The sequence below is a fragment of the Canis lupus genome, chromosome 16, assembly GCF_011100685.1.
Source record: "Canis lupus familiaris isolate Mischka breed German Shepherd chromosome 16, alternate assembly UU_Cfam_GSD_1.0, whole genome shotgun sequence".
In the NCBI taxonomy this organism is placed as follows: Eukaryota; Metazoa; Chordata; class Mammalia; order Carnivora; family Canidae; genus Canis; species Canis lupus.
Genome location: NC_049237.1, coordinates 40,218,613 through 40,362,791, shown reverse-complemented (window position 1 = coordinate 40,362,791; position 144,179 = coordinate 40,218,613). Strand labels below are relative to the sequence as shown.

At 36.1% G+C, this 144,179-nt stretch overlaps 1 protein-coding gene, 1 long non-coding RNA gene and 1 pseudogene across 3 annotated transcripts; 2 read left to right on the top strand and 1 right to left on the bottom strand.

Annotated features, from left to right (window-relative positions):
• The first annotated feature begins 16,984 nt into the window (after positions 1-16,984).
• Positions 16,985-25,336, top strand: LOC119869529. The gene is made up of 3 exons (XR_005371578.1): positions 16,985-17,055; positions 24,420-24,530; positions 25,230-25,336. It is a non-coding gene; the product is annotated as an uncharacterized LOC119869529 (long non-coding RNA).
• A 5,566-nt stretch (positions 25,337-30,902) lies between these two features.
• Positions 30,903-109,445, top strand: MSR1 (macrophage scavenger receptor 1). 2 transcript variants are annotated; one of them, XM_038560236.1, is made up of 10 exons: positions 30,903-31,112; positions 41,402-41,508; positions 44,174-44,287; positions 50,084-50,496; positions 55,412-55,598; positions 64,198-64,278; positions 69,966-70,055; positions 78,205-78,258; positions 97,127-97,315; positions 107,505-109,445. In XM_038560236.1, the coding sequence occupies exons 2-10, from the start codon at positions 41,406-41,408 to the stop codon at positions 107,636-107,638; spliced, it is 1,365 nt and encodes a 454-aa protein (XP_038416164.1). In that variant the 5' UTR covers positions 30,903-31,112; positions 41,402-41,405; the 3' UTR covers positions 107,639-109,445. The 2 variants fall into 2 exon arrangements, with proteins under 2 accessions (XP_038416164.1, XP_038416165.1); XM_038560237.1 differs by lacking the exons at positions 97,127-97,315; positions 107,505-109,445 and adding an exon at positions 80,454-81,837 and having other exon boundaries at positions 30,908-31,112.
• LOC102155402 lies at positions 86,457-119,445 on the bottom strand (annotated as a pseudogene).
• Between the last annotated feature and the right edge of the window lie 24,734 nt (positions 119,446-144,179).

Genomic DNA, 144,179 nt, shown 5'->3' with positions numbered 1-144,179 from the left:
GTTGCTTCTTCCTGCATCAGGTGCCCCTATCTCTTTCAGTGTAACAACCCATTTATCCTATCTTTATGGCAGCCACAAGGGGGAGTTACTTGCCTCTTTGATCCAAGGTCCCAAATTGGCTGTTCACTGCCTAGACACAAATTGCTACTGCTTTATCCAGTGATCCTATCCAGTAACTTGCTCCAGGTACCCTCCTGTTTCCTGCATTATTGATGATGAGCATGATTGATGCCACATCTACTGTTTGTAGGAATAGTCTGTTAAATGTTTTTTGGGCTCTGAATTCTGTTTTCTTTTGTTCAAGGAGTTCTCTTAGATTTTGATCTCTTTAAAGTTCTTAATTGCTTTTTGAGAATGGTCATGTATTTGTCCTCCTGTTTGGGGTTATTTGTACAGATTTGGTGCAGGAGGAGGAGACTTCAACATATAATCAGTTTGCTGTCTTGAATTGGAGTTATTGTCTATGTTTCTTGAAAAAGACACACCTACAGGGCACCTGGGTGGCTCAGTTACTTAGGCATCTACTTTGGCTCAAGTCATGATCTCAGGGTCCTGGAATTGAGCCCCTCATGGGGCTCCCAGCTCAGCAGAAAGCCTGATCCTTTCTCTCTCCCTCTGCCCCTCCCTCTACTCATGCTCGCTCTCTTTCTCTCTCTCTTAAATAAATAAATAAAATCCTAAAAGAGAGAGATACACCTAAAACAAAATGACAAGTATGGTAGCCACAAGAATGTACCTCTCAGATCTCTGACTACAACAATCAGAACAGACTGGGATCTGAACTCCTCTTCTGAAATCCAAATGTTCACACTAAGGCCATGCTTCTTACGGGCTACTTACAATGGTGAGTAAGCATGGCAGTAGTACCCAGGTAGCTGTTCCTGGGAAAAACAGGACGCCTCTTGACATATGAGGTTGGCTTCATGTTTGCACCAGCTGCCTTGTTGAACTTTCTTTAGAACATCATAGTAGTCTGAGATTCTTCTATTCACCCTTCCTTCTCCGTCTCCTTTTCTGGGATCCCTCACACAACTTCTCCTTGCTTTCTCCCTATTTTTTCTCACAGATGTTGTCATAATACATTTCTTACAGGAGTAATCCTGTTTTGATGTCTGCTTCTTAAGAATCTGAGCTAACACACACAATTAAACAAACCACACACACACACAGATGCACATATAAATATACACATGTGTGTTTTACATATACACACACACATATATATATATAGTTTTTCATATATGTATGAAAAAAATAAGAGAAATCCAGGATGAGACTCAAGGGTTGGTTGGACTCTGAGTCCAGAAAGAAGTCATCAAATTTGGTAATGAGTAGTGGGGATCAAGGGTTCATATAACTAGTGAACTAGAGAAGCCAGGCTTCTCTACCAGTGAAACTGAAGGCTGAGGAAAAGCTCCTCTTATGTGACATAGACCTGAAAACATGTGGAACCACTGCCCTGGCCTGTAACTCCATCAAGCTGTTAGCTGCAGTGGATGGAGAAAAAAAGAATAAATACTTCAGACAGGACCTAAGTGAAATCATATGCCCCCCAAGTGACTGGATCTATTGTTTGGGGGAGAACACGCCAACCAGCCAAAGATAAAATTTCACACTTTTTTTCTGGTTTATAGGCAACAACAAGACTTCTAGAAAAAAAAAAGGGGGACAAGTAGAAAAAGAGAGAAGAATATTCCAATCAAGATAAACTTTCATGCGGAAATTACAAATCACAGGAGGAACCCTAACACTAAGAAAGACAAAAACTCAGCAATACAGAGGCCAATTTTTTTCAAAATAAAAAACTTTTAAAAGCACAATGCTAAAAACTTTGAAATAAGTGTATTTAAAATCTTCAGAGAGATAAAGGGGAGAATCACATCCATAAAAATAAACAAGAAAATACGAAAAATCCTCGCTAAGACCCATGTGTATTTATTTATCCCATACTTCCATAAGAAGATAAATAAATATGGAAAAAAAGAAAAGAGAGGGATTTAAAATTATATAGAAGATAGAAGCTCCAACATAAATAGTTCCCAGAACAGAAAAGCATAATTTGAAGAGCTAATCAAGTAAAAGATCTCCAGAAAGAAAGAAAGATGTGTGTTTTGCAAAAACACACCAAGTAATTAAACGGATAAAAAAATTATACCCAGATACATATCATCATCTACAAAATACCAAGAAGAAAGAGAGAATGGCTAAAATGCTATCAAAGACAAATGAGAAAACTGAAAGAAAGAAAAGAAAGAAGAAAGAAAGAAAGAAAGAAAGAAAGAAAGAAAGAGAAAGAAAGAAAGAAAGAAAGAAAGAAAGAAAGAAAGAAAGAAAGAAAGAAAGAAAGAAAGAAAGAAAGAAAGAAAACATATTAGTCATCTTGGGTTGCTATAATAACAAAATATTGGATGACTTAAACAGCAGACACTTCCTCACAGTCCAGAGGCTGGCAGCCTGGTGAGTTCTTGGTAAGAGCTTGTTTCTGGCTTGCAGTGGGCTCTCTTCTTGTTGTATCATCACATGACAAAGAGCTGTGGGATCTCTTCCTCTTTCAAGGGCATTCATCCCATAATGGCAATTAAGCCAAACTTTTCTTTTCTGTCTCTTTAAAAACCTCCAGATTTAGGGGAGATAGAAAGCAGTATACATTCTTTTAGTTGCATTTTAAAATATTATTTGAGCTTTTAAAACTTGCAATAAAAATCAATAAATTTTATAATGTTGATGTGCATAAACTTCCAGAGTCTACTTTGAATGTTTACATGAAAAGGAAATTAATTTTATAAAGGAGTGGTCACAGGACACCTGGGTGGCTCAGCGGTTGAGCGTCTGCCTTTGGCTCCAGGCGTGATTCTGGAGTCCCAGGATCGAGTCCTGCATTGGGCTCCCTGCATGGAGTCCTGCTTCTCCCTCTGCCTGTGTCTCTGCCTCTCTCTGTGTCTCTCATGAATAAATAAATAAAATATTTTTTTAAAAAAAAGGAGTTGTCACAATGTGTAAGAAATCTTCAGAAGGAAGGAGAAGCCTGGAAAAACGTGAATACCTGAGCAAAACTCAGAGCTTGGCAATTCTATGACATAAAAGGAGTCTGGGGCAAAGCAATCTTAGAAGCTAGGGAATTAAAACCTGACTTTTGTCTTTTAATCTATGTGCACACATCTACAAAATGTTGAGTAAATGCTATAATGGTACCATGGGAACTGTCAATATTGATATTGCTTATAGATAAAGGAAAATCACACAGTAAAAACAGACTAAGCAAACCAATTTAACCATGTCAGAGAATTGCGATTACAAACATTTTTGAGATCAACTCCATGCAGATATCTATTCATCATGCCTTTCCTTAAGTGTATCATTAAATCTGCATCATTTTATTTTCATTATAAATTGCTTGATTTTTAAAATCATGTATTTGTATTTTGTTTCTTGATCATGCTCTTTCAGATCACAATTTATAAAATGATACCATCTTGCTGGCAGAGTTCCATCAAACACAGCATTGTGTTTAATTAGAGTTTTCTTTCTGTCATTCTGTCTGATATTTTAGAAGGAAATTGTCTACAAATAACATTTTTGTTCGTGTAGATTGTCATTGTCTCTTAATTGCTATTATGTGTTATGTTTACACAATATGAACAGACTGTCAGTTGGATAAAACATCATTTCACTGTCATTGAAAACACTCGCTTTAAATATAAGAAGTCCTCACTTTAAATAGTAGTGTGGAGCAGTGAAAATGATCATACCAGTTGAAAATGTGATAACCAAGTTTAGTCAGTGAGAAAAATTATATTAGTTCCATTAATCTTAACATTAGCTTTTGTCCAAACATTAAGAAGTCTCTTGCAATAACCTATAAATGTATAGGAAATTTTTTTTAAAGAGTAAAACTGTTATTTCCTTAATACACTGTAATTTTAAAAATTGAAACATTGAAATTTTAGTGTTTCACTCCTTTGTAAAAAGAAAATATATAGGAGTAGGATCAATGACACTTGCCCTCTGCTGAATGCATAACATTATACAGAAAAAGCATTTTTGTTTTATGTTGACAATTTTTAATACTGTTTCCTAAGGTAGAATAGCTTTAACATTTCATCTTTTGCTTTCAAGTCATGAAATATCCGTGAAAGTTCCTTTAATGTGAAGTTCTAGCCAGTGTCTTTTTGTCTAGAACATTTTAATTATTTTTGTCACAACCACTTCTTGAATCTTTAATAGTTGGCCTTTGCTGTGTTTCTTTAGCTGCGTCTCTAGAGTCTCATGAATAGTAGCCAGTTCCATAATCCCCAGTCAGCTGTCTCTCTTACTCCATTTACACTTGACTTGAATTTGACTTCTAGCACAGTTTTCATTTTCTTGTTCCCTCTTTCATCTTTCTTGACCAGTTTCCTCTTATGATATCTACTTTTATAAAAATGCCATGTGGATTTATCACTAAGAAACAAAGAGGCACCACAACCACATACTCTGCTATCTGTGTATAAACCTGATACCAGATAGATAGAGATCAACAAAGATATTGCAGGAAATCTACGTTATTTCATGTAATGGTATGTGGATTAAAGAGCTAGCGTTGAGGAGGAGCTTCACAAAATCACTCATAGTGAGGGGAACATGGTAACTGAAAGCTGGACCATGTTGCTGAGGGAGTAATGATTTATTTAACTAAACTGTGGTAATAAAAAGTGAAATTCAGCTGGGTACATTTCAAAGATCCAATCAGCTTTATTCAGAGAGTCATAAATTGGGCAGCATCCAAAGGATGGGCAGGTGCTCCAAAGATCTGTGCAAGGTGAGAGCTTTTTACAAACCAAAGTGAACAAGAATAGTACTGGGCATTTGCTGATTTGTCAAAGCAGGGTTACATTCCTGTTAGAAGGCGAAATGAAAGGAAGTCTTGGAGCTAGGTTAGGTAACTTGCACTGAGCAAGCAAGCACTGATTTATTGATGAGAGATTTGAGGGGCAGCCACTCAAAAAATAAAGGAAACTTTGTTGAAAGTGTTAGTGATCAAGTAGTTCTAATAGTTAATTTTTTCCCTGATGGTCAGAAACGATAAAGGCAATGCAGAGTAGTAAAATAGAAAAAGCTAAAAGACCTAAAACCACATTGCCTACAAAGATGACCTAAGTGATGGTCGGTTTTGTATTACGTTGACAAATTATCTCATTTTCAATTCCAACTACCCAATTTTAAGATATACTTAATGATGTCTGTCAAACATTTTTAAATGAAGAGCTGTCTTCTGAAATAGAATTCTATTTTAAAACTTTTGTTATCATATCTAGAATATTTACACTTGAATTATAAGTGTTTTTTAAAGATTTTTTTTGAGAGAGAGAGAGAGAGCACATGAGTGGAGGGAGGGACAGAGGGAGAGAGCAAAGAAGCAGACTCCCTGCTGAGCGTGGAGCCCCATGCAGGGCTCCATCTCAGAAACCTGAGATCATGACCTGAGCCAAAACCAAGAGCCAGACACTTAACCGACTGAGCCATCCAGGTGCCCCAAGGTATTAGGTTTTTTTTTTGTTTGTTTGTTTGTTTGTTTGTTTTTAAATCACACTACAATTATTAACCAGTAGGAACCAAGTTAGAGTAACTGTTATGCGAATACAGTTAAATTGCACACAGGGGTCTCAAAGCTCTGAAAGGCATTAGTGAATTATAAAAGGAATGTAGAAGTTTTCTACTCTATAGCTTGAATGAGAACGTAAAACATGATATTGCAATTCGGGAACAGCTAAATTGTTTATGTTTAAGAGTAGTTGAAGGCAAAGGTAACAAACCACAAGAAGGCCCATTTCTTTATGTTGAATTATGAAAAGTATTCATTGTTGTCTTTATTCTAAGTTTGAAGTTTCCATATCTTAAACGATACTAATAGTCAAGCAATTTAATTCAGAATCATTGTAAAAATGGTTCTTTATCTCACCTAGAAAGAAAGAAAATTTGTATATGATAATATCAGTGTTATATGGCTACTTCACTTATGGATGACTTAATTGTGTTCCTCACCTTTTATTCATATGCTTAGATTGGTATGCATGCCAAATCTGGTTACTATTCACTTTCTGACTTATGAAACTTCATATTTATTTCTGATACTGAAACACATCATTATGCCAGCTGCAGGATAAACAGCTATTAACTTTAGTACCTCCAAGTTGAAAGTCAGCAATTTTTCAGTTTCAGTTTTCACATAGATTTACAATCTATCCTAGTAAGATTTGGAATAGCTATATTTAGGCAATAACATAAAAGGAATCAGTATTTTTTATTAATGGTTGCAGAAAAAAATAAAGTTATAAAAAAAGAGAAGATTGTATTATCTGTTAAAATATTTTCTCTTAACCAGATTCTATTCTTATATTTTAAAATATAACAAGAAATCAGAATATATCCTCATGCTGTGGAGCTCCACATGATTTATGACATGACATAAAATTTGATATAGTTTTATTCAATTTACATTCAAATGTATAAAAGTTTTCAGAAATATTTACTTACTTTATCAATATTAAAATGTGCTAGTTCATGTTTAACATATATTTAAAATACTGAGAATATTCTCTTATTTAGAAAAACTAATGGTTCATTACCTTCAAGCTTGAAACAGACGTTAAAGGACTAACTCTTTTTTTCTCAAACTTTGATTTATGAACATTGAAATTCTCCCCTGGCTTGAAGGTTCACAAGATCTAGCTGAGTTTTTACTCTCAGCATCAGCTGAAATTTTAGTATTAAAATATTACCCAAGAATTAGTTAAAAACTATTTTCAAATTGTGTAATTTTAAAAATAGGCAATTAATTCACTCCTTTTTCCTTACTTAAAATAGATCTCTTTCATGAATATGAGAGATCTGATGGTAGTGAAATGTTAAAGAAACTAGCAAAGGGATTTTTTTATATGTCCAGAAAATGTTTTTAGTGAATATCACAGAACTGTGATGACCCAGCTCACTACAAAATCACAATGTTTGACTTCACAGAAAGTGCACATCTCTGAAATCTTTTATTTTCCTCATATTTTGATGATTCCCTTCATGAATACCCATAGTCCTTTCAAATTTAATTATTGAATTCTTTTCGCAGCTTTATTCCTAAATCAAATGCTCTCCAATTCATTCTGTCTACATTCTTGCTTCCCTACCTCCATTCTGTTTGTCCTCAAGAAATTCTACCTCCTATGTAGGAGTCAATAATTTGCCATGCTTTGTTCTGGCCTAATTATAAAGCATCTCTTCATAGCATGCCCTGTGTCAACTAACCTGGCAATAATCCTATATGTATGAATTATATAGAAATACTACTATTAATAATAACATTATTTTGCACTATTTAAGTTTGCAAAGAGCCTCTACATGTTTTCTGATTTGATTAGAAACAAACTACTTTTAAATAAAAGCTGTCATGACTGCATGCATCAACAAATGTGCTAATGGATGGCATCAATCGATATTTAGAGACCAGTAAAAACTGGGAAAATACTAATTGTTTATATTAGTGTTATTTTAACGGAAGCTCAGGTAATGTTTAGTGTAATCTAATAAATTCCAGATATTTTACTGCTCAAACGTAAACAGGAATAAAAATTACAAGATCCAGTCTCTACCCTCCAAAACATGTCAGTAACTAAATGGGAGTGAAAATCATGGGGCTAGGCCTGCATTTAAACCCACTAATGTCACCTGAGAATTCTCATAATTAAGAACATACATTGGTTTTCTTCTCTGAAATAAAATTTCTCATTTCTAATGAAGTAATGCCCAAGTGGACTTTACAAAAAATTAATAAGAATTAAAAATCCAGGGGTGCCTGGGTGACTCAGTTGGTTAAGCTTCTGCCTTCAGCTCAGGTCATGATACTGGGGTCCTGGGATGCTGGAATTGAGCCCCAAGTCAGACTCCCTGCTCAGCAGAGAGTCTGCTTCTCCTCTTCCTCTGCCCTCCCTCTCCCTTGTGTATTCTCTCTCTCTCTCAAATAAATAAATGAAATCTTTAAAAAACAAAGAATTAAAGATCCATAGCAAAAACAATCTTTATATACTATCTTTTAGTTTTAATATTTATGAATTTAACCTTCATTAAAATACTTTTAAACTATTAAGTTTTGATTTTATGTATCCTATATCATCTTTCCATATGAGCACCAATTGAATACATTATTTTCAGAGCTGCTGTTCAGTAAAATGCAGAGTAAATTAGATGTTCCTACATACCTGATAATTAAGTCACATTGATGATGTCACATTAAGGTTGCTGTGTGGTCCCTGATGTTTTCTCATTAGCTAAGTAATGCTCCTATGTAACACTTCCCAGCATGTTGTCATCTAAATTTGTGCCTCGGCTAATTTACAAATTGCTGCATAGTCTGAACCTTCAGGTTATTTGCAAATTGTCAAACCTCAAATACCAAATTTCTACTGGATCTTTTCTTAAGCAGGACAGCCTTCTCTTGATCTTTAGAACCTCTCACTAGAGAAGGGTTAAAAAGTAAGCTACTTTTCAGACATGCAAACTTAGAGATATGGTTGAGGGGATCTCATTATGCTATCTTTGAAATAGACAACAGGAATATACCTGGGCTGCAGTGGCCCATAATGAGTAATAGGTAAAACAAATTAAGCAATAACTCTCCAGGCAAAAAAAATTCAACATGAAATAAGGTAACTATCATTAACTATACGAAATTTTACTCCATATACAGTATTAGATATTGCTATGAAAAAGGGAAGGGTTATAAAGATAATAAACATTCCTTGTGTAGCTTTTCAAATCAGTAGATAAAAAAATAAACTGTTTAAGAAGAGGTAGCTTACTAATATTTGAGAAAGGGAAGCTAGACTCTTTCTCTATACCAATAAAGATTAGAAAATAAATACAAAAAAACTAGAATAAATGTTCATTCAACAGGTTTGTTACTTAATTGACATATGATGCATATACAGGAAAGTAAATGAAATTATATTTATATAATTATGCTATAATTATAATTAAAAATTATAATTTTATTGTCTTTTTTTTTCTTTTCCATTTCGTTGAAATATTTACAGCAATGGGGGAGGAGGAAGAGAAGAGAGGAAGGGGTAAGATGGCCCCCTAGGGAAAGATCCAAGCCCAGGACCCACTCCCCAGGGATATCTAGACCCAAAATCTGGGTGCTCCCCAGATAGCCGAGCCCACAGGACTGGGAACTGCCCATATATGGCCATCCCTGTGGGCTGGGGGCCCTGTGGGGAGTTGTGCTTCATCAGGAGTCACCCCAAGGGAGGGGGTCACTGGGTGCACTGGAGGAGGCTGATGGGCAGGCTTGCTAGGGAGGCAAGGATGAAGAGCAGAGGGAAGGAGCTTCCAAGAAAGTTCCACCTTTTTTTTTTTTTAAGATTTATTTATTTATTCAGAGAGAGAGAGAGAGAGAGAGAGAGAGGCAGAGACACAGGCAGAGAGAGAAGCGGGCTCCATGCAGGGAGCCCGACGCGGGACTCCCAGGTCTCCAGGATCACACCCCAAGCTGCAGGCAGCACTAACCACCGGGGCTGCCGGAAAGTTCCACCTTTAAACCAGCTGCCACAACCGCCCATTCCGCTTGCCCTGGAGCTTTCTCTTGGGCCAGAGGCCCCAGTCTCCAGGAGCAGGGAACTGTCTTCCAGGAGGACCTGTCTGTCTGCTCCCACTGCTCCATCCTGTTGTAGCTGGCAGCACTTCCAGCTGCAGAGAGAGGAGCAGCTGACAGGTTCCACTCAGTAGGCCCCTTGGCCCAGGGAAACCAAAGCCCTCATTTCCCTCCAGGGGTCAGGAAAGTGGGGGAGAGGGGAGAAGTAAAGAGTGGGCTGCACCCATCCAATTTCTCCTTCCTTACTCCCTTGGGGACCTCTTGGCTCCTCCTTACTGCATATATATATATATATATATATATATATATATATATATAATAGGTAGCTTAATGATTTATTAGCAAATGAATACACATGGAACTCCTCCTCAGATTCAGAAATGGATCATTTATAGCCTCTCAGAATTCTTGTTCCCATTCATAACTTCATCACTTCCCCAGAGGTAACCACTATGACTTTTGCAATAAGCATGAATTTGCTTTTCTATATATACTTTTAACCACATGTATACATCCCTAAAATAAGAGTCTACTTTTCCTTGTCCAGAACTTTATGTGACTAAAATCTTATGTGTTATTTGGATCTTGCTTTTTTTTTTTTTAAGATTTTATTTATTCATGAGAAACACAGAGAGAGAGAGAGAGAGGCAGAGACACGGGCAGAGGGAGAAGCAGGCTCCATGCAGGGAGCCTGATGTGGGACTGGATCCTGGAACCCCAGGATCATGCCCTGGGCTGAAGCCGAGGCTAAACCCCTGAGCCACCCGGGCTGCCCCTTGCTTCTTTTTTTATTTTTATTTTTTATTATTATTTTTAAATATTTTATTTATTTATTCATGAAACAGAAAGAGAGAGAAAGAGGCAGAGACACAGGCAGAGGGAGAAGCAGGCTCCATGAAGGGAGCCCCACATAGAACTTGATCCTGGGTCTCTAGGATCACAACCCTGGCTGAAGGCAGCACTAAACTCTGAGCCACCTGGGCTGCCCTTGCTTCTTTTTTTAAACAAGGTTTGGGAAGTATAAGATTGGTCTGTATGGTTACCTACATCTTTAGTTTGCTCATTTTCATTGCTGAGTAATATACCATTACAATAATGCACTACAAGAGTAGTCTTCAAAATGTGGTCTGCTGATACTTAGTGTTCTCGAATCCCTTTCGGGGAGTCCATGAGATCAGAACTATTTTCATTAGAAAAATATGATGCAATTCAACATTTTCACTGACTCATTTGCATCGATGTGTCAAAGCCACAGTTGGGTAAAATTGCGGGTGCCTAACATAGTCAATGCAGGGACACCAAGCTGTCTTAATCCCCATTGCTTTCTTCACTGCCACACATTCACAGGCAAAATAACCCTGTTTCATTACAGAGTATCCTTGAGGATCCCCTAAATGTTTTTTTTTTTTTTTAATGTTCTGTTTTTTTAAATGCAAAGCCCAAGTATGCTTTTCAGAATATTTGGCATGTTAAAATGGGAATATGCGAAACACTCTTCCATATACCAAAATATGAAAGAAAAACACTGTTGCAGTTGTCCGAGTTGTTAGCTAAATTAGCCACTTTTTCATGAAATATGTTTTTACTTAAAAGAATTATTGGCAGAAAAATATGGTTATTGAGATTTGAGTATTTGACAGACATGTTCTCAAAAAAGAACAAAGTGAGCTTACACTTCAAGGGAAAGGGGAGGATATATTTATTGCCAGTGATATAACTAATACTTAGTTTATAAACTAAAAATTAGAAATTTAAAAAATATGAACTTTACAGATTCCCAGAACTTACTGACTTTTAAAATGAGATCAATAGTGGTATTTTTTAAATGTATTTTTTTAGGATACTGTATGAGGACAGGTATAAATATTTGGGAGTTTGCATAATAAACTATATTTTCCAAATAACCCTACATGATGTTACAAAATCAACAAGAGAAAAAGATTCATTCAAAGTATAGTGCAAGTCAGTAGTTTTTAGTGTAACAGAGTAAAAAAAAAGTTCATTAATATGGCTTCAGATTCCACATTGCAGTTTACCTCTAAGAAGACATCCCTTGTCAAATTGTGGTGTAGTATCAACATAGAATAACCACAATTGTCTTAACACCTTTTAGAAAATTTCTCACTTTTCCAGTTATACATCTGTATGAAACTGTATTTTTTTCATAAACTTTAATCCATGTAACAACATATTACATCAACTGAATGTAGAAGCTGATATGAGAATTTCCAGCTATCTTCTAATAATCAGTCGTTAAAGAGATTTACATTTTTAAAAAGTATAAGGCGGGAATCCCTGGGTGGCTCAGCGGTTTAGCGCCTGCCTTTGGCCCAGGGAGCCGTCCTAGAATCTCGGGATCGAGTCCCGCGTTGGGCTCCCAGCATGGAGCCCGCTTCTCACTCCTCCTGTGTCTCTGCCTCTCTCTCTATGTCTATCATAAATAAATAAATGAATCTTTAAAAATAAATTAATTAATTAAATTTAAAAAAATAAAGAAGTATAAAGCAATGCCAGTTTTTCTTTTCTGTGTGGAAATATTCTTATTTTTCATAAAATATTTATAAGAGTGTATGCAATAGATTTATTATTATCTTTAATTTTTTAGATCTTCAGTTTTAATTTCTGATATGATAAATATTGAAAGATATAACTTACATAAAGGAAGCCCTTGGGTAGTTAGTGATTTGTAAAAGTATAAGTTTCCAAACATGCAAGGGTTTGAGAATCAATGCACCATAATACCTATTCATTTTATTCCTAAAGGATGTTTGAGTTGTTTCCAGTTGGGGCTGTTACAAAGACATTTGTTTGAAGATTATTTTGGTTACATCTCTTAGCCCATATGTGCAAGAATTTCTTTGAGGTGTTGGGATGGTTATTTTTATGTGTCAACTTGGCTGGCCACAGGGTGCCCAGATTAGAAATTATTTCCAGGTGTGTCTGTGAGAGGTTTCTAGTTGAGATTAGGATTTGAATTGTGGATTTAGTAAAGTAAATTGCCCAACTTAGTGTATCAGTTGGACATCAGCTAATCCACTGGGGTCCTGAATAGTATTTGCACAATTGGCTGCTCATATTTTCAGGCCTTCAGACTTGGACTGAATTATGCCACTGGCTTTCTTGGATCTCTAGTTTGCAGACGGCAGATCATGGGACTTCTTGGCATTCATAATCACATGAGCGAGCCAATTTCTCTTAATAAATCTTCTTTATATATCTATATCTACCTCTATATATAGAGAGATATCTCCTACTGGTTCTGTTTCTCTGGAGAACCCTGACTAATACAAGTATATACTTAAAAATTAAATTACTGAAATTGAGTATCTTCTATTCTTTCATATCTTTTATTTACCAGGTAATCATTTGTAAGAATATTTCATATATGGGATGCCTGGGTGGCTCAGTAGTTGAAAATCTGCCTTTGGCTCAGGACATGATCCCGGGGTCCGGGATTGAGTCCCACATCAGGTTTCTTGTGTGAAGCCTGCTTCTCCCTCTGCCTGTGTCTCTGCCTCTCTCTATCTCTCATGAATAAATAAATAAAATCTTTAAAAAAAGAATATTTCATATGGTCTGATATCAGGTCTTTTCATGTTAGGTATATTACAAGTTTTTTCTTTCACTCTGTGGCTTTTCTTGTAATTTTCTTTACTAAACATTGTTTATATGGTAGTGAGTTGAGAAAGATTTCTTTAAACAAAAAAAGAAGCAGAAAATACAACCATAAAAGGCTGATAGATCTGATCACATAAAAAGTTTTTTAAAATTATATTATTAAAATATCACAACAAGCATAACCAAATGCAAAAAATGAAATAATTATAATAATTATCAAAGCATAAGAAATCATGGTCCTTAGTAGATAAGTTCTCCTAAAACCAATAAGAAAAAAAAGAAAAAACTTCAAAAGACTATGCAGTGGGCAAGAGATTCAATAAATAACTGTAAATGACCAATGCACTGAGAAGTTTAGGTGAATCTCACCTTCAATCAATTAAATGCATAAAGCATATTAATAAGAAACAATTATTTATTAAATGACAAAGTTAAAACGAACAAACTTCAGAGCAATAAAGGTTTAAGGAAACGGGTATTTGCTTTATTAACTGCTAATGGAAAGGCAAATAGTATAATGCTGGAACACAACTTTGGTATCTACTGAATTAAGTTTTAAGCTTAATGAAAGCTATTCTTTTTTTTTTTATTATTGGTGTTCAATTTGCCAACATATAGAATAACACCCAGTGCTCATCCCATCAAGTGCCCCCCTCAGTGCCCGTCACCCAATCTCCCCCACCCCTGCCCACCTCCCTTTCTACCACCCCTTGTTCGTTTCCCAGAGTTAGGAGTCTCTCATGGTCTGTCTCCCTTTCTGATATTTCCCACTCATTTTTTCTCCTTTCCCCTTTATTCCCTTTCACTATTTTTTATATTCCCCAAATGAATGAGACCATATAATGTTTGTCCTTCTCCAATTGACTTATTTCACTCAGCATAATACCCTCCAGTTCCATCCAAGTCGAAGCAAATGGTGGGTATTTGTCGTTTCTAATGGCTCAGGAATATTCCATTGTATACATAGACCACAGCTTCTTTATCCATTCATCTTTCAATGGACACCGAGGCTCCTTCCACAGTTTGGTTATTATGGACATTGCTGCTAGAAACATTGGGGTGCAGGTGTCCCGGCATTTAATGAAAGCTATTTTTATCTATATAGACAATGTGATTAAACATATTTTTGTGTCATAATGTTGAAAGAAATATGAAAACGAGCAATAATTTCACCACTTAGGAGCAATCAGTTTAAATATTTGGGGGTATTTACTTTTATTTAATTATATATGTATAATTTTCAGTGAAGGTAGCATTCAAAGAATATGGGTTAAGAAAAAAAGGAAGGAGGAAAGCTGAGTCAAATTGCCTGGGATTATTTTAAATTCACATAAACTCTCCCTTTGCTCTCAGATTTTAATCTGTTGTGAACTAAAACCAATATGTTAACTGAAATTCTCCCTTTGCTCTCAGATTTTAATCTGTTGTGAACTAAACCAATATGTTAACTGAAAAAAAGCAATATGTAAACCAGAAAATAGGATTGTGATCCCTGCTAGTATAATATTAGCATTTCACCATTTCTATAAGCAGATGGGTATGTGTATGTGTAAATCTATGTATTTAGATATGGTTTCTAAATAACCTGTAATAGTTATCCTCTAATTAGATAATTTTAATGAGCATTACTTTTGTTTTTATTATGTTGTCAGATGAGTTGTCTCATTCAATATCTATCCATTCCACCCTTTTTCTAGGAGAGATTGAAAGCAAAAAACAAAAAACAAAAACAAACAAACAAAAAACTACATTTAACATTTTCCAAACTCCCTTGCAGATTGGGTGTAAAATATCCAGTTAGAATAAATTTTTTTTTAAGATTTATTTATTTATTCACGATAGACACAGAGAGAGAGGCAGAGACACAGGAGGAGGGAGAAGTAGGCTCCATGCTGGGAGCCCCATGCGGGACTTGATCCCGGGACCGAGGATCGCGCCCTGGGTCAAAGGCAAGTGCTAAACCATTGAGCCACCTAGGGATCCCCCAGTTAGAATAATTCTTTTGCAAATAAGAAGGCAGAAGTGTGATAGAGGCCTCTTCCTAGTGTCTTTGCCCAGGGCTTCTGGTAAGCAGATAATGGAGCTTTAAATCTTTCCTGCAGCAAAGTTCTGGAGAATATTGTTCATTCTTCAGTTCTCTAGATGAGAGAAGAAGTTGAGGATGCAGAGGCCTAGGCCTGTTTCTTTGGGCCCAGATTCCTCCAGTGGAGACCTTAGAGGTAGTAGGTATCCAGGGAGCTCATTTCTAAATTGTTCTGGGAGACATTCCAAGAGCCCCAACCTAGATTTGGCCCCTTTCAGGTCTTCCATCGATTTTGTGGATACATTATTCCTTGTATTAAATACTTTTCTGCTTAGGGGTGGCTGGCCAGCTCAGTAGGTAGCATATGACTTTTGATCTCAGGATCATGATTATACAGGAGAGCTTGGTTCTTGTCTCATGGAGTTGAAGAATGAATCTCCTGGACAAAAGAATGAGCAAAGCTTTGATAGAGGTTTATTAAGCAAAGATACAGAAAAAGCTATCAAAAACGGGAGGGGTCCCAACAGTTGCCACTAAGGCCTTTAGGGTTTGTCTTTTATAGGAAACTGGCCAAGGAACTTGGTAAATTTCTTTCAATATCAGGGTGGATTTGTAAATATCATTCTATATGTAGAACAAACATGGTGGACTTATAACAAACAAGATGTTTCTTTGTAAATATCATGAGCACAAATAAGGTGTTCCCTTCTCTTTAATATCTTCTCCATAGCAATTCTTTACATCTGGGATTTCTGTTATTACTTAGTAGCCATTAAAGGGGCATATTCTCTAACATTTTGGAGCTAAGGAGCCAGGTTTTTCTGTTTTTACTGTTTTATCTCTGTTTTCTTTGGATGAGTAGGAACCAGACTCTGGGCCTTTCCCTTATCTTTCCCTGCCTAGCCCTGTCTGCCCCTAACTCATTCCTACATCAATGAGTTCAAGCATCACATTGGGAGTAGAGTTTACTTAAAAAAAAAAAAAAAAGTTTTCTGCTTAAAACTTCCAAATACACAAGAGTGTAGGTTTCTGTTTTAGTGCATTGAACTCTGAGTTAAATTAAAAATACTTAAAAGTTGATAAATTAATAAAAATTACTAACTCTATAAGCAGAGTTTAGCAAATTTTTCTCATTAAGGGTCACATAGCAAATGTTTTCAATTTTGTGGGACATTTACTGTCTGTCACAAATACCTCTGAAGTTGAAGTAAAAGCAGCCATAAATAATATGTACATAAATTGTCATGACTATATTCCAATAAAACTTTTTTACAAAAACAAGTAGTTGGCCATAAATTGTTGACCCATACAATAAGGATAAGATAATTAAGGTTATAATAAATGTTTGTGTCAAATATCTTGAGAAACTTAAATGTATTTTTAAATGAAATTATTTTATTAAATTCCATGACTCAAAATAGATCCACATATTTCTATAATTTTCCTTTGGTTTCAGTACAGAAACTATGATTTTGAGTTCCTGTGATTCATGAACAAGATGGCATTCTTTTTCACAGAACCTGTAAATATAATGAAATTGCTACTGTAAGAAATAGTATTTTTTAATACTAATATAAATGTATTATGTTCTTTGCATATTTATGGCATGTTATTTTTGATGTCATGTTATATCCTTTGTAACATGTAATCCATTATTGAATAATTTTTGCAATTGTAAGATTCTAAGTATGCCTTCCTACCTGAACTTGCACTTTTCATTGTCTTAGCCCAAAAGTGACTCAAATGAAAGTGTGATCTATCAAATACTCAGGAAAGCAAGGAGAACCTACTACTGGTGAGTACTAACAGTGTCTACACATACATGTTTCCCTTCCATTTTACATTAAAAATAAAACATTTTTGTTGTTACATTTATTTCACCCACAAGTCTTTCAATGTGTCTAACTCATAACAGATCCTCAGTAAACATATTTTTTAAATACAGGTGCCATCAAAGAAGTTGACAGCTGTGGGACCCAGGAAATTTAACAAAAATCCCCTACCCCTGGACAAGCAGAGCAGAACCGATTCCATTTTGTGCAGCACCCACCTTGTGCCGACCTGCTTAGGGCACTGCCCCACCCTAGTCAAGCCCAGGGCACACCCTAATGGGAAATTGGCTCAGTGATAGGCCAGTTCAAATGGATACTTTAGGGTAAAATGTAATTCAATCAGCCACCTGCGAGTGGACCAACATGACTGTGTAACTTTCTGCGTATCCCATTGGCCACTGGCCCCTATAAAGTTGCTAAGTCTCTTAGTCTCGGGGTCCAAGTCTCTGCTCCGCTGTGTTGGGTATACTAGAACCCAAGCTCGAGCTTGTAAATAAACCCTCGTGTGTTTGCATTGGTGTTGGCTCCTTGGTGCTTTCTCGGATTCGCAATCTTGGGCACAACAACAGCCACCAAAAAGTACAGCAAATATACATTTCAAAGGCCCCAAAGTAGACACCAAAAATTAAACTATCATGACATTACAAAAAGAATTATTATAATGATACCAATAATGCTAATTAATACTTATGATTTTTAAAATTAAGATTCTATTTATTTATTCATGAGAGACTTGAGACAGAGAGGCAGAGACATAGGCAGAGGGAGAAGCAGGCTCCCTGTGGTGAGCCTGATGTGGGACTTGATCCCAGGACCCCGGGATCATGACCTGAGCCAAAGTCAGATGCTCAATCCCTGAGCCACCCAGATGCCCAACGCTTATGATTATTCACTCTGTGAAATGGTATAGGCAGGCTGAGTCTGAGAACCCAGGGAGGGTCCTACAGGACAAGCCAAAAGTTCCTTGGCTTCACAGAGGATAGAATTCAAATGAGAGGCAGAAAAAGTGGAAACAGTTCATTGAAAAGTATAAGTGACAGAAAAACTGAAAACAGTTCATTGAAAAGTGTGAAGTGACAGGTAGAGAATAGTAGACACTGTCTGGGAGACTCAGAAAAGAAAGGGAGTGAGTCTCGTCATTGCCTGGGGCTAGGAGTTTATATTAGAAAAGGGTCTATGGTGATCCTCCAAGAATCCAGGGTAGGATCCAATCAAAGGTGAGTGTCAGGCGACAGTAGGTAATTACATACAGAAGGGAGAGGTATTGATGCCAGTGTCAGCCAAGATTTCTTGGAAGCTAATATCCTTGGGATCATGTTTGGGATCTGGCTCTTCTTTGGTCTTACGAGGTGTTTGGGGACTAGGACAAAATTCAGAGAATGATTCTTATTGTTTTCTTGGGTTTTTGTTTGGTTGGTTGGTTGGTTGTTTGTTTTGTTTTGTTTTTGCTTCTCCCTTGAAGTGGAAATATAACTTCTTTGGCTTATTCAGAGGCGAAATATGGAATATGAGGAAATGGGGCCTAGCAGAAAAACAGCAGAGATGGAGCCTTTCTAAAAATAGAGTTCCTTCAGCTTCCTTCAAAAGCACAGCTATAAAGTCATTTAATTTTCACAGCAATCATCTAATAGTTGCTCTTTTATCCCTGTTTTAGAGGTGAGGGAAGCTGAGATACGGGTTAAATACGTTGTGCAAAATCACAAAACTATTAAGTGGTATTGCTGGAATTTGAAGCCATATAGTTTGGCTTTAGAATCTGTGGTTTTTCCCATGATGTTATAATGCTTGACTTATATTAGCAAATAAATCATGATGATTTACATAACAAGAATCTTTTCAATCACTATAAGACTTTAAATCATTAATTTAAATTGCTGAATTATCAAGGACAAAAAGAAATCTGTCAAGGGATAAAAGTAAATAAGAGAATAGAAAATACAACAACCTATCTCATTTACAATCAAAATCAACTCTTCAGTTGAATTTACTGGCTAAAATGGCATGTCGATATTAAAAATCAGCTACTAAAGATGAAAGAATATTACTAATTAATTAGTATTTCCTAAGAAATTGCTCTTTAAGGAAAAAAAAATAGTACTAATAAAAGGATTCAATGTTGGTTTTACATTTTCAAATTTTAACATTTTAATTTGCTGTTGAGAATTTAACAGTACACTTATGGAGGAGGTACTAGATGCCAGACACTGTCATATGTTATTTACAAATATGATTGTATTCAATTCTAATAGCTTTTGTCATTGTTGTTTTAATCCTCATTTTACTGGTAAATAACTTGCCTGATGTCACAGTTAGTAAATTCCAGAGGCAGGATTCCAGGCCCAAGATTAGCATCCATAGTTAATCTTGTGTGCTATTTAAATAAGAATCCTGTGCATGATAATGAGTAAATTATCACAAGAAAATAAAAATATTTAGTTCCTGGAAAACAGTGAGGATTCCGTAATGCCTTTCTTGAATAAATAACACAATGTTTCTTTATTGAATAGTTTTTACTAGCTGATTTATATAGTTTAGTCATTAGTGGTCCCACCTTCCTCTTTTTCTCCTGTGTTGTATGAATATAGCAAGTGATTTGAATGCAAGGAATTTATTTTGAACATAAATATAATAATGTCAGAAATGAATTTCTTAACAATTCTCCTTAATCTGTCTTAGCTACTTGATATTTTAAAATGTAGGTAATGCAATGTTTTTGGTATAGGTTTTAAAAGCTGTAATATTTAAAATGTCAGTGTCCACCATAGTAAAAAAAAAAAAAAAAAAAAAAAAAGGATAAATAAACAAACAAAATCTCTTCCAGATGATGTAAAAACAGCCAGGGAAGATTGTTCCCTTTGGTGACGATCAATGCCATGCGAAGTCTGTGTAAATTTGTTGTAAGCATTATGACAGATGGGAAAGAACTCATTTAAATTTCAAAAAACTTTTGTCTCACAAAGGAATTTTCCTCAGATAATTTGTATTCATATCTAAATAATAGGAGGCTCAAGATTAAGCATTGCAATTGCCATTTATATTACAAAGAAAAATGCAATCTTGAGCAATTTACATTAGTTCTATTTCTTCATTTTTCTGAATCATCCTCTTTGAACTATTATTCAAAAGATGGTGGTGCTTTTGTCCTTTGTGGGATATCCTTCACTTTGGCTGATGATAAAAAATTGCTATTTCCTTTCATTCCTATTATCATATTCATGGTTCTCCGTAGTTGGGTGCTTTTTGGATGACATCCGTGTCCTGCAGAGAGCTGCAGGACTCCATCAGATCTGTTCAGGCACCTGAACTAATTAACAAAATTCTAACTATTCTTTTTATCATAGGTTTGGTAAATTAAGGTGTTTACCTCTAAGTTGCTAGGGATTGAGTGAATATTTTTAAATGGATAGTTATTAAAGATCACAAAGCATATCCCATAGCCATGTTATGTATCTAATGAGAAGAAATAGAATATGATCAATTTCCATGTAAGAATCCATTTATTCAAACTGCCTATGATTCAGGAGACATAGCATGCCATTTATAAAGCTACAATTGGAATAGTGTAAACCATCAGCATTTTAGCTCTTAACAACCAAATTGAAAAACAGAAGAGGGAAAAAAGAAAGAAAGGAAAACTTCTGGGCAATGGTGATTAGCCAGACATGAGTAATCAGGATTCCTAAGACCATCTGGTTTCTCTATGTCAGTTTCTATTCGGTTACATCAAGTATCATCAATACTATAGTAGTAAGAACTGTGTTTAATGTAAGCAGCAAAGAACTTTGCTGAAAGACTGGTCCCTCCCAGAATCAGTGGGAAGGCTGGAAAACAGCCTGAGGAAGGGCGTGAAGCAAAGACAAAGCAGCACAGGTCCAAAGCCTCTGAGTTAAGGATGATGCGATAGCACCATCAACACAGGATTCTTGATAACAAATCTTCCTCTACCCTCATTCCTGGCCCTCATTCCTGCCATTGCCATGAATTGTTTCTTACCCATTCAAACATCTTTGTCACATTTTCCCAAGATTCAAAACCCAGGCAGGACTTAGTCTTGGCCTGCCCTAACTCATAGCATGCACCCCAGTTATCAAGGACTAGGGAGAGAGCTTGAAGGGTTGGGAAACCCTGCCTCCTGAAAAGACACAGTGAGGAATTTGCCAAATATGGAAAAGGTCTCTAGTGCCATTTTGTAGGAAGACAGTGTTCCACATGGATCATCATTATCATATTTACAGATAAACACAATATGGCAAAGAAGGATTAGATGTTGTGATTCAGACTGAATCCTTTACCTTCCTTGTGATGGCTTCTAAGGCAGTTACTTCCTCTTAGCCTTTGTTTCCTGAGTTCTAAACTGGGATAATATTATTCTGTCCAGAATATAAAGACATTGTGAAGAAGGAAATGAGATAAACTGTGTAAAAGTTCTTTCATTTTCCTTTTTCCACTCAAAAAAAAAGTATTAAGGAGCACCTGGGTGGCTCAGTCAATTAAGTAGCCAACTCTCGAGGTCATGATCTCAGGATCCTGAGATCTGAGATCGAGCCCTGAGTTGGGCTTGTGCTAGGCATGGGGCCTACTTGAGATTCTCTCTCAATCTCTCTCTCTCTGCCCCTTTCCCTCTCTTAAAAAAAAAAAAAAATGTATTAAGGGCCTATTATGTGCAAGACAAAATGAAAAAAAAAAAAAGAAAAATAGTAACAATTTATGCCCTAAACAATGTATAAATGTGAGCTATTATTATCAATACTTTAATATAAAAATATATTGAGAATATGCATGCCCTTATTTATTATTCTGCTTAAAAAATAGGACAAATAGATGAAAAGTCAAATGACAGATGAATATGAAATTTAGAAGAGAAAGTTAATGCTGAAGTATACCCCCTACTAACTAACACTCCTCTCCTCTTCTGAGACATATTCCTTCTCCCAATCCATCCAGTTGTTGTGATGATAGTCTAAAAAAAAAAAAAACACCAAAGATTTTATTTATTTCTTCATGAGAGACACAGAGAGAGAGGCAGACACAGGCAGAGGGAGAAGCAGGCTCCCTACGAGGAGCCAGATGTGGGACTGGATCCCAGAACCAGGATCACAACCTGAGCCAGAGGCAGATGCAACTACTGAGCCAGCCAGCCAGGCCTCCCTGTGAGAGACAGTCTTACAAAACCCCACCTCTAGACAAAAGTGATTGGTCTAGTAATAGACCCCTCACCAAACTTAGCGAATCAGAGCTTGTTCCTAAAGCCTTTAAACCTAAAACCATTTATAAAGTATGTGCCTTGGTCAGAAGCAATATTGCATGATTATACATTAGTGTTGAATGAGGGATTCAGTATATCTGTTTACTGTGGTGCTGGGGGAAGTACTGAAAGCAGGAGAGGCACCTCCACATTCTAAACATGTGTTTATCCCAGTGAGATTAGACATTCCTCCTTGTAAGAGGTCCAGTGTGATCGAGGTGCCATCTGATGACTGGTTGGGCCATATTAGGACACTTTAGTGTTCGCATCTGCTGTTGACAGATCAAAAACTCAGTAGTAGCAATATCTGTATCAGCCTTGTTAAGGGAAAGCCCATGTTGTTCAGCCTATGAATCACTTCCATCTCTATTGCAGTGTTACTCTGTATACACAGTGGCTGGAGGAAAAAGCTGACTTTCACTGGAGAGTCATTTTGTCAACCAGATTATTAACCTGCCATGGTAGATGCCCTTTAATGGACATTTACATAGTAAATGAATGTTTTCATGCCGTTGCCCATTCTGAAAATTTCATTCCCCCTGAAATCACTGCTTTGCAACATTAATATTTGATTGTGTCCAGATCTCATTAGTTCTCCCAGGGGTGCAGTATGGCTTTTGGATTACTATCCTGGTAGGAAGGTATAAGTCTCTATGGCTTCTATTTGACCCTTTCCATCAAGAGAGCTCTTACTCCACAGATCAGGAAATAAATGTAGATTCTCTCAGTTAAATATATCTATTTTCAATACACATTTTATATCTGGGGAAATAACCACAGGATGGGTCTATAGCCCCAATAAGATCAATGACGAGATGGATTTGGGCCAGGATAGTCCATACGCACACAACATGGCATGAGTTCTGAGCCTCTATTTAACAAGCTCCTATAAATCACTTTAGTATATTGCCTCAGGATGCTCTGGAGATGACATCAAGGGAGGCTTATGATATAGTTGTTATTAACTGAATTGTGTTCTCACAAAATTTACATAGTGAAGCCCTTACCCCTAGTACCTGAGATTGTGACTATTTTGGAGAGAGGGCCTTGAAAGAGGTAATTAAGGTAAAATGAGGCCTTAATCCAATGTGACTAGTATCCTTAGAAGAGGAAATCTGAAACACCAAAAAGATATCAGAGGAGTGTGAGCACAGAGGGATGACCATGTGAAAAAGAACCAAAAGGAGAGAGACCTCCAGAGAAATCAAACCACCCAACACCTTGATCTTAGACTTTAGCCTCCAGGACTGTGAGAAGTAAATTTCTACTGTTTAAGCCACCCAGTGTGGTGTTTCATTATGGCAACCCTCACAAACTAATACAGTCCTGTATTCATTTTCTACTGCTGAAATAACAAACACAAACTTAGTGTCTCTAAAGAACACAAATTGATTTTATTGCAGCTCTATAGGTTGGATGTCCAAAATGGATCTTACTAGGCTAAAACCACATTATCAGCAGGGCTGCATTACTTTCTGATAGTCTGGGGGAAAATCATGCCCTTGCCTTTTTCAACTACTAGAGGGCACCCCCAGTCTTTAGCCTGAGGCCTTCTGCCTCCATTATCAAAGCCAGCAACCCTGTATGTCCCTGGCCATTCTTCCAATGACATATCACTTTCTCTGACTTTCTTCTTCTGCTTTCCTTCTCTACTTTTAAGGATCCTGGTTATCATGCTAGATCCACTCAGATAATCCAGAATCATCTCCCTGCTTGACCATCAGCTGATCAGCAATCTTAATTCCATGGGCAAACTTAATTCCCCCTTTACCCTGTAACATAACATTGTCCTGAGAATTAGAATGTGGATATCTTTCTGGGGTTGGAAGTCATTATTCTACCTACCATAAGTCCTATGACTAGGTTTCCAGGTTGTTCCTCAAAGGGCCCATCATTTAAAAAGTTGTGGACTTTTGTTAACTCTTTGAAGTTCGGGAACTGGCTAAGACATTAAAATCCCCACAGTAATGAGAGCTAGGTTTCTGCCTACCAGATTAAGAGCTTTTCTGCTTATATAGGTCATGTAGCTCCTTAAGAGGTCACTCAACATTTCTAGATAACCAATATTTATTTCATTTCTAGACGATATGAGGAGCAAATCCTTGCCTTCACTACTCTCCGGCTGGGCTGCCCATCTGCCAAACTTCATCAGAAGCCCGAGGTCAAGGAAGCCATTTGTTTTACTACAGGAAGGTCAGCCTCTTGGGGAAAATAGAAGGGTGGAGCAAGGTGGGAAGTGGGTCTGCAGTAGTAAATGAGAAAAATTCAGGCCCACCATCTCTCACATCAAGTCCAAAACCAAGTCCCATTACATTTGCCTTTTAATAGGTCTCTGTCTCCTCTGCCCATTACTACTAATAGCACCCACATCTCAGCCACCACCAACTTCCCCTGCACTTTTGCAATAACTTTCTAACTTGTCTACTTGCACTCCATTGAACTTCCCACTTCCAACTTATTTTCCACATTGCAAAGGCAACTTTCAAAATCCAAGTATGTCTCATTCATCCCACTACAAAATGAATGTTTTGCCACTGCCCATAAGATAAAGAAAAACTGCTCAGAACACCTGGGTGGCTCAGTGGTTGAGCACCTGCCTTTGGCTCAGGTGGTGATCCTGAGGTCCTGGGATCCAGTCCCACATTGGACTCCCCTGCAGGGAGCCTGCTTCTCCCTCTGCCTATGTCTCTGCCTCTCTCTATGTCTCTCATGAATAAATAAATAAAATCTTTAAAAAAAAAAGAAAGAAAGAAAAACTCCTCAACCCTCAACTCCTCAATTCTCAGCCTTATCTGGACCTTGCTTGCCACCTTTTGCTATTTTCACCCCAGCTGCACTGGCTTTGCTTCAGTTTCCAATGCTTTTCATGCTCTTAATGTTCTTTCTCTCCAGCAATGCATCTACCAGTCCTTCCTCAAATGGTGGGTGTTTTCTTCTGAGTTGCTGGACTAAGTAGGTATGCAGTATTCTTTTTCGCTTCACTACACATCATCACCACCACCCCCATTTTTATGTTTTTATGTGCCTCAGAAGAGATGACAGAAACTAGATGGCTCAGATCACCTTCCCCAAACAGCTCCTGGTTAGAGTTTGTGGTGCCCTCAAGAGATGTGAAAGACAAAAGACAAATGAAGAGCTCTTCATTCTCTGGCAGCCCTTTTGCAGGCAGATAAAACAGCAAAAGAGTGGAAGCACTTTGGAAGCACTTCTGGAGTTCAGTAGTGAATAGCATGAGTATTCAGAAAGCAATTGCTTCTGAAGGTACCATGGAAGAAAATGAAGATAAACAATTATGTATGTTCACAAGTATGTTCACAAAAGTTAAGGATCCATGTGGTGTAGTGGAAAGAATCAGAGAATATGGATTCTTGTCTGTGCTCTGTCACTGGTCAGGTGACCCTAGATAATATTTTTGAAGAGTCTTTAAGTCCTGTTATTTATTTATTTATTTATTTATTTATTTATTTATTTATTTATTTATTGGTACATCTCCACCACCCCGCAGGGTCTTGGGACACTGTGCGAGATGGGGGAGGTACTGGTTTTTTATTTTTTGTATAGGTGGTCCCTGTCTTCCAGAAGTCCTGTCATTTTAAATTGAAAAGGTTTCACTCTCAGAAAAAAAAGATATGGAACAGGTAAAATTGCTCTGCAGTGAATATCCACCTTGCTACAATTCCCTTGGCTATGGTACAAGTCCTGTTCTCTTTTTGAGCATCTAGGCTGACATCTCATCATTCCAGGAGACTTCTGGGTAAGAATTCCACTTAATGAACTTGGCTCAGGCTTAAGTGAATTGACACTTGTACCAATTTTCAGCTTATTTAAACCACATGAGCCTGCCACTTTAATTCTGAAGCCACACTTCCCTAAACTCAGGGCAATGTGCATTCGTGTTTTTAAAATATCACTTAAAAATGAGCTCACATTTACTTTTTTTCCTAACTGGTATTTTTGTGTCATTAAGATATGAATCATAAGGACAGGGTGATTTGTTAATGTTGCTTTGGGGAGACAGCTGAGCTTGCAAGGAAATTAGTCACTAGCATGTAGTGCACGCTCTACCCTCTCCACTTCCCTAACTGCCCAAGGACTGCGTGACTTTTAGGGCCTGGCATGCACTTTCTGGCTTTTTAGCCTGTCTTTTAATTTTGTGTTGAAAATTAGAGATGATATATCAGGTAATAGGAACTGAGGCTAATAGGCTTGTTAGTGCGAGCTTTCGTGATGACCTGGCTAGGAACTGGGTTGTGCTTAATATTTACTGTATCTGTAACTGAGGCTGAAAATCCCTCTACTCTCCTTGGTTTTGTCTCCTTTGCTACCTTTGGGTTTCCCTGCAAAACTTCCTTTAAAAAAAGGAAGGATTCTCTGTTATCATCCTGGAGCCCTGTGGCTGGGGTGGTAAGGTCTAAGGAAAGGAAGTGTTTTCTTATGCATGACTACATCTTAGCCCCTCCCCCAGGACTTTGCCCCTCATCACTGTTCCTTAGCTCCTCCCCTTTCTCCTTCTACCTGACAGGGAGGAAGCTGGAATTAGATAATTGCCCTCCAGCCTGCCCAGGTAAGAGAAGGCTCTGGTGAAGTCTTGGTGACTCTGTGAAGTCTGGAGAATGCTCTGGGTGTGTTCAATGCTTACTTTTTCCCTCCCCCCGCCTGAAGCAACAGGTGATTTTCCTTGGCTCTTCATGGTGAGAACCTCATGGGGTTACTGGAGGTAAAGCCCAGAAAGGTATGGAGGTTCCCTAAGACTTCAGCCCCAGGAGTCTCTGACAGTAGCCCTCACTAGTCCTCTCAACAGTTTGTCAAAATTGGCAGTTAAAGGTCCTCCCTAGTTTGTGGCTCTAGCGGCTTCTGTTCCAGGGAGCTGATGTCAGCTGTGAGTTTCTGTACTTACCTAAAATGTGGGTGGCATTTTGCCCCAAGACCTCAATTCTCTGATGGCTCCATGAAAAGTCATTGGTTTTCAGTGTGTCCAGCTTTTTTCTTGGTATTGGGGCCTGAATGACCTCCAAGCTCTACCGAGAAGCCTTTCATGCACTTTCGTTTAAAAACTAAGTGTGGTAAAGTGCATTGTTTCTCAAAGGAAAGTAAATACATTGGTCCCTCCACCTCACTGAGTGTTGATATATTTTATTATAATTCTATGTTGAAACGGAAACATAAATTTAGCTCTAAATTCCATAGATCTAATAGTTCCTAACCAACTTTTGAAATACAATGCATTTGTAAACTAAATTAAAAAGCCTACAGAAATATGAAACTTTAATCAATAATATTACCTTAAGATTGGTCAAGCCAAAACATTTTTATTAGATTTCACAGAAGGAAGTTACTGCTTGGTTCTGATACCACATTTAGTCTCTTAACTTAAAGGAAAACTACAGTAGAAAACTTCTGTTTATATAAAGTCATATAAAATGTTACTGATAGCTTCAAGACTTTTCATTTTTTCTATTTACAATCATCAGACAAAGGTCTGCTACAGTGCAATTTTTTAATGCCATTTTGATGAAGTAGATTTTGGTAATTCTTTAAATGTATTATACTCCCATGGAGAGATATGTCCATTGCAACATTATGAAAACTTGTATTTAAATCACTGCTCTGGGGGTCACTTAGTCCCTTAAGTGTCTGCCTTGGGCTCAGGTCATGATCCCAGTGTCCTGGGATGGGGTGCCATGTCAAGCTCCCTGCTTAACGGGGAGTCTACTTCTCCCTCTTCCTCTCCCTCTGTGCTCTCTCTCTCTCTAATAAATAAATAAAATCCTTTTAAAAATCACTGATTTGGGTTCAGATTATGAAAAAATACTATCTTTGCAAATTTATCACATAAATATAAGGTATAACCTTATTACTAATGACCTATTGTAACATTAGATATATAAAAGTATCTCTTAATAAGTGTAAAATATATCTTTTTTAAAAATTTCAGCATGCCTACCTCTACCACAATGAGGCCCATGAAATTGAAGTCATTTCCCCACCCACTTTTATATTTAATTGTAAAACTTTATTTGAACATTGGCATAATGTTATATAGCCTTCATGCTAGACACACATGTTCATAAGCGACCTAAGTGAAGCCATTGGAATCCCAGGGCAGTAACTGATAGTATAGCCACTATGTAGATGGCCTGATAGATACTCACGTTTGTGGTTTGTTTTCCAAGACCCCTGAGAATACAGACACTGATCTCAGACTGAGAAAAAAATTCTCTTTTGTCCAGTTTTGAAATCAGATTTAATTGAGTTTGAGTACCAGCTCTGATGACAGCTAGTTCTATGATCTTGACAAGATCTTAGAGGAATTTACTTAATACCTCTAAGGCTTAGTTTCTTAATTGGGAAGATGACCTAACAAAGTTGCTGTGAAATCAAATGGAATGATGAATGTAAAGCCCCAATTCCTTGACATTTCTTATGTTCTTTCAATTAATCATCAGCTTGACCTGAACATTTTCTACCTAGTTCTCTGATAAAGCATCTTACATATAGTAAGACCAAATAGCTAGTATCATGTTATATAGTATAATATTAATATATACATATATATGTATAGTTGACCATTGAAAAACATCGGGATTAGAGGCACCGACTTTCTAATCCCCCCCACACACATACACTTGAAGATCTACATATAAGTTTTGACTCCCTTAACACTTAACTAGTAATAGAATAGCTTACTGTTGACTGGAAGCCTTAACAATAATGTAAATAGTGGATTAACATACATTTTGTATGTAATATGTATTATACACTGTATTCTGGTAATAAAGTAAGCTAGAACAAAGAAAATATTAAAATAATAAGAAAAAATACATTTATAGTACTATACTACATTTATTGAAAAAAAATTTGTTTATGAGGAGACCCAGTTTGTTCAAGCTCATTTTGCTCAAGGGTCAACTGTAGTGTGTGTGTGTGTGTGTGTGTGTATACAAATATATGGATATAGGCTGAGGATTGTGGAAGTAATCAAAGAAGTGGTTTGCATTATGGAAGTAAAAATATATACATACAATATTACAGAGACATCCTAGTAATATAGTCCACTTTGACAGAAATAAATCTCATTAGGATAGAATTTTGGAAAGTTGATGTCTTACTTAGCTTGTTATTCCCAGAGTCTGACTTTTCTAATCTCATAGTGTTGACAGGGGCACATAAATTTAACAATGTATGAAGGAGTTTTTAAACTGAAGATTTTTTTTAAGAGGCCAAAAGGACCATATTCTATAACATGATGTATTTACAAATGGTTATAAAGGAAATAGAGTGAGTTCTGGTGTTTGTCTCCAGTACCTCTTCACTAAGAATTTGGTGATAAATTTAAACTAACATGGTTAAGGAGTGGCCTAAAAGCCTTCATGCTGATTCAGTCTGCATCCACATCTGTGATCCTAACTTCTTGTCTAAAACTGCCTGGCTAAATGGTTCTGCTGCTTGCTTAAATGCTTCTGTAACTATTACTGTTAGCCTCTAAGAATGGCTGTGTGATACTGTTAATTTCTGCCTCCCAAACTCTGTGCCTTGTTCCTGCACCTGCATTCTTTCTACCAGGTCTATTGTCTTCTAAGATAGCGTTCTATGGTGTCCATTGGCATCATGGCAAGACCATTTTGGTGGTCTCTGTAGGAAGTATGATCCCTCCCTGTTTGGGATACCAAGAAGTTTCTGTGAAACATAAACACTCTCCCCCAGAAGAATTAGATCTAAAAATTAGCTCATTAATGTAATGTTGTATGTTTCTTGTGTGTGTTCTACTGGAATTTGAATGTGATTAAATGAGATGCAAAGTGAAAATTCTGACAAGGTGATAGAAAGTGAAAGAACTTTGTTTGCTCAAACCCCATACTTGAGACCTTTTTCCTTCACTATACTCCTGGGGAAATCCACAACTTGTTAGGTGCTTAAAGGAGATCTATGAATAATGTTAACATCAGTATAGATATAGCTGGGAAATGAGCATTATTGGATTATTACTTTTTTTTTAGATTTTATTTATTTATTTTTTTTTTGAGAGGAAGAGAGAGAAGGGGCAGGAATGTGATTGGGGGAAGCATAGTGGGAGGGAGAAGCAGACTCCCCACTGAGCAGGGAGTCAGATGCAGGGGGTGGCAGAGTGGGGAGAGAGCTCTATCCTAGGCTCCATTCCAGGAACCTGAAATCATGACCTGAGCTGAAGGCAGACACTTAACTGACTGAGCCATCCAGGCACCCCTTGGATTATTACTTTTACTTGGTAGATATCCATATCCTTCCCCCATGTGTTTTGTGTTTGAAACTAGAAATGAGGGATTTAGGAGAAAGGATGAAGAAAATTACTTAAACATGGAGTCTTCTCTCAATGTAGAATATGAAAGAGAAGCCAGTTAGAATTAATAGAAGATAAAGAGATTAAACCAAAATAATAGACAATGAGAATGTTACAGAAGGCATACAGATTTTATAAAAAAGGAAAAAATTAATCTGACACATATCATGGACCCTGTTACAATAACCCTTGTTTCTTTTTCCTTTTACTTCTCTTTTCTTTTGTAATGTTCTAAGTGGGAAGAGGAATGAGTTATCTTACAAATTTAGATTTTGCAAACTTGTGCACTGATGAGAGTAATATTGAAGTGCATTGTGAAGAAGAATTTTCAACACACAAATGTGTCATTTCCTTTCTTCATGGACCAGATGCTGAAATACTATGTGATAAAGATTTTAGGTCTCAACTGTAAAGAGAGGGAAGTGGATAAATCAGTGCTGCTGTCTTTAGGACGAACGGTAAAAGACGTTTATTTTAATTTTTTTCCAAAATTGCTTCTATTGATTATATGTGTCTACTCTGTGTATGTGTGTGTTTGTGTGATAGGTGAGATGTATAAATATGTATGTTTATATGTATACATACATACATGTTTCTGTATAGATAATAATTTTTGGTAGAATTCCCATTGCTAAGAACTTGATCTGGTTATTTCAATGATTAAAAAATAGAGATTTCTGCTAGGTTTTTTGTAAGAGAAAAATATATGTGTGTGCATAAATATACATGAAATATACTAATTATCCTGTAGGTTAAACTAGTAAGAAATTTTTGCCATTTAATTGTCCATATGTTTTAAAAAATGTATTGACTTTATTCAAAATATGATTGAGACTATTTTAATTAATCTCATTACTTTTCATATAATACTTATGCCTTTAACCTAACACCTATTAGTACCTGTGTTTGCTTTATAACAAATATTGGTTGGATATTTACTATAAGCCGTTTGCTGAACTAGATGGAGGGAAGAGATCAGAAAAATAAAATATAGCCTGTCTTCAGGAAGCTCATGATCTAAGGCAAATAGCACAATAGAATTTGAGCACTTTAACTAGTTCTACAAGTGGTACAGTTAACTACTATAGAAATGTCGGAGAGGTCAACTTACATTACTTAGGGGGAAAGGATTTCAAAAGGTCTTCATGGATATGTTTAAGCTTAGGTTCATCTTGAAGAATGTGTGAGATTTACAGAGCATAAAATGGGTGTTAGCATTCTCATTGGCCATGTGAGAATAGTGATAGAAAAGTCACAGAACTGAGATTATAAATGTTTTATATAGTATTTAGGAGCTAATATTCTGCGGGTACATGCCTATATTTAAATCCAAGCCTCTCTACTTCCTAGCTGTTGAAGACTAACTAGTTACTTAAATATTCTGGGTCTTAAGTTTCCTAACCTTGTGAAATGGAGAAAATACTGGTATATGCCTCATAGAGAGGCTATGAGGGTAAAAGAAGAAAAGGCCATATTAAAAAAAAAATGGTACTTAAACGTAATTATTTATTGATGGTTACCTGTGTACTAGGCAATTTAAAAAAAGTATTTTAAGTTTTCAGAATAATTCTTAAACTGATATTATAATCCTATTTTACATATATAAAGGAAGTACAATCAAATCACATAAATTAAAAATTTGCCAAAGGTCACATAGCTAGTAAATGACACAGTCAGTATTCAAGCCTAAACTTCCAATTCAAGGATGAATTCACAACCAAAGATGAGCATCAGTGGCATTAGGCACAATTTGGATGTTTCCATTCTTTCATTAATCTCTCTTATGGATAATATTCCTTAATGTAGAGCTATTCGTTTTACAAATAATTAATTTGATTTTCATTCATATATATTTTTGACTGTTCATACAAAACCAGTTTTTATTTTTAAATAATAAGAAAGGTACTTCTTGGTGTAAATAATATAGGTGTAAATAATAACTTATTATTACACCAAATCTTAAGGATTTATTTACACCAAATCTTAAGGATGAAATTAAGGGTTTGATGATAAGTCTGAATTGGGAACAGTCTTAGAAGAAAGACTATACATTGAACATATATTACACATAAAGACTTTATGCATATCTATATATAGAAAGTTCCACTAGGATGTCTAAGCAATTGATATGAATAAACAGAAACCCAAGGAAAAAAATAAATAATAAATAATTACATGGAAATATCTCTTCCACATTAATAAATAATAAAAAACAAAAGCCACTTTTAGATACCATTTCACTCCTATCAAAATCAAAATGATTTGAAAATAAATATTACTACTAAATAATGGTAAATTTGGCCTAACTGCCATGCTCATGTATGGTTGGAATCTTTGTAAATTTTTATGATCTTTTTAAGGAACAGTCAGGCAGTAGATACCACGAAGTTTAAAGAGTTTTCCTTTCACCTGGTAGTTCAACATATGGTAAATTATCCTAATGAAACATTTAAAAGGAGAAAACTAAATCATGAAAATATTTATAACATCATTATCATCTATATTAATAAAACATTTCCCTCCAAAAGAAAACGGAAAAAGTTCTTAAAATTACGTTATAGTAAAATGACTACATAAATAAGATAGATTTGATGAATTACTATTTGGCCTATCAGTTTAAATTTTTAAAAAATCATATGAAGTATAAAAATATTGATATGATTTTAAGGGAAATATATAAGACCAGATGGTAATATACACAGTGGTATCAACTATGTAACACAGATACATATGTGCAAAGACTCAAATTTCATATGAAAATGAAGGTATTTTGTCTTATATAAAAATGAATAGATGACAGAATTTTTTTCGAAGTATAAGTATAGTTGGAATACAACATTATATTGATTTCAGGTATACAATATAATGATTCGGCATTTATGTACATTACAAAATGATCACCATGATAAGTCTGTCACCATACAAAATTATTACAGTGTTATTTACTGTATTCCCGATGCTATACTTTACATCTCTAGTGACTTACTTATTTTATAGTGGAAGTTTATATCTCTTAATCCCCTTTACCTATTTTGCTCATCCCCCTATTCCTTTCCCTCTGGCAACTACTGGCTTGTTCTCTGTATTTATGAGTTCGTTTCTGTTTTGTTTTGCTTGTTTATTTGTTTTGTGAAAATATGGTATTTGTCTTTCTCTGACTTACTTCATTTAGCATAATATCTTCTAGGTCCATCTTGTGTTGCTACAAATGCTAATATTTCATTATTTTTTTCTGGTTGAGCAATATTCCATTATATATATCTTAAAGAAGCACATCTTCCTTATTCATTTATCTATTAATGGACACTTAAGTTGCTTACATATCTCTGCTATTGTAAATAATACTACAATGAACAAAGTAGTGCATATATCTTTTCGAGTTAGTGTTTTCATTTTCTTCAGATAAATACCCAAAAGTGGAATTGCGGGATCATATGATATTTCTATTTTTAATGTTTTGAGGAACCTCCATACCGTTTTCCACAGTACTTGAGCCAATGGTGCATAAGTGTTCTCTTTTCTCCATATTCTTACCAACACTTGTTACTTCTTTTCTTGTCTTTTTAATACTAGACATCCTAATAAGTATGAGGTGATATCTCATTGTGGTTTTGATTTGCATTTTCTAATAACTAGTGATGTTGAGATTGTTTTCATGTGTCTGTTGCTCATCTGTATGTCTTCTTTGGAAAAATGTCTATTCAGTTTCCCTACCCATTTTTCTTTAAATCTAACTGGTTTTTGTTTTTCTGAGTTATATGAGTTTTTTTATATACTTTGAATAAATTAATCCTTTATTGGAGAATATGACTTGCAAACATCTTCTCCCATTTGACCCACCTTATCTTTCATATTGTGATAATATTTTCATAATAAAAACAGGAAAAACTGAAGGATATGTTTCCAAACAGGTTAACATTGAAACACTTTCATTATGGTTTTCCTGTTGCAGCTTCTGTAAACTTTTCACCCACTTTATAAAAAGCTGATATTGCAGAGATGTGTTTCACTTCTCATGAGAACATGCTTTTAATAGATTATACAAACTCAAAAGATTTCACAACCCTTTTTCAGTGCATTGACATTTGGTAGGAATGTAACTAAACGTGAGGTTACTTTTTCTCTTTGGAAATGACATTTAAAGGCATATTTGAATTGTTTGAATTGTTCACTGCCTGCTGATAAAACTTTGCATGTGTGTGTTCTCTAATATGACTAAAGAAAATTACAATGATAATATCAGTGTAAAGAACTAAAGTAATGTGGTAAATCTAATAAATGACTGAAGTAAAGTAAGAACATTGAGGGTGAAATTTTTTGTCTCAGTTTCTTATTTATGCACAATTCAGAGAAAAACCTTTTATTTCATGATGTATACCAAAAGGACTTTTAAAATTTCTACATGAGTGAAATACAAACTTTTCTTGAGGCATATCCTCAAATATGAAAACTAATCATCTTGCAAAAAATAATTGTCTTGCATTTATTTATGTAATTCCTTATAATGCATTTATGTGTGTGATGAGCACCTGCTAAGTGCTAGTAACTTTCTGTCTTTTGAACCAAAGAGAGAAAAACTACAGAATCCTGTACATTATCTACTCTTATTGGGTAGAGTTCCTCTGATTAGAAGAAACTGGAGACCAAGTCAAGCAAGCCCCTAAGTTCCACATTAAATCAAATGGATCAGTATTAATAATGAGCTCATATTTCTTTGTCTGCTAGGTCAGCACAGTTACCTGTGAAACTCTCAGATTTGGGGTCCGTTGAACTTCTGAATCCCATCCATGTTTCTTTTTTCTTTTTCTCAAAATGGAAACCTAGCTTTATTCTTTGCTTTTTCAGCAAAAGACGTTGAAACCCTAAGGTCAGCGCTTTCACTTTCCCTTTCCTGAGGTGTAAAACAGCACGTATTAGTTATTAATGCTATTTCCCCCATGTCTGTATTTTGTACATTGAGTAAATAATGAGTATGTTCATTAAAAAAAAAAAAAGAAAAAAAAAGAGAGAGAGAGAGGGTTAAAAGTAGATAGAAAATAGAGGAGATAAGTAGGGGAAAAGTATTTCATGTTGGTTGGTGATAAACTTTAGGTGGGATAAATCCAACCAGGATGGAGAAGTGAAAGAGGTACGTCATAAGTTTAAATATGATGCTCAAGAAAGGTCTAAAACAATGAGGTTTTAATCAGAACCTGAGTGAGATGGGAAGGTGTTCACAAGTTTTGAGCAGAGGAGTGACATGACCAGTAAGGGAGCTATTAAAACAGTGCAGGTGACCAAGATCATGGGGCTTGAACGAGGATGTTGTAGCACAAGTGGTGAGAAGCAGTTTCTTTCTTCCTTTCTTTCTTTCTTCCTTCCTTCCTTTCTTTCTTTCTTTCTTTCTTTCTTTCTTTCTTTCTTTCTTTCTTTCTTTCTTTCTTTTTTTTTTCTTTCTTTTCTTTTCTTTCTTTTCTTTCTTTCTTTCTTTCTTTCTTTCTTTCTTTCTTTCTTTCTTTCTTTCTTTTCTTTCTTTCTTTCTTTCTTCTTTCTTTCTTTCTTTTTCTTCTTTCGCAGTCAGTTTCTATAGAGGATTTGAAAACAAACCAGCAAGATGTAATGACAAAAGGATGAGAAAAGGTGGGGGCCAAGAAAAACGCCCTAGATTGGGAACATACTGGAAATCCAAATAGTGATGTTATTAGGCAGCTGCATATACAGTTCTGGAGAGATATGGGCAGGAGATAAAGATGGAATACTTTAGGAGGAATTAGCAGGGAAAATAAAACTCCTCTCAATGTACTATCTTAGTGTACTCTTTCTCAACAGAAAAGCATGAACATGACCAGATTTCTGGTATACACTCAGTGCCTTTCACTTTTCTACATTTACTACTTCTGGACATTTCAAATCTGCTTCTACCTCTACTGTACAATCAAAATAGCTCAAATTCCATATGACAGGTCATGCATGTCCTTGTATGTCTTGAAATTCTTCTTTCTTTTCCATAACCTTGACTTGTTTTTCTACCATGGTGTCGAACATTCTTCCTTATCTTTAGTACTAGCTCTTCATGCCTTACTTGCCCACTCAATATGCTAGTTGTTGAATTTATATCCCTCATATTTTTTCCTGAAAGATATTTTCTATTCTGATTTTTTTGTTCTATTCTTTGTTCAAGTGCTACATTTTTGTGCTTGTTAATCAATTCTTTTAATTTCCTCCTCTTTCTTAATGCCCTTGGATTCTCCCCTTAAATGCCAACCCTATGCTACTATCCAAGGTTAGTCCATTTGTAGACATTTAATAGAGGGTTTTCTTTTTTAAAATTTTAATAAAACTACCCAAAGAAACTATAGTTTGAAATACAATAACTTGTACCATGTTTATCATCTGCATAAGCCCATAAAAAATAAAGTAAAGCTTAAAGCCCAAATAAAAACAAAATTGAGCCTCATCTCTATTTCAACATGAAAGGGAAATAAGTAAAATATTTAATGGCCAATGTATGTTTTATCACTAGTAATATAAGCCAGGTCACTACTGCCAAAGCAAAGAATAATTTTTCATTTAATTTTTATAGGTACTTCCTCAATATTATGTTTTGGGTAGGTTGGTAAAAGCCAAATAAATTTATGCAATCAGAAAAATAAAAGAAGAATTCATGAATAGATTGCCCCCAACTACATGCTTCTGTGGCCATGTCTGCTGGGCCCTCTGCCCCAAACTGCTGCTTCTGTGATGCTGATTCACTCTACTCTCCATGCTGTCCCTGCTCTTATGCCCTTTAGTAGATTTTCCATCCCTGGGATATTCTTATCCTAATTCCTGCTCACTTTTCAAAACTTTCATCTTTTCTGTGTTCCCACCATAACTACCCCCTTGGTCAAGGAACTAATCACTCCCTTTTGGCCTATGTCTTCACTTTGGTGTGTGTGTATATATATACACATCAAAGTATATGTGTGTGTGTATATATATATATATATATATATATATATACATACATACATATATACATACATACATATATATAACTGTCAGATGATTATAAAGATTTTTACTCTTTCATATTAATACATAAGATCTTTGGGGGTTGTGAATATTCTATGCGCATTGATTTGACTTGCTTAGTACTTGATATAATGATACACAATAGAAATTTGTTGGATTGGCCTATATGAAGGGATAGGTATTTCTATCTTAAAGTCATTGATTGGAAGTATCCTAATATCTATTTTTTGTTTGTCTGTTTTCATGGTGTAGCATCTAGCATTCTAGAGCCACCTTAAAAAAAAAAAAGTAGAATTCTTTCTATCTCCCAAGTAAACTCCTTTAACCCATTTCTTCTAAATTACAAATTTAGTTGAAAGAACATGTGGAGCTTCTAAACAAGTATATGGATAAAAATAGCATTCATCCTGCTTTATTGAAGCCAAGATTAGATCAGTAGATTGCCATTATGGATTTGCCACTTTCTTTCTCTTTAAAATAATAAAATGTTTAAGTTTTCTGTAAGAAGCATCTGTATAGATTTAGCAGTTATCATATCATATATATATACATAAACACACAGGGAATGATTTGAGAGATATCTCCAAAAACAATTCGAGGAATCTGTATTGTTGCTGAAGTTCACAAAGATACTTTTTTCATGAAAGCAAATCTTCATTAAAAACATAACAGATTGCTCAAATATTGTAGCGAGAGAGATAGCTCCCAACCTTCCATCCATGTTGGGGATTTATGTTGAAGAGTGGTTCTCAAAGAGAAATAGATATTTGGAATTGTGTGGGTGGGGATAAAGTTTTTGCTGTTTTTTTTTGTTGTTGTTGTTTTGTTTTGTTTTTTTTTGTGTTTTGTTTGTTTTTGTTTTTTGTTTTTTTTTTTTGCTAGGGAAGCAGTAACATAAGGACTGAAAGACGTTATTGACACTTGAGGGTGGCAACCAGGAATGATAAACATTCTCCACAACAAAGATACTCCTTCAAAAAAAGAGCTTTCCCAGCCATGGTGTTAGTAATGCTTCCCTGAGAACTACAATGAGATGTTGTCAACTGGATCTGACAAAGTAAAAATGGGTGCTAATAAGGAAAAAGCTAGAGTGAATGGCAGTGTGTCAACAGCATGACATAGTCACCCAGTCCTAACATTTGGTTCAGTTCAAGGAAACTACCAGAAATGTAAGAATACAGACTACAAAAAAACAATAAAGAAGAAGGAAGGAAGGAAGGAAGGAAGGAAGGAAGGAAGGAAGGAAGGAAGGAAGGAAGGGAGGAAGGGAGGAAGGAAAAGAAAAGAAAGAGAAGGGAAGGAAGGACAGAAGGAAGGGAGGAAAGGATAAAAGAAAGGAAGGAAGAAAGGAAGGCTAGATCTGAGTCATGGGCACAACTCATTTGCCAGGAAGTTCTTTATTAGAAGCACATCTTTTTGGTCACAGTATCTACAAATATCCATCTTGTTTAAAAACCAAAACAAAACTAATATATGACAATATCTTATAAAAAAGTCTAGTCCATTCATTTAGCAAATATTTATTAAATATATTCTTTATTACAAGTTGCTTTAGATCCTGCTAATTGAATGATGAATGAAAACAGACATGGTCCATCCTCTTATGTCATTCAAGGTCTAGAGAGATTATCAGATTCAACAGGTTTCATCTTTTTTACGAAAATATTACCATCTAGAAGACTAATAATATGAGATCTTTCCTTTAATTTATGTGAAAATAGAGTTATAGTATCACAAATATTAGGACAAAAGCCATGGTCATGCCTAAGGAGGAGGGGCCAGTAAACAGCCTGACAGGAAAAGATTTCTGGTTAATAGCAGGTATATATATAAACATACACATTATGACCCCATTCTTTTAAAAAAATGTTTTTTAATTCTATTTAAAATACAGTGTAATATTGGTTTTAGGAGTAGAATTCAGTGGTTCATCACTTACATTCAACACCTAGTGCTTATCACAAGAGTCCTCTTTAATCCCCATCCACCATCTAGCCCATCCCCTACTCACATCCCTCCATCAACCCTCAGTGTGTTCTCTATCAGTAAAAGTCTCTTACGGTTTTGTTCCCCTCATATTTGTGAGCCCATTCTTTATAAACTAAATTAAAAGATAAACAGCTTTGCTACATTAGGCCCAATTACTTTGAACTATAGTTTTAAAATGAATTCAGCTAAGCTTTCTCATCATCTTAGTTTTTAAAATTATTTGTTTTGCTTGGCAAGTAAAGCTATCATCCAAATCAAATAATAGAATAAATTTAAAAGGGGGAGATAGGGGAGTTTGCAACTGAATTATCCAATATCCAATTTGGTTTCCTATAATGGTCAATTTTCCCAGATAATTATTTATTTCTTTTACTTTATCTCTGAGTATGAAAAGAAGATCTAAGTCCTTTACCTTCCCCCTCTGTCCCCTTTCTCCACAGTAGCCAAATAATTTAAAGACAGTCCTTGGTCAGATCAAAGGATTTACAGGAACTACAACCAATCCACAGAATGATGTATATACAAAGATTATCATTGCAAACTGCAAAATAAAGAATCGCCTTGGTAATATTTAAAAAGAAATATGTTGACAGTTCAGTCACATCCTAACTGCTCAATACCTCTCCCCAAAGCAGGATGAATGTTTGCATAGGAATGATTGTCCTCCATTTCCTGGACAGGATGTGAGTTTGGTGTCCTAGAGTTGCCTGTGCACTCAGTTAAAACCTCAGCTGTACTGAATCCCTAACTCAGCATTAGAGAAAATAAGAAATGATCAGAAGATGTCGACTTTATGCTAAATTTATCAATCAAATGAACTGAACTGTTTCCAAGAAAAAGTCATACAATTTTTTTTTCACTGAAAAATGTTTTTAAAATGTGGTCCTCAGACTGCTGGCAGTCTGCATCATTAAGAGAACTTGTTGGAATTGCAAATTCTTGACCCCTACCTTAAATAGCAGAAACTCTTGGGGTGAGGCCCATCAATCATGCCTCTCAAATAATCCTGATGCATCTTAAAGAGATATAGGCATAGATTGTGTCATAGAATATAAATGTGCTCAAAAACTACAAAGACCTATTTATGATGCTCTTGATATATAATGAGGGAAGCCCTGAAAGAAAACAATACAAATAAGAAGAGAAAGGAGAGTTAAGTTTTTCCTGTGCTTTAATCTAGTGACTAGACTTTATCTTTCAAAAGTGATAAACAGATGCCTTGGCAAAGGAAAAACTGGCTCATGAAGCTCTGATAAAAGATCACAGGAAATATTAGCTTCAGATTTTGCGTAACTGTTTTATCCAGAACCTCTAATAAAAGATCACAGGAAATATTTGCTCCAAATGTTGTTCAACTGTTTGTTCTAAGGGAAATTCTTTTTCTTTTCAGCTAAACAGTTGTTTTCTATCACTTCGGAAAAGATTGTTTTTGTTTGTTTGTTTGTTTGTTTGTTTGTTTTTAAGGTAAGGAAGTGTTACTTCCCCCTCTCAAAGAACACACATCTATAAACACAGATACACATTTGTCCACAGAAAGATACATGAGTGGATTCCATGTAGATCTGTCTTTCAACGTTAAAATTAAAACTTGTGGGTAGATACAATATATTGCTAGATATGGCAGATGGGGTAAGTTTAAGTAACAATCATACTTGTTCCCTTGCTAAAATTGAATTTGAGTTTTAAATTTCAATTTGAGACATTGTGCCAAAGGACCCTCGACCTTTCATGTGTAATGAATATGTTTTTCCCATGTGTCTGATAGAAGTATGGAACCCTGGGATAGGTTTCCCGATCACCAGGATGACCCTGATAACTACTCAGAATCTGTGAAGTTTGATGCTCGTTCAATGACAGCCTTGCTTCCTCTGAGTAAGTAGAAGGGTGGGGTGCCCACTTCCTTACAGGTAGTGACACTGTGTAAAATTACAGTCCTGGAACTTACCTTACCTGTGTATGAATGTTAAAATAAGACTTATTGGATAAGCAGGTCTTCTCTTTTCAGGCCAAAGAGAAAATAAACTTAGGTTGGACTAAGGAAGCTTTGTAATAGGTTAAGTTGGTCCACAGTGTTGATAGAGTCCTCTGATTTCTATCACCACTAATTAATATCTGAAAATCATGGGTGGTATGCGTTTGTATTAGGCTCCTAGGGTTGCTGTAAGAAATCACCAGAAATATTGTGGCTTCAAACATTTATTCTCTCACAGTTCTAAAGGCCAGAAATCTGAAGTCAAGATGTCAGCAAGGCAGTGCTCCCTTTCAAGGCTCTAGGGAAGAACCATTACCCTCCTCTTCCTAACTTCTAGTTGCTCCTGCCAATTCTTATTGTTCCTTGGCTTATAAATGCATCACTCCTATCTCTGCCTCCATCTTCATTTGGCCGGTCTTCTTCCTGTGGCTTAATGTGTCCTCTACTTTCTTGTAAGGACACCAACCATTGGCCAAGGGCCCACTTTATTCAGTATGACCTTATCTTAACTTGATTATACCTGCAAAGACCCCATTTCCAAATAAGATCCCATTCACAGGTTCAGAAGTCAATAGTATCTCTTGTGTGGAAATAATTCAATCTACAACAGTGTTGAGACAGAGGTTTGCATGGTTACAAGAGCTCAAAAGAATCAGTATTCAGTTATATCTGGATGGGTTCTTTTTAAAAAAAATATTTATTCATTTGAGAGAGAGAGAGAGAAAGAGCACAAGAGAGAGTAGAGAGCACAAATAGGGGGAACAGCAGAGGGAAAAGCAGACTCTCTGCCAAGCAGGGAATCTGACATAGGGCTCAATCCTAGGACCCCAAAACCACGACCCAAGGCAAAGGCAGACACCCAACCGACTGAGCCACCCAGGCGCCCCTGGATGGGGTCTTTTAAGGCAGCAGGATCTAGTTGCGTATAATTCTGCTGAGCTTTAAAGGCTGAATACATTTCACCAAAAAGGGTAGAGTGGATGAAAGAGGATCCACAGAAATTTCAGTCAGAGGAAGCAGCATATGCGAGTGACAAGATGGATGAGTTCTTACACAGACAAATCTGAAATACAGACGGTAACCCCAAGGCATAGGGGTATTGCGCTCTACACAAACGATAGATGGGAGAGTGTGTGTGGAATTGATGAGACAAAAGGAAAAAAAGATCGTAGTAAAGGCTGTTTAAGGTAGAGATGTTGAGAGATTGAGGAGGGAGGACAGAGGCATTGGAGACAAAGAAAAGGCAACAGGAACTTTGGAGAGCTACTTGAAAGGCAGAATGCAGAGGATTTGATTGTAAATTAAAAATACAGGAGATGGTTGATGAGTTTCAGGCTCATTCAGCCTGGCAAAAGGATATTCCATCTTGCTTGTTTTGTGGGTTGTTCTTTTTCTTTTTCCTTAGATCTTTCTTTTTTTTTTTTTCTTTTAGCTTTTCTGGGTCTTATTTTTGCTTAAAAATTTTCTCTCCTTTTCAATCCTTCATAGATCATTGTAAAATAATCTCTAAATTTTTAAATTGGGAATTTACCACCTTTTTTATTGTGCAATGAAACCAATGGCCATGGGATAAAATTTTTAGAAAAATCTAAGATTTTTTTAAAGTTATTTGAGATAGAGAAAGAGAATGAGAGAGATAATGAGCAGGAAGAAGGGCAGAGGGAGAAGCAGACACACCACTGAGTGGGAAGCCAAATGTGGGGCTCGATCCCGGGACACCAAAATCATGATCTGAGCTGAAGGCAGATGCTTAATTGACTGAGCCATCCAGGTGCCCAGGAAAGAAATTTTTAATGGGTGTCTTATTCACCTAATCAGAAAAAATGTCTTTGTCCCCTACTAAGATTCCCCCCTACTAAGATTCCCCTCCACATTGTGTTAACTTTGTACAATTAGTATCCCATTATGTGAATCACTATTCCCAATAAATGGATAGTATGAAAATATTAATATTTTCTGAAATGCCCATAGGATGGGCTTCATTGATCTATTCCAAAGTTTAGTCAAAATGTGAACACTTTTCTTTCATTTTTTTCATTTTTAAAGTATTCAAATCATAAGAGGTATCCAAATACAGAATTATTGAGATGAAATTGGAAAAGAATTTGCATAATTACCATTGAAAACAGATGTCTCTTTTATCTGATTTAAAGTCTGAAAAAAATCATAATTATATAGTTACTTGAGGAATCTGATTTTTGCTCAGAATATATTCCCACATGAAACAGAATAAAATTTATGTTTGAATATGTTGGCATCATTATTAAAATGTATCCAAAACATATTAAAATTTGTCAGCTAACTAATGCCTCTAAATGAGACAAGTACAAGTATAGAGGACAGTTAACTGTCATAGATGTTTAGTTAAGGAAAGTAAATCAGATGTTCATAGTGAGGTCCAGATTGGCTTTTCCTGTGACTGTTCTTTTGCTTCCTCCTGAATAAATGGGGACCGATTTTTTGTTCCGTAGGCTTGGTAGCAATGATAAAACTGGAGATTACCAAAATGTTAGATAGGAAGAGTTAAGTTTTCTAACAGTAGGTTGGGCTTTTTGTTTTTCTCAGATCCTAAAAATGGCCCTGCCGTTCAAGAGAAACTGAAGTCCCTCAAAGCTGCATTGATTATCCTTTATCTCCTTGTGTTTGTAGTTCTCATACCGATCATCGGAATCATGGCAGGTACAGTATTCTAGAGTTTTGAAACTCAGCAACTCATTCTATGAATTAGTTATTGTAGAAACAAAAGCAAGAGTTCAATCTTTTGTATAGGGGAGACTCACAAGGGAAACGTCATATCACAAAGTGTTCCTCAAATTCATAAATTAAAAAAGATTCTTCAAAGTTATCTAGTAAAAAAATAAAAAATAGAATAGAGAATGGAAGATCAAGGTAAAAATACAGGTATGTTAAGGTGAGATGGAATGGATTAGACCATTCCAAAAAATGTTATCCTCTGGAGTCCTATGTACTTCTAGTGGTGGATCATGAATTTTATAATAAGTATTCCAGTTGCCAATGTAAAGATATAAGCAGGACCGTTTACATTCACAATGCCTAAAATAAAACAAAACAACAATAATAAGACAAGCCAGTTGTTTGGGGGGCAGGGAACCTCTTCTGTTCCTAGTACTGAGAGGAGAAAGAAATATTCTAAAAAACAAAACAAAACAAAAAAAAAAAACAAAAAAAAAGAAATATTCTGTAAGTTTTCAAAGAGGAGATCTTGCACAATAATGACCTATATTTCAGGGATATCTTTCAGGAATATGGCCACATGTTTAAAACATTTCTAAAAATAACCTGATGGCATCTCCTCAAAATAAAAAAAGAAAGTTTGATAATACAACAATTGTGACAGTAGCTGTCACTTTGGGGATTTACTACAGACACTGGCTTATAAATATTCCACAGATTATCTTAATATACCTTTACAATTGCCCTTGAGCAGACATATACTTATCCTTATTATCCACAAAAGGAAACTAAGACTATTCAGTAGTAGAGCTGCAGTTGTCACCCATGAGTCTTGACTCTCAGCCTCTATGGTCTACTATCTCCCAGTGTAATTGAATTTTTAGAACAAATGTGATTGGCCAATTAAATGCATGCACACACAAACGCACACACATGTGCAAAACAGTTTCCATAATTTTAGCCAAGAAAATATTACCACAGGTAAAAATGAATTCCTATTTTGATCATTAAAAAAAATAAAAACAAAAACTAACCACAGCAAACCAAACTGATCAGCCAAACAAAACAACCACAGCCATCTATGGAAAAGGACCTGATATGTCTGTCATTACACAGCTGACTTCCTGATGAATTGAGATTATCTGTATGTTGTTTTTGTATAGCTTTTGTTCATTTGAAATGCACAATTGAAAGATGTTTCATTGCTTGGGTTCATTAAATATATGCCAGTTATAAAAGGCTATCACTTTTATATAAACCATGGCCTGCAGAGTCAATGCCAGGAAATGCAACTTCTATCTAGCAGACATATGCAAAATGGGCCAATGAAGTCTGGAAAGAATTCAGCATTTTAACAAGTTCAAGGTCTTTGGGCTATTAGAAAATACTACCAAGTTTCCATATTTGTTGTTGTGTTGAAATGACTGATCCAAAGTAGTTTTGTTTAAAAAAAATAGAATGGAAGAAAGAAAGGCATTTTGTTTCCTAAAACTATAGCAGGCATCTAGTAAGACTGACAAGAAGTTAAAAATGTTCAAATCTTGTAAGTTCACATTAGCACTTAAATTCACCAGAACTTGGAATAGATCTCATTGTTTCTGTCACACTTGAATAAACAATTGACAATCCATTTTCAACTTTAATTAAGTTACAGATCATAATATTTTTCAAAAACAAAACAAAACAAATGCAACACATATCTCTACTTGATATTAAAAAATTACAAATAAAGACAAAATATACCCCAAAAGATAGAAATTACCCTGTTTTGGCAAATATGAATTGATGGATGAAATAAAATGTTGTGCATAAAAATTCCATTTAAATTTAGAATATCTTATATGATGAAAGATACTTCTTTTTTAAAAAAAGAAATATTTTATTTATTTATTCATGAGAGGCACAGAGTGAGAGAGAGAGGCAGAGACATAGGCAGAGGGAGAAGCAGTTTCCATGCAGGGAGCCTGAGTGTAGGACTCCATCCGGGTCTCCAGGATCACAACCTGGGCCCTGGGCCGAAGGTGGCGCTAAACCACTGAGCTACCCGGGCTGCCTGATGAAAGGTACTTCTTAATGATAAAAGCTACTCCATATGCTGTCATTTCTTAATGAAACTCCTGTATGTCTATCATAGTAAAACAACATCATAATGTCTCTGTTCAATAAAATACAATCTAGGGGGATCCCTGGGTGGCGCAGCGGTTTGGCGCCTGCCTTTGGCCCAGGGCGTGATCCTGGAGACCCAGGATCGAATCCCACATCGGGCTCCTGGTGCGTGGAGCCTGCTTCTCCCTCTGCCTGTGTCTCTGCCTCTCTCTTTTTCTCTGTGTGTGACTATCATAAATAAATAAAAATTTAAAAAAAAAAAAATAAAATAAAATAAAATACAATCTAGGATTAATGCTGAAATACTGAAGATTCTTTAGCTCAAAATAATACAAATTTTTGGCAAGAAAAGATATTAGCAACATGAAGGAGTGAATGTGATCTCTGAATTCAAATATCACTCTCTCCCTGGGGGTTTGCACAAGCCATAAAAGTTTGTCTCCTTTCAAATATGAAATAGAAAAGTCACAAAATGCCATCTTTCCAATGGTAATGAAAGAGATGAACATTTGAAAATCTGAACTCTGGCATTCTTTAGCTAGATTTATGGTACAGAGTTAAACAGTTTTTTTTTTTTTTGAAAAGTTAGGATTAAATTAGCTTTCCTATAGGATTTGGGAAAACAAACAACGTTGTGCTTGTAAATCTGTAAGCAAAATGTAGTCTTTATTGTCAACTTTATGGTGAAGTCCATGTCAGATGGAAACCTTTGGTCACGTGATATTTTGTCAGTTCAAGTCTTTCCTCTCCATCCTGTGAAAAAGATTTGCTTTATCCATATGAAATAAAAACTGTTTCCTGGAAGAGAAAAATTACACAGTTGAGCAATTAGATCACTATGCTTAGTAAAATAAAGTCCGGATACTACAGTAGTCATTGCAATGCCCAATCTCCCCCAGTTTTCTATATTAAACAATATTAATTGTTTATTGAAAATATTGATGCATACAGATAAATAACTCACAGAATTCGAATCCAAACTATTAATAACACAAAAGCTGAAAGTTACCAAATGTTTATCATATACCTGGAAATAATATAAGCACTTTACATATATTAGCTCATTGAATTATTTGACACCGACTATTAGTATCTATCATACAATTAGTATAATAGAAGCACTAACAGGATAATTTGCCCAAGATCACAGATTAAAAAGGAAAGAGTGAGAATTGCTAACCCAGGCAATTCCACTCCAGAACCTGGATTCTTACTTGCTACCTAAGAAAACAATAATCATCATGAAAGGAACATTTTTAAGGGACATATTTGAAATAGTTTTGTAAAAATTGTTAGCTTGGATCTCTATAATAGTCAAAATCCTTTCTCAGTTTTACATTTCCAGAATTGCTCAAACAGTGTTCTATACTTACAGGTGCTTAATATATAAATCATAGAATTAAATGCCTGAGTGAGCCTGTCAGTCCAGAACTTGCCCCTCACAATGTAATACATGTGATGAGATTAACTAAAAAATAGACTTTTTAAATCCACTTTATTGATAAAGTAAGAAGTATAAAATAATACAGACTGTGGTTTATATAGAAACATTGTCAAGCATTTTATTAACTCAAATAAGCTAATTTTAAAGAATATAACTAGAAAGACATGATATAATGTGGCTTCATAAAAATTAGGATTTAATCGCATACATAGCTTCATACTTATTCCTCATATAATAATAGCTACAATAGTAGCCATCATCAAACAGTTTAAGTAAAGATGGTGAAGACTGTAAACTAAGATCATATCTTTCATGGATAAGGCACTTTAATTTGAATAGAATTTTCCTATGGGCCACCTGTGTGCTGTGGGATTTACATACCTTATCTTATGCATCCTGAACACCACTGTTGGAGGTAGTTACTACCTATCTTTGAGGAACCTAAGAAGAGAACTTTCCCAAAGTACCCCAGCTAGTAATTGAGGAATGGAACTAGATTCTAGAATCAGGCAGCTTGTTCCTGACTAAACACCAGCCTTTCATTTATATAGCAGGTAACCTTGAACTCAGGGTGGAACTAATTATCTTTTATGTGTTATGTCACTTAATTCTCAAAAATCCATGTGGCTGATAATATTGCCATATCATTTTTTACTAAGAAAACTTACATATCAGGTATAGCTCTTTATGTAGATATATATTTCAAACCATAGACAGAAACTCTTTTTATTGCTAAGTAATGATCAAATGTGAAAAATCTTAATGCATTCAAAATAAATGAATAAAAGACATATATATGTAGATAAAATAATAATATAGATAGATACAGAGGGAGATATGAAAAAAATCTTAACTATCACTGATCAGTACTAAAATGTTATTTAATATTTTCTTTATTGTGCATAATTATGTGCTCTTTTTATCTGCAAAGCTAATGTTTATGCCTTTCATGATTTGAAGCTCCTTACATGTTGCTCTAGATCCTTTCACAGAGTAATTGCCTTTTTTAGAGGACATGTGCCCATTTGGAAATATATATTGGCAGCTCTGTGTATTCCCCAAATACCATTTAATAAATAGGAAGGAAAGAAAGAAGGAAGGAAGGAAGGAAGGAAGGAAGGAAGAAAGGAAGAAGGAAGGAAGGAAGGAAGATCTTTCTTTCTTTCTTTCTTTCTTTCTTTCTTTCTTCTTTCCTTCTTTCCTTCTCTTCCTTTCTTCCTTTCTTCCTTTCTTCCTTTCATTCCTTTTTAGGAAATAATTACTTAAAAGATTGTTTATCAAAGCATTGGGTATATTAGTAAAAACAGAACAAATTAAGCGAAGGAGTTTTGTTAAATAAATCTGGTAGATCCATGCAGATAATACATTGGTATTAAAATTATTTTTGTAATAATAACATGCTAGTGAAAAGAGACAGATTTGGTATACATACAACCAAAATGTTGGCATTTAACTCAGGATAGTGAGATTAATGGTAAATTATTTTTTCTTTGTTACAACCAAAATGTTGGCATTTAACTCAGGATAGTGAGATTAATGGTAAATTATTTTTTCTTTGTTACCTACCTTTTTTCCTTGTTACCTAAAAGTTTTCATTATGAATATATATTTTAGAATGGGTAAAGAGAAATATTTTAAAAATAATATTTTTTAAAGTGAAAAAAATATTTGCTCAATTTCCTGTCCCACCAATAATAAATTAGGCCTGCATAAACTGAAAATGACAATTCTCTGCCAGCTTAAGTGATTGGATGAGGAAGATGAGCCAACAATTTATTCATATGGTGGATAACACTAATACTTATACTTTTACCACATATTGTTTTTGTCACATCATTTATCTTCCTAACAGCTAATGTATTCAACATGCTTGCTTCAGGTACTGTATTAAGCATTATCTCATTTTATTCTAACAAACCTGAGGAGTAGGACACAATGCACTTCATAATCATACTGTCAAAGCCAAATACGGTGGTTCCAAAGATGCATATAAGCAAATTCAGAAAGAATGACTTGATCCTAGAATAAATTCTAATGTAAAGTGGGAAAAGGAGGCTGTCTTCCTTTCTATAATGTGTGTCATGTGGTTCACACATTGTATATTTAAAATAAGTACCCAGTTTAGGACAGCATTCAAAATGTTAGAATGAAATGGAATGAAACAGAATGGAATGGTATATGTATTTAAGGACACAGGCCATGACTCTGTTTATTTTTACTTAAATATACAGCACAGCTCCTGAAGTGGGAAATGAAGAATTGCACAGTTGATCCAATTAAGGCAAATGATATATCTCAAAGTCTCACAGGAAAAGGAAATGACAGTGAAGATGAGATGAGATTTCAAGAAGTTGTTATGGAACAAATGAGCAACATGGAGAAGAGAATCCAATACATTTCAGATACAGAAGCCAATCTCATAGATTCAGAGCATTTCCAGAATTTTAGTCTGGTGACTGATCAAAGATTTAATGATGTTCTTCTCCAGCTGAGTACCTTGGTTTCCTCAGTTCGGGGACATGGAAACATGATAGATGAAATCTCCAAGTCGTTAATAAATCTGAATACCACATTGCTTGATTTGCAGCTCAATATCAAAACACTGAATGACAAAGTCCAAGACAATACATTTAAACAGCAAGAGGTAAGAGTTTTTGTATTAGAAGGGTCATATGCTGGATTGAATCCAATCTAGATCTTGTCTCCTCAGCTAGTTCAAGAAAACAAAATTTGCAAACCCCATTTCAACATCATCCAACTTGCTCTGATTCCTCTGGCAATCTTACCAGAAGGTTTTACGTGAATTTACCTACTGTCTTCTCCAGATTCCCAACAAAATGGGGAATTTTTTCCATTGGATATAGACTCTCTTGAAGTATTTTAATTATATAAATCCTTTTATAGTACCTCTTAAGACGCATCTAAGCCAATTATAATTTTTAGATTATCTTAGTAGGTACTCTGTATTTGTAAATTTTACAACAGGCCCAAATTTCTTTATCATCAAAGAAATGGAAACCTTATTTACAGTAATAACATCAAAATCAACATTTTAAAATAGTTTATTTCATCATTCCCAAGAAGTATACATAAGTTTTAATGTGTAAAGATAACTTTAAAGAATTAAACTTTGAATAATATATACATTTTATTTTTATCATAGACTCAAATACACAAGAAAGCAAGCAATGTTTAAACCAACTTGCCAGCAAGTTTCATTGTAGGGCCAGATGTAAACATTTTAGACTTTGGGGACTACAAGGTTTCCCTTGGGACTACTCACCTCTGCCATTGTAGTATAAAAGCAGCCATGGACAATATGTAGACACACAAGGAAAGCTGTGATCTAGTTATTTACAAAAACAGACTTTAGCCCATGGACCATAATTTTCTCACCTCTGCTATAGACTATTCTGTGGCCAACTGGCTGGATTACCTTGTACTGATGAGAAAGAAATTAAGAAGCAAGTCCCTTATTTTGAAATTGTATTGTTGTTGTTGTTAAATAATTATAACTATTCCATACCATAAAAAATAAGCACAACTAAAATTTAACTACTCTTGTGAAACAACAACCTTTGTATTATCAAATATCTGAGACCTAAGATCATAATTAACATGAAGTCTATAAAATGTCCACTATTAGCTAAGCAACATTGGCATCTTGGTAGTAGAATTTAATTCGAATAGACTCATTTTTGATTAATGAAATTGCTTTCTATATGGAGACAGTATTAACGGTAGTGATTTTTAAAAAAGAATGTCACTTACTAATAAACCTCTAAAATTATAACATGAGGTAAAAACCAACTAAACTATTGACTAGACAAAACAGGATAAGAAGGGTAAGAAGGAATAGTGTACATCCTTTATTTGTAAGGTACAATCACTCAGAACTTTTGAATTTCACATGATCCTGGTCTTAAGATGTCAGAAAACAATGGCATGGCTATATGAATGTGGGGATTTTGTTGTAAATGTCATCCCAACACCAGCCTTGATATTCTGTGTTTATTCCAGGTCACCTATTCCAAAATCTGACTGTTTCCCACACTGTTAACAAGTATCTAAGTATATCAATTACTATTGGAATACCAAAGACTTAAGCTATGGAAGGGTAGAGAGATTCACAAAGTAGTAAGTGTCAACAGGGCAGAAGAATATGGGAGACAGATAAATAAAATTTCAGTTATAAAAGTAATAACTGATTAAGTAGGAAGGAAAGAAGGGAGAAGAAATATCATTTTATGTAAAAACAGAAGAGCAGTGAGACAGGGTGAGGAGAGAGAGAGAGAAGATGGGCCAGATGGGAAGACAGGATGTATTTGGTATTGCTAATGCTCTAGAGTCAGTAGAAACTATAGGATATCTATGAACTCACATCAAGAGTTGAAACTAAATTGGAAACTATTTGGAAGAATAGTTCACTAGAAATCCTGAACATGTTTGAAGTGATAATTATTGGAAATAATCAAAATCTGATAATCAGTGAACTGTTTGAATTTGGATAGATTGCACTCATGTTTTGGAGGGGGTCCCAGCATTAGAAATGAAAGTACAAGGGAATGGAGGGACTTCCAAAGCTATTTTTTTTAGGCAGTAATCACTTGTAGAGATTTAGAAACCAGGTCAGTACTAGTGTATGTACATGGATGTGTGTGTGTGTGTGTGTGTGTGCATACACACGTGCTCATTGAAAACAATATTCAGACTCTCATCCCCATTGCTTAAACAATTTTATTCATCTTTGAGTCTCTAGCCCAATGCAAGAATAAGTAAATTAAGTGAATGCCTGAATCAGCAAATGTTGTCTGAGGGAAAGGCTTATAAGTGATACCAGCATGATGCCTATCAAGGACAGACCAAACATCAGTTTGAGGGAAAAAAAGTACACTAGCACAAAAGAAAAGAGAGAGGTGAGAATTCATCATGTCCATTGTTCATAGAAAGGACTGTAAGACTGCAAGATTAAATGCCAGTTTCCAGCGGGGCTCCTGATGGTAGAGTATGTACAGAGTGTATGGATGCCAAATAGACTTTAAAAAAAGTTAAGTGAACTTTCCCTCTTCCCAATAAAAATCACTTCAAGTGAAATCTGGGTAATATGAGCCCCATATGCAGTTTTCAAAAAAGGGAATAAAAAGGCAGCTTCAGCTTTGTGTATGAAAAACATGGGCAAGTCCTGGTTTTTTGGTAGCGAAATCAACTACTAGTCCCCTGCCCTCTGTTATGTGGATATCTGGAACTACCTAATATACCGGAAGCAATCTGTAGCCACTCAAATGAAGTTGAGCATAATTTTTATGTTGCTGTGCTTTACAAACATCCATGCTCACATCCATGCTTTATACATGTTTTTCCAAATTGTACTTATTTTAAATGTTATATGAGTTTCAGGTGTACAATATAGTGATTTGACAGTTCTACACATTGACTCAGTACTCACCACAATAAATGTAGTCACCATCTGTCTCCATACATTATCACAATGTTACTGACTATATTTCCTGTACTATACCTTTCATCATCATGACTTATATCATATTGTATGGAAAATGCCAAATAGCCAAGGAAGGAGGAGACAGAGTAGAGATAACAGAATAGGGTTTTGGATGGGGGAAGGCACAGTTAGAACAGTAAAAACTGATAAGGTTCTCTGCTTGAGTGGAGTGCCACTGAAGAGGAAAATCTAGATATCTGTTTATTTCTTTTCAAAGACTCTACATCCTGACTTGCCTTGCCCCCCTTCACCTCAACTTGTCCAGTCCAGCCAAGGCAAGTGTAATATTCTCTTTGTACCTGGATTAGGGAGCAAAATGCCCTGGCTTATTTCTATGGAAATGAGAAGATACCAGCAGTTAAGCAGAAATGTCCTTGTAAAAGTTGATAGCATACCGTGAAGACAGAATATGCAATAAAGGTAGAACAGAGCAGGGCACCTGGGAGGCTCATGGTTGAGCATCTGCCTTTGGCTCGGGTCATAATATTGGGCTTCTGGGATCGAGTCCTGTATCAGGCTCCCCTGCAGGGAGCCTCCTTCTCCCTCTGCCCATGTCTCTGCCTCTCTTTGTGTCACTCATGAACAAATAAATAAAATCTTTAATAATAATAAAAAAAAAGAGTAGAACAGAGGGACAGAATACGTAACCAGAATGGAAGAGGTTTCCTACATCAGAAACAGACCAACACCCAAAGGAAAACCAAGCCAAAGTCTTGAAAGGAAAAGTAATAAAAACAAACATTGTCAAAAACTTTATGACTGTATACGTAGCCTCATCATAATTTGAAAAGCAAAGTAAGTAGAATGACTTTATATATTTACTCTTAACTCTGCAAACTTAAATATGTTGAAGGTTCTCAGCATTTGAGCACAAAAATAGGCACTGATATATAGTTAGTAAGATTTAAAAAATAGTGCTATATATTTGGGGGCACTGCAGCAGTACTGAACAAAAAGTTGAATATTTAGTTCCTCTGATTGGATCTGCTTCCATGAAGCTGTCCTCTAGAAGCACTTGTACAGATATGTAAATATATATGCAATGTTGTAGCATTGCTTTAAAGATGTAAAAAAAAAAAGTATGCAGCTAAAACTGAAATCTCTAGGAATCTTAAATTATGAAAAATACATAAATATAATTCCACTAAGTTACTGAAAATAAGGCAGTCTCTAAATATTTTCATAGGTAAATATCCTTAATATATTATTGAGTGGAAAATGAAAGCATTATGATCTCTCCTGTTCACAATCTATGTATGCTTGTATGTATATAAATACACACAAAATATATATGTATTTGAAAACATAAAGTAATAATGAAATTTCACAGAGATAGTAAAAACTGAAAGTAAGAGGGGCAGCTGGATCTCCTTTCGGCTCAGGTTGTGATCCCAGGATGCTGAGATTGGCCTGCTTCAGGCTCCCTGCTCAGTGGGGGGTGTGCTTCTCCCTTTCCCTCTGCCCCCCCGCCATGCTCCTGCTCTCTCTCACTCTCGTTCTCTCTCTCTCTCTCTCAAATAAATAATTTTTTTTAAAAAATTAAAAGTAAGACATTAAATTCTAATTGAGAGTTTCCTGAATGTGAAAACTATCCTGAAATATTTATCATTACCACTGAGAATAATGACATTAAACTTTATTATTCCTATAAAACAGTTTAATATATAAATTCTATCAAATTCACATATTGGAATATGTAGCTAATCTAATTACACCACAAAAAAATTTCAATTTTGATAAATTAAAAATCCTACAAGTTTTTAATTTCCTTTTTAGCATTTTGACATCTATATATTTAGGAATTGAAGAATATCCTAGGTATATTTAACTAATTTTGAAGGAACAGGGAGTGTAACAATTCAGCCATTCAGTTAAAAGAGGAAATACTTCAAAACCAAAAACTTACTGTTTCAAGACTGTTCTTTAACTTCCATATTTTTATTCTGTAATATTCTGTAATTTTGCTTTTGAAAAACCTGGCTTCAAGGGTTTCTTAAACTTACATATTTTATAATTATGTGTGTAATAAAAATTGTGGGTGCTTGCTTATGTTTCACAGGACATGAGTAGATTAGAAGAGCGTCTGTACAATGCATCAGCAGAAATTATGTCTATGAAAGAAAAACAAGTGAATTTGGAACAGGAAATAAAAGGAGAAGTGAAACTACTGAATAACATCACTAATGATCTCAGACTGAAAGATTGGGAACACTCTCAGACATTGAAAAATATCACTTTAATTCAAGGTAAAATATTTTCTCATTCCTCCAGAAAACAATATATTAAAATATACTGTTATGTGCAGAGTTGGCGTTTGAAATCTTGTGGTGTAAAATAGTTCTTGAGCATACAAATGTCCAGAGAGAGGAATTTTGAATCTTATCAAGATATGGCAAGATAACAGTATCATGGTATTCTTTAATGGAAAGTTATTTTAAAAAATATCTTTAAGGTCTTATGAGTCATTGTTTAAAATACTCAATATTAATGAACATGAATAGAAGTTTTCTGTATGACACCAAATTCTTTACCTATCCACAAATCAGACTTGTTAATTCTTTTTTTCAAAACTTCCAGATTCTTTTTTATTTCTTACCTGACTGTATTATTAGTTAGTAAGGTCTTTGAACTCCATAGTATAACAAAATGATAATAAATTTGCCAAGTTTCTTCTTTAGTCCGTGTTGATAAACCATGGTAATTTAATATACACATCATATATATTTTTACTCTAGCTTTTATTTCCATTTTATTATTTTTTTCTTTTTAAAGATTTTATTTATTTATTCATGAGAGACACAGAGAGGGAGGCAGGCAGAGGCATAGGCAGAGGGAGAAGCAGGCTCCATGCAGGGAGCCTGATGTGGACTCCATCCTGGAACTGTGGGATCACGCCCTGAGCCGAAGGCAGATTCTCACCACTGAGCCACTCAGGCATCCCTTTTATTTCCATTTTAAATATTTTCTCATATTTTACATTGTATTAGGCTTGTCTTATATAAAGAACACATTTATTGATTGATTTAAAAAAATTTTTTTTAAGATTTTAATTCTAAGTAATCTCTATACCCAACATGGGGCTCAAACTCACAACCCTGAGATCAAGAGTTGCAGATCAAGAGCCAGCCAGGCACCCCAAGAACACTTTTTTTAAAATGTGCAATCTAGCCATTTCTTTTCACCCTACTTATTTCTACCATCTTATTTTGTGCTGTTTTTGCCCAGTTTTATGTTCCGTTTGCTTTCCTTTCTTGTCCACTTTTGGATTGATTAAGATTTTTCTCATTGAATTTTTCCTTCTGCCAAAGGCACCAAAAAGATTTTGGAGACTTTCTAATCTATTTCTATTTTGTTGATGATTGTCCTTGAACTTTGTTGATGATTGTCCTTGAACTTTATCTAACAAAGTCTAACGTTGATCAATATCTTTACCTCGATCCCAAATATACAGAGAACGTAAAAATTTGTGTAATGACTCCTTTCCCTGATCTTCTGTTTTTGAGTATACTTTATTCTGTTTTATGTAGTTTTAAAAAAAAAACAAGAGTCAGTATTATTTTTCTTACATTATATAGACCACGTTAAAATTTGCACATAGATCCAATTTTCCTTTTTTCTAAATGCACCTCAGACATCACTTCTGGGATCATTTTCCTTCTTCCTAAAGTATATCTCTTGGAGGTTCATTTAGTGAAAGTCCAAAAAGTAAGACCTTTTGATTTCATTTTCTCTACTTTTGTCCTTGCTCTTTAAAATTGTTCTACTACATATGTATTTCTTAGGTTGACAGCTATTCTGGTTATTTCTATCAGTATTTTGAAGATATTTCCCTGGCTTTTGGCTTTCCTTGCTGTTTTAAAAATGACTGCCAATCTGCTTGTCATTCTTCTTATCTTCATTACCTGCAATTTCACAAATTGTGTTTTTATATTGATAATTTATTCATTTTGCTTTGTTTTTACTTCTTATATTTGTAGATCTAAATCCTTCATAAATTCAGGAAAGTTGTCAGCTTCAGTCTCTCTGAATTCTGTTTCTTTACAACTGTCTCCATCCTTTCTTCTGTAATTCAAATTAAATTAATCTTAGATCCTCTTATTCTAGCTTCCATGTCTGTTAAACTCTGATTTATAATTTTAATATTTTTATTGGATTAATAATAAATAGAAGTCCATGAGATTTTTTAAATTATATAACACTAGGGGAACAATATTTTAAGTCTGCTATCCAAGTATTAACAAGAAAAAAAATTTAAAGCAAGTCCCAAAAATTATATATAGTGCAATTTTTGTTACTAATTATCACAGTTTAGCAAAAGCAAGTAATGTGTTTTTATAGCTGCAGACATATGTAATTAGAATGGTGGCTTTTGGGATCCCTGGGTGGCGCAGCGGTTTGGCGCCTGCCTTTGGCCTAGGGCGCGATCCTGGAGACCCGGGATCGAATCCCACATCGGGCTCCCGGTGCATGGAGCCTGCTTCTCCCTCTGCCTATGTCTCTGCCTCTCTCTCTCTCTCTCTCTGTGACTATCATAAATAAATAAAAATTAAAAAAAAAAAAGAATGGTGGCTTTTAAAGTGCAGAAAATTGGGTGAGAAATATAAAATTCAGGTTAATGTTTAACCCTAAAAAGGAAGAAGATGAATGGGATTGGGGAGCATCTAAATAGAGATCTATTTCATGGTTTGTGACATTGCAGAGGTATTCTCTTCATTATTGTTCTTTACATCTTACTTACATGGAATATGTTGCATGTATTTTTAAATTATTACATTAAGACAGATGATAAAAAAAATAAATAAAACAGATGATAAAGAAAAAATTGAATTAATCAGCATTCCCTCTAACAATTAGACAACTCCATTTTGGATTTCAAATAAATATCCACAATTTTATACATCCAAAACCAAACTCTTAATTCTTGAGCGTCCTACCCCATTCACTCCCCCAATCTGTTGCTTACTCAGCCTTGTATATCAGCCAAATCATTATCCAACTAGTTACCCACTAGATCTCGGAAACTACCTTTAATGTCTTTCCATCACTTCCTACATCCTATCCATCTATGAGTCCTGTTAATTCTTCTTGCACACAATATGTCAAATAAAACCACTTCTCACTATTTCCTCTGCTACTACTCTGATTCAAGCAACTATACTTGTCTGATGCATTACATCTACTTCTCATTTGTTCTCCTTGATTCGACTTTTAACTCATTCTACGTTATAAAGAGCAAAAGAGTGGTATTTTAAGAAGTTTGTAAATGTTTTAGCTCTCATGCTTAAGCCTATCCAGTATTTTTGCCATTGACTTGGAATAAATCTAAATTCCTACCTAGTCTGGATCCCATCTACTAGCCTGCTCTCATTTTCCTATTTCCCCTCTGGCATTCCCTCTGTCTAGCTTGGAAATCTGGAAAAATGAAAGTGAAACTTAAAAGTATAAATGACTAGGGAGGAAGTGTTAGTTTCATGTCTTACTGTCTATAATGTGCACTGCACTCTCATCCTCTCTCTTGAAATGTTCTCTTAGAAGTCCACTCCTTCTTGGATGCACTCAAAAACACCTTTTGAGAGGTCATTTTTTACTCCACCATCCCTCTATGTCATCTTTTGCTTTAACTTCCTCACAATACTTAGCACTTCATGAAATTGTTCCATATCTACATTGGCTCATTTGTTTAGCATACATCTTCTCTAATAGCATGTGAGTTCCCTGAGGTGGGGTTTCTTCTCTCTCATCTCTCTCTCTCTGCCCAGCACCTGTTAGAGTGCCTGCTATATAGTGGGTGAGCAAATATATATATGTTGAATAAATAAGTGAAACTAGCACTTTCTTTTTATTGAGTCATGCTTTGTAATGACAGGGTCATTTTTCCAGATTTCCAACATAACAATTTTAATTGTTTTTATTCTTTCTTCCAAGGCTACTGTTAGTTCTTAGGTTCTATATTCCCTATCCCCTTATTGCTTCTTTATATTCTTGTGTAAACATTTCTTACCACTGCTCTACCAGACTATTATTGAAAACGTCTCCCAATCATTTCCTTCCTTGTTTTTTTTTCTTTCAGACTGTAATCCTATCTGCACTCTTGTGAAAATCCAGTCCTCCTACAGAGAAACCCTAGATTATAAGCCTATCACTTCCTCATTCTACATTTCTCTGTGTGGCACTCGGAATCTTCTATAATGTATCTTTTAACCACTTTTAAATACCTAATTCCCTCCATTTTCTCTTTTTGATGCCAAATACTTCAAGTGATTTAACTGTGATTCTAACATATCCAGTACTTTTGACATCCTACCTCATGCCTTTGCCTTCAGTTGAAATACCTTCTCTTCTACTTCTATCTAAAAATGCCGTATCTCTCATTTAATGTCCAACTAACGTGAATACTTCTCTAGTTCCATCAGAGTGATACTCTTTCTGACATTTATGTCTTGCTTAATATTGTACACTAGGTATTCTTTAGTAAGAGAAATCTTCACATGATAGTCATATCTAGAAGTATCTCACATTGTCTTCTAGTGCAGTGTTACCTCTTCTTGAAAACAATACATCCCTTAACATTAGGGGTTATTTTTTATATTCTCTACTACATCTAGGCATAAAACAAATTTTTAATAAATACTTGTGAAACTATAACCCAAGAAAAACAAATCGTACAAATTAATGAGTGCCTTATCATTTTTTGGTTGTAGGATTAGCCATCTTTGTGTCCCCTGTTTTGATATTAACAATTGCTAAGTAGTCATGAAGATAAAGGAGACAACAATTCATTCCAGGAATAATGGAAAAACAGATGCCAGAAATGAAGTCAGTTAAGTTTGGAATAGGATAGCCTAGAATGTCAGGAAAGAAGTGGTCTAGTTCTGGTTTTAACCAACTAGCGTTAAGACCTTGGACAATTTACACCCTCTGATCCCTCTATATATATGTCTGACTAAGAAATCTTTAAGTCTTTTTCCAGATTTAAAGGTATCTAAGACAACAAGCATGAAAACTAAAAAAAAAAAAAAAAGAGAGAGAGAGAGGCAGGTTTAAGCAGCAATAGCCTAGAAGATTTGGTAGATTTTTATGATGACAAGGAAAGATTAAGAATGAAGTAGAAAATGTATGATCATCATGAATAGGACACAGAGAAGCATAGCTCTGGAAATTTAGGCAGATATTATTAGTTCTTTGGTATCATCTAGGATTTTAAATGATAGGATATGCCTAGGTTTGCTTTTCTAGTGAACTGCGTAATTTTTATCTCTGATATTTATGGTTACTGAGTATTCTAAATCAGTTCTTTTTTGTGGCTATGTAGAAATCTCAGTTTCCTACTAAGCTTTCTTTAAAAAAATCATAGAGAGGGATCTAAGTAGTGGATTTTGTATGTGTGTTTTATAGAGGGAATTGTCCATGGCAAATTATTGCTGCAGCATTTACGAATTATCCCTGTAACTTTGCACTTAGAAGGTATTAAATTTGAAGAAAAATAGTGTGAATTCTTAAGGCTTGATAGTAATTCAGAACAAAGAAGGTGACTGCAAAGACACCAAGTCTCCTGACTTTCAGTTTTTCATTTTTTCTTCTATAACATAGCAGAATAGATAGCTATATTTCTATATATAGTTGATGGAGGTACTATTTTTTTAAAAGCTGGAACTGCAGGAAATACGAGGGTGAAATTGACACAATACATTCAAGCCAGATAAAAATCTCTAGCCTGGTCCAAGTACAGGATGATTAGGATGTGACCTACAACAGGCATGGAGAGGAGACCACTTTTAGAAGGTAGCATGATAGCATCATGTTGACCATGTTCTCAAAAGTTCTACACACAAAACTAAAAGAAAACTGGTTTATGATCTGTGTACTTCTATCCCCCCAAAATATGTAAAAGACACTAAAAATATTTATTGAGATACTTGCCAGATTTTGTTTTAGGCAGTAGAAGAGATACAACAATATATATAAAAATGAAACATAATAAGTGAGATTAATATTGCATGAAGAATAAAATAACAATAAAAATGTAACAGCGAACACACCTAGTTAGAGTTCTGTAAGGCATACCTGGTTTTCTTACTCTGGGATTTAGAAACCTGGTATCAGCATTTTATATGAAAATACAGAGAGGTATCTTACTCAGAATTATATAAAATAATGCATGTATTTGTTATGATTGAAATTACTTCTCCAACATTAGAGCTATAGGCAGTTATTCTACAGAGTTACCTGCAAAATAATTGAAAGGGAAGTGTTTATGAAAGAGTTCCACTTCTCACTGGCTGAATAAATGGTGAAAACTCCTAACCACAGAGGCTAAGAACAGTGATCTAGTCTGTGAGTCTCGTTTCTTGTCTCACACATTCTGCTTTTTCCTGGAATATCTGTGTCTTGCTTTAGAGCTCTAATTACTGTATCAAAATCTTTCCTTGTGCACTTCTTTTTCTTTTTTCCCCAAGACACCACCCTTGAGAACTGTGGCTTTGCTTCCTTTCAATTTGCTCAGCAAAATACAGGCTGCAAATTGAGTCTTTCTTACTTGCCCTTAATTTTGTTAATGTGTAGAGATGAATGAACTGCAGCAGGGTTCATGGTGGTGGCAGTGCAACCCCCTGCTGTGGGGAAGATCTGCATTTTTTGTGGAATGGGAGATTCATACAGATTCTCACTGATGTAGAAGAATGGTGTTTCTTATGCAACACCTAAATATATGTCTCTGGTATTAAGCAATAGCTTACAGGAATTTGCATGATTATGTAAAAAAAAAAAAATAAAAAGCCAAACAAAACAAAACAAAACAAAAAGTGCAGGTACACACACGAGAAATGAATGTTAATGGTTAGTCTCTTAAGATGATCAAATTCTGAGTTATATTTTTTCTAGGTTTTTGTATTTCCTGTAATAAGTAGAGTTGCTTTTGTAATGAAAATACAATAAAATATTACTGCCCCATGTTGCATTTGAAGTGAAAGGGGCAATGTGCCATTGAGAAGAACAGTGATGTCTTAAAAATCAAGTAACCAGGGAAGGAAGGTTCTAAAATCTAAATTGGACCTTGAAAAATGGAACAGATCAGAAAAAATGGAGAGAAGCAGGGATGGGACTTGAAAGGAAATAACATGAACAGAATATAGTTTTTCATGAAATAATCTTTATCTACTCATGTTGCCCTCTCTTCACATTCTTCAGGTATTTTATTTCCCCACCTGATTAAAATTTGCAAGCAAGTGCTCTGCAACTAGTGGTACTAAATATACTTGTGTATCATCCTTGGGCCATGTATTCAGTCGAACCATGGCGATTGAAAATAACCGTTTTAGAGCACCTGGGTGGCTCAGTGGTTGAGTATCTGCCTTCGGCTCAGGTCATGATCCAGAGGTCCTGGGATCGAGTCCTGCATCAGGCTCCCTGCAGGGAGCCTGCTTCTCCCTCTGCCTGTATTTCTGCCTCTCTCTGTATCTCTCATGAATAAATAAAATCTTTAAAAAAGGAAAATACTTGTTTTAAAACATTGCTATTTATTATTCTGTGGTATATCCAACCTTGTGTTTTCCTCTTGGCATTGAAAAGAAAATTGCTAAGTGTTCTGCTTTAAGTGAAGGTATTAATACTTGTCCTGTGCAGTCTGTGTAGAAAGGGAATACTAGCAGGGTTACCTTTGAGTTCCAAAGTGCCGTCTTTTCTAAAGAAGTGATCACTGGATATCCATTTTGCTGGGCACAGAAAATTCAAATGACTAAATCGGTATTGATTAAATTCAGTACTCAGGGAACACTTGGGAAATTGTGAGGCCAGGTAGTCAGAATTTTCCCAACAACCTCTCCAACTGATTTTATAATATCTATATCTATTTAGGGATACTACTTAATACAACAAATTACTACAACTCTAGTTGAACAGTGCAGAGGTTGGGGCGCTGACTCCATGTGCCCTTGAAAAGGGGTATTTAACTTCTGATTCCTCCAGCACCTTACGACTAATAGCCTACTGTTGACCAGAAGCCTTAACAGAAAGTCAATTCACACATATTTTGTATGCTATATGTCTGATATGCCATATTCTTAAACAAAGCCAGCAAAAAAGAAATGTCATTAAGAAAATCATAAGCAAGAGAAAATGCATTTGCAGTACTGTATTTGTCGAAAAAAATCTGTGTATCAGAGGACCCACCATCCAAACCCATGTTGTTCAAGAGTCAACTATATTTTACTTGAAAAGCATTCTTTTACTCATTTCCACCTCCCTACCTTTCCCCAAGTCTCTCCCTCTTACTTAGAATTCTCTTTCATCTCATTCTATCCATTCTTCAAATTATCTTTCAAATCCTACTGTCTCAGAGGCTTTTTAACCATCCTGCTGATCTGGATCTCTGAGAAGTGTCTGAAGTTGTCATTTTTAACAGTATGGTTTTTGTGGTCTACTGTATGTGGATCACATATGATTTATACATACATGATTGCACATTTTCCACACAGCATCTAAGTAAATATTGTGAAATCTCCACTTAGTATGCACATAACACTAAGGTGAGCTTATGCCATCATTGACTCAGTGTCGTTTCTCTGCTCCTGGGTTCTAAGAACCTAAAAAAGTGCTAGGCACACATAAATATGTAATACATAATTAGTTTGTCGATTCTAAGGCTATCTCACCCTTATCGGTTTAGGGCACTGCACTCCTTTATAGAAGGGCATGCCTCCATTCAGGAAGGTAATTCTTAACTCATTCTATGTTATTGCACAATAAATAGAAGACTGAATTTATTTAAAGAACTGTCTTGAAACATGGCATATTTATTTTACCTATGCTTTAAAACTGTAATCGGTAATTGTCATTTATTTTTTAAAGGTCCTCCCGGACCCCCAGGTGAAAAAGGAGATAGAGGACCCACTGGAGAAAGTGGTCCACGAGGCGTGCCAGGTGCAATAGGTATGGCAATAGTAACGACTTAATCATATCCTTGAGGGCCAGATAATATTCATCCATGTATGTGTGTAGGGGGAAATTGCTATTCGATTCATCTCCTGTGGAGTGTATGTGTGTGTCTGTATTGTGTGTGTTAAAGGGGATATTAAGTGTTTTCCAGCAGCCTCATCACTATAAGGTACCAAATGTAACTGACTTTTGCTTTTCGAAGAAAGTTAAATGCTTTAGCCAAAACCACAGGGGTTTTTTCATATGTCTGAGGAGTGCTAATTCTATCTATGTTATCAATCGCACACAGTATATGGCAGACCTAGCTTTAGGTCACATGAGAATGAGAATGTGAAAATCATCTTCACAATGACTATATTTGCCTATCATACACACACGCACACACACACACACACACACGTCAAAGGAAATTGGATTAAATTCCTTATATACTCCTTAACTGGAATATATCTGCTTAAAACCAAGAAATTTAAATCTAAATATTGACTAGAATACAGATGACTTTTACCTTTACTGTCAGCTACTCTCTGTATCTTACTTAGAGCAAAATTGTTTTAAATTATTTTCCTCAGTTGATGTTGTAATCTTGAAAGCAATATTTTGAGAGAAGATAATAGAAGACAGAAAAGGAGAAAGAGCGTGAACTTTCCTTGCTCTCACAAAAATAGAGGAGACAGTAGCAACAGCATGATTGTCATGTTATTCTTGGCTACAAATCAAATACCCACATACCCTTTGAAAGTGTGGAGTATACTGCATGGCTTAATTATAACTAGAATGGTTTGTACTGCCAAAAACATGTCTAAATACCATGTACTTCATCCTATTATTCTGTCTTTTGGTTATATAAAATGTTCTTCCTTCTAATCAATATATTGACTAGCCCAGGTTCCATCAGAAAAATAGTGTTTAAAAATGAAAGGTGAATTTGACACGTCTCTGACCTTGACAACATTATGCTTAAAAAGCCAATGCATAGTTCATATTAAAATTTTTTAAAATATTTTATTTATTTATTCATGAAAGACACAGAAATTGAGAGAGAGGCAGAGACACAGGCAGAGGGAGAAGCAGGCTCCATGCAGGGAGCCTGACGTGGGACTCGATCCCGGGGCCTCCTGAATCACGCCCTGGGCTGCAGGTGGCGCCAAACCACTGCCCACTGGGGCTGCCCATATTAAAATGTTTTTAAGTTTACTTGACATATATCTATATATCTATTTATATTATATATATAAGATATATATAACTTTACATATCATATTTTATAAAATTACATATAATTTTATAACTTGTGTGTGTGTATTAGTATATCAGGTGGGTTGTTGCTATGCCTTTGAAAATACTGCTGAATAAGATTCTTTATTCAGAAAAGTCTTTCTACTTGTCTAGCACTCAGGAGATCTTCACAATGGAGCATTCATGTCATAGCAGGGGAAGTAACCAGTGTTCTATCAGCTGTCAGAGGTCTTTCAGCGCCTCCATTACAAACCACAATTGTCAAAGCTTTCTAACTCAACCGTGTAAGTTCAGTCCAGGCTACAACTTGCTGTACAAACCTTCATCTTGGGAGCATCTTTTGCAGCTGTTTCTGAATTACGGATGTGTGAAATAGAAAGAGGGATTTAAAAATTTCAGCTTTTGTTAACACCCTAAACAGATACCGTTGCAAAGCTGCTTTGATTCTTTGAGTGAGAGTTTAGTCTGTTGCTGTTGGTGATACTCATTTACAGAAATAGGCATTATGCAGTTTCTCATATAAGAGAGTGAGATTTCATTGTTGGGGAATAAATTGACTCCTTTAGATTATTAAGTTTCCATTAGGTTTGGGGCACTGCAACAGAAGTATTCAGGTTACCAGGCATCTCTCCTCATAGATTCTTCCCTATTTAATAACTGCATTCTGTTTTCTTTTCTGCCAGATTGCCTAAATAAGTACTGGAATCAGGAAATAAAGAGTATTTGATGGGCAGTCATGATATTTCTACTTCCTGATTACAGTGAGTTCATTCAAACCCCACCTGTACATCCAGTTAAGCTCATTAAACGCAGCTTGACCAACTCAAAGTCCCCTAGATTGACAACCATGATATAAACATGAGAAGCTTAAAAGATTACTCTAGTGGTCCTCCTAAATGATGAACACATTAAATATACTACAATAGTTACTCAGGTACTGAGCTAGACATTACGTTAAAACTTGCTTTATCTCAAAATAACAACAGAAATTTATTTCAGAGTGGCAGTTCCTTGGAAGCAGGCTAGGGAGAATGACCTACTGACTTTTCCTCACCAACACATTTATTAAGCACCTTTCTTGTGCCTGCTGCTCTACAAGGTCTTGTGGATCCCAAACCCAGTCAGAAGTAGAGAATTTCTGCCTTCTCAACACTCTCAGTATGATAAGTAATTCTGTAGGTGATGAATGTTATGGTCGAGGATTCCTGATCTCATCTGTGATCCTTTGGGGGCCACTTTCTGGGTTATTTCCTCAGGAGAGCATGCTTTAAAGAAAAGATGTTTTATTTGATCCTAAGGTTTCCTTTTTGTAGACCATCTGTCTGCTGGGCTGTTTCTATCTACTGGGATCAATAACAGGGTAGCCTGACCTGGAGGCATGGGAAGATGCCTCAAAAGGGAACCATTTACAGTTTTAATCATCATCCAGTGCCATTTACTTTTCTTACATGGCTTGAATTTTCCACCATAGGATTCATGCTTCTGAAGAAGAAAATAAAGTCCATCCTAACTGTGGTTACTGAAGGACAAGAACTATATTTCATTAATCTATATCTACTCTTGTCTTTATCCCACCTCTACCCCTTCTCCCAGTCTGTGGCCCAGAAAGACCTCTCCTCTAGCCTTCAACAAGGATCGTGCTCCCTAAATATACATGAGTAAGGAATATTGCTGGCTGCAGACTCTTGCTCTGAGAGTTGAAAGCAGGTTTCTTCAGGAGGTACACATTGTGCCAAGGGATCCAAAAATGTCTGCAACCTACATACATATCATTAAATAAAATTATATTTAGCAGCCTTGACAAAAAGCTGGTAAAAACAATGATTGTATCATGTAGGAGAAGGAGAATAATTAAAGGAGGAGAATAAAAGAAGAGGAGCAAATCACTTATCATGAGGCAGGCACTTTTCCAAGTGTTTTATGCTTATTAACTCTCTTAACTGTCACATCCAACTTACGATGTAGGGATGAACAATTCACTATTTTAGAGAAGCACAGGGAAGTTAAATGACTTGCCCGAGATCAATCAGCAGCTAGTCAGTGACAGAACAAGTATTTGAACCCAAGCGGCATGATTGCAGAGTCCATGCTCTTCATCAATCTCCCAGACCACAGAAAGAAGCCTGATTAGAGAGCTGGAAACCCTGGATTTGAGAATAATTATCAGACCAACTTTACATACATAGTAGAATCTCTCTACTATATTATATACATAATTCTGTTCCTGCCTCTACAAAATGACAGATGATGTGTCAGGTTCCTTGAAACACCAGCATTCCAGGACTGGGCTTCTGAATACTTAGGTTGCCTCTGGGTTGGCAGCAGGTGCCAGACTCCTTCCCCTTGCCACAGATTATTGTAGAAAATTAGCTAATTGTCACTGGAAAGTTTCTGAGAATCTGATCTCTAGGAATAAAGTTCAGTCGTGGTACTTATGTTTAGGGGTCATATTTTCAAACATCATCGAACAGGTCACACAACTCTATAGGTCATACAGAGTCTGCCTAAACATCTCCCATAATAGAGGTCTAGTGATAAAGTGATTTCTATCAAAGTATCACATGTACTTCATTTATAGATTCATTTGTTTGCCCATTGGCAATGTGACATAATTCCTAATTGAACAGCTGTATCCTGAGTATCACTGCAATGTACTTAGTAAGCCAACTTTGGAGAGGATCCTCCTGATTCCCCCCTCTCTAAAGCAAGGCATCTTCTATTGTATTTCTCCCTTTTTTCTAAAATTATAATCTCCAAAATTACCTTCTTTCTTTATTTGTTAACTTTCTTGCAGTGTGTCTCCACACACTGTTTTTTTGTGTGTTTTTGTTGATTTAGTGGAGAAATGGTAAAAATTGGAGTCACCAATGAGAAGCATTCTATACAGAGTGGGGAATGTTCTAAGATTTAAAAAATAATAATAAGAGAATTTAGAGTCAATGTTTTTATATGTAAATTTGAGTGAAGATCTTAATGAGTACAGATATCTGCCTATTTTGCTTGGATAATGAAGAAAGATGTAAGTGTTAATCAATCAGCCTGTCTTCAGAAGTGATATTAGTTCTCTCTTAGACTGTATGCTATGAAGTTTAGCTAATAGATATTACAAAGTAGAGTGTGTGAGAGTGTGTGTGTGTATTCAATATATGAATCTATTTATGGATGATATATGGAAATATTGTAATACACATATATATACATGTACATTTATATTTTTAAAACATATATATGATATATAAATATGTGCAAAGTAATATATATTGAGTAATTCAATTGAGATGGGTAACTACTAATATTTCTAAACATAATTTATCATTTTATTGCTTTGGATCTCTGCTTAATATCTGTTGGAATCAAAGTTTAGACTGGGCTGAATAATATTTCTTAACTATTTAGAATATACTTAAAGTTAACATTTTTTAGAGAACAATTAGCCCAATTTTAGGTGTCTATATGAATACACCTCAAGAAAAGTTTTTTTCTCTTTTTACTCAATTAATATGTATAAGTCCCACCTCCTGGAACTTGTAAACTAATGACAACATATTAAAGATTGATATGGGAAAAAGATGTATAATTTTTAAATTTTTCTTAATGTACTTCCCAAAGAATTAACTGAAAATTGAATTAATGGGATCTCTGTGAACTGATAATAACATCTAAAATGAGATTTTTACAATAGTTTATTCCAAACTTCTGGTTTCCAGGATGGAATATTTTATTCCACAGGAAAATAACACTTTTATATGCAGTTTTCATGATCACCATAGTAATGAAGGGAGGGGAGAATGAGCTTTCATTTAAGCACATAAAACCTGGGTTTGTATTTATATAATATGTACCTATAAATGAATCCTTATATACTATACACATGCACACATGTATATATATGGTTTTATTATTGTTTGGGATCATCATAGAATTCATAAAATCAAGTGCATGAGAAAAAGATTAATATATTCCAGAATTAGGACCTGAGTTTTTAAATATATATATATAATAAAATATATAAATAATATAAATTTTTTTTTCTCAGTGCTTGAATTGTGCTTTTTTGGGAACAAATCTGAAGAATTCAGTTTCTACTTTGTATATTTCAAAGTTAACCTTTTCAGCTATAGCAAAATTCTGCCATTTGAGGATTCCCAACTGGATTGCATAAGCCTTGTAGTTAAAACTCCAAGATTTTTTTTCTTATATGTTTTTATTTACAATAGCAGTATGTTTATTTATTTAATATTTACATTGTACTAAATGCACTAAATGTTTCTGCCAATTACTTGTATTATTTATTAATGGCACACATGAACTTTTGGGAGTATTATCCCTTCATTTGGAGGTTTGCCTATTGAGTATTCAAAACTAAATTGTTTCATTATACTCACAAATCTATATGAAAAATAAATTATTATTGCTGTGTTTTTTCTTCATTAATCACATAGGTCCTCCAGGTCTTAAAGGTGATCGGGGAGCAATTGGCTTTCCTGGAGCTCGAGGATTCCCAGGGCCAGTGGGGAAGACTGGGAGGACAGGTATTGTGATAGTGTATATTTTATTTGTAGAATTTGTAAAATAAACACCAGAGCATACTTTTCTTCCCCAAATTCTTGTATACCAAAAGCAATAGCCATCCTAGTATGAACAGTAGACTTACATGCAGTTTATTTTGTGATCTAAAGCATTTTGAAACTGATTTCTCTCTACCTGAGGAAAGTTTCTATGTCCCAAAGGAAAATAGTCTTTAAAAGAAAAAAGAACAACAGAGGATTTATAAACTCTACCCAACCATAAATCACATAAAGAATGGTGTCTATCTTAGACCGAAGAGAATGGGAAGACTGGCAAAGAAAAACAAACTAGTTTAAATACCCTGGTAACCAAAGCTGGCCAAACCCTGGAAAGTTACAGTTAATAATCAACAGATAGGTCAGAAATCCTATTTTGTGCAAGATAAACTGACTGCTGTTAGTTCTTAATAAACTAAATTGTTCAGGCTCTTTAAAATTTATATATGCGACATTTTTCTTCTCCTTATGGCAGTAGCCAGAGCTTCGATTGTGAAGTTTACACAGAAATTTTAAAAGAAGGCAGTCTTATTGTTTCCTAATTTCAAAGTAAATGATGACTAGGAGAATAGGATCTTTATCATTGAGGTGCTTTTTTAAAATAGATTTTGTTTTTTAAGGGAAGTTTTAGGTTTATAGAAAAATTGCATAGAAAATAGAGAGAGTTCCCATAAACCCACATCCAGTTTCTGTGTTGTTAACATGTTAACACTAACATGGTGTATTTGTAACAATTGATGAACCAATATGGATACATTATTAGTAATTTAAGTCCACTTCTTATATTAGAGTTTATATTGAGTGTTATACATTTTGTGGCTTCTGACAATTATACAAGGACATGTATCTACTGGTAGAGCAACATGTGGGGTAGTTTCACTTTCCTAAAGATCCCCGGTGGCCTACCTACTCATCACCACCACACTCCTTCTCTACTGATGGCTGTAGTTTTGCCTTTTCCAGATAGAATATCATACAGTTGAAATCATACCATGTGTAGTCATTTCAGATTGGCTTATTCCTTTTAGCAATATGCATTTAAGCTTCTCCATATCTTTTTTGTGGCCTGATAGCTCATTTAGTTTAAATGCTTGGTATAGTCTAATGTATGGATGTACCACAGTGTGTTTATCCACTCACCTATTTGAAAGACATCTTGGTACTTCCACGTTTTGGCAGTCATGAATAAAGCTACTGATGTGAGTTTACCTAGAAGTTTGATTTCCGGGCCTCATGGTAAACCTGTGTTTATTTTGTAAGAAACCACCAGACTGTCTTCCAAAGTGTCTGTACCGTTTTGCGTTCCCATCAGCAGTGAATGAGAGTTCCCGTCATTCCACATCCTCACTGGCCTTTGGTGTTACTAATGTTTTGGTTTTTAGCAATTTTAATAGCTGTGTTGAGGTATTTTTGATAGTATCAGTGTTCACGGACTGTGTCGTGGCGATTAGGCTTGGAGAAAAATCAGCTAGCCACAAATAAGCAAGCTACAATCAGACTCAATTACCTGAACTGAATGGTATATTTATATGCCATCTCTAAAACCATCTCTAAAACTGTCTAGCTTTAATCAGGCCTTTTTGGCAAAATGGGAAGTAGTGTTCATTTGTTAATTTGTTTGAAATTATCTACATCCTTCAGGAATTGCTGAATTTTCTAAATGGGCAATTTGTGTGTGATAGATGAATATATTTAAAAACCCTGAATTTGACAAAATTGCAAAGCTACTTATAGTTTCCAAGATAATTCGAAATAATTCCGTGAAGTGAGAAAACATATTTTATCTGTATTCTAAGTTTAAAGCTAAAATGGTGTATTAATCTACTATCTCTCTCAACTAGGTAATCATTTATTATCTCTGGCAAATCATGGTAAAATTTTGTTCGGGACTCTTTCTGTTGTAACTTTCTACTTACATTCAATCATAAGGGGTAACTTCATAAATGAATATCACCATGCACTCTGAGTAAATTAGAATCACTACTCTTTGTCTTTCTGGAAAGTCTACATAAGAAGGGGAAACACAGCAAAAATTTTAAGAATGCTAAGAAGACCTTACTCTTTCTCACAACCATCTATCTCTCTGTTATGTATAACCCTCCCACATGGACAGTGATGACATTAAGAATAAACCACAAAAGAGACATGTAACTAGCACAACTTAGCTGATTTAATAAGAAGTAACTTACCTTTTTTTTTTTTTTTTTTAATTGAGCACCATGTTTTCTCATCCACTGTACTTGGACCTGGGAATATAAGATGAGCCAGCTCCCCACTCTCGAGTTTTCTCCCAGAAATTTCTCACAATGACCTCTCTTCTAAAATTTAATCAACAAAATCATTCTGTAACATTTCTGTGCACTATTTAACCTTGGGTGGTTCATTTGAGAAAAGTAAACGTTTGTCAAGGTGATTTGAATTTGAATTTCATGTTGGCACATAGTTACTCCATGCTTGTTATTTACTTTACCCTCTTGGGAAGTACAAGGATAGCAGAATATAGTTGGTACTTTATAGAAATAGCATAGTAGATCCTACCTTCCTATCTTTTATACTCTCTATGCCTCAGTTTCCTTATCTAAAAATAGGACTATTAACAGGACCTGTATTTTAGAATTTCTGCAAAGTTCAAAAAATTAATAGATGCCTTAAAGCACTTCAAATAGTTCCTGTCACAAAACAAGCTCTATAGACATGTTAGTTAGTAGCTACTGCCTACACAAACTTTAGGATTTTTTCTACTATCAAACTCTTACAGTTCAACACCTGCCCTCCAGTCACAGTATCTGAGAGAACATTCATTGATTCATTCACCAAGCCAACACAATTTTATGAGGGTTCACTGTGTGCCCTACATAAATATAGCACAGTCCTTATGGAGCAGGGACAGGAAAATGCAAAAGCAATTAGCTGTAATGCAATGTGGTGAGTAATAAACATTCATGAGTTAGGACAAAATACTACGGAGCAGAAAGTAGAAATTGATTAATTCCGTACAGCAAGACAGTGTGTTACAGAAGAAATAGTGTCAGTGCTGACCTAAAAGATACATAATAGGTGGTATACCTGCAACTACTGTAATATTGTATGTCAACTATACTTCAATTAAAAAAAATACATACAATTTATTTAGGTCTGAGGTTCTCAAACTTGACCCATCATCAGAATCACTTGTAGGACCTGTTAAAACAGTGAACTGTGCTCTATCCCCAGAGTTTCTGATTCAGTAGTTTGGGGGCTGGGCTCCCTTGAAAATATTTAGTCCTCTCAAGTTTTTAGGTGATAGTGTTGATGCTGTTCCATGGACCACACTTTGAGAACCATATCTCTGGTAAAGAAAAGGAGTGGAGAGGGATCCCTGGGTGGCACAGCGGTTTGGTGCCTGCCTTTGGCCCAGGGCGCAATCCTGGAGACCCGGGATCGAACCCCACATCTGGCTCCCAGTGCATAGAGCCTGCTCCCGGTGCATGGAGCCTGCTTCTCCCTCTGCCTGTGTCTCTGCCTCTCTCTCTCTCTGTGACTATCATAAATAAATAAATAAAATTAAGTTTAAAAAAAAAGGAGTGGAGAAAGAGAACTCTAAAAACAAAAGCCAGGGCGAAGGTAAGAATTCCTTTGACAAAATATATCCTTAGGATATCACTGCCTTAGTTAAAAACTCAAATTTGGTAGAAATGTGAGCCATCAGTGCCTGGTACTACTTTAGTTATATGGTACATTAAAAAAATGAATAATAGAGTTTCTCCTCCAAAAGAGTCCAACAAAGGTAGTAGAATTAGAAATAAAATCCAATTATTGTCATATCCTATACCTGTCCATCTGAATAATATTCAATGCATCGACAGAATCCAAAGCAAATAGTTTAAGAAAGAGCACCCTATTTTCTCTTCTGCTCTGCTTTTCTTCCCCACCCTGCAACCTTCCTTCACATTTAATAAGTATTTATAATGTATACAAGGTGCATTGCTAGGTACTAGGAAATGAAAGATAAATAAGACTCACTCATTAACTGTCCTTAAGAGAAGGGGAAGACTTGGCATACCACAGATCTATAGGGTAGAGAAGTTATAACCTGACATATTTACTTCAAAGAGCTTTGAGGATTTAACTGAAATGTAACATTACATATCTTCAAAATCCCTAGAGGACTCTAGATATAACCTCACTGAGTGACTTAGATTTTCTAGCACGTAAGTAATGCGCTTTCCTCCAGTTAAACTTGTGGAACCCTTTCAAAGTCTGATTGTAAAGGTGAGTTATGGTCTTTCTTAGGAGTTTCCAAAACCACAGACCATAAATGATTCATTTATTTATTTGACAAATAATTACTGAACATTTTCTCTGTGTCATTCATGGACATATTCATAGATCAGTGAATATATGGGCTTGGAGTTCAGATGAGAGGCCAGAGTTAGAAAGACAAAGTTGTAGCTATGATTACATAAATGTTTATTGGAATCATTGATTTTAATACTATTTTATGAGTAGACAGTGAGAAGAGAAGGGGCCTAGGATGAAGCCTTAGGTAATAAAGGTACAGGCTGAGCAGGAAGAGAAAGCAGTAGATTAAACAGAAGCAGCCAGAGTGAGGAAGAAAATCTGGGGAATGAGTTATGAAAAAGTCAAGGTGAGAGAGAGTTTTAAAAGTTGGTCAAGTAAGATGAACTCTACAGAACATTCTTTGCATTGTTGCTATAGGGATGTTGCCTTTATTGAGTAAGTTCAGTGGGATGAGTGGAAACCAGACTGGGGGATGCTCAGAGGTGAACTAGTGTTGAGGATTAAGCAAGGAGATAGAGCTAATTCTTGAGCAATCTGTCTCAAAGAAGAAAGAAGTCAGTTTCTTGTTTGTTGTGTTTTCTCATTTGTTTTGTTTTCTGAAAGAGATTTGAATACTATTTAAGTGCTGATGACAAGATAAGGTAGAGGAGTGCAGAGGAAAGAGGGAAGGTTAGTGAGAAGGTTGAAGGTGAAGACTTCAGAAAATAGGAAGCAATAGTAGAGTTAGGATAGATGATGGTCACACCTGAAATGGAAATAGCTGAACAGGTGGGCTAATTATGACACATCTGTAAAAATAACTAACCTAACGTCTACCTCATAGAAGGGGCACTAAAAATGCTGGAAATCATAATGATGTTATTGAAAACACCTCCCCTTGTATTTAAAGCTAGAATATCTATTTATTATATATTATTTACTTCTTATTTTTCAGTGGCTTTCAGAAATTTATTTTTGATTGAAGAGTATCATATATGAAAGGAGATTAACTCCAGGTTTTGACAGAGTTAATCAAAGTTTTAACATGGGCTCCATGTTAACCAAAGGTTTCACTCTCTAAAGGAGAGATACACTTCTGTTGTCTAGCAAAGAGGTTTTTGGTGTGTTCACCTGTGAGAAAAAATTTCTGAGTGTCCTCTTGTGAGGAGATCTCTGAATCATGGTAGAGTGACATAAAACATTTATATTTATTTATAAGATGAAAAGTTTCATTTTGTTATTTTTTTTAAAAAAGAGTAGTATAGGATAAAAAGCCAAAATTTTTTTTAAAAACTGATTTTTTTATTTATCATAGGATCCTAGAGCTATCAGGATTTAAGTCGGTCATTCACTCAGTGCCCTGGCTTGAGCAAGCATTTCTATTCCTAAACTACCCAAAACCAATTGTGATATAAAAAGACTCCCAAGAACAATGTACAGCCTCTTCCTTTTTACTAAATAATGCTAAAATGATCAAATTAAGCTTGTTGTTTATTATATTATCTTCTCTGAAAAGAATTGGAACTGATCATTACACCCTTTTGAATCCACCCTCCCAATTTTTGTTTAATATTTTTAGGCTTTTCCTCTTGGGGAATCCGAAACTTAGATACTATATCTAAAAAAAATAGGAAAGGTTTTGTGTATTTTTTATAAATTAATGATTTTTTTTGCCAATTTCACATTACCTGAAATGACTATACCACAATTAAAAAGTGACTATAATGATGTACAGTGTAATCATATATGCAAAGCGATTAGAGGCATTCTCTTCATCATACTCTGATAAGGAATGGCTGGCATTTCAGGAAATCTTCACACTAAAATTTTAATTGGAAACAATTTATGCTTTTTAAAAGTGCTCAATTTCAATTCTCATGTTACTTTCAGTATAATTTTATATTTTTAAATCTGGTGAATTGGGGATCAAAAAATCTTTAAATGGTGAATAAGAACAAATGTTCAAAAACAAAGACAGATGAAGACAAAGTAAGCTAAATTAGGGAAAGAACAAAAAATAAAATGTAAATAAAGATTAAAATTTTAAAGTAAAATTTAAAATAATTGTGCCATAAAAAGTCAACAGAGATGAAAAAACCCTCTTTCATGCACTGAGAATGAAACCAGAGTGAGACAGACCATTCTAGCTAAGCTTTGGGAATCATAAAACAATAAGAGTATATTCACCCCTTTATGGGCAAGATGCTTTATAAACATTGATGCTAATTTTCAAGGTAGTGCAATGAAGGTGTTATTTCTTCATTTGTTAAAAAAAATACACTTTTAGTTCAGAAAAGTTTGAAAACTTGTTTTGAGCCACATACCTGGTAAGTAGCAGAGCAAAATAATTCAAATAATTTTTAAAATGCTCTTTTTATTCTATTACAAAGCCATGGGTTTTAAACTATGTCCTCGGATGCAAAGACTGAGGGTCTTGATTTTGTTGGGGGAAATCAAAAACTTAGCAAAGATTCTGACTTAGTACTAGGATCAGCCCTGCATTTGTGCCAAGAAGGTGATTACTTACAGATAAATACTTGAGAAACATTGGAAGAAGAATCAATAAGCAAGAATAGCCCTACTCAGAGGAGATGCAATTGTTACCATTAAAATCTCTTGTTGGAAAAAGTAAAATCTCTTTTTAGTACTAAAAGATAATCTTGTGGATATACCTTTGAAAGTGGAGTTGTGGGTGAATAGTCACCATTAGCAAAGACCCAGGATTTAACAATGTTTTTGACACCTATTTGAAGTCCTGACCCTCATATAAAAGGATAGCCTTTGTACCACACCCTTATGTAAATAGATGAGGTTTCTCAAAGCCAAAGAACATAGCCTATAGGCTTAGATGCCCTTCAGACCCTCCTAGCTTCCCCCCAGGATGAAGTCAGCAGGATTTTAGCAGTTCTCAGAAATTCATTCACAGCCCGTCTTTGGGATTCTTTCCTCTAAAGAAATGGAAAACCAAGGATGCCTGGGTGGCTCATTGGTTGAACATATGCCTTTAGCTTGTGCTGTGATCCCAGAGTCCTGGGATCCAGTTCAGCATCAGGCTCCCCATGGAGAGGATGCTTCTCCATCTGCCTGTGTCCCTGCCTCTCTCACTGTGTCTCTCATGAAAAAAATAAATAAATAAATAAAATCTTAAAAAAAAAAAAAGGAAAACGAGATAATGTGTAATGGGAAATACAGAGTCAGGGTTTAAGATGAGATGAAGGACTCAAAGCTTCCTGGAAGAGGAAGAAAATCGAACTTAAAAGAAGAGGGCAAACAAGATGGCTAAGCAGAAAAAGTGCTGTACATCGGTTTTGCCTGCTTTAGGAAAATGGGACACAATGGAAAAGTGTCCTTTTAAATAATTTGCTAATGTATGTAAGGGACCTACCCAGAATAATGACAGGCTTCTTCTTTTTTTTTTAAATTTTTATTTATTTATTCATGAGAGACACAGAGAGAGAGAGTCAGAGACACAGGCAGAGGGAGAAGAGAAGCAGGCTCCATGCAGGGAGCTCGACGTGGGACTCGATCCCGGGTCTCCAGGATCACACCCTGGGCTCAGGGCAGCGCTAAACCACTGAGCCACCCGGGCTGCCCCTAAATAAAATAAGTTTAAAAAAAATTTTAAATGTGAAAATAAAGTAAGAGCCATTATTATCAGCATCAACATCACTGCATTTGAATATCTGTCAGTTGTGCTAAACTGATTTTCCAGATTACCTTGTGATGCTCTTCTTATTTAAAGCAATTAATCTCTGTGTCCACTTACAGGAATTAATTTTTTAAATGATTAAATGGCCCTAAATAACAACAACAACAACAACAACAAAAAATGTTGCTTTTTTTGTTTATTTCCAAGGAAATCCTGGACCAAAAGGCCAGAAGGGGGACAAAGGGAGTGGAAGCATGCTAAGTAAGTTGACGGTTCATTGTTTTTCTGTGTGCCTTGTCATAAACAAGCCTTTGATCATAGTGGTCTAGGCTCGATGCAAATGTTGGGAATTTAGGCATTGATCCACAGAGTTTCTGTGGATGTCCGCCACAGTTTTCTCCAAATAAAGCATGCTAATTGGAGTAAAACAAATAGATTAAATTATACAACTCTGAGTCTCATTACCCATTTGTATTTTGTTTTCATGATGAGCACAGTTTTCTAAAAATTCCACAAAGGAAATTGTTCCGTTTTCAAGCCATTTTCAATCTGCTGAAGGAAAATCGAGTTTATGAATAGAAACAATTACAGCCTCCTTACCTACTGTCTGAGCTAACTGAACAGCTCCACCTAGGAATTTAGATAACCTGAGAACCTTGGCAGACCAGGTTTCTGATGGCTGGGGTTTTTGTGTTTTGTTTTGTTTTGCTAAAAACTTGAAAGGTTGTGTTCTCTATCCTAGACCTTCAAAATTGCAACAGAATAGATTTCACACAGGGATCTCTGTTGATGGATTGCTGACCTCCTATATATTGGCCCCTAAAAACAAAATATTAGATGAGATGTCTGCAATATACGCTCTAAACCAGCTGTGTGTCTAGGCTAAGTCCACACAGATCAAGTAAAAGGATTATGAAAAGGAACTGAGGAATCCCCACACTGTGTTCCCAGTAGGAGTTGCATGTGAAGTGGAGGTGTGACTGTGGGAATAACCGCTGCTACACACACACAGTGCTCATAATCTCTACCCACCAGGGTCTGGTTTACACCGATTATGGCTAATCCTTTAATGTACCAAAAATCTAGCATTTTTCAGTCGTAGTTATTATTTAAAAAATATAGTACCAATTTCTCTGCCTTATAGCAAAAGTAATTATTTTAGCCTGTGCTCTGTATGGATACCACCCTTAGACAATTTAGGATCACCACCTTGAGTGCCAGCCATTAAAGTATAATGTAACTACATGATGTTTTTCACAATCATTGCATTGTTGATGGTGCTTACCCCTCAATTGAACAACATTGAGTATATTGTGTGTCTCCTCACAGCACTTTAGCGTGATTCCATGATTATCAGTGTTGTTACTACTATAGTAAGAGAATGGAAACATTAGTATATCTTTTCTCCTTTATGTCCATTTCTCCTTTAAAGTGATCACTTTTATCTGCTGTAATACTTTTTATCCCACCTAGTCTCCTTTGTCCTTGTCACTCCAATTATTTTCACTTGCTCCTTGTGTAACTCTTCCCTATCTTCCTGTTAATCTCTATCTTTATCTTTGGTGTGGTTTTATCTATTTTTCTCCTTTTCTTGAGACTTCCTCTGAGCTACTTAACCTTGACTCTGGGGGAACTTGGCAAGTAAAGAACGTCTCTGTTTTGCAGTGTGTAAACTGAACACCCACCCACCTGGTCTTCTGCTACCTGAGGTTATCAAATGTGTTGGACATTTTTTCTGATATGTTCAGAAATGTTTTCAGTTATATTTTCATGGCTGTTTTGAACTTTATGCTCACACTTTCTTTGTGAAAGCGATAATAGAGATATTTCTGTGTACACGTGTTTATGGCTTCCAGATTTCCCTCCATGCACCCCCTCATAGAGAGTACATAAAACTCCATAATGTTTCAAAAAGAGAGAAAGAATCATACACACAAACATCTATATAGTATGTTCTGCTTTTTCCTCATTTAAGTTAATATGTCAGTCACCTGCCCATGTTGGTACATGTGACTCTAGCTCTTTTCTCTTAATGACTATGCATTATTGCATTATATAACTATAACATAGTTACCATAATACATCATTCTATTCCTTAGTCATGAACATTTGATGATTTTTATTTGCCATGGTTTGGCTTTAATAAGAAATGCTACATTCGGCAGTTGCATACATGACCTTGTGGAACTATTTTTATAATAGCGAATTTACTAAGAGTAGAATCAGTAGTTCAAAGGTGACATGGATTTTACAGTTTGATGGTTTCTTTTGAATGGCTCCAAAAAGGTTGGACCAATTTATTTTGCATGAAAGTGCCTGATTCCCCATATCTTCAATTAATTCTGATAAATAACAATTTATATTGAGTTATTTTAATATACATTTTTAATATTTTTCAGGCATGATTTAAATATAAAAGGAATAATCACTAATTTCCTCTTTTATATATGTGTTAGGACCGGTACAACACCCTGATCGTATTTGGGCAGGGCCCTTTTAAGATCAGGTGGGTTGGGCAAGACACCCTCTGCTACCATCTCATTAAAAGGCCCTTCACTTCTGGACAAGTCATCAGCACAACCGACTCCAAGATCCCTTGGTGGCTTCTCCAAATGACTTTGGTTCCTGTGTGGTATGCAGCTTCCACATGGCTTTTTCTTCTGGCCTACTGTGCTATTTGGGCCTCTGTTCCCACATTCATACCTCCCCCCACTCCAGTACCCCACCATCACCACCATCTCCTACCACCCTGAGCTGGGATGCCTCTCAGGTACTGATTAGGCTGCTCCTGCCATTTCTCAGAACCAGGCCGAGAGCCCTCTGCCACCCTATTCATCTAAAGTCTTACTGAACCCAATTTAACCCATTGGATTCTAGGAGACATCTCATGGATACTGATTATATATGGGTTCTTTACTTTCAAAAACAATACTCTCAACAAGTGATAGGGATGACATAAAAGAGAACATTTGTTCATTCACTCATTCATTCATTCATTCAGCATATATTCATTGCATACTTCCTGGAGCTGGACATAGGAGCTAGTAAGATAACTATTGCCTCTGACCTTACAGTGCTAATTGTCCCTGGAAGCCCTAGACATGTACATGGGCAATTATAAAATACAGCAGAACTATATTATGAGAGGAATAGGACTCTACAGTTGTTCAGAGAAGATCAAGATGATTAAATTCCTTAAAATATTAAAAATAAATTGATTTTGATTAGCTTAGTTTAACTTTCTTGCCTTCTTATTCTACAAATTATCCTTTTTTTTTTTTTTTTTTCAAGTTTATAAATGAAGTTAAGTGGAGCTTGGACAGTTCATTCAACACATTTAGACCAAAATACAGAACTTGTTTCCTTAAATACCTGGCTATTTCAAGCAAGAACATTTGTTCATGAAACAATAATGCTGAAATGTTTTATTCTGAAAAGCTTCTTGTATTTTATACTTTAAATACAATTATAGATCATAAAGATGATGAAATATTTCAGTAGAGCTGGAATGTTTTATGTAGGTGAAGAAAGGGATAAGAATGAGAAAAGGGAAAAGGTAAGAAAAGGAAGACTAAAAAAAAAAAGGAATAAGGAATATGTAGAATAACAGATCATGTTTTGACACCTCTCATTTCATTCAAGGTTTAGTCCCAGTCTTCACAGTCTTAAGTTTCTAGTAAATTCTAAGTAGTGTGCCCATGTGTCTCTCAACCCTTCCGTTCCCTCTCCTATAAAATGGACATCATGACACCTATCTCCCAGGGTTGTTGTAAGGATCACATAAGATACTGTGTGTGGGAAAATGCTCTGTAAAACCATAAAGTGCTTTAAACACGTAAAGTATGCTTCACACTGGTCTCTCTGAACTGGAACTGCTGTTCCTTGCTGGTACCACGCAGACATGTAAAATCTGTAATCAGAATAGGAGTGAAAGCACAATGAAAATGTGAGAAGCCAAATAAATGTCACGGACAAAAAGAGAGATGCTAGAGAATAAGATAAGATTTTACATTAGATAGAGAAACACGAGTGTGACCAGATCGCAAATCAATGAGTTTGAGCCAAGCAGAAGAGCATAAGTTATAAATAAAAGAAGTGACTAAACAGAGTGCATGCCAGAGGCCAGAAGCTGTCGACAGAGGTCAGAACAAAATGTCAACCTCATAAAACAAGAGTCCAGGCTCTGAAGGACGAAGCAGGAGCCCAAGACTGTGCTGATGAGAAAGCTTCAAGAAACGTTGAAACAAATTAGAGTTGTCAGTGGTTCTCTGGGTCTGCACCTTCATGACACCAAAGTCTCCGTGAAAAAGAAAAAAAAAAAAAAGAGGAGGTAGAGGAATCAGCTAGTCTTCAGATGGTCCTTAACATTAGAAAACTGACAACGTTGACTGGCCCATTATTGTAGACACATGGAGATGAGTGGGATCTCTTTGCCCGTGGTTTAATCAGATGTGACTTCCTACCCCACTCTGTGCTGGGGGACAGCTAGCACCTGGGGAACCTCTTCGTTACTAGCAGGCCTCGGTTGACATTGGCCACAGCATGACTCTGATCCTAGAGATTGTGGGAGACAATTCCAGGGGACTCTGTTCATACATTGTCTGACACCCTCAACTACAAATTAGGGAAGAAAGGCGTCGTTTCTCTCTTGAGACAAAAATAGATGCTGAATGCCCAGTTCACATGCACAAGTCTACCACTTTGAGTAATGCGCAGTGAAAAACAGGTCTATACCAAGCTCTCATGCTTGTCACAAGAGTTCCTCTGCTCTGTTCTCACCCAACTTGGAAGGGTAAGTGTTTCAAAATTCCTGTTATATGATGAAACACTTTGTGTGAGGCTCTGTCTTGAACATACCAATTAGCAATGTGTCATTGGTTAGTATTTTTTACTGTGCTTTGTTCATGCCTATAATTAGGATGTGGATTTAGAGTGTCTTATTTTGAAACTCATACGAGGATATGAAATATCAATTTGTCTTCCCATTGATTTCTACTGAGGACTCAGCACAATCTTAAGTGATTTCTGGTCTTTCTCAAAGCATTCCACTGACCAAAGTGAAACCTGTCCTCCAAACACTAAATAATTATAACAATGAACATTTAGAGAATATTGGGTGTTCACTGGGGCTTTGGATGCTTTATCTCATTTAATCCTCAGAAGTACCTTTGAGGTAGATACTATTATTATTCCCATTCTATAGATTGGAAATTGAAGCTTACTGCTGATAAATGTAAGAGCAGAAATTCAAAGCCAGACGTATCAATTTCCAAAGTCTCTGTTGGTAACTATGACTCCATTCAACACACCCACACGAGTCTTACATATTTTTATATGTAAATACCACAAATATGTGATGAAAGAAAGAAGGAAAAGAGAGAAAGGAATTTGTAATAAGCAATCTGGTTTTCTAGAATGGGCCTATAATTTAAAGATGCTAAGGAGAGGAAATCCTTACCATATGACTTCTGCTACTTCAAATTCCAAAAAATAGCGTTCTCAACTAATCTGCATCTTTTATGTTTTCACCTTCACATACTACTTCAGCTCTTGCCTCCAGTCTCTGCCCCAGATCTGTTATTCAGAAACATAGTCTCCTTGAAATATCTGCAAAACTTGGGAATCTCAACACCAAATTCCCTACAACAATGCAGCTAACTTGCTTGCACATGCAGTGTCTAAGAAATAGCTCCCATTGTGCCTTAACCTACAGACTCACCTCTTTCCTGGGTGCTCCACTTACTCCCAGCAACCTTTCAGATGCTAATGGTAGGGAACTAGTTAAAGGAATCCAAATGTGAATTCTTTAGCAAAATGAAAAACACCTTTCTTCCTAATGAAGTTTTGTGTAATTCTGATTTCTCATTTCCTAGAAATGCTGAAAGGTAGATTCCTTTACCTGAACACAAATGTTTTTCTGTGCACAAGTGTTACCAAAACTCCACAAGTTTTAGCATAATTCATTTTTTCCCTACAAAATGATATCTATTTTATTCCAAAACATCTTCCATACCAAACTGTCCTGTTATATTCTCCTGTTATAAACTGTTACCTACTATATCACCTGCATCTAGAAACGCTGTTTCTATACCAAAATAACATGTATTAATCACAGAAGGTAGCCAAGTGAATAATTATTATTACTATATTGAGACATCTAGTGGGTCCTTAATAAATACCTTTGTAGTCTTTTACATAAGAATTAGAATCTCTAAGCCTTTAAAGTAGGCATTTCAGGGACAAATTAATTATTTTTGTTAAAGGTTTTTTACTGTGTTCAGATCATGACATAACAGGGATGGGTATTTGGTTCTCATTTATGAATTAAAGAGAAAGCTGTATTTTCACATTTATACCCATTGAGGTACTCTATTTCTCATTTCATTTGGAACTAATCTAAAACACAAAATGGGGCGGGGTGGGGGGTGCAGGGGGCGAGAGAAGTGTATTCGTCTGCTCGGGTTGCCAGAATAAAGTACCACAGACTGGGTAACATAAACAACACAGAACTATTCACTTATAGTTCTGAACACTGGAAATCCAAGATCAGGGTGCCCTCAGGACACTAGTCCTGTTGGATTAGGGCCCCACCCGTATGGTCTCAATGAACCTTAACCTGTCACCATAAAGGCCCTATTTCTAAATATAGTCTCACCTGGTGTTAGGACTTCCACAGATACATTTTGGGGAGATGTATTTCAGTAACAGGAAGGTATCAAGAACTGTTGGTGTCTGTGAGCAGTCTTGTCTAAATAGATGCTGTGCAGGCCTGGAACTTTGAGAATGAGGAAGATCTGCTTCAGGAATCTCTGCCTCTCTTTTTCTGTCAACCAGTTCTTGAGGCCCAGTTGTATTATAAATAAATTTGAGACATTCTGTTGTTTTTGTAGTTATGAAAACAATCTCACCTTCATTTGTTTCTTTTCAATATTTTGTTTTCACATTTCAGGGATGTTCTTTTATATTATGGAATTCATAAAATAATAAAAACTGTCAGGTTAATACAGTTTAGGAGGACAGGAACCAATGGTGATTAAATTCATGAGAAACAGGATGACCTGGGAAGCTGCTTCTAATGTTTATTGTCAAATAATTGCCATCTATGTATTTGTAAGAATTTTTTAAGTAGGAAATAACGGTAATCTGCTTAATTGAGAAACAGTCTATTGATTCACATAATTAAGAATTCTAAGAGATGGTTCTGCTTCAGGCATGGTGGGATCCAGGAGTTCTAACTAAGTCATTTAGACTCAGTATCTCTCTCCCTTTCCCTCCCTCTCACTCTGTGTATATATGTACATGTATATATATATAACATATATATAAATTCATAGTTGATTAGGCTCTTGCTGTGTTGCATAATCTTTGCATCTACCCATGTCCGAGAAAGAATGATACCTTCTTTCCTTTAGAAGAACTCTTGTTGTCTCTGCTTAGATACTGAATTTTTCCTTGACCAATCACTGTGGTGTTTAGAGAGTGAGGCACACTCACTGCCCAACCAAGTAAGGTCAATACCAAGTGATGGGTTGGGCAGGATCACCCCCTTCAGAATCTCAGAGTATGGGTTAAAAGGCCCTGAAAAAGTGGAACAACCTAACTTTGTTATTACATTAATATTTAATAATTCTTGTTAATTGCTTACAGTTTATTGGACAGCAATGTATTAGTTCACTTCCTCCATAATGTGAGAGGTTTAGAACTCTCTTAACTAACCACAGTGTGTTCTTGTATTGTTCTCACAGTTATTCTCAGGCTATGGTGAGCATCAAAGTGGCCTCTAAGGCTTTTATCATATATGAATGGCTGGACTCAACATACAGAGATTCTTATTCAGGGCTTTGAGTTGTGGATTTGGGATGTGTGATTTACAGAAACTCTGGGTTATGGATTTGGGATATGTGATTTCCAAATGCTCTCCTTGGAATTCTGAAACATGAGTAATTGAAAATTTCTTCTTTAATACATGATAGATACTTTTGTGCTACCATCACCCATTCCCAATCACTAGGCCAGAAATCTGATTTTTAAGAAATAATGACATTAATAATGTCATACAATAATAGGCATACAATAATGCCTATAGTCTAAAGAGTGTTCTGTGCCAGTTACTCTGCAGAGAACTGTGTTTGGACCTCCTTCACTTAATCCTTACAAGGAACCTATCGCTCTGCTATTTTTCCCCTGAGGATTTAGAACATGAAATAACCTGTGCAGTATCACACAGCCTGTATATATGTGAAGGAATTTGAATCTTGGTTTATCTTATTTTTAAATTCTATCACATTATATTGCATCTTTCTCAAACTTCTTCAAAGTACATTCATGGACTAAAACAATTCTCACAAAAGTTCTAAGAGGTGATTGCAAAAGATGTCATAACAAATGAAATTAAAATGAAAACAGGCAAAATAATTTGTCCAAAGTCATAAAGGAAGTTTGGGGTTCTTTTTATCATGTAAAAATTCAGTTTATTCATCTGTTTATGACACAGTCCACAAGAAGGCAATGGGTTTCACATCATAGATTTCACTTCCAACTCCTTGGAGTGTTCATTTCTTTGGCTAAAAGGAGAGACTAGACACGAGAAGCAGACAATGCTTAGGCAACTAAAATAAGGATGGGGAGGGGGCTATGCTAACGCCATCGGCACAGGGACGGGCATAAGGGGACTGTTAGTCACAAGCTATTTTCTAGAACTGTTAGGTGCAAACAAAGGGGCACCACTCCTAGATGCTCATACCATGGCAGGCTTCAGTCATCCCCACCACACAGGTACAGCAGCACTTTCTGGTAGTCACCCTTGGTGTCTTGCTGGATGTAGTAGTACATGATTCTAGTCAGGACTTATCACGAGTCCCCTTGCCCTTCATGGAGTCGTACAGTCAGTCGGCAAAATACAGGGGCTTGTTCTGAATGCACTGGACCAGGTTCAGAAAAGCATTTTCCAGGTCTCCTTGGACTTCCTTCTTGATGCTCTCCAGCATGTCATAAGAGCTGTAGCTCTTGTCCCTTTCAAATACCTTCTGGAGGTGACATACATTCCTCTCAGTCATGATGCCAATCCACTTGGGCACATCAGTTCCTTTCCTCTTCACTCCAGCATCATAGAGATCCCAGGCATCTTGGCCAATCAGTTCATAATCAAGGACAGAGCAATCCTCTGCTCTTCTACCCTTTGCAAGGGCAACCATCAGCTTGCGGAAGTCACCAGGTGTGTCAGAAATGATGTCCTTCTCCAGATTGGTCTTATACATTTCCTTGTAGACTCTGTTAATTTCCTAAAGTTCCTGGTTGGTCCTTGAGCAGATGATCTCAATGAAGGGACTCCTTATCAGTTCCCAGCCCCTTCATGGAGCCTTTCAGTTCAGAAGTGTCATACTGAGCACGTGTTTTCAATAGGCCCCAAATCACGGTCTCCAGGTGGCCAGACAAGGCTGACTGCAATGTTGATGCAAGTTCCTTTTTGGTCCTTCTCTGGTAGGCGAAGGCAATGTCCTGTCTCTGTTCATTGCTGTGGTTGGTCAAAATGTTGACAATGGTGACCTCATCCACACCTTTGGTCTTGATGGCTGCTTCAATGTTCCGAGCATCACGCTCAGCATCAAAATTGGTGTATGCTTTGACCAACCTGTATGCACTTGGGGGCATGGAGTGATCACCCTCCAAGCTGAGCTTGCAGAGAATTTCGTGAACAGGAGACATTTTGAAGGAAGCTGGGCTGGATGCCAAAAGCTGCGAGCATCCCCAGTTGTAGAGCCCATAAAGAAAGTTTGTAGCATGACTGAGACTAGGCCCTGGTCTCCTGACTTATCTAGAGAAGCATCCTGCTTCATCATATGGATCCTGCCCCTTCTCTGGTGAATAAGCACTGGAACACTCTCTTTTAAAATAAAGCATTCAGTACCTCGACCTGAGAACCCACACTTTACAGGGTTTTTTTCCTGCTTTTATTTCTGTTATCATCCGAACAATTTGCTATTTTTTTTCTTCCTAAAAGTACCTTCTCTGATTACATTAAAACAGCCAACATTTAAGCTAAGCAAGTGGAAGCAGTGTTTCCTGGAGAAGAGAGAAACAGCTTGTTTGTTGAATTTTTGAGGCATCAAGTGATCTGTCCTGAAATACCTGTGGACACAGCTGTTGGACAGAAATCATGGCCTCTTCTGTCAAATGCAGAGGAAATGAAGACTTTATAAACTAAAATCCCTAACGGTTCTGGCAACTCAGTCCTGATAACACCCTAGAGCTCTGAACAGTCTCAAGCATAAACAAAATATTGCGCACAATGACAAGGAGAATGTATATTGTCTTTTAATATACCTCCCAAACCAATTCAAGGGACAAACACTCAATTATTTTAGAAAATAATTTTCTCTTCATGAAAAGTCAAAGAATCTGTACTGAGTTGTCAGCCCTGCCAATAACTGGACAGATTAAGCTTTCTTGGGCCAAATTTAAGACATTTTTTTTCCACAAAGTCCACAACTTAAAATCCCTATAGTCTATGATTTCAGTTTCCTAGAATAACTTTCAGAATGAAACATAATTAATAATTCTAGCACTACCTTTTAGATAGTTCTTTCGAGCTTAAAATACATTTTTTCACATATTGGCATTTGAAACCGCAGTCATAGGAGGTAAGTGTTTATTTTATAAATAGGCAAGTGAAGGCTCTAATGGGCTAATCACTATCAATGTCTCAACAGATTATAAAGAGCAACATAAGAACCTTTACAAGGTCTGGCAGAAGCCTGCATTTTCAGAAATCAGCAAGAATGATAATGTCATTTATGCTAGTTTGTGATGTGAGTTTTCTAAATTAGCTCTGTTCAGTATCTCAATGGATTGCTTATTTTTATGCTATATGGTTTTAAGTGAAGAGCAAAATTGTAAATAGCCTAAAAATAGGTAAGTAAAATTCTCCTTTATAAATGTTTTACAGTTCTCTTAAGTAACTCCAAAAACTAAAGACTCATTTAGAAATGAAACATTAAATAATAAAATTATTCTGAAATGATAATAAATATCCTAAAATATGAGTATAGTTCCTTGAAGAAAACAATATGGTCTTTGAAAAGCAGACACGTTTGTTTAATTGGCAATTTGGAAATCCAGTAGTAGGAGCAATATTATCACTCAGGATACTCTGAGGAACAACTTATACTCCCAACCATGCTGGCTTTTCCTGTCTTACCAACCTTTCCATTTTGCTTATTTTTCCCCCACATAAACTTATTATTAGCAATCACACCTTTGTGGAGATCTACACAACTTGGGAGGTATTCTTAAACGCGAAGTTCTTTCATTTTAAGAATTTACCATTCATCTAGCACGACGAAGTTTTATCTGATGATTCAGCAAAAAACAACAAAATACAGGAACTAATAGCGTTCTGCTACTTTTTAATTCAGACGTTGAAGCAATTTACTCATACTCATAATTAGGTTAGATTTACTCAGTGCCATCTGAGTTTAGTACCATGTATTTTGAAGCAACAGATTCTCAATCTTTATTTTATTCAGCAATTGAACTATGGGTGTTCAGTATAATCAGGGTTGAGTTTGCTAATTTCCAATGTAGCCAAGATATCTACTACTCAGCTATCCTGCGGTCCTCAGATCTTGGGGTTTAGTTTGTCCTTTAATAATGAAATAAAATTGAGCACCAATCTCATGTTCTAAAGCAATTTGAGTGTCTCCTATCTAAAGTAGTTTGATGAAAATACAGAAAATTTATATCCCTCCATGTATCTTCTCTGCCAATTCTGTGATACTGGGTTTAAGAATGTTATAAAAATTCATACCCATGTGAAACCTCAGAATGTGACCTTAGTTGGAAATAAGATCTTTGCAGGTGTAATTAAGCTAAGATGAGGTCATATTGGATTCAGGTGGACCTTAAATCAAATGACTGGAATCTTTGTAAGAAGAGGACACAGACATAGGAAGAAGACTGAGGCAGAGACTGGAGTGATGCAGTTATAAGCCAAGGATCCTTAGGAATTGCCAGAAGCCACAAGAAGCTAGGAAAATGCAAGGAAGGATTTCTCCCTAGAGCCTTCAAAATGAACATGGCCTTCTAGCCTGCAGAACTGTGAGGGAGGTTGGTTTTTTGTTTTGTTTTGTTGTTTTGTTGTTTTTTTAAGATATTATTTACTTATTTGAAAGAGAGAGTGAGTACGCACAAGTAGGGGGGAGCAGCAGAGGGAAAGGAAGAAGCAGACTCCCTGATAAGCAGGGAACCTGATGTGGGGCTCTATCCCAGGATCGCAGGATCATGACCTGAGCTGAAGCCACCCAGGTGCCTCTAAATTTGTTGTTTTAAGCCATACAATTGTATATGTTATAGTTGCCTTAGATGCCTAATAACCTAGATGTCTTTGGTTGCTGCTTTCTTTTCATACCACTCATTCTACATTGAGCACCACATCCCTCCCTTCATTTGAGGAAATACCCTAGCTCCACCTGGGGATCTAAGAGGATTTTACTGAAGGTTTAATTTTGATAGGAAAATGTATGCAGAATAGTCTACAATGTAAAACTGAACCTCAGACTTCATTGTATTGAAATTCCCAACCAGTTCAGATGTCACATTTTTTTCACTGAATATTCTCAATCTCTCCCCTGCCGTCAGACTACCCTGTGTACCCACTTTCCACCAAGACCCTCTCTATCTACTTTGTCCTCTGCTCTGTCACAGGATTTCCAAAACTTTTGTCTCCTTTGACTTCAGAGTAAGATTCAAAATCTGTTATAATAATTTTCCAGAGAAATTTAACTCTCTCCAAACATCTGATACCTAGGTTGTACCTTTCATAGCTATACCTCATTAAGCTAATTATCTTAAAGAAAACATCAGTTCCCTTTCTAAAGGAATTTGGCCACATCTTAAGGACTTCCCGGTCAAAATGCAATCATATTTTTTTGAATTTATTATAGTTGGAACTCAAATATAATAAATAGCATTGTAATGAATTTAACCCTAAAGCCTAATTCCAAGAAATGATAGGAAAAAAGAAAATAGGACATTGAAGTAAACGATATAATAGTTGAAATAACTAAACTCCTCAAGAGTCATTTTTCATCTCAGTTCTTGAGTTCTACTAAAGTGCAGTGACAGACATACAAAGAAGCCCTGGAGTTCATGTCCTTCCTGATTTCTCTTCTCAAATTAGAATTTTTTCTAATAAAGACTAGTTGACTTAGAATATCTTTTTTTCCAAACTTTCTAAGACTTGCATCAAAGCACTTCTGTAATTTATTTAGGGCTCACGTGCAGCTCCATCAGCGTGGCTGTAAATGTGTTGTCTTCTTTAAGTAAAGTATATTTCAAATAAAAAGGGAAAAAGGACAAACATTTATGATAAATAGCTGATAAATAGTCATGTACACACTCGCTGGATTTTAGAGATGCTGACATTTTACCATACTGACTATGAGTATTTGTTTTTTAAGAAACAGAATGTTAATACAGTCAAAGCCCTATTTATGCCTGCCTCCCTTGTTCTTCCAGGTTAGACCTTTATCTTGGAGTTTATATGCTTCTTTCCATTCCTATTTGTGTACATTTACTACATATGTATGTATGTATGCAGAAACAGCAGACAATAGTTTGTGTGTTATTTTACATGAACAGCATTATATAATATCTCATTCTGAGCTTGTTCTTTCCTCTCAATTTTATGAGTTTCAGCTTTGAGTCATAGACTGTTTACAACAGTAAGGACATTAGTGATTTTCCAGCTACCACCTCTATTACTAATCTTAGTTTTTAAAATAATGTAATTAGAGAAAATAAGAAAAATATTATAGATTCAATTTCTTGCCCCATATACAAAATTACTGTCAATATGCATGGGTACTTCCTTCCAGTCTTCCTGTATACCAAATATTTTTTGCATAATTGAAATAAGTTTTAATCTTATTTAGATACTTAATATTATCATCTTTGTTTTTCCATTTCTACATGATCTTTTGACATGTATGCTTCATGCCTTTAAAACAATTCATTTAATGTATATGATATAATTACCCTTCTATCCTGAGATATTAAATATATTTGTTTTATGTCCTCCTTTAAAAAATAAGCCTACGATAAACAAAGCAAAAATGACCTCCAAACTTGTGAACTTTTATTATGTTGGAATTATTATTTCAGATTAAGTTAGAAAACCTTTTGTAAATTATCTCCTCTATTACATATTTTTCTTTTGGCCTCTTATGGTCATAGAAATATGAACACGTTATTAATATAAATATTTTATGTATTTTTATTTTATACACAGACTTTTCAAAATACATAGGAATTATCAGTACTATACTCTTCTCTTCAGAACTGGGAAATAAGGCACTTAAGATTGCTTGTAGAAAGTGAAAATACAATGAATCAGAGCAGAGATATGTCAAATCACCTAACCCAATTGAACATATTAACATACATAAGGAAAAATGTGTTAACCAAACAGTGTTGGCCAGTCCCAGAGGCAAAATCTCACTGCTGTGTCTCATTGTAAATTAATAAATTAATTAAGCCAATAATTCACTGATTGTGATTTGACTTCCTATGCAGATTGCCCACAGGGAGAAAATGGCCTTGTCAAGCAGATACAAATATTTCAGTTTTTGAGGCAATTACATTTCTCAGTGTAAATTGAATTGACATTTAGTCCCAAGATCATATTTAACATTAGTCTGCCAATAAGAAATACATCCTTTGAACCCACAAAATCATTTTAGAATGCATAAGGCTTCTGATCATCCCTCCCACCTTGAGGGGCTCTCAGTAGTCACATCATTTTCTTTTTTTTTTCCACCATAATGGGATTCATATTTATCTCCGCTTAACCAATCTTTCCGTTATGATTTCCCTGACTGCTTCTATACATAGAAACAGTATTCCCTGTAGAGACTTGTGAAATACTGAATTCTGTGTCTCTTGCTGTTAGATATTTTAAGCATTTACTAGCTTAATCCACTCAGGCAATACAGTGTAAGTATTAGGAAGAGCTCACATTCATTCATTCATTCATTCATTCATTCCATAACTCTCCATCCAGTGACTCCTAAGTAAAAAACCTGTGTTCTGTCAGATGCTAAAATGTTAACTATAAGGATCTTAGTTTGGTGGAGAAAACAAAATAGTGTACAGTGTTTTGGGGGTTAGGAGTGCTATGGAAGATTGAAGAGGGAAACCTATCCCAATTCAAGGTAGAAAACTGGAAGGAGTGGGGCAGGTGTAGGGGATTAAAGGTGCATTCCAGACAGGGATCAAAACCCCAGAAATACAGGAGAACAAGGGCTATTTGGGAAATGTGAGCAGTTATAGAACTGAAAAAAGAGCAAGAAGTGCAGGGATGGAGTGGTTCTCAGGCTGGAGAGAGGAAAGCAGAGATGAGTCCTGACATTTGTCCCAGGATCCCTGGCTGGAGTATCTCTACTGAAACCCGTTATCATTCTAGTCTACATATTGTGTTTTCAACTGTGCCTAGGGTTGCCCAGCCTATGCAGAGGGCAAGATAGTAGATATTTTCAGTTTGCATGATGCAAGATCTCGGTCACAACTATTCTCTCCTGTTGCAGCCTAGAAGGAACCCTAGACAATATGTAAACTAATGGGCATGGCTGCATTCCAATAAAACTTTATTTACAAAACAGCATGCTATAATTGATCCATGGACCATAGTTTACTCATGACCGGGTCTGAAAAGGTCCCTTCAAAATAGTAAAAAATCATATTTGGAAATAAAGGTCATAGAAACTCACATCTGAAATCATAGGGTAGGTTTTGTCTATCTGCAGAAGCTTATTCTCATTGGTTGAGAACTCTTTTTTGAGAAGGATAAGCATCAAAGAGGGAATTAGTAAAACAAAAAAAATTTCTAATGAATTAGGTAATTAATATCACAGATAATAGATTCCTCCCAATGCTTTCATTGCAAAATGTAAACCTCAAAATGTTTCAAACTTGTAAAAATAGGAACTTATATTTGTACACCATTTGAAAGAATGCACTATTTCAGGGTACCTGGCTGGCTTAGTGGGAAAAGTATGGAGCTCTTGATCTCAGGGTGGTGAGTTCGAGTCCCATATTGGGTTGTAGAAATTACTTAGATAAATAAACTTTTAAAATAAATAAATAAATAATAAAGGATGTGCTATTTCTTCTAACTTTCATAATGACCTCAAAATCCTAAAGGCAGGATACATGTTTTATTCAAATAATTCCTGGAACCCAGGAATATGCCTGGCACAAATTTTTGTGCAATAACTAAGAACATGTAACTTACAGCAAATAATCATTTTCTCTTTTTAACAGTTGAAAAATTTGTTTTAGAGTGGTTACATGGTTTACTAAGGTCACAGAAACAGTGTGAGAGGCAGAACTAAAATCCAGATTATCTGATTCTTGGGTTTTTGTTTCAGTTATACTCTGCAGTCACAGATCTAGAAAAGAACACACATCTAAACACATAGTATAATTAGATTGCATAAATACACCAAGATTATTAAAATATCTTTTATGGGGGTATCTGGGTGGCTCAGTGGTTGAGCATCTGCCTTTGGCTCAGGTTGTTATTCTCAGTCCTGGGATTGAGTTCCACATCGGGCTCCCCATGGGGAGCCTGCTTCTCCCTCTGCCTATGTCTCTGCCTCTCTCTGTGGGTCTCTCATGAATAAATAAATAAAATCTTAATAAAATAAAATATATTTTATGGTCTAGACTTATTGTCTTTGCTCAAAACTCATTTTCAACAAGGAAATGGCTCCCCACTCTTACTCCAGAAATGTGTTAACACTGTCTACAAGCCATGAAGCTGGCCACAATGCAAAACCAAATCTGCCAACACCTTGGTCTTGGACTTCCAGGCTCTAGAACTGTGAGAAATAAATGTCTTCTGTTTAAGTCACTCAGTCTGTGGTATTTTGTTACAGAACCTGAACAGAATAAGACAAATACTAAAGTTTGAGATACTATTGCCCCAGGATGCACAAGGCTTCTTAATGACATTCTGGGAGGGGTAAGAGTTAAAGAATATGCAGTGAGAACACTTTTATATGCTTCTTTGGGCGTTAAGACCATCAAGCTCATATAATCAAATGTTTGAATATGGTGTATGCTTTGTCACAGCGTCATGATAAATATATTATGCTTGGGTATATTTGACTTCTGTAAAAACAAACATTTGGGGGTGGCACTAGTTAATACTACATGACTCTAATATTTTAAAATTCAAACAATCCACTCCTGGATTATAACTTCCCATTTTCTTAGCCAATTTTAGTGAATGATTGGGTCATGTGGGCATTTTACTTGTTAATTGAAAGTTTGAATACTGTAATAACAAATTTTCCCTTTAAGAATGTTTTAAACTCATGTTTACTAAGTGAGAAATGGCTTATGCACTTGGGCATGATTACATTAACTCAGTATTTAGGATTGAATTCTATTTTGGAAGAATCAAGGAAATAATAATAATTATTGTAATTGTAATACCACATATTAGCTTTTTATGTTCCTGAGTGGTTCAATCAGTTAGTTTTGTCATAGGAAATGATTGATATTCTTTACTTGTTACTAGATTATGGTTTCAACAAAATTTATTACAATTAGAAAAAAAATGTTACTGAACAAACTCATTTCCTACTATTCCATTTTCACATTAGAGGGGTATTTTCGTTGATAGTTACATCTTGTGTTTTTATACTACAGTGTTTCTCAAACTTACATTTGAAAAGATATATTTAAATAGGACTACACTTCTTCATTGACTTTTATGATTATTAGAGAATATTGTTATTTTTATTTAGCACTAGCTAAATTTTTTATTTTATTGTTTTTATATTTTTTATTGAAGTTTGATTTGTCAACATATAGTATAACACCCAGTGCTCATCCCAAGTTCCCCCCAGTGCCCATCACCCAGTCATCCTACCCCCCTGCCCACCTCCCCTTCCACTTCCCCTTGTATATATATTTTCTATCTCTGCCTTTCATTCTGTTCTTCAGCCAAATTATTTTTATTTTATTTTTATTTTTTTTATTTTAATTTTTATTTATTTATGATAGTCACACAGAGAGAAAGAGAGAGGCAGAGACACAGGCAGAGGGAGAAGCAGGCTCCATGCACCGGGAGCCCGACGTGGGATTCGATCCTCGGTCTCCAGGATCGCGCCCTGGGCCAAAGGCAGGCGCTAAACCGCTGCGCCACCCAGGGATCCCATATTTTTAAACACTTACTAGGATAATACATTCTTCAAGGAAATTTTGATTCTCCAAGTGACTTGTTTTTGTAATATTACACACTTTTATTTTTCTGCATCAACCTCATAATGTATATTATTTAAATAGGAGTCATTTCATATTTAAACCTACACATGATCAAAATTTTATAAAAGTTTATCATATATAGCAATTTGATTAAACAATGAAGAACAAAAATATTTTTGTAATTACAAACTTGGTATATTTCCTCACAAAGTTTATTGCTTTAGTGATTTCTCAAAATATCCAAAATAATATAATAATAATATAATATAATATAATAATATTATATAATGTTATATAATATTTATATTTCTCAAAATATCCAATATAATATAATAATAATAATATATAATATAATATAACATAATATAATATAATAATATGTCATGGTTATCTTGATTCTCTTGGTAGAAGGTAGGATGTTTGGTCATCTATTTTTGTGTTTACAATATTATAAAATATCTTCTACTCAACCTCCTATATCAAAAAGTCACTGGATTATGTGTTCCAGTTTGTGTGTTAGTGTGGCAAGCAAACAACTAATCAATTTGTTATAAATTTTTCGAAATACGACAAAAAGTCTACAGAACATTAACAAACTTGGCGCTGTTGAATTTCAAAGTCGTTAAACACAACCTTGAAGTGTCCTCATATCTGTAACTTATATAAATTGTATATATAATCATAAATGTTGAAACAAGTTTTGACTAATGCAATATTTGCAATTAAACTCTTTACCAACAGGTGGTGCTAGAAAGTTTAATATTTATTTCAATAGTCGAACTTACGGGGAAAATGTAATTTTTTAAGCATTATAAGACAATATTTATATATAATTAACTCTTGCTTGTTTTTGTTACAGCTCCATTTAAGACAGTACGACTGGTTGGTGGTAAAGCACCTCATGAGGGCAGAGTGGAGATTTTCCACAATGGCCAGTGGGGCACAGTTTGTGATGACCACTGGGAACTGCGAGGTGGACAGGTCATCTGTAGGAGTTTGGGATACCAAGGTGTTCAAACTGTGCACAAAGGAGCTTACTTTGGACAAGGTAATTAAAAAAAAAAAAAGAAATATAGTCATTCTCTAATATATTAGAATAAAGTAGTGGCAGGAATATATGAAATAGGAAGAAAAATCCTACATAGGAGTTTTTCGAATGGCTTTTTCTTGAAAGTAGAAATGAAAAGAAAGAGAGATTAAAAATAAATAGCATATGTTGTCAGGTAATCTTTAATGTTAAGTTTTATTTAGACTTGGTTAGTGGGAGAACACAAAAGTGATTGGTAAAGTAGAACAGGAAAAATAGGGATAAGTGAACTACAGACAATCCTGGGAAGTTCATTTGATGTATCTGGGTCTTGTGTGCATCTGAGCACTTCCACGTACTCGCTCACATTCTCTCTTCTGTGGAACTGGAGAGGAGGGCACCAGCTTGTGCACTTACCTCCCACTCATCTCCCACAGAAGAGAGAACGATTCTTGGTGCATAGTAGAGAACCTGTATTCTCAAAGGACAGGGAGGAGCCATGAAAGAAAAAGAAGCAATTAGGTAGGCTCTCCATAGCTACTATTATGATTTCTCCAAATCTTTTAAGAAACATGATGAGAAGTAAGGGAAGGAAGAAAATTTGCAGAGGACAGAAGATTTGAATGTATACTCTGACATTTTTTACTGTCTCATTTTTTTCTAAATGGGTACCTTACAATAGGCTTTATATATAATTAAACATGCAAGTGCTTCAATTCTAAATGACAAAGAGTAGAAAAAAGTAAGCATATGAATTAGACTTTTAAAGTCAATATTTTTTACTTATTTATTCTACCGTCCAAATCTGATAAATAAATAATTGGTTTCTCTGAAGTTAATGTTGACAAAAGAAAAAAAAATGGTCCTCTTTATTTTATAAGTGTAGTTTTAGATAGATATGGGCAAGAAGAAATTGTGTGCAAAGTTATAGATATAAGATTATCTGGTGGGTAGCCCCAGTGGATCAGCGATTTAGTGCTGCCTTCAGCCCAGGGCGGGATCCTGGAGACCCAGGATCGAGTCCCACGTTGGGCTCCCTGCATAGAGCCTGCTTCTCCCTCTGCCTGAGTCTCTGCCTCTCTGTGTCTCTCATGAATAAATAAATAAAAATCTTAAAAAAAAGATTATCTGGTAATACTGCTATTCTGTCTATAGTGATAAAATAGGTGAGTGTATCAAATCATTATATCAAATAACTAGAACAGTCTAAGGTAAACTTCTTAAATTCATAAAAGATATTAAGGAATGTTATGCTTGACTTTATTGTGTAAAACATATGAATAGTAGTAATGAGAGTTCACAGTTAAATCTTTTATTCCTTTACCTAAATGGATTCACTCTTATCAGATTTAAGAAGTAAATTTAAGCAGAGATTCAGGTTCCAAAGTCTTCAGAAGTCAGAAAGATCACTTAATCTCATATGAAGAGGTAAGATAAGACAAAAGAGAGTGGTGATGGTAAGAATTTCAGCCTCTGGCCCCAGATTTTTATATGTGCCTTATTGGTTTGAACAGAAGAAACAAAGAAAATAGAAAAGATCTGTAATTTGCCACAACCAAATAGATCTTTGGAATTTCCATATATTCCATCTCTACTACATTTTCAGAACTTTCTCCTCAGGTTGAGAAGTAGGGGACTAAAAATCATTTTTGCACCTGTAAAAAATAAAACGTTTTAAATTTCAATAAGCCAGATTTTTTTTTTTTCCAGAGAAGGAAAAAACAAAATTTAAAAATTCCCAACTCTTGGTCACTAGAGAATCAAGTGAATCAGTCAATCATTTAGCAAGACCAAGCTGTCAATCTGTGTTTCCACAGTGTTGTATGGGGAGAGAATTTATATCTACGGGAAGGCCCGTATCTACTTGAAAGGCCATTTATTTCAAATACTTAATCATCTAAAACATTTCAAATACTGTTAGCATCTATGAAGTGGAGAACCATGATGCTAATAGATGGCATACAATTTTCATCGATGGTAACTTACCTAGTAGATGACTAAAATTCTCCAGTTTTAGGAATAACAACATATGGATGATTTCAATCATTGGGATGTGCCTTTGTTGACAAAGTGAAATATAGTTTGCCATTTGTTCAGATAATTTAATCAATGTGGGCTAGCTAAATAGCTCAATCCAAAAGGAGAAAATTATCCTAAAATACCTTTCATCAAGATGACTAATTCTATAGCTTACATTATCCAAAGAGCTGACATTTAATTTTGTATCTTTATGAAAAAAGCCCCATAGTGCAGTTTATTAATTTCTTATATCTTGAAGTAAACCCTTCATCTATTACAAAGGGACCAAATTCAGAACAACAGCAGTAGCATATATATCTTAATGCAGGGGAAATTAATAAGATTTGGCAAAATATGATATGGAAGGAAAGCAAACAAGATGTTCCCCTGCTTCATTTCTTCACCAAATATGAAGCCTTGCCCTGGACTTTGAAGCTGTTTTCTTTTTGTTGTTGTTGTTATTGTTGTTTCAAATTTTTATTTTAATTCTAGTTAGTTAACATTTAATTGTAGTTAACAATGTAATACTGTTTTCAGGAATAGAATTTAGCGATTCATCACTTACATATAATACCCAGTGCTCATCCCAAAAAGTGCCCTCCTTAATCCCCATTTCCCATTTAGCCCATTCTCCCACCCATCTCTCTCCATCAACCCTCATTTTCTTCTTTATATCTTAAGAATCTCTTATGGTTTGCTTCCGTCTCTTTCTTTTTCCTCTTCCCCTATGTTCATGTTTGATTTCTTAAATTCTACATATGAGTGAAATCAGATGGTATTTGTCTTTCTCTTTTTTTATTTTTCTTAGCATAATTAGCATAATTAGCTCCATCCACATCATTGCAAATGGCAAGATTTCATTCTTTTTGAGGGCTGAGTAATACCACATCTTTTTATCCATTCATCAGTTGATGGACATTTGAGCTGTTCCCATAATTTGGCTATTGTTGATCATGCTGCTATAAATGCTGGGGTACACAAAGCTATTTTCCATTGAATTCCAAACATAGGTGGTAACCACAAAGTTGGAGATGATTATCGTAAGCTTTCATTAACATTAAGGCCTCATCTACAAATAAAATAGGAATTTTCCCCACAGCCTTTGGGGAAATCCTGTTTGTATCTTTAGGGATTTCAGATCTCAAGGACTGTTAACAAAAGATGGAAATAAGTATTCTGAACTACTGGGAAGAAAATGTTTTCCATTCAAATAAGTAATGAAACAATAGAGTTCTGTCTCATATGAAATGATTTATTTGTCTGTAAGAAGACAATTCTCTCAAGTTTTCTTGAGATAACTGACTACTTCTCTAAGATAAGGGGACATTTTTAGTGACACTGTATTCGTGGTAGTTGGTGGTTCTGTACATTATACTAGAGTTTTATTATAATGAAACAACCAGGTGTGTCTGAATTTGTTTTTTCCTTTCACATTTTTAAGTGCCTACTGGAGTGAATTGGAAAGACTAAAAATGTTATAACTAAGATATGAAATGAAACCTTAATTCTGGTATTTATGTCTCAGAGATTCCATTTCTCCTCCCAAAAATGAGAACAATAACACCAACTCATAAGATTTACTCTGAATCTTAAACAAGTTGGCATATAGAAAGCACCCAACACAAAGCCTGATTCCTAGCATTGCTCGATAACAGTGACAGAGATCACTGCTAGCAACTGCTCCAACTGTATAATTCCAAGGGTGTTTGCCATCCTCTTGAAAAGTGAAACAGATTAGTATCAGATTGTCTATAACATCAGTGATGTTCCAAGGGTCACAAATTTGAATGTGATTTTCCACTCTAGAAGTGTGACAGAAGGAAGGTCCCATATGGGGAATCCAACAGTGTCCTTGCTTTACGCAAGACAAACTTGCTCTTGTGTCAACTGTCTGTGTAGAGTTCCGCACCAAACAATTGAAGAATGATTATGAGAATTTTAAAATAATAAAGCAAGATGAGCTGGGAAACATAATAGAACTGAGGTTATTTGTTCTGAAGAAAAAGAACCTGAGAAGTAAATTTCATGATCTGCTTCATTGTATGTTGTATTTTCAGAAACAGGCTTCTATTGTAAACTGATTTGGGATTAAAACATGGCAAACAACCTTTTTATGTGACGCTATTTCAACTCCTCCTTGTTTTTTCACTCCTCCACCTTAATTTATAGTTTCACTCAGGAGGAAAAGAAAAGATAGTTCTGAGCGCAGGATGGAGACCCAGAAAGGAAACTTAGAAATATGAGTGGAGAGGTAGGGGCAAGAGCGAGATGCATCGGGTTTTAATTACTTGTCATTCTTTTGGGAAAGTAAGAAGAATCAGATCAACATTATATTATCCATTATTACTGTTACTGAAACTGAAACAAGAAGAATAAAGGTTAAATGTATACCCTTTGTGTTATTCCCCCTTAAAGAAAAAACACAATTTTCTGGACAGAATTTTCTCCCTCTCTTTTTTTCCCCTTCTGGTTTTAAAATAGCAAACCTGACTTTCCAGAGATAATCCTTGTTAGCTTTAAGAACAATTACTTTTGCAGCTGCAAGCAAAATGATTTATAGGAATAAAACTTAGAGCACACTCCTTTAAATAGGTTCTTTCATTTGGATGCACCTTTTGCATGCAGTGGAATGTTCTTTTTCCTGAGTAGACAAAAATGGTTAAAATTAAGGAAGCAGTGAGAGGTTTCTGGCGGTTATCACTGCATGGGGCAGGGCAAGGGGAGTGAGTCACTTCTCTCCCTATGCAGACTTTCCAATCTTTCCTCCCAGTGGCCTCCCGGTAGCAAACTTGGATGAGCTTTATCATACTATTGTGGTCCTCCAGGAATTTGCCCCCATGCATCTGAGCCTATGTGCTGATGCATGAAGTTGGACCTGGACCTGGAGCAGTAGGTGCATCTTCGAAGTTTATAGGAGTTTGTGCTGCAGCTCCAAACTTGAAAGCAGAAACAAAACAAAATTCTGAGCTTAAATATCATCTCTTATTTAGTACCCTTTTCACATTTCATAATCAATTTTCTAAGTAGAATTTTTAAAAATACAAGAATCAGCTGAAGATCAACAATGTAACTGTACCTCTGAACTTCCCCTCTAGTGAACAGGAGTGAAAACAATCCCAAATGTAAACTATATCCATAGGTCAGAACTCAGGTTTTTACAGACTGCTCCCTGTATCCTGGAAGTTTTAAAATGTAGATGTTTAGATGTCACTTATGGTAACAAAGACAATACTCAGTATGGAATAATATTGTTAATCAACTGTGTACTATATGATCTCATTTAGTGCTGACAGTGCCTGTGATATCCCCAATTTGCATAGAAAAAGTAAGTAAACTTGATAGAGCTGTCACAAAACCCCCCATATTTATACAACTATTATGGTGATTGTGGGAGAAGGGTCAAACTTCATGCCTTAACCTATGTCTTTCCATGAGACAGAATGTCCTTCTAGGATCTTTAAGAATCTCATTTCTAAAGAGCCCGCTTCTTTAAAATCTTAGAATTACAGAACTTTAAATGAAATCTCATAGCTCCACTTCCTCATTCTGCCTATATGCTAAAACAGGGAAAATAAATGTCTTCTGCAAAACTGCTCAACTAGACTTTAGAACTACAGTTTAAGTTGACCCATTCTCTATTCTGATTCCCACCTGATTAAAAAAAAAAATCACAAAAATCAAACCGAAACAGTTTTCTTTCTCTAAGAGGAAGCTGTTGACAAAGTACTTCCCAACTAGAAATCTTAAAAGTAACAGATTCAAATCACCCAGCCATGACTAGATTTAATTAAAATTCATTCAGACTTTTAACCAACAGTGTTTTGCTTCTTCATGCTTCTTCTATTCAGCAGCTAATCTCACATCTCATCACTGTAGTTTTCTAGCTAACATATGAAATATGATCACCTTTTTTATTTTTCAGAAAAGTGGTGAGTTACTGAAGATCAGATTTAAAAATCTCAAATCCTTGAAATAAATATGAATATATGTTATTTTTTTTTAAAGAGATTAAGGGGAAATGGTATTGGTCAAGCATATTCTCAGGTTCATAAAATCCCAGGAGCCATGGACAACACATTACTAGCTGTATGCTTTTAGAAACACAAAATCAGTCGATTTGCCCTCCCTCCAGCCCCCAAATTGTAAAGGGAATAAGAGATGTGTACATGCGTAGGTAGATAAATAAATGGATAGATGATAAAGAGATTGGGTTAGAAAATAAAAAACATATCTAAACTGTACACATAAATTTTGCATGTTTTCCCACAAGCCTGAAAGATAGTTCAGAGGCAAATAACAATGAAAGTAGCAACACCAAGAATCCTTGAATAATAGTTATTATGTAAAGAAATAAAAACAAATTTGCTTTTTAATCTTTGAAGTTTACATGAAGGTAAAATTTTATGAATTCTATGCTACCTTTGAATTAATTTTTAATACAGAAAACAATTTGGAATGAGATGGGAAATGCATATTAAATAAATTTTTCCCTCAGGTTCAATAGCCCTGAATGTATTCATGCAAAAATAAAAACAAATCTTGGAAAATCATTTTTATGCCTCTATTTGGGCTTCTGTGCAGTCAGTGAATAGCACCAAGTTTTACATGTTGTCATGTTGTGTTACTTGGCTGTATTCTCTTTTATCTTGAGAAAAGCATACATTTTTCCTTAATCTCAGTGTATTTACCTGTGACATGGAATTAACTGCCATTATTTCATAGGGTTATTAGAAGATGTAAATTTTAAAGATCAGATGTGAAGAAGCCTCTAGGATGTTTGCTGTGAATCTTTTCCACAGAGATAAAGGCCAGATTTAGTGAATTGCACAATGTGTTTATCATATCCATGTGTTCTTGGTGGAAAAAGTCCTGGAATAGGAGCTAGGGGTTCTAAATGCAAGCAGCAGTTCTGCTGCTAACTACACACGTGTCATCGGTTGCCACATCTGCCTAAAACCAAAGTCTTCACCAGGAAGTCAGTTCAAGAACAAATGGATTTTGATTGTGTCCACTCAGGTAGGCACTCAAAACAGATTTGTTGAATGACTGAATCTAAAAACGCAGGGGACTGCAGTGAATTATTGATTAAAGGCCTGGGCTCTAGGCAGACATGGGGTAGGAATGCTGGCTTCATCCTGTATCAGCTACATGACCTTGGGCCGAGTTACTTTTTCTTTCTGATTTTTCCTTTCCTCAACAGTAAAATGGCGCTACAAAAGCACTTAACTTTGTAAGTTATTTGACGATTCAATGAGATAACAGATCAAAAGTACTTCCAATGTTTTCAGCCATATCGTAAATTCTTCAAAGAGTGGGCTTAAATGCTCATATTACTACAGCTTTGGTATTCTAACACTCATGAATCCCTTTACTGCTGTTTCTAAAACTTTGTGTTCACATATCAGCACATTAATTGACTACATAATATCTATCTTCTGCTGTCCCTGTGGAGGTGCCCCTGCTGGTGCAACAGCCACCAGGAGGATTCTCACTCTTAATTCTATTTTCCTGGATTGTAAAACTTCTGCACTGCTGAGATCTAAATCCGATGACTTGATCTACAAAATGAGGAGTGAAAGCATCACAATATCCTGGTTTAGAGGCCAGAGAGCCATGCCGCTCTTGTGCTCCCATTATGACAGAGCCACTCTTTGACCAAGAGTTTTATTTATGTTTATTTATACAGTTTATACATGTCTATATACCTTATAAGCACAATTTATAAATGTACTGTTTTGGCTCTCTTCTACATTAACATGGGAGGAGCTTCACTATTTGTGCAATTGTGATTATTTGCCTATGCCTATGTTTCTGAGTCACCTTTGGGGGTTTCCAAAAAGTTTATATAGACTTTATATATTTAAAAAGGAAACACACATGCACAAATATATGCACATGTACAAACAAACACAAAAGAGACTGAACTATACCTAGTAAAAGCAACTTGGGAACAAAGAAAAAGTACTCCTGGTAAGGTTTCTGATTTTGAGATTATATTCCCCTAATCTCTTCTATTTTATCTGCCTTAAAATTTCAGGACAAAAAGCGCTCAATACTGTTACAAACATTTAAAAAAAGACTTGAAAAAAATAAAAATAAAAACATGTAAAAATAAATAAATAAATAAATAAATAAATAAATAAATAAATAAATACTTGAGCTCTCCAGGTTGCTACTTTTATAAATGATCAGCACAGGAAAGCCTTTCTTTTCTAAGAGAAACATTGGACACAAATGATTTAATTACTGTTATATGAAATGAACAATACAAAGTTCCTAATTACCTTGGTAATGTAAACCTAAATATAATTTTGTTCCATATTGGGGATCTTTCTAGTAAAGGCACAAATTATTAAAGATTAAGTGAATGTGCAATTTATTTTAAAGGTGGAAATACAAATTTCCTATCTAAGAGTAAATCAAAACATGAGTCTTCTAAGAAAATCTCTCCATAGACATTCTATTAGCTGTTCTTCTGGTATGGATTTTTTTTCTTTAATCCAACTTCCACCTTTCTGTCAGATACACATTTCTAAAATGTAGTTCTGATGATGTCATTTTTTTTTGGTGACACAATATAAAATTCTGAATATTGTAAAGTCTGGCTTTGGCTTTCTATTCAGCCTTCTCGATGACTCCTTCTACCCTCATTACTGTACTTAGTGTTTTAGATGCCAGGATACTATTGTCTATTGTCATACATCAAACCTTTTCATGCTGCCCCCACTCTATGGAATAACTTTATTTTTTTTAATTTATATTTTTATATTTTACTTTTTTTTTATACATGGAAAACCCCTATCCATCTTTTAAGGTTAGGTCAAATGTTATCCACGTAGTGGTTGCAAAATTCCCAGTATTTGTAATTTATTCATATATGCACATATTACTGTATAATTATGCACATTATCAGCCATGTACATAAACTTTTATTTGGCTATTTGAAAAATCAGCAGGAGTAATGTTTTATATTCCATTATAGATGTCTCTTTGAAAAAAAAGTCTTCATCTAACACTGTGTTTCATTGCTACACAAGGTCTGTTTCTGAGCTGAGGTTATTTCTAAATATGTTTTACATAGCTCTGTGACCGAAAGAGAACCTTTCAACATCATATCGATTCAAATTGAAGAAATGTATTATTGATTATGCTGACAGTATTAAGATATTTATTTACCAGCCACCAGTCTTGCTAAGGAGTTTCTTGAAGTTTAGCTGCTAAATCATCAGTTTCTTGATGGCATGAAATGTTCTTGAAAACTCATCGAGGAGGTTTGCATGATATATTTTTAACAAAACACAATGCAATCTTCATTTAGAAGTTTTTCTAAGGTTCCATTTCTAAATGTCTTAAGTATAAAAGAAAGGGGAACTTTTATATGTGATACATGCAGAAAATCTTTAGAGAATACCAGAAGAACATTTCCAAGCATTATTTTTAAAATAATCTTTTCTTGGCATGCGTGGATGCCTTTCAAAAAGCACTTGTTTTCGTACTCATTGATAAAATAATATCTTTATCTTGAAAGCGGCAGTTAAGTTTGTGTATTCAGTTGGTTAAATATCTCCCAGATAACCTACTGCTAACAGCAGTTTTCCCTTCTAACGTGTCTCAGGAAGAGCTCAAGAAAAAGAGAGTATTAGCTCTGCCTTTTTGTTGTTGTTGTTTGCCTGGGCCTGCAATTAGTAATCCATGGTCTTCTTTTGGGATAGTTTGTAAGTCATATGCTGATTGTGTTAGTCTTAGTTTAATTAAAAATACAGAATATATTTGGTAAATGCCAAAGCACTGGAAACTAAGAAAAGAACTCCAGTATATCATAACATTTCAGAGAATGCCTCATACAGATGCCCTTAGGCCATCAGTATGATCAGTAAAGCTTATTTCCTTTCCTGTTTCTAAAAATAAAACCAATCTGTTAAAACCAATTCATCTCTTATCTAAGATTTCACTGAGCTATGTATGTACCTTTGTTACAGCTCTTATTATTTTGTATTTTAGTAGTTTACACATTGACAGTTGTCTGGGGCAGAAGATTAATTTTTGAATACTAACAGAAAGTATATAAATTGTATATAGATAATAACCAACATTTTTTTGTTAAATTAGCATATAAATTGATGGGTTTGTCCCACTGAAATATAAACCCCAAAACCATACTTACTAATGCACTTACATCTGATTTTTGTAGGTACCGGTCCAATTTGGCTGAATGAAGTATTTTGTTTTGGGAGAGAATCATCTATCGAAGAGTGTAAAATCAGACAGTGGGGTGTGAGAGTCTGTTCACATGCGGAAGATGCTGGAGTCACTTGCACTTTATAATGTATCATATCTTCTTTCATCTTACAAAATCACTGTTGCAAAATGATTTTGTTATTTTGCTCCATTAAAATCAGTTCAGTGAATATTTAAGATATTTAGGAATCCTATTTAAAGAAAGGAATATTTTAAAATCCCTGGATGAACATATTGGACAACTTCATGTTTACTACATGTCTATATTTGAACCATTTCAACTTCTTTAGGTATTTAAATGGGATTTCTAATATAATGACATACATCGAATAGAATAAACTGAAGTTTAAGGCTTCTAGATTACAAATGCCAGTTAATTGAAACACCTTCCAATCACTGACTTCAATTGATCTCTTCACAGAATGACAATTTTTGTCATTTTTGTCTTCTCTGTAATCTATTTAGTTGATTTTAATTTAATTACTTTCTTAATATGAGAAGATTGGGAAGAGCTTTTTTGTGCCAAGTTTGCAAAATCTCTAACCATACACATTTTATGTGGAAACATTTTATCCAGCCATCAAGATCTCTGAATGTGGAATAACTTGGCTGTTAGGTAGCAATGTTCATGATATATTTTGGGCATGATGAAAAACTTAGCAGGAGATTTCACATGGTCAGTAATAACAATGACTGAGAAAAACATGTTTTTATACATGGTCATGTATTAACAGTTTTTGTTTTTACTGAACCACAAGTTAGTTAAAAACAGGGCATATGAGAAAAGGCACAGACCTCCCACCCCCCATCACTCTATGTGTCTTGATAATTGGTAGATCAAAAATGTCATTCTCAACATGGAGCTTAGTTTGATGTGCATTTTAAATTAGGTTGAATAGTTATCATTCTAGGACACTGTGTTTAAAATGTAAATACACTTTAAAATGTAAATTACTCCACTTTAAATAACAGCAGGCAAATGACTTGAGCACAGAAGCTGGTTTCACCTACCTGTCTTCCGAGTCTTTCATGAAATCCATCCACAATTACAACCAGAAAGAGACAGAGAGAGAGATCGATCTGCAGCCCTAAAGGGTCAATGACCCTAAGCTTACCAATAGTCAGCCCATCACCAGGGTAGGTATGTGTATCTTAGAATGTGGAAGGCCACCTGGAACCCAGCGCCTGTACTCTGCTGTCTAGGTACATAAGCAGAAAGACCAGTGATTGCTATTGAAGCCCAACCAAATCTAATCTTGCCCTGAGAAGAATATACATTTCAAGTTTCCTAAGCCCAATCTAGAAGGACATGTGATTAGAAAATAGTACTAGAAAAAAAAAAAGAAAGAAAGAACTAGAATGGAATGGCTCTACTCTTCCTTCTGTAATGGTGATAAGCAAAACCAAGGGCTTATGCATTTTCTTCAGCTCCTGAAGTCTAACTTCACAAATACTAACCAGATAGAAGATTGCCTGCCTCTCACTTACCAAGGCAAAAATGTTCTTTTGAAACTGGAACTATTGGAAATGGCCTGCTGAAAATGCCCTTTATCATGTTACATTCTTCTACTTGTTAACCATGAGTGATTTTTCTCCAGTGTAATTTTGTGCCTAAGAGAATGTGCCCACAATCTAAGCAGACTGTCTCTAAATCCTGGCTCTACACTCAGCTGGTTATTAATTCCTTGTGCTCAATGACACTAAGCATTTCCTTCAGATGGTAAACAAGATAGTGTAAAAAAGAATCCTTTGCATATCAGCCTATATGAGATGTCTGAGGTCAGTGTCTTTGGATTGTGCATGCTGTATTGATGTAGACAATATGGATACTGGGTTTCCACCTATGTATAGACATTTGTGTCTTTAAAACCAATAAAGCCCTTTTTGTAATTGAGATGCTCTACTAAACTCAGTCTGGTCTAGAAAAGAGCTTAACTGTGCCACTATATTTGGGAGCTTTACTTTGGAATGGTGAATTGCATTAACTCCTTCAAGGAGCAGAAATTTGTGATTTGGGACAGGAAGCGAGGGAAGGAAGAAAAAAAGAAAGATCGCCTGGCCAGAATCATTGCATTCTACTTGTCTAATCATCTAGTATCAAAATAAATCCAGTGTATACACACACACACACACACACACACACACACACACAAATTAAAGGAAGAAAAAAAGAAAGCAAAGGGAGGTAGAAAATAAGAACATCAGTTGGTATTTGAGAACCACACACATTTCTTCATATTTATCTGAATAATTTCAAATAAAAACTTCAATTTTTTTCCAAAATCATGAGAATGTGGTAGTCTGTACTCAAAATGCTCATTTGAGGCATATACCTACTACAGATCATATGGTAATGCTTGATTAAGAGGAAAATGGAACATTTGCAGCCTCAGTAATATATGTGTGATCAGGATTCCGTGATGCTCATGCCTAAACCAATCACTGGCAAGAGATACAAACTTAGAGTCATCAGATCAGAATAATACGAATTAATCATGTTCCAGAGTTGGAAAAGCTCAAGGGTTCATGAAAGCTCAAGGGCCCATGTTCACTGAATGAAATCAAGGTTCTGGCAGAGAGCAGGAACAAGTGAATGGCTATCAGGTAGACAGTTAACAGTGTTTCCACAGAAAGTACAATTAGGAGATGCTTATGTTGAGATATTGTTTAATACATTGAAATGGAATGTAGGAATTTTAGGAATATGTGTTGACACATATATTACTGAGGCTGCAAATGTTCCATTTCCCTCTTAATCAAGCATCACCATATGATACAGCTTATAAAGGCTGACATTTTTAACTACTTTTTCTGTAGTGAATGTTAGGTAACAGATTTTTAAGTGGTTTTCTTTAATCGAATCAATCTTTTTGTCACATCACACAATGGAACACTATTCCTCTCTGATATCTATTGCCTCTTTCATTTTATAGAGTACTGTATGTTTCAATTTTACTTCTATCATCTAAACAGGTTGTTTTTACACTTGTAAAATCTCTTAACCAAAGGACTTGATTTAGGTGTAGGCTATTATTTAGAATATTAGTAACAAGAAAAATTAGGGAGCATGACATCAGCAAAATGGTAGAATAGGAGCCTCATGTGCTCATTCCCCATGGAAACATTGAAAACCAAGTATGAACTGTCAGAAGCAACCTTGTCAGGACTCTGGAAAACAGTCAGCATTTTACAGCAAACTAAGCAAATGCTGAGTCAAGAGAAAGGCAACTTCCAAACAGCAGGGAAGTTTTGTCGCATTTTCACTCACCCTGGTCTTAGCCACTCTTGGATTTGGTCTTGAGACAGTGACATCCCAGGTTCCTAGTTTGGGGCCCCGGTCCCCAATTCCAGAGGAAACAGCAAACCTTCTTTGCAAATGCTGCTGTGTGGCCATTGTAACTCCTCTGAAGATTCCCTGAAGGACTGAAGCATTTATCCTGTTGTGTCTAACTCTGAACCCACACTGGAAAAGCCACACGTCTTGCTCAAAAACTCTCCAAACTGAATTAATAACCCTTACATGCTGGGGGCCAAAGGTTACAGATGAAACAGACAACTGGCTGCGCAAGGTCTGACAGCGCAAGCTGGGCAGAGTTTCTTTGGATGTTTTTAAAAAGCCATGTATACTGGGGGCTGTAGAAAACTGTGTGCATGCCCAGGGCCAGATATGTGAACATCTGCAAAGACCCAGACAAGTGGCTTCTGTTGTTACTGTTTTTTGTTTGGCTATGGGTGGGGTTTTTTTGGGAAGGGTGGGGCTTGTTTTTGTTTTCTAGTTCCTAGAATTCAAAAACACTAGTGGAACCCAAGCTAAGCAAGAGACTTCAGTGACCACCCGTGACAAGAAACACAGTCTCTGGGAAAGTATTCAGAGAAATAATTAAGCAAATAGGCTACTATAGCCTTCAAGGAACAAACCAGAACAAACCATAAGGAAGGGGGAGAATCTGCCTTTCCGAGTTACCACATGATCCTCAAAGGTCCAGTGTTTCACAACAACCAAAAACCACAAAGCATACAGAAACAGGAAAGTAACTCACTGAAAAGAACAAAATAAATGGACAGAAATGGTCCCTGAGGAAGTCGAGGTGTTGGACATACTCAACAAAGTGAAACAGCTGCATAAATATGATTTTTTTAAAAAGATAAAGAACTAAAGACAATCAAATAAGGCACTAAAATGAGAATATCAATTAAAAAGATAGAAATTACCAAACAAGAAAAAAAGAGCCTAACAGAAATTTTGTATCTAAAATGTACAATTGCCAATGTAAACAATTCACTGGAAGAGTTTAGTGGCAGACAGGAACAAGCAGAAGAAAGAACCAGTGAGTTTAAACATACGACTATTGAACTTATTGAATCTGAGAAGCAGAAAGAAAAAAAAATGAGGAAATATAAAAAGAGCCTAAGGTACTTATTGGACGTCATCCACTGGACCAAACAATGCATTGTGGAATCCTAGAAATATATATACACACACAGAGGAAGGGAGGGAAAGCACCTTTGCTAGGACTACATTTTCCAGAATTCTCTTTCCTACATTGTTCTGGCTTACCATGGACCACACCAGACATTTTATAGGGGAGTTTGGCAGCAGCCACAGCTGAGGTTCAGAAAGTCACTTCAGGGAGAGTAGGGACACTAGTCTATAGGCCCGGCTGGCTCACCAGCTTTGCAGGACCTGTGGCTCTTAGGGTTCCCCTGGAGCCTCCTTTAGTCCTCTCGCTCCTGAGCCAGGCATGTGTGGAGCTCCATGGGGAACTCGTCCCCTTCTGTGGCAGGCCACCTGGACCATCAAGTTGAAGGCAGTAAGGACTAAATGCAGGTTCCAGCTCACCTATGAGGGGTTTGATTTGCCGGAGTTCTCCTCCATTTGTCAGTATCAGAAAATACTGATATTTTCGGACTTCCCTGCTGAAGTGCTGACCCAGCTGATTTCAGATGGCACAGCACCAAGCCCTGGAACAGCAGACATGCATAGATGACTCCTGCGTGCATAGACCCCAATCCACTGTTGCCTAAGGTCAAATCTCTTGCAGGAAGAAAAGGAAGAGTACATGCTCTGGATTTGGAGACAGGGGCCTTGGGCAGAAAAATAGACAGAAGGAAAAGGGTATTTAATCATTGCGATAGTGGGCTGGATATTTAGAGTCTCTTGCATTTTACAAAGCATACAAGTAAAAACTGCAATTGCGTTTAATTGCTTTGGCTGCTGAACTGTGCTTTTTGAAGGCAGTGTTCTCTGCAACTAAAACACACAGACCCAGTTTTTAACAGTTACATACAGCATCAAGCTTTTGTGCTGGAGGTTTTTCTACAAAAATATGAACTACACCAAGAATTTTAAAAAGGGGATTTACTCTATTACCTTAATAACTCTGAAATTGAATGTAACCCTTAAAGCTCTTTGGGGTTCCCTGAATGAAAACTTTAGAATTCCATGCCTAGAGTAATTTTAGAGTAGGGAGAAAAACAAGACTGAAATGCATTTGCTAATCATCCATTATGAACCTCCCTGGGGCCAAATAAGTTCACTGAAACCTGTAAAACATTGCAGTTTTTTTGTTTTTTTTTTTTTTCAGAAAATGGCTTTGATGGTTCATGCTTGCAACACTACCCTAAAAAAGACTGATAAAATCACTGACATAAATTGTTCATTATATTTCTTTTGTCAAAGTGCATAGAATTGTCCCATTCTAAGGATTCTATGGCAGATAAATTGAAAACAGCTACTATTCTGAATAAGCACCTGTTAGGGAATCAGGGCTGCTATCTCTTAGAGAACTAATATGTCTTATATCCAAGTCAGCTGCCAGAATGATTGGGGTATAAAAAAGATAACCTGAGAGTGTTTAGAACAAAAAAAAAAAAAAATAAAAGAGGGAAAGAGGGCATCCAGGTGGCCTAGTTGGTTAAGCGTCTGCCTTTGGTTCAGGTCATGTCAGGATCCTGGGATGGAGTTTCATGTTGGGTTCTTTGCTCAGCAGGGAGTCTGCTTATCTCTCTCTCAAATAAATACAGTCTTAAAAAAGAAAAAAAGGGAAAGGGAAAGAAGGAAGGCAGGGAGGAAGGAGAGAGAGATCCAAGTAACAACAAATGTGTTAATCATCTCTTCATTCTATGCTGAAAAATTTGAATGAGGAGGTAGGTCTGTTTGTGATATTTTTAAACATCTTAAGCTAAAGAAATGAAGTAACAAATGAGTTGGGGGGAAAAAAGGGTTGTGGAACTGTAGTAGTAGACAATTATTTTTATCTTAGCACTCAAGTGCTAAATTGAATTCCTACTCAAAAACAGTTTCATTCCACATTGCTGTAGTGAGGGAATCAAACTTAAAGGAACAAATTTATCACAAAAACTTCCTACCAGTGACTGTATATGAAAATTATATTTGGAGATGTCCACCCATAAATTTGACTTCTGTAGAGACACAAGAAAAGCATTTCTTCTTGTTTTTCATTTTAAAATAGAATTACAGTGCACCCTGAGTAGCTCCGTGGTAGAGTGTCTGCCTTTGGCTCAGGTTGTGATCCCAGAGTCCTGGGATCGAGTCTCACATCGGGCTCCCTGAGCAGCCTGCGCCCTCTGCCTGAGTCTCTGCCTCTGTGTCTCATAAATAAAATCTTTAAAAAATAGAACTACAGTATTTTCTGATACTGAGAAAGATTGTATCACATTAAGATAAAGCACGAAGGCATAACATTCTCTGTGGCTTCTGTGCTTCTCGTAGAGACGAACTTCAACAATTCTGATTTGCCAAGTGCCTTCTGCGCCAACAATGAGAGCTGTGTGATCTCAGGGAAAAGGCTGATATTTACCAAGAAACTGGGGGATGTGGTGAGCCTAGGGGGCAGGAGGGCAGGACCTCTATTTCTGTCCTGGCTCTACCTTGTGCTGGCAGCACATTCTGTAGGAAAGTCATTTAGCCTCTAATCCTCACACCCTAGCACAGGAAGTATGAATGGTTCCGTGTGACTTTGCTCACTCAGGGTGTGCTTGTGAGGACCAGATGTGAACGTGAATTACTGACCAGTCAGGAGTGCCTCATTTTCAGGCAGTCCTCCTATTTACTAGCCTTCCCACCTTCGACATTTAAAACATGGATTACTTTGAAGTTGGTTTTGTTTCCTAGACTGTTTCCTTTTCATTATGATGTGACTGAGACCCCTCCCCCAACACACACATCATGGCTTCATTAATTTAATGAATGATAATGTCCTGTAAATAGAGAGTTCACTATGTATCTAGAACTTTTCATTTACTCAGATCTTTGGGAAGGAAGAAATGCTGTGGGAATCAGCTGGGTCTAATTTAGTGAAGGCATTATCTCAAACTGAAAAACACGTCAAACAACAAGGGGATGTTGCCAAGGCCCCTCCCCTGGTGGGGGGAATCCACTTGGCTTGCCCCGTGGAGACACTCCATTCTTGATGTCCATAAGAGCCCTGAGAATGGAATATTACTCAGCCACTAGAAACGACAAATACCCACCATTTGCTTTGATGTGGATGGAACTGGAGGGTGTTATGCTGAATGAAATAAGTCAATTGGAAAAGGACAAATATTATATGGTCTCATTCATTTGGTGAATATAAAAATTAGTGAAGGGGAATAAAGGGAAAGGAGAGAGGATGAGTGAAAATATCAGTGAGGGTGAGAAAACATGAGAGACTCCTAACTCTTGGAAACGAACAAGGGGTAGTGGAAGGGGAGATGGGCCGGGGTTGGGGTGACTGGGTGATGGGCACTGAGGGGGGCACTTGGTGGGATGAGCAGTGGGTGTTATGCTAAATATTGACAAATTGAAGTCCAATAAAACAAATTAAAAGAGGAAAGAAAGAGGAATATTCAGAGACTGATCCTGAGCGAAGCCCTAGCAGAAATCCCAGATCAAGAAGCATTGGCCAAAACACTCCCAGATGAATCTGCTTCCTCTGTCTTCCAAAGTTTTAAGCCCTTTCCTGAGCCCTCCTTCTCTCTCTTTACATAGTTCTTTTCCTCTCTCACTCCAGAAAAAGCTTGGGGTTTAATTTAAAAGCTGTTGGACTGAAACTGGCTAGTCCTCAAGAATGCCTGCCCAAGGTCTTAATCCAAACCACTTCCTCACTGTCGCTTGGCCAGCACCTGACACAGCCCATGCTCACCCCGGGCAGGCTGTGCAAACATGTAGAGGAGGAGTACACCAGAGTGGAAGAGAAGAAACTAGAGCCCTTCGTAGGAAGTGGTTATGATCTGAAGAAGAAAATTGTTTCTTACCACAGAGGAGATTTTATTAGCAGGGGCACAAAAGGATAAAGCTTGGCGAACCTGAGTAGAACATGAAGAGCTGAAAACACACAAACCAATTGCTCCAAGAGCAAAAACTCCAACTCAGGAGATTTTAATTGCATTTAAGGGCCATCTGGGAACCACTGGAAAGCCGTGGAAAGGGAAGTAATATCTAACGATGATCGTGGCTAGAAGAAAAGCTGGATATCTGCAGGCTGGAGGGGCTGGTGGTGCATAATACTCGGCATCTGTTTAGCTTGATTATGGGTTTATTTAAGCTAAAACTGATCATCTGCTCACGCTCCACAGAGTTAGAGCAGGTCACTACATCTGGATTGGTGCCTCCCAATGCCCCCGTTGATGAATTAGCATGAAATTAAGCCAGCCAATGACCCCTTTCTATGCTTATCATTTTTTCATCTTTAAAACAACACATTTACACTTCGACTCCTTCAGTGTCACTGTTGTGATAAAATCAATCTGGTGGGCTGTGCAGCTTCCACAGATTTTCCTAACATTTCAATTAGCATTATTGCTGTCCAGGAAGAGAAGGTGAGAAGCAGAGAAAACTTGTCTCTTTCATACTTAAGGAATAAGTCTAGCTTGGCATAATTCAGAGTATAGAATTACGTGTGTAGGATAAATTTTTAATATATGATAATGTAAGTTTCTTAGTGGTTCTGATTAATCACTGTGGCATAATGAGCTTGCTTTATTGTATAATTCATGTTATGACATTACCAGGTGCTGGGCTCGTTAGTAATAAAGACAGTGCTTTAATTTCCATATTTTTCTTAAAAGGCTTAAAAGCAAGGCCCACTTTGGCCTATTAAAGGCACAGTTTTGTGTGGAAAGTTTTAGGGAAAGAAGTTTTGGCACAGACCACAAAGGCTGATTCTTCTCTCACTTACCACTACCTTTGTTTAGGTCTCCTGGTCAGTTGTGAGTTTAGGGCTGGTTCCACCAGATAAGGGTTTAAACCCCATAAATATCAATCCATGGACATCAATTGTCCCACCTCTACACATGCAGGTAATGAAAGTACTTAGGGACTTCTGGTTAAAATCCATAAAACAATGAGCACCTGAGGGTAATTTTAAAGATTGGTATTATGTAAGAAATCATTTAGAAAGAAGAGTTTCTTGACGTTAAAATGCTGAAGGGAACTTCATTAAAACCTTTAACAAGGCTGATGGACAGAGTCCTTACATCTACTTTAACTCGGGTGTTGAAATTCTGGCTTCCCAGCTCTAGAGTCTTAAATACATGTTTAGGATATAAAAGTATGTAGTAGGATGCTAATTTAAGGAATTTGTCATTTTGAAGGATTATAAATGTGTTTTCATGATCAGAAGTTCTTTATGATCCAGATACAGGCTTTCATGCCAGATCCATATTGAACTACAAAGTAGGAAGATAAGGCTTATAGAGAATTTCTGTTTCCTCTGCTGTTCTTGGAACTGGAAAGTCTTAAAACTAAATGCTTTAAATTTACATTGAATGGATTGACTTCCTTCTCCACCAGCAGAGGGAGACCTATGTCTATCCCTCCCAATTTCCCCAAGAATTTTACTGGCTGTGCGATCAGAATAAGGCTTTCCCTGTTCAACTCAGGGTTTCCATTCCTGCTTTCTCTAAGTTCATTAAACTTAGGATTCATCTTAGTGTTCCAAGAATACATTTCCTTTCCTTTATTGCCTCATTATGGACACTATTTGAATTCTATCGTGCCCAAAGTATCACAGAGGGTCTGAGATTTCAAACAGGTAAGATCCCCGATAAAAACAACTGAGACCCAAATAATAAGCATCCCTGTTGTTGAAATCCCCTACCATTGGGAATGTCTCTGTGGTTGACCTTACTTCTCTTTTGCCTCTCAAATACCTCTTAACGTTTTCCTCTCAGGCTCTAACATAGTGCCCGATGCCTGTTAATCGTTTGTGCATCACAGATCATTTTATTTCACTTTTCTTTCGCTATGCCCCTAACCAGAGCCTGACTTTTCTTTGAATCCATTGACAAACATTGACCAAATAGAGTTACTCTGAGAGGATCTATTATGAGCTGCTAATCTTATAGTTCAGTTTCGAAGAGAGAACATCACTGAACCTTAAGAACTCAAAACAGGCAAGCATTTATCTGGGTTCCATGAGGAAAACAAAAATGAGTAAAATCTGTTAAACAGGAGGTAGCCAGGAAGAACCACCATGGCTATAGATGTAGGAGTTCATTATTTATAATCTGCAGACTTTAGCAAATAGATAGGCTCTGTTGCTTAATGACTCAGTCTGGGTAGTTGTTGAAATAAGGCTGAACACATGTTAGAAAGCCAATCTCCATCAAGCAGATGTGATACCAAATTGTGAGGCCATAATACTGGTACGAAGGCTTCCCAGGATCTTGCTGGGAGTGTGTGATTCCAGTGAGTCCGTGCCAGCAATATCCGTTTCAACTTGTGGGGGCCTCTGGTCCAGTAAACCTGAATGTATAGATGCTTATATCAACCTCCTATAGCCTGATCTCTGGTATTGGAACTTATTATTTGGATCCCAATGGAATATCCCTCCTCTTTGTCCTAGTCAGCATTCAAAAAGAAACAGAGCTCTTAACCCACCCCTTCACTCTCATGCACCAAACTCCTTGATCCTCTGGTATCTCTCCAGCTATCATTTGAAAGTAGTTCAACTCTTTTATCACTTTATTCTACTGGCAATGTAATACATAATATTACAGTCCAGTGCTTCTGAACAATGCCCCATTTACAAGATAATGTGAATAACTACTAGTTCAAGCACAGAACTGTTAATAGACCATAAAAAGGTATTTGTTCATATAAAGTATCACTCATTTGCTTTCCTATCATACCCTTTATCTAAGCACTGCACTAATGTGTCTATGCGGTAATAATTTCATTTTTGAACTTTAAGATAAGTCTTTAAATGACTCAAGCATCTGTGTAGCTGAGGAAGCATAACCTTTCCTAAGTGTTGGTGCCAGGCCATATTAACTGGGCTCTCTGAACACTTGGTGAATTCTCAGCACATTTTAACAAGTTAAAGCTAATGGAAAACAATTTACAACTTAAATAGGAGACAGCTATAAATAAATATAACAACTTGGTTATAAAACTTTTTCTCTAGCTGAACGTTCTCTCAAATAATAATGGTGACATCTCAGAATCGATAGCTTTCATAGAATGGAAATGGATAGAAGAAACTGGAAATAAATAGAAATATAAAAGAGAGAAAATCGTTGATTTCCCAGCATTCGCAGTTTCCAAGGATTTATCAGGAAGACAGAGTAGCAAGAGGAGGTGAAGGATAACCTCCCCATTCCAGCCAGGGCAGAAGGAGACCTAAGGTAGGCCTGGCTGCTGAGTAAGCTTTGTCAAGGTTCAGTCCCACGCTTTGCACTTAGCTATCTGAAATGGTGCAATAGATGGCCCAGCCTGCAGAGGGAACACAGAAATGGGAAACGTAAGTGCATACCATGGTAGGCGAAAAGGCAAAATAGAAGGAACACAGCATCCAAAATACGGGAAACCTGGCTTCAAATCCTGACTGCTCATGAGTTTGCAACTCCTGTAGCCTTAGGCAAATCATTTGACCTTCCTTACTCACTGGTCTTCTCTTTCATTACTATGATGTCATAATAATTATCGAGAACCATGGTAATCTTCTACCTCACTGGACAGTTCACTGTTATGCACTGTAGCTTGGCTCAGTGTTTGGAAGAGCAGACCAGTTGTTGGCATATTTGGTCATAAATAATAGAATTGAGGTTTCCAGACCAAAGGTGAAGCAGGGAGAGGCATAGCAAGAGAACAGGGCCTATTAAAACTCAAACTGATCTTAACAATGGAATGAAACCAATGATTCTGGGCCACCTTGGAGCCTGCAAAGCTGGGGCAGAACCCAAGTGGGATGAGCTAGATCACACCAAGTGTGGTGAGCAGTTGGGGTCATAGCATTCAGCCTTGGGACATGATGAGCCTCTGAGCTCTGCAGTGAGAATTGTAAGCACAGTATCCCACAGGAGCCAAAGAGCTGGCACTGCTGCTTTGTCCTAGCCTAACCTGACCATGGCAATGATTACATTCTAAGATTTTCTATTCTTCTGCCTGTTTGTTCCAGAATAGCTTGTGTCAAGGTGAGATTGGTATTCAAACTAAAAGCTGTTTTATCAGCAAAAATAGGAGATTACTCACTCTTGACTTCCCTTATAGATTTATGAATAAATTCCTCTAATATTTCTCTACCGAGCCCTTAGAAAATGGTCTTCATTACTTAGGGGTCTGCTGCTAGGCAGTTTCTCCTGGGTTATGTCTCCTGCAATAGTTTATTGTCTAGACAGCTAAGTATTGCCCAAGTGCCATCTCCAGAATCTGAGATGTGGTCCATAGGATCTATCTCACTGTGATAACATCCAAAAACAGAGGCTGATATATTGCAAAGCCAAGACCAGTACTAAAACTAGATTTTCAATTCCAGGTTTTTGGTTTTTTTTTTTTTTTTCAAAGATTTATTTATTTTTAAAGATGTATTTATTTAATTTTTAAAATAAATTCATTTTTTATTGGTGTTCAATTTGCCAACATATAGAATAACACACCCAGTGCTCATCCCATCAAGTGCCCCCCTCAGTGCCCGTCACCCAGTCACCCCAACCCCCACCCACCTCCCCTTCCACCATCCCTAGTTTGTTTCCCAGAGTTAGGAGTCTCTAATGTTCTGTCTCCTTTCTGATATTTCCCACTCATTTTTTCTCCATTCCCCATGATCCCTTTCACTATTTTTTATATTCCCCAAATGAATGAGACCATACAATGTTTGTCCTTCTCCGATTGACTTATTTCACTCAGCATAATACCCTCCAGTTCCAACCACCTCGAAGCAAATGGTGGGTATTTGTCGTTTCTAATGGCTGAGTAATATTCCATTGTACACATAAACCACATCTTCTTTATCCATTTATCTTCCAATGGACACTGAGGCTCCTTCCACAGTCTGGCTATTGTGGACATTGCTGCTATAAACATCGGGGTGCAGGTGTCCCGGTGTTTCATTGCATTTGTATCTTTGGGGTAAATCCCCAGCAGTGCAATTCCAGGTTTACACAACCAAGACTGTATGCCATTCCTGACCTCAGAGGCTATGTGACTCTACTCCACTTTTTCCTTCGTTTCTTTCTGAGGTAGGACACAGGAATCCTGTTATTTGCCCTTTATTTCCCCACAACCTAAATCTTAGGTGAGTGACAGTGGTGGAAGACCAGAAGTGTGCTTCTGCTTTGAGACCTAACCTAGCATGGTTATCACTGTCACTCTCTGCTGCTTTTCACAACTTTTAGGTAGAGAGTAGCATGAATTAGGCAAGTACGCAAAAACATATGTTGGTCCCTATGTTTAACTTCTCTACCCCAATAGCAATCAAAAGTACAATTTCTTAAACCTTATTTATGAAAAATCCCAAAAATCTGATAACTGCAGAATAAAATTACAAAACCCTTTGAAAGGCATTGTTTTTGTTTTTTGTTTGTTTTTGGGTACTCCAAGAGGCAGACATCAAAATACACTTCCAGTGAAATAGATTGAGGGAATGTCTAAGGGGTAAAGGGGAAAGAAAGTTGAAGAGTGTAGACTATGACACAGGGCTGATACCTATGGAGAGAAAGTAAAAGGAATGGGGAGCAGGAGTTGGGTAGGAATAATCTTGGACTGCAAAGTAGTTCTAAGAAAATTTCTTCCAGGCCAATGGGGAGTCCCTGAGCCAGAGTTTCCTGTCAGAGGAGACCTGAATTAAGCAGGAATAGCCTGCCTTAGGACCCCACTGTGCTCAATAATCAGCTAGGAGCAACCTGCGCAAGTGCAACATCACCTTCCTAACTGTAGTGATAGATTCAGAGGGGTAGCAACCAGGGCCTTCATCAATCAAGTATGTCATCAAGTATGTCATCTACAGTATGAGATTGAGAAGTGCATGTTCATGGTCACTACAACATATAGTCACAAGAAAAATAGCAAGAGATTTCATCATCATGAATAGAGGGATTGGATTTCATAAAACGAAACTAAAAACCCTCTGTTTTACCCGAACAAATCTAGGATCACTAATTCCAATTAAAATGGTTACAGGATTTTAGAATCTGTTATTGGCTTTTGTTCTTGTTTTTGTAAAACTTCAGCTGACTCCAGAACTATATAGAAGGGAAAAAGAAAAAGAGAAGACACCCTTAAAAAAGAAAGAATGGAAAAAAAAAAAAGAAAAAGAAAGAATGGGTGGGAAAACTTGCTTCTCCAAATATGAAAGTATCCTAGCACTATACTAATGACAAAAGGTAGTAACAGTTCTGGAATAGACAAATAGAAAAGTGGAATAGAATTTAGAGCCTGGAGTAGAGAAGCACATACATGGAAGCTTGATATAATAGAAAGTTGTAAAAGATGTTCTTATTCTGAGAAAAGTAGTCTTCAGTATATGAGGACCAAAACTGAAATCACTTCCTGATTTTACCAAACATAAAAAATAATTCCTAGTCAATTAAAGATGGAAATGTTTAAGCCAATCTGTAAAAGGAGAAGAAAAAATAATGCAGAGGGATATCTTTATAACTTCCTTATAGTAAATAATTCTTGAATGGGACAAAAAATATAAATTATAATGAAAAGATTGATAAATTTTACTGCACTAAAATATTTATAGGAATCTAAATATGTAAAAGACAAGCCAAAAGCTTGAATGCATATGATAAGACAATAATCAGTTTCCATAAAACTACAGAGCATGTAAAATCAATATAGAGGAAAGCAAATGACTCAGTAGGAAAATAGACAAAAGATATGACAGGGAGCAAACCAAGTGGTAACTAAGAAAGCAAACTAAATCACAATAAAATATCACTTTGGGGAAAATTTTAAAAGTCTAACAGTTGCAAAGGTGGAGAAAAGAGAATTCTCATAAGTTTCCAATGAAAATTTAACTTATAAAAAAAAAAAAAGAAAGAAAATTTAACTTATAATGATCAATTTGAGCAAATTTTCATTATCTAATTTTTAAAATGCACATGCCTTTTAACCATCTATCGTACTTATAAGTTTTAATCTTTTAGAGAATGGCATCATAGAATTGTTCATAGTAGCAGTGGAAAAAATCAACTGACAAAGTTTTAAATTTCTTAAAACTTTTTAAAAAGTTGTGAGAATTTAGACAGAATTGCATCATGCTGAGTTAAACGATACTCTCCTGCCCTACAGTTAAATAAAAGAGAGCTACGTTAACAGCCCTGTTAAATGATATTGAGAACAAGCAAAGTAAGTTAGACTGCCCTGAGAAATATTTGGTACTGGAAATAAGCCTGTGAATCATCTGAAGTAATCTGCTTTTAAAATTTAGGATTCTTTAATTTCAACACTATCAGACTCATGAGGGTTCTCTTTAAGACCCTAACTCTGTGCCCCCAAGGTCAAAGACATAATGTTAAACCCTGTCCAGTCTCAAACTTTTCTGCCTTTCAAGACCTTCCCTAAAATCAGCCAGCCCATTTCCTAAAACTATAAATATCCTTTTTGCTTTCCCTTCTGAAACATTTTTAATATGGCATCAATCTTGTGTTCTCTACTGAAGTAAGTCCAAATAAACTTTACTTGATCATCAAATTTTTGGGGTGGTCTTTGGGGGCAATCAACAGTAGTATATTCAAATGAATATACTATAAAGAAATTGTTTAATATAGTATAAAGAAATTGTTTAGAGTCGTATGTACCAATATGAATAAATGTCACATAGTATTGACTTAAAAATAATAGCAATAAAACAGAAGTTGCTATAAATAGTTTAGTTCCATACATATAAAATTTAAATAAATGCAAATCAAAAGTACAATTTATTTAAAGATACATAAAATGTGATCAAAGTTGAGCAAGCACAGACTATACACCAAATTGAGGATTTGGAGACTGGGGAATGAGAGAGCTGGGATTGCAGTCAGGAAACATACAGGAAGTTGTCATGTTTTAACTCCCTAGATAGGTAGTGGCCTCCTAGCTGTTCATCACACTCTTATTTAAGCCTCTTTTGCAATTTTAATTATTTCATAAATAAAGGAAAAAAGTATTGTTGGGGTATGACATTTGGAGGTGATTCTAGAAAGAGGGAATGATAATATAAATGCAGTAGAGTGTTCAAAAATAAAAAGTAACCCCCCCCCCAAAAAAAAAGTACAACCTGTCCTTTGGATTTTAAGATCTAGTAAATTCTTAATATGGTGGCAGTGGTTGGGGCACCAGGGTGGCTCAGTTGGTTAAGCATCTGACTCTTGATTTTTGGCTCAGGTCATAATCTGAGTTGTGAGATGAAGCCCCACTTTGGTCTCCGTGCTGGGTATGGAGCCTGCTTAAGATTCACTCCCTCTCCCTCTGACCCTTCCCTTACACATGCATATTCTCTGTCTCTGTATACTATTTTTAAAAATGGTGACGTTGAAGTGGGAAGGATGGAGAATGAGAAGAGATTAGAAACTGTGGAGGTAGAGACAGGGAATGGCATTAAGAAAATCTGCAACAAAATTCACCCGAGTAAATTTGAAGATCTAACTGGCTTTTTAGATGTTCATGAATTAGGCAGCACCCCATCTAGCAAGTAAGGGGAGTTCCACTGAGCTACAGAAAAAGAAAGGTTTTTAAAGCTGAAAAGGGAGCTGGAAAAAGAACTTATCAAAGAACATATTGTTTCAGGTAAGGTTGCCCTCTTAAGAGAAATGGGGGGGGGGGTGGATTATCTCCTGGTGTTGACCAGGAAATTCTATTATGGCCCCTTTCAAGATTGTATTCTTGCAGGGGTGGGAGGAGTGGTTTCAAACTGCAGGTATTTTAGGTATTAAGCCTTGGTTTACTGCGATGGGGCCTGAACACAAGTGACTCCATTTTGGGCCTGTGGTTTTCTTTTTAACAATGTAGACAACTTTTAGAAAAGAGCTATTTTATCCCAACTTTATTCTGTTGTAAGATGGTCTGGGCACAGTTCAAAAGCAAACCTACCATGAAGTGGTTTATCATGTCTGCTTTTTTCTGTGTACACTGCCACACTTTAAACCAACAGACAATGTAATCAGCCCCTCTACTGAGAGGCAGCAAAAGCACAAGTATTTGTAGTCGAGTGTTTTGCATTTTTTAGAGACCATAATTGCTTTGACTACAGGCCACTTTACATAAATGAGAAACAGCCAAAAAAAGGTCAACAGGGTGGTTACAGTGAAGTAAATTTACTTAAGAGTTTCCAATTGTTGACTTAGCTGTAGGGGGATAGAGGGCAAAGGAGAGCCAGAGAGGGATAGATCCAGGAATCAGGAAGAGCCAGAGAAAAGCAAGAGAAATAAAATAGTATGAGAAGTGAGGATTAGGAAAAGCCTTCCTCAATTTGCAATTACTGACCCATGAGAGCACGTTTAATACTTCCTTTGCCTTCAATAAATACATTCACAATTAAAAACACATTATCTGCACATAACACATTGTAAAACTATGTGCTCTCTTCTTGAAGCAGCCAAGCTCAAGTATTTAACTAAATGCTTACAAAAATGTTAATCCTGTGGCAACAATGTCTGGAAAGTTCTATATACCAAGTGAAGTCAGAAATAAATTATCACAAACAAAGGCTAAACCACAACCTCATACTAAAATATAAAAGTAGCAAGTAAGAATTCAATAGTAATAATCAAAGTGAAATATAGCTGTTGATCTGCCCTTACTGGAGTTAACTGGGCTTAACAATTAATAATACAGAGGGCCAGTTAAATCTGAATTTCAAATAAAAAACAAATATATTTTTGAAGTGTAAGTATGCTCTATGCAATATTTAGGACATACATTAAAATCATAATTTGTGGATTACATAAACTTCAAATTTAACTGAGCGTTCTGCATTTTATCTGGCAGTCCTGGTTTGTAGATGCTCCCACTGGCTTTCCAACTTGAATTAGACATTTATGTTCTTTCTTTCTCCCCCTTAATTTCATTTCCAATACCCATCATGTTTTTCTGATTTTCCTACACTGTACTTCTTCCTGTGAAGTAACAAACTGAATACGGTTTCATTTCTCCAAGATCTTATATTTTAGACTAATTGCTTTACTCACAACCTTCTCGGAATTATCTAGTCATACTTTATTTGATGTATCTGTAATAAAGTTCATTAGCATGCTAATCCTCCACAAAGTTAATTTTGTTCAGAAGACCTGGTCCTAGATTTTATGTCCTTGAATTGAAGGGGAGGAAAACAGATACTTTTTTCCTCTACCCATCTTAGGTCACTGCCTGTGGCGTTGCAAATTAGAGAAAAAAAAGACAAGTTAACAAAGAGAAAAACAGAAGTTTACTACTGCATGTAGGGCCCAGACAAACAGGAGTACCAGATGATGACTACCTCAAAGGGGTGGTTGGAACCTAGATTTACCTAGCATCTTAACAAAAGAACAGTACATTTGCAGGAAGTCCTAAGACAAAGGTAAAGGATTTTGTTTTCCTAAAGAAAGGAAAATCTGTCATTTCCTGACAGATTTTTGAAAAGTTAATATTTAGAGAAATCAAAGGAATGTAAGGGTTAGTCAAGTTGGTCATGTGGATTCCTCTCATGCCATCTGTGGGCTGATTGGGGTCTAGAGTTGTCTTTGATTAACTTCTGTCCCCCTGAAGGGGGGGGTGCAATTCATAAATTTATGCCCTGCTTTTAAGCAAATATGTAGAGGGCACGAAGTTCTTGGATCTGCTTCATCTGAATTGCCTTCAGTAAAATAATCTTCATGCCAAAGTGACCTTTTCGGGGTAGTATATTCTGTTCCCTTTGAAATTTTGGCCTTTGAGTAAATGCAGTTAGAAAACATTTGCAATTATACCACCATCATTTTCATTAAAGAAGCAAGCAATGTTATCTTAGCAGAAATGAGAAATTTTAAAAATTTTATTTTGAATATGCTCTGGGAAGTAGACATGGTTAAGTATGTTAATAGAGATTAATTTTTCAGAAGTAGCTCATATGAAACTATGTACCAATTTCCATCAATCCCTCTTTGTAAGCTAAGGTACAATAAAACAGTCAAGATACTTAAGGACATTATCACTCCAAATCCAAATAGATTTCATCAATTAACATTATAGTTTAATAATATATATGTAAAAAAGGATAGAAATTATATATTCCAGGGTGATAAATTTATCTTGGTGAATTTTAAATATACATTAAGTTTTTCTTATATGAAGAGGTTTTAATATACTAGATTTTTCTAAAACTAGTTTTGTTACTGTACTCAAGTCTATTTCCTGTGAAATTAACTATTTGTAATTTGGTTTGTGCTGAATATAACCTATGAACATTTTAAGGGTTAAGATGAACAGATTTTATTCCTTTCCAAATAAAGTATATTTCCATAGTATTGATTATATTGAAAACCAATAGCTTCAATCTTCCCAGTAGCATCGGAGGATGAAGCCAAAGGCTTTGCAGTAAAGCTACCATGGGACTAGCCCTAGCTCCATTGATTTCTGCTGGGTGATATTATAAACCTGAATTCTGAATTTTAATTTTCATTTTTATATGTGATCTAATTAAAACTATCTCATAAGGTTGTTGTGAAAGCTAAAAATACTAATGCAAGCTAAGCACTTAGCCAGGCGTCTGGCTCATTCTAAGTGCTCATGGCAGTTCTTATCAGTGGGAAGTCAAAGCTGATTCTGTCCATTTTAAGGCAGCACTGCTGTATTATACGGATGTTCACAATCATTTGGAATTCCTTACACCTTCTGCGTAGAAAAGGAAGTACCTAGCAAAGCAAGATCAGAATGTTCTCAGAAACCTTCCAGTGCTCAATCCCATTCTTCCTTGTCCATTTTGCCATCTTCCTCTGCTACAGCTGCTCAGTACCTTTATATGGTTCCCCATCAGAGGTGTCAGAGGAGGATGGGAATAGAAACTTTTTAAGCAGATATCATTTCTCCAAATCTCCTACCAAAATTAGATCTTCAGACTTACTTTCTTGCAAACCCTACCTCTGTTAGCTTTTATATGAACCGAAGTGTTAGTATCAGATGCAATCTCTTTTACCTTTCCCATGGCGGCAGAGAGTGCTAGCACTTATCTCTCTTCTTCCTGGGAATGCAGTTGCAGAGGGTATGGCCATACTCCCAAGTTCTCATTAAAAAGGAACATGAGAAGAAATGATATACACCATTCACAGGCCTGGTCCACAACATTTTCCCTCTCTTTCCTCTTCCTCCTCCTCCTGATCCTTCATTATCAATCTCAAAGACACCACTAAAGATAACCATATTATAGAAATCAGCCTCTGCCAGCTTGAGTCCTACTGGATGGTAGAGCTACCAACCAACAACATATAAGAAATCCTTATATGGGTGAGAAGTAAACATTGCGTTAAGCCACCAATATTTCTGGGTTTATCTGTTATAGCAACTAGTGAGCATTTCCTTACCCTGTACATGTATTGTTATTTAACATGAGCTTTATTTTTTTAATATTAATTTGAGAGAGAGGGAGAGAGAAAATCTCAAGTAGATTCAGTAGAGTTCAGAGCCAGAAGTGGGGGGTTTGATCTTATAACCCTGAGATCACAACTTGAGCCAAAACCAAGAGTTGGATACTCAACCGACTGAGCCACCTAGGTGCCTCTAATATGAGCTTTAAATTAGCTACCCAGAAGAGACACATAGGAAATTTGAAATAAAAGTAGAATTTTTGAAGTAGGGAATATTTTTAGATCATTTAATTTATGTCTTGTTGATTCTTTAATCCTATATTTGGAAGATACAATCCAGAGTGGTGAAAATTGTACTCCTTTCTCTGTGCCACAGCAATTTAGCTTACCTATCCATCTATATTTTCATTATGACCATGAATATAACATATAATCTCTGGTAAAGGGGGGAGAATCCAGTACATTGTTGGTGGATCGGGCAAGAAATACTGGCTGTCTAGAATGAGAGAGGATAAATTGCTCTCTCCTGTAGCATGTCCTCCTCCCATTAGATTTAGGATGAATGCCTAAATTTGAAAGGAATAGTTTATTAAAATCTTCATAAGCAGAAAAAAATGTGTAAATTAAAACATAGGGTGTCAAATATGATTGCATGTGTAGGGTAAGAAGACACTGACCTAAGCAGGGACATCCTAGGGTGTTCCTTCCAGGATATTTGGCTATATAAATAACTTGGTTAAGAATGTATTAAAAATAAATGGGAGGAAGAATAATTTAGTGATTAACATCAAGAATAATGGGTACAGAAAAAGCACTAACCTACTTACTGTCCAATCAGTACATGTGAAGGCTGTTTTCTAGTGCACTGGCATTTTTTTTTTTCCTGTTTGTGTTCAGAGATCATTTTTTTTTTTTCAAGTCTTCTCAAAAGTTTTCAGTCTAAGGATGCCTGGGTGGCTCAATGACTGAGCATGTGCCTTTGGCTCAGGTCGTGATCCCTGAGTCCTGGGATCAAATTCCACATCAGGGTCCCCACAGGGAGACTGCTTCCCTCTCTCTCTCTCTCTGCTTATGTCTCTGCCTCTCTGTGTGTCTCTCATGAAGAAACAAAATCTCTCTTTAAAAAAAGTTTTCAGTCTACTAATGACCTTACTGTATCTAAAATGCAATCTCTTTCAATGTTGACCGCACTTCTGCATTTGGCAGCTAACAAGTAGGGAGCGTATATCATACATTACTATAGAGTAAGAATTTAGAATTGCTTATTTCCTAAAGAAGATTAAAAACTAATAGGTAAGTCAAGGTGAATAGAAATAAGTATATGTGAATTCAGATGTGAGGAATACAAAACTAACATGTCTTATAAGAGAGCGAAGTGTCGTGGAAAATTAGAAGAGAAAATAATTATTGGAGGCATTGAAATGAAAATAGGCAAATGGAATCACACTAGAATGGCTTTCTGAAAAAGTTCAATAAGAGTTGGGAGGGGCAAGTTTCCAGGTAGTAGGAAAGTACATAGAATTGACTTAAACGAGCATGATACGTGCAAGGGTTAAGAGCACCAATGATTATTATAGAAAGACACAAGAATACCTTTCAAAACTAGGGAGTAGGAAAGGAAGTGTTCATGGCTACCTGGGGGACTCAGAGCCTAAAAGTACTTCAGAGTAGAATAATCAGAACATGTAGCCAGAAGAAAAGATGGTCAAAGATGCCCATGTCTTCATTTTCCAGAGCTGCGAATGTTACACTACATGGCAAAGGGGATTTTAAAGTTGCAGATGGAATGAAGATTGCTAATTAGCTGACCTGAAAGCAGGGAGAGTATCCATGTGAGCCCAATAGGATCACAACGGTCACTACAAGTAGAAGAGGAGGTTGGAGGGAGGCAGTGTGGCAAATTAACGTGCCATTACTGGCTTTGAAGATGGGGGAAGGGAACCCTGCACCAAGGAATGCTGGCAGCCTCTGGAAAACTAGGAAAGGCAAGGAAATGATTTTCTTGCAGAGCTTCCAAAAAGGAAGCAGCCCTGCCAACACCTTGATTTGAGCACAATGAGACCCATGACAGACTTTTCACTACAGAACTGGAAAGTAATAACCGTGTTGTAAGCCACCGAGTTTGCACTAATGTGCTCTTCTTCGGGCTTCAGATAGCTGTCAGCATTCCATGACTTACAGGGGCATCTCTTCAGTGTCTGCCTCCACCAGCCCATTGTCTCCTTCCTGTGTCTAATCTCCTTTTGTGTAATTCTTATGCCATAATTTGTTATTGGATTTGGAACTCAGATTGGAAAATCCAGGATGATCTCACACGCAAAGCTACCAGGAAAAGAAAATGATCCTGTACTTTTTTTTTTTTTTTATTCTAAAAACACATCGCATATTACTGGGAAGCTAACATCAAAATCCAGATAACAGTGGATGAGTAAATATGAAACATGTGTCCCAAAAAATGAATAAATAAAAGACTTAAAAGAGGGCCAGTTCTTTGGATATCAAAGATGTCATAAATTTGAAGCATATCAATTAATAATAATAATAATAAAAGGCAGTGGAATGAAGGGAGAAGAAATAGCTATCCAATACAATTCTGGGGGGAGATTATTCCTCTTCCTGTTCTAAAGGTGATTTTTTTTTTTGTTTATTTCAGAAATGAGGTTTTTTTTCAGAGTAGTTGAGAAAGATCACATTTATTGTAGTTTTTAAAGTTTGTATGACAAATACTGAGTAATAGTTATTTTGAAACATTTGAACGGGGATTTTCAATCCTGCAGTTTGGTAAGAGCTCATGTTATCACTAATTTAGAGAGAAAAATAAGTAAACAAAGGGTTTAAGTCCCATAGAATGTAGAAAAACTAAAACTTGAACCCAAGTAAACTATATTCTTTATTATACCACACTGCTTTTTACAAAGTTTACAACCATTTAACGCCGTTACTTCAAAATGTTGGATTTTTTTTACCTCTACAAAGTCAAAGTGCAATACTGTACAGCACTTTTTCTAAGCTCAACTATAGTAGACCTTGTCATTCCTATCTCTGCGAATCAAGCACACTGAGCTACTTTGTATCTCTACATCTCATACCTCAGATACCTTATGCCTCTATACCCCTTCTACCTTTATAGCAGAATTTGCCCGGACTCTAATGTTTCAATGAGAGCACTGGCATTAGGCAAGCATAACTGCTTCTCTGACTCTGTCCATGACCTAGTGTCTACACACTGAGTGGATGGATTGCTGTGTAGCGAGCACACTACATTAAGGACTTCATGCTACCCTCTACCTGCCACCACTCCCCAGAGGGACTGGTCCTGATGGGAAGCTAATCTAGTCTCATTTGCGATTGTTACTGTGTCTTGTGTCCTAACTTTTTGCCTGGGTCTTAAACCATCTGTGTGTCTTCCTGTCTATTCTCTTCTTAACTGGTTTTGACCCATTTCCTTGCTCTCTTTTATGGTATAAGGAAGTTTCTAATGACAATGATGCTCTGTCACTAGTAGATTAGGCAAAAATATTACAAAACTTGAGAAATCAGCTTATTTCTATCCATTTTTTTAATGGTATTCCCACCTTAGTGATATGACTACTCAGTTAAAACCAGCTTTAAATTATCTAGGATCAAAACACAGAAGAAGTTCCAGTGTATATTTCTCTCAATTTTCAATCCCCTACTGCTGTGGACATTATTTTGATGGCCACATATATTACCACTCTCAGGCCCACCTTCCTCCCTGTCACCATCCAACTATCCTAATCTGGGGTTAAAATGCCATCATCCTCTTATTTTGACATGAGTGCATTCTGCATTCTGTTCTTTCCATTTATTCCCTACCAAGAACCTCTTTCCTAGTCCATTTGTCCAAAACAGAATGGAATTTACTCATGCTTACTGGAATTTACTCCCACCCCTGCTCCACCCCCTACACAGCACTTACGATGCCTCCACCTCCAGGTAAGAAGTTCTGTAAACTTTTAAGTATCTATCCTTGCAAGGTGATATTATAAAGTAAAAAGTTAAACACATATACATATATAGTTTCAGTCCATCTCTGTAAAAATCTAAGTTGATGGTAAAGAAAGGAATGGGGTCAAGTGGTAAACTATGGGCTGATGCAGCGACAGGAGAAAAAATTATATCTAATACTGTGGTAGAGCCATTTGTCTCAGCATGGGGCTCAGAATACTGAGAAGATGGGTAGGATGTTCCTCCCAAAGATTTGATGGCAAGGATGGTCTGACAGCTGGGACTGATAGGCCAGGCTTCTAGCAATCATCTCTTTTATCACAGCTCTTCAAATGAATGGATAGAATTTTAATCAGGTCCCCCAAGATAAATCAGCCTCTCAGACCACTTCCACATCAATATTTCCTAAGATCTCATACTATCTTTCATCCTCTACAAGTCAGAAAAATTCTTGGACCCAGCTGCAATCCATGGAGAAACTCCTCTTTTGTCAACCAAGAGCAATCAAAAAGCCTTTTTCTCCCTTCTCCCTTTCTAGTCCCTTTCTGTTCTCCAGGTAAAAATTGGTGAGAAGAGAAGAGGGACAAATATTATCTTTGTAGAAGTCCGCTGTCATTTTAGGGTCATTCTTAGGAAAACAACAAAATTAACTTTTGTTGATGGAACATTTAATCAGAGATTTTAAAAAAATCAAAATTTAGAAAAAACACAGAATTAGATTAGAAAAAAGACGATATGAAGCATAGGTATTATGCTGTAATTACACCGTTACAGACATGACAACATGAAGCATAGTGAAGAAAGGCCCTTCTCTGCAGACTCTCTTAGGTGTGGTACCCCTCACATTGCCTCCTGGGGGATGCTCACAAGGCACGGGGGGGTTGGGGGGAAAGCTCTGTCAAGTGGCTTCTGCAGGATCAGTTACTTGAGGATTTTGCTGACTCTACTGGGTAGAATGGACATGAGAACACTAATAAAGAGATTCAGATCTCTGCTCTCTGGAACAAAGGTGGGACCCATAGCTTTTAGGGAGAGATGCACCACTGGTGTTTAACAGAAGGTACAGAAGAACAGAAGTAGCCACACATGAAGTCACATGGTGACTTCTACTAGCTGCCATACCAAACCTTACTCAGTAGAGCATCTCTCCTCAGCAGATGATAATTAATTTGCATAATATTGTCATCAATTTTCTTCCAAGAGACAGTGTATAGTTAAAAACTTTGAAATTGTTGCCAACTTTCAATGATTTTCTAGAGATCATATTTCTAATTAAGAAATTATTCTCTCTGCAGGGGCAAATTTTGCTAGATTGAAAATATTTTCAATTCCAAATTTTTTGTATTAAAACATATAAATATTTCAGCTAAAGTGTCTTGACAGGCACTGTTTTTCAGTTTTTGTTTTGTTTTTGCCTTGCTTCAGAGTACCTTTCTTCTATAAACCTTTTTGTTAGACAAAAATAATAGGTTTCTATTTATGGTACCCTTGAATGTTTTGTGAACTTTAGATGCTACAAAATTAGAGCTTCTCATTTCATTCCGGTATAGAAGTGAATGTAAATGTATCCAATTATAAAAAAGAAGTACCATTAAAATACTCTTCCCACATGTTAGAATATTCTTAAGCATACATATAATTTCAGAATTATATCTTTTAAACTAAGCTTTTATCAAGTAATTCATTCAGTTCCACCCTTGCTCTTGCTGGGGTTGCTTTCAACATCTTCCTATTAGCAACCATTGTTTCCAGGACACTTAGACATTTATTGATATTTTTAACCTTTTTTCCCCAATAGCATTCATAATGTCCAAAATTTCACCTTTGACAAGGAGAACCCTAAATCATGAGAAATACAGCTTAAAAATGTAAAATACTTCTAAATTATGAGGAAACAGCATAAATTCTAGAAAACCTTCCCAGATCAGAATAAGGAAAACCAGTCCCTTTCTACCTATTTTCCATATACATTTAGGATGGATGCAGAATAGTTAGTGAGTTATTCATTAAGACTCAAATCATCTTCCACATATCACCTGGTTGTTTTATTCCCAACTCCTCCGTTAGATGAAAAAGCTCCTAACAGCTCTGGTCATCAAGAAACAGCCTCATATACAAGAATTGGGTAAAAAGTAGAAAAAAATGTGGACATAAATTTTTAATGGGGAAAAAAAGGGGTGGATATATCCATCAGTGACACTGGATAGAGAGTCTTTTGTTCCGAACTTTAGCAAATTGCCTATGTAAGGGAATGTTGACTTCTACTCATGGTAGTATAGCAGAAAATTGATTAAAAGAAAGTAAAAGTCAGCATAAACAACAAAAAGAAAAAAGGTTTGAATTAGTCTATGAGTACTCTGTATGATTTTGATGGAAGAAAAAATGTTAAGCATGACATAGGCATCCCACTTAACTCCATTATCCTGCAGTGATAACCAGAGGTCTCTGACCAAAGAGTCCCTTGGGAGCTACCACTGTATCAAAAGCTCAGTCATGTCTGTGTCTGCGCTAAGGGAAGGTGAATATCAGCCAAACCTCTCCTGACAGCTGAGGCCTAAATAGGTTCTATAGGAGCCTCTCTAAGGATAATGTAAATAATATTTTTCCATCATTTGGGGACAATATCAAACTTCACAGGTTCAGTGAAATCCTAAAGCATCCATCACCTCTCTCCATTCTCCTAATACCTAAGTCAATTAGTAACAGTATTGGCTATTGCCCCAGATGCAAAAAATAATGGTGAGATCCAATATTTGATTTGTAGGCAGTCTTCAATTTATAAATCTCTTTATCTACTTAGTGCATTGGTTTATACATGGAAAGGACTTGGTGCATGCTGGCCAATTAAATGGAAAACATGAATGTGAATTAGTTCTGGAATTCAATTTTTAATGTAATATCAACTTAAATGAATGAGTATGTAATTGTGGGTAGGAACTGGGTATCTTTGCTGACAGCTTCTTAAATTTTGGAAACCTATTGTTTCCCTAAACTCTATTTTGTTCTCAAACTTAATTTTACCTCCCTTTAGTTATGTTAATATTTTGCTGGGAATAAGATTCAGGGAAACAGCCCACATTGTGCAAGTTTTATGAAGTTTGAGAATACTATATTTAAAGTGGCTACTGAAGGAATTGGAAGTTTACCTGACTGGTTCGAATGGTATGGAATTACTTTCCTGTAAGTTGGAAAACATGTTTCCTTAACTCTTATAATTGAAAAATCTTGCCACTATTTTTTTATATATTTTTTACAAGTCATTAGCTCCTTTTCAGCATATATATTTCTATTTTATCTGTATAGTTTTCTTCTTTCTCTAAAATCCTTGACTGATTTATAAGGTTTTATGTATAATTTATGTAGTCTACTTACTTTTAGTTTTAACGTTAAGGAGGTTTTGTTGTTTGTTTTTGTTTTTACTATGACCAATTCCTTTAGAGAGAACACTTTTGGGGCACCTGGGTGGCTCAGTAGTTGAGCATCTGTCTTTGGCTCAGGTCTTGATCTCAGGGTCCTGGGATTGAGTCCTGCATCAGGCTCTCCACAGGGAGCCTGCTTCTCCCTCTGCCTCTCTCCCTGTGTCTTTCATGAATAAATAAATAAGATCCTTAAAGAAAAATAAAATAGAATTACAGTATTATTTAAAAATCTAATTTTTTTTCTAAACTTAACTCCTTTCCTTTAAAAGTCAATCCAATGCTTAAATTTCTTGCCACAATGAATGGTTTCTCTCTTTCTAGACTCTTCCACTCAGTTTAATATCATTCAAGTCTTCTCTTTCCGTTGTTTCTGCCTATTTTCCTACATTGCCTTATAGAAATTAAGATATGTCACAGACACCTCACTGGGGCAGTTCAGCACCATTTATGTACTGGAAAATGTTTCTCTCCATCTACTTCCTCATTATTTGGGGGAGCAATTTGACTCTACTCTACAAATGCCCAATGCCCCAGGCTGATCCCAAGACCCAGAAAATATGACCTGAGCCAAAGTCAGACACTTACCTGACTGAGCCACCCAGGTGGCCCAGAAAATTTTTAATATGAATATGCTGAGTAGTACATGAGGTTTACGGTTTGGGGAGCTAGAAAAGAAGGGCATTCCTTCCATGCTTGATAGTTTGCAGTTTACTCATGAGAGAACCTACAACATAATTGCACAAGAAAATAAGAGGTAATGCAAGGTCATATAGTTGATTGAGGCAAATAAGTATATTAAACCATCATATTCTAATTCCAGAGAGAACAGAGTTTTATTACAAAGATAAAACCTCTGATACTTTTGCCATTATTATTTTTAAGACTCTGATAAAAGTGCAGACTTTTCTGTAAGTTTAAAAATATATATATATATTTTTTGTATCTAAATTTTGAAGTCAATAGCTCTTATTGGCTATTGGAAACCAAACATTTGTGGTTTTTAAAAGAATGCTTGGAATGTCTGCAATAAAAAGTTTGAAATGTTTGCAATTTAAAGACAGAATAATCACAAAATGTATGCATAAAATGGCAGTTTTTAATAAGCATTCATCACAATTTAGAGCTGCAGAACAGAATACCTGACTGCTTAGATGCCAGATAATCAGGAATGAGTAAATGCTCACTGCTGGGACGCCGGATGCATGGGGCCAGGCAGTTTTAACACAAGGAGGAAAATTGAAAGTGAAATTTAAGCTAGTAGCTAAAATCATAGATTATATTAAATAAATGATAAAATAGCAAGGTTTAAGATAAAGGTTGTCAGTAAGTATAAACCATTTTAGCTTCATTTTTTTAGTTTTCTGCAATTTTCCACTTTTTCTGCTAAAGCTGTCAAAAAAGACCACAATTTTGTATGAGATGTTCTGCAATTTTCTCATGGCATTGATTAAAACTCAATGGCAAATATTTTGAGCTGCCCCCATATCCACTTGAAAATGGATCACAATCACAACAAAATAACTGAAATCTTTCTCAAGAAGCCATGTGCTGCCATTAAGGAGTGTGGGTAAAGGAAGAATGCACTGATCACCTTTATTCGGTGATATTCTTGTGGATATCCTCTTTGCCTCCACCCCCCACCATTTTAGATTTTGGTAACACATTGGATGTACTCATACAATGTATGCTAAAGGGAGTGCACTTGAGTTTTGAGAAATTCCTTGGTAAAGTGAATGACTATACAGACTATGCATCCTCTGAACAGCACTGACCCCACAACTTGACTGTCAAGGTCCAATGAAGGAGAGGCTCCTAGGCTCACAGTCTCAGGATATTTGGTTACAAATTTATCTGGGAAGGTATCATAGCTAAGAGTTTTGATTTACTCATTAATTTCATTAAAGGGTCTTTAATTCACTTATATGAGAAATGACTTTTTAGAGTAGAATAAGTCATTCCATTTACTATCAAGAAACCCCTTAAGATGGATTCTATGAAATTTCATTTCAAATTATCCTGCAGTCAAAGGGACTAACTAGTTAAGCCTTCATCACTATTGGCCATTGTGCTACCTACAAGATCCACAGTGACTACCAAGGAATGAGTGGCCCTTTAAAGTCTGTCTCTACACCTAATGCTTCTCCTGCCCAAATGATGCCATTTCCTGTCTGGCATAAGTTTATGCTGGCTACTCATGATTCTATAATACTCTGAGCATTTGTTCTGTGCACGTGTTTATTTTCTCCCCTGCTTAAAATATCCTCTTACTTTCTTTAATAGACTCCTATATTAAGAATTGAAAACCTCCCCAATCTTCCCATTCTGACCTTTGTGCCTCCCTCCTCCAGTGCCCCCTACCCCCGCAAGCAATTGCCCATTTTGTTTCTCTGGATTTCCCTGCAGTACCGTGTACATAATCCCTTGTTGCCTTATCACAGCAACACTATTTTAGTTTCATCTCCTCAGGGACAAGGACTGTGCTTGTATCATTGGAACTAAGCATTGTGACTGATTGGCATAGAGTAGAAACTCCTCAAATAATCAGAGGAGAAAATAATCCAAAAGAAATGGTCATGGGAGTTTGGAAAAGACAGAACAGTAGACAGAGAAATGAGGACAGAAAGGAGAAGAGAGTGAGAGAGAGGGAAGTGAATAAAGAGGGGATGGAGGAATTGCTTAATCAGAAAGTAAGTATTGGGGCCCCTGTGTGGCTCACTCAGTTGGGCATCTGACTCTATTTTTTTTTTTTTTTGAGAAGTAACTTTTTTATTTTTAAGATTTTATTTATTTATTCATGAGAGACACAGAGACACAGGTAGAGGGAGAAGCAGGCTCCATGCGGGGAGCCCGATGTGGGACTTGATCCCGGGATCCCAGGACCACACCCCAGGCCAAAGGCAGATGCCCAACCGCTGAGCCACCCAGGCATCCCTGGGCATCTGACTCTTGATCTCAGGTCAAGTCTTGGTCTCAGGGTCATGGGTTCAAACCCTGTGTTGGGCTCCCCACTGGGCCTACTTAAAGAAAAAGTCTTCAACCATCTGAGTAAACTAAACATGTCAGTAATAAAAAGTAAAAATTTGAAATGTGTTAATTTATGAAGTACAATAATCAGAAAGTAGTAAATATCTATAAGAAAGATCAATGAAACTTAGCCAAAAATATGAGTAGGATTCTATGAAACTTCACTCCAAATTGTCCTCGAGTCAAAGGGACTAACTAGTTAAGCCTTTGCCAACATTGACCTACTTTTATTGGAATCAAAAATGAAAATCAGACAGCTGTCATCACCTAGAGGTGAAGATAAAACATCAATTTATCTGATCCTGAAATGAACATTTTTGAAAAAGATCCAAATAACTTGTATCTATGACCATCATGAAAGGACTAGTGACGTTTTTCTAAGCCTGGTATTTTTTAGAATGTACTGGCAGATTAGAGTGATGATGATGGAAATAAAATAGTATGAAAAAGGGTGGAAGAAAAAGAAAAAGGCAAAGATACTTACCTGAATATATGCACATCTATAAATTAAGTCTATTCAAAGTACTTGTCTGTATCACTCACTGCCCCATTAACTTAAAGGAAACAGACATAATTTTTTTTAATTTTTTTTTAATTTATGATAGTCATACACAGGGAGAGAGAGAGAGAGAGAGAGGCAGAGACACAGGCAGAGGGAGAAGCAGGCTCCATGCACCAGGAGCCTGACGTGGGATTCGATCCCAGGTCTCCAGGATCGCGCCCTGGGCTAAAGGCAGACGCCAAACCGCTGCGCCACCCAGGGATCCCGAAACAGACATAATTTTAACATAACAATTCTTATATTTGAGACAATCCTTTACCATTTTCATAGAAAAGAATAGACAAATACAAGATCCAAGGCAGATTGTTATATGCGTGTGAAAAAGCTCCAACTTCAGGATCCATCCCAATGAGGGGAGAGGAGAGGGTTAGGCTGAACAATTTATATTATAAAATAATCTAAACACCTCATTTTGTCAATAATCCCAACTGCCTCTTCACCAATCTTCTTCATGGCCTATTCACCAGTTTAAAAAAAATGACGGACTGGAATTCTCTCATTTTTATTTCCTTCTATCCATCATGCTGCTGCTAATCTATAGTGAAAGAGTTCTAAAGAGCACAGTGGTGTAGGTGAGAGAATCTTCTCAAATCACGGAACAAGGTAATTAGACCCTGAAGAGATGGGCTTTCAGACCTCCCACTGAAGTTTTGAAATGCCCTGGAGTTGAGTTTAAAGCTTTTATTACATATTTCTCCTTGGCCGTGGCACAGTTGAAGGCACGAAGAAGGAAATTCCATTTGGATACAGCATTAGTGGAAAGAACATGGTGAGCTGCTCAAGGGGAAAAGCTGCTTCTTGCTGATGAGTGCCTGGCTTATTCAGTACTCAAAATTAGTGATAAATGGATCAATTAGTGACTGTGAGGCAATGAGCAGGAATAGAATTGTATGTACTCTGCATAGCCTCTACCTGGTTATGTGAATGTGCCATGTCATTTAACTGAGGATCAGTTTTCTCATCTAAGAAATGGTAGCAGAAATGAGTTCTGGCTAACAGACAACTTATCCTGAGCTTCACATGACATAAAAAATGTGAAAGCACTTTTTAAACTTACCCATTACAAAATGAAAACAAATGTACCTTTTGACTCAAGACCTGCTTACATGATTTATAGATACACTCTTCTCTTTATGATCCGTTGATCTTGAGCCCACCAGACCAGCTGGATTGGTTTGATACTTAGTGGAACCATATTAAAGCCCTGGTAAAGCCAGGTTTGGAACATCCTCATCTGCTCCTGATTTGTATACAGGTCTGTTTAGAAACTGCCTGATGCACCAATTTCTCAGAATCTTGAGATCTGTGTCTCATTTCCCTCCACTCTGGTCTTTAAGAGCCCATTTAATATGAGGGCTTCAAACTCTCAGCAAATCCTTGACAAGTAACTTTTGTGGCCTGCCCTGGTGCTGATCTAGCTATGGGTCTTTCCTCAACACTGATTCAAATCTCAGACCTCTTTTCACATCTATAATCTTGTAGCAAGTGGAGGCTAGTTCATGAATGCTCACAAATAGGTCCTTCAGACCCAGGCTCTCAGGGCTAAGCTCACCCTCTTAGTTTAGAAGAACATTAAAATCTATGTCCCATGGTGTCAGAGGTGGCTGACTTGGAAAGCCTCAGACTTTTTGATTTAGAAAAAAAAAAAAATAACCATTCAAAAGTGTCTGCAAAGTCAAAAATGTTTCAAAAATAAACACATAAAACATCTAATTTTATGTCTTACTCTGACCATCTTATCTTGTCCTCTAAGTGATCAAACATTTGAGAAAAATTTTGAAAGAGCTTTATATGCTGAATAGTTCAATACTAGCAGGTCTGTATTGCTGAGTGAAATTCATGGGGAAGAACTGGATATTGTAGGACTTTCATGTAACACCATGAGGGAATAAGAATTTGTGAGAGTATATTCATATTTGTCTGTATTTGTATAGAAACACTGGAAAGGCAAACAGCTAAAAAATACTGGTTTCTGAAAAATAGAAGGTAAAAATCTCAAAATACATTCTGATTTGTTTATTTCCTTCTGGAATTCTCTCAGGTGTTGCTTTTTATATTAGAAGACTATATTTTCCTGGCACAGAGGTTTACGATTTTTTTTCTCTTGATGGAATACCACTTCTCTCCAGATATAACTTTCTTCTATGTTCTTGTACCTTTCCACACCCCCAGTCTGCCTTAGGACTGTTAAAACAGCTACCACGGCTTATTTTTGTATATGTTTGCTTTTCATATAAATGTCCACTTATATTTATATGGTCCCCAAGGAATCAGGACAGATACCAGAGTAGAACAGGGTCCTGGTGTCATCCTTATGTTGGGGTGTCCAGGAGCTCCCCCAATAAGACAACAAGTGTCCAGAATGTAGGGATGCGTTATTTCTTTTTTTTAAAAATTGCTTTTAAATCGCTTACTGGTTTGGTTTGGAGGAGTCTTTCTTTTATGGTACTTGGGTTTCTCAGGTATTTAGATATTTGGTCCCTTAAAATAACATTCCCTTGGAAGAAGCTCATGATGTGTTGTTGGAAGTGGACAGGAGGAAATGGGGCAAGGTGAAAACCAAGCTCCTGAGGTCTGCCCTTTCTGCCTATTTAGAGATTGGGGTGGCATTGGCTGGAGGGCAGAGAGTTGCTGATACTCAATATAGTTCTATCACTTTTCCGTCACACTTTCCCTTCCACCAACCAATCCTGTCTTTCAAGGAATCTTTTAATACCTCCATTCTAGGCACTGATCCTTTCAAAAAAACTCTTCCTCCTCCTCCTCCTCCTCCTCCTACTACTACTACTACTACTAGATGAGGAAAAATCCATGATGTCCAGCCCATTAACACAATATGATACTCTTATAATCCACTCATTAACCAGCAGGTCCTTGATGCCACCCCAGTGACTCCAGTCAGCACCAAATTGCTCCTGATGCTCTTCTGCCTCACAATATTGCTGGAACAATAAATGATCCAACCAGGGCACAGTCAGAAGAGCTGCCAAGGGGTTCTACTTGGCACTCTTTTCTTCCCACCCAGCCTCTTACTTCCTGAAGTTACATTAGGACCCAATCACTATCTGGCTGCTTAGTGGTTTCTTGCAGTTTAAATATTAGGGTCTGGGATAAATCAAATATACTCTTGCTTCTGTGATAGCTGTAGGGTCACGTTTACGGGTAGGAATTAGCACCCACCCCTAAACTCATCATTTTATCCTGTAGTGGACCTTTTGTCTCTGACCACCCTTCCTAATAAATGCAGTCTTCATTGTTTACAATGAACTTCATAGTGTTTATCCTGGAATCATGGTTGAATATTTTTGAAAACTTCTCAGCCTTTATTGCATCTATTGTAAATAATTTACATACACAGTCTTCTTGAAAATTGAGACCATATAGAATTATTGTATTTTTCCAAATATCTGCCAAAGTACTTTGAGCCTAGCAAGTGCATCAAGTAAGTTATTTGATTTAATGGACATTTTCAACTTAACTGAATTTTAGAAGGACATCTTTTGTATAGGGACAGGGATATGGATATATATGCCATATAGATTATTTTGCATATGAGAAAGATATTCTGTATCATGTGGTTTCTGAATGCAGTGTTTCCATGGATATTATACCTTGAATTATCTCTATTTCATTGGTTTTAAAAGCCCATAGAAAAAAAATCTAGTGTAAACCTCCTTCACTGCAAGGCTTGAGAGCTATACTATTTTCTTTATGATCTAAAACATAACCTCCCCACATATTGAGCCCAGAAAATACAAGTCATAAACTCAGCTTTTAGAAATGAGGTAATATTGCCTAGTGTTAAAATCCTAGATTTTAAGACACAGCTATTTTGCAATTATATTTTTTTCCTTTTAAGTACAATCAGTAAGGGGAATTTCAAGGTATCGACCCAACATAATAGATTAAAAATGGGATGTGAGAGGAAAAACAGAATCTAGGATAATGGCAAGGTTGGGCCATTTGGAATAACATTATCTTTTTTAACTACTGATCACCCATGCATCTGGTGGCAAACCTCCAGGTTGGAGAAGACAAACAGCTAACAGAGTTGCTGGTGGAACGAACTATAACACTGATCATTTCCAGGGAATCAAATCTTTATTGACAAATATGAGTACTTTCTTGTCAATACTCTAAAGGTCCCTGACATTTAGTCCTTTATTCACACTGGTCTTTCCATCCCCAATATGTACAAGATCAACTTGTACGCATTTTTGTTGCTAGTACCTGGGTAGCTAAATATAGCTAGAGAAAGCTATACAAGATGCATAGATAACATCCTAAATGCAGAGGTGTTGGCTTGCAAAACTGTTTACTAAATATTTTTTAGCTAACTCAATTTAATGCTCCATACCATGACAATTGGAAAACTTTCTATAACTCTTTCCAACCGGGCTACCATCATCTCTTGCCAGGACTGCAGCCTCCTAACCTGTCTTCCCAATTGTACTCTGGCTCGTCTCAAATAACCCTTCATTTATAGCTAGCGTGAGCTTTGTTTTTTTTTTTTTTCTTTTCCTTTTTTAACTTTTAAAAAGTATACATACCTGTGCAAAAGTCCATATCATAAATGTGCAACTTCATAAGTTTTCACAAACTGAAAACTCCCACATCATCATTACCCAGGCAAGAAACAGAATATCGCTGACACATAGAAGCATGCCTCCTTCTTCCAGTCACTAGCCTGCCCCCAAAAGCAAATGGTTTTGTGATCTCCACCATCATATTTAATTTTTTTTGTTTCTGTGCTTTATGTAAATGGATTCTAGAGAATATATTCTTTATTGACTGGCTTTTTTCACTGGAAATTACGACTGTAAAGTTAACCCAACTTGCGTATAGTTTTATGTGTTTTGTTTTGTGCATATACACATCTTATCCACCCACAAATGCCCATTTA

Excerpts from the sequence above, each read along its gene's own strand:
- MSR1 (XM_038560236.1), top strand. The coding sequence starts at position 41,406 with ATGGAACCCTGGGATAGGTTTCCCGATCACCAGGATGACCCTGATAAC. Across the intron at positions 64,279-69,965 it reads AGGCGTGCCAGGTGCAATAG|GTCCTCCAGGTCTTAAAGGT; the intron begins GTATGGCAATAG and ends TTAATCACATAG. Across the intron at positions 97,316-107,504 it reads AGGAGCTTACTTTGGACAAG|GTACCGGTCCAATTTGGCTG; the intron begins GTAATTAAAAAA and ends TGATTTTTGTAG.